The sequence below is a fragment of the Lepus europaeus genome, unplaced genomic scaffold (assembly GCF_033115175.1).
Source record: "Lepus europaeus isolate LE1 unplaced genomic scaffold, mLepTim1.pri SCAFFOLD_3_1, whole genome shotgun sequence".
NCBI classification, from domain to species: Eukaryota; Metazoa; Chordata; class Mammalia; order Lagomorpha; family Leporidae; genus Lepus; species Lepus europaeus.
Genome location: NW_026909276.1, coordinates 9,929,763 through 10,073,941, shown reverse-complemented (window position 1 = coordinate 10,073,941; position 144,179 = coordinate 9,929,763). Strand labels below are relative to the sequence as shown.

The 144,179-nt window shown below is 43.0% G+C and overlaps 1 long non-coding RNA gene and 3 pseudogenes across 1 annotated transcript; 3 read left to right on the top strand and 1 right to left on the bottom strand.

Moving 5' to 3' along the window:
- Positions 1-41,291: 41,291 nt before the first annotated feature.
- On the top strand, positions 41,292-98,976 carry LOC133755289 (uncharacterized). Its single transcript, XR_009865367.1, has 3 exons — positions 41,292-41,422; positions 88,151-88,267; positions 98,055-98,976. It is a non-coding gene; the product is annotated as an uncharacterized LOC133755289 (long non-coding RNA).
- On the top strand, positions 60,158-60,703 carry LOC133755056 (acyl-protein thioesterase 1-like; annotated as a pseudogene).
- Positions 62,592-75,585, top strand: LOC133755055 (Y-box-binding protein 2-like; annotated as a pseudogene).
- Positions 98,977-99,105: 129 nt separating the features above from the next.
- Positions 99,106-100,291, bottom strand: LOC133755184 (egl nine homolog 1-like; annotated as a pseudogene).
- Between the last annotated feature and the right edge of the window lie 43,888 nt (positions 100,292-144,179).

Here is a 144,179-nt window from a genome sequence, read left to right as displayed (position 1 = left end):
TGACACAAGAAAGTGTACAGCAGTCCTCTGACTCAGGGACAATTCATCAGTTCTCCCACAAGCACAGGCCCTGGGTCCCAGAGGCTTGGGGTCCTCCGAGGCACTGGCTGAGGCTCAGGCTCAGCACATGCCCTACACACCCTAGTCTGGTCAGTGCTCCTGCAAACTGTCCGATGGAACCTTGCTGTCCCCGAGAGAATGTCTTAAGCAATAGTGGTATTTCTTTCTTGTTTAAGATATATTTATTTATTTGAAAGGAGAGTTAGAAAGGGAGAATGAGAGGCAGAGAGAGATTTTCCATCTGCCCATTCACTCCTCAGATGGCTGCAATGGGAAGGCTGTGCCAGGCTGGAGTCAGGAGCTCCTTCCATATCTCCGACATGGGTGCAGGGGCCCAAGCCATCTTCTGCTGCACTCCCAGGCACATTAGCAGACAGCTGGATCAGAAGTGGAGCAGCCAAGACCTGAACCAGCACTTTAACCCACTGTGCCACCATGCCAGGCCTGACAGCGGCATTTCTGACCCAGGTCTTAGCTAAATACATCCCAAATATGATGAAAGTATCACAAAGCTGAAGACAGAATTGCCAACATCTTTAACCACTAATAATAGAATTAGCTCTATAAGCAAATGTGCTTATGCAAAGACCACCACCTATTTTGTGTGAAAGTCAGAGGGCTGGGGTCAGTACAGCAGTGTGGCAGGTTAAGCCGCCACAGCCCACATAGCTGTGTGATGCCCCTCCTCAGTGGCTGGTTCAAGACCTGACTTCTAGGGTTGACCTTGTGGCATAGTGGGTTAAAGCCATGGCCTGCAACACCGACATCCCATGTGGGCATGGGCTCATGTCCCAGCTGCTCCACTTCCCATCCAGTTCTGTGCTAATGGCTGAGAAAGCAGAGGAAGATGGCCCACCACCCATGTGAGAGACCTGGATGGAGGTCATTGGCAGCCCAGACCTGGCTGTGTGGCCATTTGAGGAGTGAGTCAGCAGATGGAAGATCTCTCTCACTTGCTCTCCCTCTCTCTGCATCCCCCCAATCCTTTCCCTTCCTCACTTTGTCTCTCCTTTTATGTCTTCCAAAAATATCTTTAAAAAATCAAGGGTTAATACAATATTGTTCAAATATTTAAGTAACAATAGTTGTTTGCTTTTCTGAGCCTGAAACATCTTGGGAAGTTAGCTGTGCGGCACACAAACTCCACTGCTTAAGTTTCTAGCCTCAGCTTTCCTGTCTGCACACAAGCATTCAGAAATCATCCTGACATTATCTAAATTACAGCCGCAATGCAGCACCAACATCTCTCCTCATAAAAAGAATCTATGAAGTGTGTGAGGTCTTGGTGTGGGGTGGTGGAGACACCTGTGCCCCCGCCAGCCACATCTTCCCCAGCCGAGAAGCCTCCAGTGGCGGCTGGTGGAAGGAGGCACAAGGGCCTGGAACTTGTGAGCCATCTCAGTCCACAGAACCCCCAGGAGAGGCCACAAGGCAGGGCTGGGAGGATGGCACAGGACTGACAGGACGGCCAAGATGCCCGTCTCTCAAGGCTCAGCAGGAAGTGCTTGCTTTCAAGCTCCACGGTGGAGCCAGCCTCAGGCCTCCTTGGAGGAAGGGAGAACGCAGATATGAAGCAGTTTGCTTTGATAAGACTACTTAAAGGTTTCTGGTTTTCACACATAGATTCTAAGGACTGCAATATAAATGTGTGAAATAATAAAAGTGCCAACAGAATACAAAGTAACATCAGACTGGACACAGTCCAGGAGTCCTGCCTTGCCCTCCATCTGCCCCCTCACTTGTATTTTATCCATGGTCAGATGTTATCAGAACAACCATGCAGTGCTGGGGGAAGATTTATTGCAGCAGAACTTCAGTTTATAAAAAAGCTACTTGAGGGGCCAGTGCTGTGGCATAGAAGGTAAAGCTGCTACCTGCAGTGCCAACATCCCATATGGGCACCAGTTCAAGTCCTGACTGCTCCACTTCTGATCCAGCTCTCTGCTATGGCCTGGGAAAGCAGTAGAAGATGGCCCAAGTCCTTGGGCCCCTGCACCCACATGGGAGATCTGGAGAAAGCTCCTGGCTCCTGGCTTCGGATCCGTGGAACTCTGGCTGTTGCAGCCATCTGGGGAGTGAAACAGTGGATGGAAGACCTCTCTCTCTCTCTCTCTCTCTCTCTCTCTCTGCCTCTGCTCTCTGTTAACTCTGCCTTTCAAGTAAATAAATAAATCTCTTTTTTTAAAAAAGCTACTATGTTCAATCTTCCCCAAATCAATATGAAGAAAGAACAGTGAGTTTTGTCATGGGCACTGAGCAGTTCAGCTGATCTTTACACACAGGGCTCAAAGAACAGCTCCTCAGATTCAGGTGATGTGGAAGAAGCCACAGAAGCCCTGTGGCTGGGGTTGGTGCTCCACACAGAGGCTCGCATCTCAGGGTTAGGTGGGAACTCCTGACCTCATCAGTGCTTCTGTTAATCAGACATCTTTTCACATGTCAGAGAATACACAGACGACCATCGTGCCACCGCAACTGCTGGGACCAGAGAAATGAGCTTACTGGAAACCAAAGCATTCTCAGAGTGCAAAGCTCCACAGCTCCATTAACCCAGGGACCAGTCCCCACATAAACAGCAAACACCCATGCCAGGCCTGCTCTCTCTGTAGCAAACAGCAGAGCTGATGCTGCCTCTGGTTACAGTGCCTACAGCAGCGCCCACACATGAGCCTCAGTTAAAAGACTCAGTATTGATGTTTTGTTGAGTTCTAAGAGCAAGGGCATTCCTAATCCTACTAGCAAGAGAGCCAGGCTCCTGTGGACTCTCAGTCCACACACAGACCAGTGGCAAACAGGAGTCTGTCGTCAGGCACTTGAGACTTTGAACATGGAGACTAGAAAAATCACAAATACCTCACAGATCCCTCTTGCTCACTGTCTATGCATGGATTAGAACTTTAAAAATAGTTCTAAAGTCAAACATAAAGGAGTCTTTTGTGGGTTGCCTATGCTTCCACACTGCATGCAAGTTTCAGCCACCCACCCGGAGGAGGGAGGCCTGGTCATCCTCCAGCACAGCAATGAGCCTGACATGGAGCACAGAGCCCCCCTGGCTCCCCCCAAGCATCTCAGCCACCTTCTCTGTAGACAGGCTCAGGCGGGGCAGTCACACACACAGTGTCGCTGCATCCACTCACAGGGTGCCCATGTAAGCTAGCGAGAGCATGTCGGCACAGGTGGCTGTGGGACACACAGGAATGGCTGGCCAGTTCTCTGCCTCCATTCGTCCTCCACACAAACTCTGCTCAGCCCCATCCTCACCAACAGCCAACAGGTTTTGTGGTCCCAGGAACCAAGGAGGACTGACATTTTTTATTTCTCAGTTTAAAAGAACAGTTCAAAGCCTTTCACAGTCCCTGACAAACTGTCGCCCATCACTAGGACACCAACAGAAACTGCAGGAACCTGGGACAATGTTTTCATACAGTCAATAAAAGGAGTATAAATGTGCATGCAGTCATTTCTACTGTTTAAAAATAACAAAAACATGCAGCTTAAAAAGACATCTTAAAAGACAAATAGCATTTTCATTAGGATTATTACTCAAGCTTTTCTACTTCATTTGCAAACATCAGTGACACAGCTCACAGGACTCTGAAGATGAGAAGGAACATTGATTCAGGAAGCCATACTTACATTGACTCGTGTCTGCTTTTCTCTTCACTCGCCTTGGTCCCCCAGCCTTCTGGAAACCCCATCGAGTTTCCCTCTCCTCAGGGCCAATGTCACAGCTAAGCAGGGGCCATGCTGATGCCGCAGACCTGGCACTCATTCTCTAAGCCGGGGCCTGCTGAGGCCCCAGGTATGTTCTTCCTGACCCACATTTCCTAGGAACTTTTGTTCAGCCCTTCCCTGCTGGAAATACTTCCCCAGAAACTTGACAGCTTAAAGCAAGGACGTGAGCTGCACATGTGTGTGGGAGTCACCTGGTGACACTCGCAGTGACAGGGCAGAGGTGGCACATCCCTGCAGTGTGGCCCTCCACATCGACAGAGGGCACTCCCAGAGCCTCACAGTCATCATCACCAGCAACAGCTCTCAAGACACAAATGCCCAAACTGGTGTGTGAGGTAAACATTATTCCAAGTTCCGCTTCTAAAACTTGTAAGAAATATGACTTTTGGCAAATCAGCAAATCACTTTTTACTCTGTTCCACTTATTGCAAACTGGGAATGATGGCATCTGTATCACTTGGCTCACATGGAAATTAAACAAGACATCAGATCAGAAAGTGCTCCGTAAGCCTCTCAGTGAGTGAGCCAAGCTCAAGGGCAATGGCAAAGGGGCACTGAAACACTCAAGTGGGCCCCACCAGCCAGCAGGCCACTCCTGCAACCCCTTTTCAGCAGCCATGGCACATGCTGGGCCCCTCATGCCACACTGCCCTGGACAGTGGCTGCCCAGTCAAAACCCCTGCTGAGCCCTGCACAACCTATGAATGGGACTGGGAACAGATACCCGTCCCATCCCAGGACCAGGGTCGCAGCAGGAGGAATTTCAGTTTAATCTGCTTGTCTACTTCTCTTTCACTCCCAGTCCAGGCCAATCTCCAAAATTCAGTGCAAATGCAAAGCACAGCACAAAGCCCTGCGGTCCTTCCTCCTCCACCTGCTCCCCACAGCACTGCAGCAGCACAGGTAGCAGATCAGACAGACTGCACACAGCCTGCTGCGCCAGGCACCTGGGCGCCTCAAGCAGCAGTGAGCAGGATAAAGACAGCGCAGGTTGAATTCTAGTTTGAAGAAGAGCTGCCAAACAGGTAACCCATGAGGAGCCTGGCATAGCAGTTATGACACTGCTTAGGACACCTGCACCCTACTGGAGCTTTGGCTCAGCTCTGACTCCAGCTTCCTGCTCATGCACACCCTGGAAGGCAGCAGTGAGGACTCAAAGAGTTGGGCCCCTGCCACCCAAGTGAGACCTGGATGGAGTTCTGGGCTCCTGGCTTCAGCCTGGGCCAACCCAAGCTGTTGTGGACATCAGGGGAGCGAACCAGCTGACAGAAGATATTTCATGTTACTTTGCCTCATAAATAAAATCAGTCTTTACCCAGGTAAACCAAGTGGTGGTTTCAGAGGGTGAGACCAGCACAGACATGAAGGGGCAAAATGTGCTGGGGCAGAGGAAGGGTGGTTCTGGTGGTGGTTAGGACACGGCACCCAGCATCCTGTACAACATTTAAGAGGTCTTTATCATCTAAAGGTGCACACAGAAATATTTAAGAGTAAAACGGTATGTCTGACACTGCTTCAAAACAACCGAGAAAGGGAGGGCATTCCGATACAGCGGGCTACGCCACCGTGGTCCATGCACATCCCACATCCCAACAGTGATTCAAGTCCCAGTTACTCCACTTCCTGCCAATGTATCCTGAAACGCAGCAAAGGATGGCTCAAGTGCCTGGGTTCCTGCCACCCATGGGCAGGACCTCCTGGCTTCTGGCTTTTTGTTATGGCCCAACCCAGCCCTAGTATTCTGAGCATTTGGGGAGTGAACCAATGGAGGCAAGAGCTTTCTTTCCAATAATCAAATAAATCAACCTAAACAAACAAAAAACAAAGATGGAAAAGGTAGAGGCACACAGAGAAGTTAGTGATGAGATGGTACTCAGTTTTTTTGGTGAATTTTCTGTTTTAACTCTCCTATGCATTTGTTTTTTAATTGGTGGGTACTTTAGATATGGATTCAAACTCCAAACATTGAGAGGGTATTGGCCTGGTGATTAAGAGGTCTACATCCCACACTGCAGAGCCTGGGCATGGTTCCAAGCTCCTGATTCCAGAGTCTTCCGAGGGAGACCCTGGAAGGCAACAGTGACACCTCAAAGTCCTGGGTCCCTGCCACCTCCATCAGAGACCAGACTTGTAGCTCTGACATGGCCCAGCTTTGGCCATTGCAGGCATTTGGGGAGTGAACCTGTGGACAGAGCTCTGTGTGTCTGTCTCTGTCTTTTCAATTCTCAGATAAGAAAACTAAAAAAATAATAATAATAAATAAATCCAAATGCACTGAATTGTTGTTGTTGTTTTTAAACTATTTATTTATTTATTTGAAAGGCAGAGTTACAAAGAGGCAGAGGCAGACAGAGAAATATCTCCCATCTGTCAGTTCACTCTCCAGATGGCTGCAACAGCCAGACCTGCATCTATTGAAAACCACAAGCCTAGAGCTTCTTCCGGGTCTCTCAAGCAGATGCAGGGGCCCAAGGACTTGGGCTATCTTCCACTGCTTTCACAGGTGATAGCTGAGAGCTGGATCAGAGCTGGAGCAGCTGGGACTGGAACTGGCTCCCATGTGGGATGCCGGCACTGTGGGTAGCAGTTTTACTCACTACACCACAGCGCCAGCCCCTGTATATTATGTTTTGACAATTTTTCCACAATGAACCATATTGCCACTTTAGCTTGTTGCTGCTTTTTTTTCTTAAGTTGTTTTATTGATTTGAGAGACACAGCACTCCCACCCACTGGGTCACTCTACAAATACTGCAACAAGTTGGGCTGGACCAAAGTGGCAAGCCAGGAACTCAGTCCAGGTCTCCCACAGGAGCAGAAGGAACCCAACCACTGAAGCCATTGCCCAGCATCTCCCGACAAGAAGCTGGAACTGAGAGTGGAGCTGAGATGCAAACCAGGCACTGTGACATGGGATTAGGTGTTCCAACCACTGCAGCAAATGCCTCCACCCCATCCCATGTTGATTGCTTTGTAGTCCAAGTCTAGTACTTTTCAAATTTGTTTGAACAACTAAAAGGTTGTCCTTGGAGCTTAAGTATCCATTTTAAAACTGAAAACTCTAATATTCAGGAATATTCTTTTTAAATAAAAATATTTACTTATTTGACAATGTTATAGAGAAGGAGAGACAGAGAGAAAAGAAGAGAGGGAGAGTGAGGGGGAGAGAGGAACGAGGTATTTTTCCATCCTCTGGGAAAATAGCCCAAGTAGCCCCAAGAGCCAGGGCTGAACCAGGCTGAAGCACAAGCTTCTCTGGTCTCCCACATGGGTGCAGGGGCCCAAGCATCTGGGCCATCCTTGGTACTTTCCCCAGGCCATTAGCAGAGAGCTGGATCGGGAGTGCAGTAGTCCAGGACACAAACCAGTGCCCATATGGGATGCTAGTGTTGCAGGTGGTGGCTTAATCTGTTGGGCTACAGCACCAGCCCCAGAAGTGTTTTCTTAATTCTCTATCAAATTTCCTACATCTCTCACTAGATCTCAGTTCCCGAGATGCAGTTCACTTTCAAATGCATCTTAGCTCTGCACTATAGCCCAGGCCACCTCCTGCCACATTCCAGTGCTCATCCTTGTTTCTTCTCTACCAAAGATCCTGGCCACGAGCTGTGTAGGACTCAAAAACCATGTGATGAAAGCAGAAATCCTAAGGTACAGGATGCAAGGATTCATTTCTTTTAAAAGTGGTGAGAACAACCAGGGTCAAGCCAGGGCACCAACTCTGGTTCCTGGTGAGCAGAGTGTGGCCTAAATCTGTTCCTTTCAACCCTAATTGTAAACTCAGCCTACAGCAGGTACCAACCCCCCCAGGTGAAGAAGCTGGGAGTATGACTCATGCCCAGCAACATGGGGATTTCTCCTAGATCTTGCTTTTTATTTTTATTTATTTATTTATTCTTTAAGATTTTTTTTTTATTTATTTGAAAGAGTTACAAAGAGAGGTAGAGACAGAGAGAGAGGTCTTCCATCCACTCGTTCACTCCCCAGAAGGCTTTAATGGCTGGAGCTGAGCCGATCCAAAGCCAGGAGCCAGGAGCTTCTTCCAGATCTCTCAAGTGGATTAGGGGCCCAAGGACTTGGGCCATCCTCTACTGCTATCCCAAGCCATAGCAGAGAGCTATATTGGAAGAGGAGCAGCCAGGACTAGAACTGACACACACATATGGGATGCCAGCACTTTAGGCCAAGGCGTTAACTTTCTGTGCCACAGGGCCAGCCCCAGGTCTTGCTTTTTAACACACAGACTGTGATCATTGAAACCCAATCAAGTCTATTGAATATTTTTAAGATTTATTGACTTATTTGAAAGGAAGAGCTACAGAGAGAGAGAGTTAGAGACAGAGAGATCTTCCATCTGCCTGTTCACTCCCCAGATGGCCATAACAGCCAAGGCTGGTCCAGGCCAAAGCTAGGAGCTTCATCTGGATCTCCCACATGGGTGCAAGGGCCCAGTACTGGACATCTTCGGCTTCTTTCCCAGGTGCATTATCAGGGAGCTGCATTGGAAGTGGAGTAGACTAACCTGAAAATGGTGCCAGTGTCATAGGCAGCTGCTTACCCCACTGTGGCACAACACCAGCCTGGATATTGGAGCCATTTTGGAAGTGAGCCAGCAGATGGTTTTCTGTTCTCTCTCTAACTCTACCTTTCAAATAAATAAATAAATAATTTAGATAAATAATTACTTATCAATAAATATTTGTACACATATACACACACATATATATAAAGACTTGTATCTGGATGAATCTTAAAACAACTCATCTGAGGGGCCGGTGTTGTGGTATAGCAGCAGGTGAAGCTGCTGCCTATGATAATGGCATCTCAATGGTAGTTTTATGAGATCACAATGGTTTATTATCATACCACTGGTGTTATTAATGACATTGCAATTGATCATAATGTCACAATGGTAGTTTTATGACACCCGAATTTTTTGCTTATATTATTACAAGTATTTTATGACATCACAATTGATTATGATATAACAAAGATATACTTATTGCAGTACAATTTTTATGCAATCACAATACTGACCTATGACATCATAGTTTTTTATGACTCAATATTCATTATGGTATCAAAAAGGTGCCTTATGACATCTTAATTGGTTAAGGTGTCAGATCATTGGATTCATGATGTCATGATGGCTTTTATGAATTGACAGTTGATTATGACATCAAAGTGGTTGCTTTATGATATAACAATGATAGTTTATCAAATCCTGATTAATTATAGCATCACTAGGGTTTGATGACATCACAATTGATGATATCATAACATTTGTAATTTTATAAAATCACAGATTTTACAATGTCACAATAGAGTTAAGCACAACAATTACTATGACATCACAGTGGACAATAACATGATAATGGTGGCTAGTGACATGAAAATTTATGATATCAGAGTGTTCGTGGCATCACAACATTGGTTTATGACATAAGAATAGATTTTTTGCCTCATAATTGATTGATTCTGATATTGCATGGAGGTTCCTAATATTAAATTGATTATGATGTCACAATGGTAAGTTTATTGTGACCCAATTATTTCAATGACTTCACAATTGATTATGAGATATCATTGGTATTTTATAAGATCACAATGATATTTATAATACCACAATAGTTGTTCATGACATCACAATTCATTATCATATGACAGTGGTAGGTTTATGACACCCCAATGGTTTTTACAATTCCTTATTGATTATGACATCACAATAGTAGGCTTACAGTTATGGTTTTTGTCAACTCAATTGATTATGATTCTATAATGGCATATTTATAATGTCAGTGTTTTTTTATGATTTAACAATTGTTTTTGCATCACAATGGTAGTTTTATCTCAGTTGATTATGACATAACAAGGGTTTTCAAACTCACAATTGATTAATAAATAAGAAAGGTAATTTTATTTTATGTCATCATAATATTGGTTTATGAAATCACAATGGGTTTTATGACATCACAATGGAATATAATAGTGGCTTAGAACATCAAAACTGATTGACATTCAAATCTACAAAAGTTAAGATTATGATAAATCAATGGTTTTTGACTTCACAATTGATTTTGAAGTCAGCATGAATTTATGTCATCACAATAGATTTAGACTTCACAATGGTGTTTTCTTAATAATTTTATAACTTTGTAATTCTTTATGATAGCATAATGGTTAGTACAACATTATAGTACTTTTTGTCATCAGAATATTCGTGTGGCATAACACTGGTTTTCTGACATCACATTGATTATTAATCACAATGCTGGTTTATGAATTCACAATTGATTAAGCCATACAATGTTGTTTTGTGACATACAATGTTAGTATATAATATAATTATGATATCTAATAATAAATTTATGACCTCACAGTTGTTTTATGGATTCACAATTATGATATTGCAGTGATAAGTTTTTGATATAATAATGGTGATTATGGCATCACAAGGAAATGTATGACATCACAATTGATTATTACTTGAAGGTGTAGCTTTATAACAGCACGGTGGCTTTTTATATTATCACAATATGGTTTGTGACATCACAAAGTTGATATGATACCATGATTTACTATAATATCATAATTATAATTTATTATATAAAGATTGGTTATGATGACTCAATAGTGTGTTTGTGATGTCACAATACTTTGGGAGACTTCACAGGGATTATGACTTATATCATAATCATGGTTTGTTACATCCCAATTGATTATGATGCAAGAAGGTTTTTTGCATTACAATTGAGAAATAACAATGACATATTATGACATCACAATATTTTATGATATCACAATATATATTAAAGTCACAATGGTTTTTGAAATCAAAATTACATCATAATGGCAGTTTTATGATAGCATGATTATTGGTTTACCATATCACAACAGTACATAATACATAATAGTACCACAATGCTGTTATATGATAATAGCTTTTATGGAATTATGCTTGATTATAAATTCATACTGGTAGTTTTATGACAATACAACTAATTATGGCATTGCAATGGTGGTTTATACATCACAATTGATTATAATGTCACAATTGCAGGCTTATGTTACAGTGGACTTATGAATTTGCAGTTGATTGTGATATAATTGCAGTAAGTTTATGACATCAAAATGGTTGGTGAATGGTGTCAATATCAGTTTATGAAATCACAATGGATTTTATGACATTACAATTGAGTAAGGTATCACAATGGTGGCTTATATCACAATTATGACTTCATAATGACAGATTTATGATATCACATGACTGTTTATGTGTTTATAATTGATTATAACATCATAATGGTAGGTTTTCAGTATAACAAAGGTGGTTTATCATATCCCTGTTGATTATGACATCGAAAGATATTTACAACAGTACAATTGATTAAGCGCAATTGATTATGGCATGATACTGATTATGACATCACAAGTGATTATGGCATGATTATGTCATAATTGATTGGATACAGTAGCTTTATACCAACACAAAATATTGTGTTTATGATATCACAATAGATCTATGATATCACAATTGTTCACATCATAATGGTTGCCTATAATATTATAATTTTTATGACATGTTGTATGCCTTTGTTTTTCCTTCCTTGTACCCACTTCCAGTAGTGGCTGAGCCTGTCTCATCTGGGTTCTCAGTAGTAGAATTGGAGTCACTGTTTGCAAATCACATTGGCAGTTGAAATTAGCTTTGGGTGAGAATATTTACAATAAAGAAATGGTCCAGTGCTATATCCCAAGGATTCCCCTCCTCCTAAGCAACTGCTTTATCAACAAGACACTGCTCTGGTCCTTGCTCCTGTTTCACTCAAAGGCAATATTGTTTCTTCCCACAAAGAATATATACCATCTTATCTCTGATATTTAGTCAAAAGCTGGTTTAAATTTCAATTTGTAAATTAGGAATAGAGAAGTCATTTCTGCCTGTCTCCCAGGTTCAGAGCCTCTGAAGATTAAACATTCCTGATGAACTTTTCAACTCCTTTCTTCACTCTCATGCTGGTATCCTTTAGCATGATCTTTAGGAAAGAAACTCAGTTAAAGACAGTGAGTTCTCCAAGCACAATGCCCAGGAGATGGAGGAAACACTGGTTTTATTGGAAGAAATGTTTCTCCTTCTGATTTCAGAAAATGAGGTTTCCTTTCAAGTGTGTCTTTCTCTTTCAGGCTAAACTTTTAGTTCAGAACTAATCCAACCCTTGCAGAGACCACAGAGGCATGGAACACAAGTTCCTGGTAATGGCTTTGTCACCCTAACAGAAATAAAGCAATGGGAGTAAGAGACATGGCTGTACCAATTCACAGATACCTTGTAAGTAAAATAGGATAAAAAGGGGATGAATTTACAATGTTTAGGCCATTTTAAATTTTTTAAAATTTTCCTTTCATCTTTATTTCTATCTCTTTTCATTTTATACAATTTTTGAACTATACAAATTTCATGTATTTTATTTATGCAGATTAAGGAATGTAGTCATACTTGCCTTCTTCGTGCCTATGCTCCAACCTTTCTTCCTCCTCCCTCTTGCATTCCCACTCCTAATTTTTACCAAGATCTACATTAAGTTTACTTAATTATAGTAAGGAAAATCCTGCACTAAGTAAAAGAGTTCAACAAATATTATGAAGACTAAAACATTGTCTTTCAACAGAAGAGACAAGTGTTGTAAACAATCATTCCATCTAAAAATGTCAATTTCACTCCTGTACATTACCCTTTAGATACTCAGTTACATTTGATCATGAAAAATATGTGATATTTGTCTTTTGGGAAATAGCTTATTTCACTAAGTATAATGGTTTCCAGTTGCACCCTTTTTTTTGCAAACCACAAGATTTCAAAGTTTGTTTTTTTGTTAATTTTTTTTACAGCTGAGTAGTACTCCATGGTGCATGTAGACCATAATTTCTTTATCTAATCATTAGTTGATGGACATTAGGGTTGACCCCATGTGTTAGCTATTGTAAATTCATCTGCAAGGAACTTGGGGTAAAGATAATTCTTTCATATACTGATTTCTTTTGAGTTGGGTAAATTCCCAGGAATGGGATGCTTGGGTAGTACAAAGTATGTCTATATTCAGATTTGTGAAGTATCTCCATACTGTCTACCTCAGGGGTTGTACCAATTTACATTCCCAGCAACAGTGTATCAAGGTACATTTTTCCCTACATCCTCGCCAGTATTTGCCTTGTTGATTTCTGTATGTGGGCCTTTCTAACAGGAGTGAGGTGAAACCTCATTATGGTTTGGAGCTGCATTTTCTTGATGCCTCAGGATCCTGAGCATTTTCTCATGTGTCTGTTGGCCATTTGAATTTCCCCTCTTGAAAAATGCTTGTTCAATCATTTGCCGACTTCATAACTGGATTGTTTGTTTTTGTGTGTGTGTTTTCTTGAGTTCTTTATAGATTCTGGATATCAATCCTTTATCAGACGTGTAGTTTGTTAATATTTTCTTCCATTATAACAGTTGCCTCTTCACTTTGTTGTTTCTTTTGCAGTGCAGAATCTTCTCAGTTTCATGTTATCTCATTTCTAAATTTTGACATTGGTTACCTATGATTCTGGGGTCTTTACCAGGAAGTCTTTGCCTATGCCAATGTCCAACAGTTTCCCCCAGTATACTGTAGTGATTTGATGCTATCTGGTCATATATTTAAGTCTTTGATCCATTTTCAGGCTTTTGTGTGTGTGTAAGGTGTAATTTAGGGTATGTGTTTCATACTTCTACATGCAGAGATCTTGTTTTCCCAGCCACATTTTATTGATGAGATTGTGCTTGCTCCAAGGATTAATTTTAGCTCCTTTATAAAAAAATAAGTTCCTTGTAGATGTGTGGACTGACTTCTGGAGCTACTATTCTCTTCCATTGTTCTACATGTCTATGTTTGTGCCAGTATCAGGTTGTTTTGATTATAACTTTCCTGTAGTATATCTTGAAATCCGGTATTGTAATTGATGCCTCCCACTTTGTTTCTTCTTTGTTTCTTTTGTATAAGATTGGTTTAGTTTGTCAGGGTCTCTTGTGTTTATATATGAACTTTAGCATCATTTTTCTAGGTCTGCAAATAATTTTGTTGATGATCTGTAAATTGAATCTGTAAATTGCATTGAATCAATAAATTGATTGTACAGGTATGGACATTTTGATGATATTGATCCTGTTGATTCTTCCAATCCATGAACATAGAAGTTTTTCCCCCATTTTTAACATCTCCCATTTCTTTCTTCAATGTTTTTTAACTTTCATCACAAAGATATTTGAAATTTTTGGTGAAATTTATTACAAGGTATTCAATTTTGTAGATATTTTGAGTGAGGCTGATGTTAAATGTTCTTTGTCAGCCATGGCATTGTCTGTGAATACAAAGGCTATCAATTTTGGGGTGTTAATTTTATATCCTGCCAGTTTACCTAACACTTTTATGAGTTCCAATAGTCTCAGGATTGTCTTTTGGTTCCTCTATATATTATTACATGCCATCCATGAATACAGATATTTGACTTACTCCTTTCTGATTTTTATCCCTTTGATTTATTTTTCTTGCCTGTGGCTCTGGCTCAGGCTTCCAGGTTCTGCATGAAAATAGGGATAGTTTGAATTCCTCCTTTCCAATCTGAATACTTTTGGCTCTTTTTCTTACCTAATGGTTTTGGCTAAATCTTCCAGGAATATATTGAATAGCAATGTTGAGAGTGGTCATCCTTGTTTGGTTCTGAATCATAGGGGGAATGCTTCAAATTTTTGGTTTTATCCTCTGATGGCTTTTTAAAAAATATTCCTCTGTGACTTAGTGTAATGTCTACAGTTTCAGTGAATACCAAGAGGTGTGTGCTGCATGTGGCCAAGGAACTCTGGTCAGTGTTCTAGAGAGGGTTGAGTATCCAGGTTAATATCCACATTTGGCATGGTAGATCTGTTTTTGTTAACAGAAAAGGGGGATTGTAACCCCTGTAGGTCTAATCACACCTTCACCTCCTCTGTCCAAGGAGATCAGTGCCTGGGTTTTAGCTTCCAGTGGGCGCAACACTCATTGGTGCCACCATACAAACTGCAAAAATGATTTGTGCAGTCCTCAGTGAGCATAGATTCCACTGCAATGACCCATCCCAGACAACCAGGGAGCTCAGAATGTGTGGATCCACACACAGCAATTGCCCAGAAATCCAGTTACCCCCTGTATCTTCTGATGCAGCCAGAGTATACATCATCTCAGAACACAAGGCTTCCACAGTCACTGTGTGCAGAGGTTCTGCACTGCTATGCCAGCCTATTCAATCCAGAGAGAGGTAGATATTCCCTGAGCCAGTTGCCCATAGGTTTAGGTTCCAGAGCTTGTGGTGTGTTGGGAGACTGAGGGCACTTTACAGTCCTACATGGGTAGTCAACACCTATCGATCCTTCCAGCCAGGCTCAAAATCAGTAGAGACCACAGACTTTTCCCTCTGAAGAATCTCTGGATCACATGCATACACAAGTGCAACTGGCTGAATGTTGACTCTCTCCATCAACACCACTGGAACTGCTAAGAAGATGGCCTCCTGCCTCAGCCAGTTGATAAGTGTGCACAAAAGGTCTTCCACAGCTGCCACCAAAACTCAAAATGGCACTCACCTTCTCTCAGTCAGGTGCTGGGTGCCATTGTGGAAAGGATGGAGTCAGAGAAGCATGCTCCTTTTATTCCACTGGATCCTTGAGTACGTACTGTCTACCAAGGTTCCATGCCAGACTTACATCATGGTCTCCCTCCAGCTATATAACCAAAGGCTGCTACAGTTTGGTTTCACCTCTATATCTAAGCTGCCATCTGCTCCAGCTCATGGCTGTTTATTGTGTTGTGCCCATGTTTGTGCTGCATATCTGAACCTCCCACATGTGTCCACAGCATTCCTCTTCCTTCCAAAAAATTTCCACTGCAGTTTTCTCTCAATTCTTCTATAAGAGTACACTTCCTAGTTTATTTATTTATTTAATTTATTTTTTTCTATTTATCTCTAGCCTAGCACATTGCATCTTTTCCTATTCCACCATCTTGGAATCCATTTTCAGATTTGGTGATAAAATTCTCTTTTTCTGCCTTTGGCAACAAAGAGCTTGAGGATTTATTTATTTATTTACTTATTTACTTATTTATTTATTTTGTCAAAGTGTGAGGGAGGAGGTGAATGTCCCAATAGGGGAAAGAATGCCCTGCACCAAAAGGCTTTTCTGCAGTGACAGAACCTGCAAGCACATCTTGTTGATCTGAGCCAGACCACAGTGAAATTTAATTGAAGGTCAGTGTCAGTGGCTGTAAGCATAACAGAGATATGAGTGATGCTGATTGATCCCTTGTCCCTTTAATTCTCCTAATTCTTGTAAAAATGAACCAATTATTTCTTGAGGCTTTATACATGGCATATCCAGTTGAAAAATCCTTGCTTACAAAAAGATGGGGCTGGAAGAAACATGCACAAACCCCTCTATGTGGTAGACAAAATTGAGTGTTGCTCCTGGTCAGACAGTGGCAGAATCCAGAGCAGAATCCAGACTGCTAAAATCCATTCTACAACTCCCCTCCCTCCTCCTATTACTGATGTGTCCAAGGCCCACTATGTGCCTGAAACTATCCTAGATGGGGACACAGCGATAAGCAGACATACCTAGCTCCTGCCTTCCAAGAGTTTGTTGTCCAACTTGATATGGCATTTCTCAATAATCCCCACTGTATTTCCAAGTAGTCCTGAGTTTCAGAGCATGTCATAACATTGCTTTTGCCTGAAGTGCCCATGTGTGGGTACCATGGAGTACTGTAAAGGAAATTGAGGCTTGGAGATGAAACCATTTTTCTCTCAAGAACACATAGTAACTGAACTAAGGCTACAAAAACATCACTTCTATGCTTGACTAAATATGATCAATTTCAGCATTATTTTAGATAACTCTACCCTGTACATAATGCTATTGTCTTATAGATACAGTAGCCACAACATTTACGGCCCCCACCACAATACATTGAGAGTGAATGGAATGATCAAGACAACAGATGATCACCAAGGCTGTACCAAACATACTAGAATATGTGTTCAGCCTAATTACTTGTAACTCCTTTGGCACAGTGGCCAAATTGCTAGGAGACTAGATCTCAAGTTCAGCAGGATTTTCATTCAGCATGGCTCCTCAGACTGTTTGAACATCTCTGCAGAATGGTCAAACTACTGGCAGTTATCTGCATGGCTGTACCAATTACATAGCAGAATTCCAGGTCTGTGTGCTTTATAAGTCCAAGCTCTGCCTCTGCTAGGAAAGGATAGAATTCAGAAGCCTCCACAGCCATAACTTCTTTCCCAAAGAGGAAAGAATGTGTCCCACAATGCTATAATTTTCTCCACTGCTGCTTCAATTTTCTGAGCATAATAAAATTGAATAGAGTTTTAAAGGAAGGTGACCTTCCCATGGAAAGGAACTGTGATTGTGATGTGTGCTCATATGTTCCAAAATGACCATTAAATGTTCTAACAAGAGAATGTTTATTTATGAAGTGAGTGACATTGAGGCTGCCTTATAGCATGTCTGATATTAGACATTCAGTAATGGAGCACAGTGACTAGGTGAATTCTGAAGCTCATAACCTGAAATAATTCTGTGACCTTTGACATGACTTTGAAACTCAGTACAGAGTCCAGTGCTGTGGCACAGTGGCTAAATCTGCCACCTGCAATGTCTGCATCCCATATGGGCACTGGTTCAATTCTCGGCTGCTCCACTTGTGATTCTGCCATGGACAGGAAAAGCAGTAAAATATAGCCCAAGTCTTTTGGCCCCTGAATCCATATGGGAGACCCAAAAAAGCTCCTGATGTTTGGCTTAAGATTGGCCCAACTCTGGCTGTTTCAGCAATTTGGGAAGTGAACAAGCAGCTGGAAAACTCCCTCTCTCTCTCTCTCTCTCTCTGCATCTGCATCTTTGTAGCTCTGCCTATCAGACGAGATTGGCCAGTTCAGGGTGGTATGGCCATAGACTGTAGCTCTGCCTATCAAATAAATAAATATATCTTTAAAAATCCTCAGTGCAGCCAACTTATAGTTGATCAAGGATACAAAACCAATCCCTGAAGTAAGGGCAGTCTATTCAATAAATGGTGCTGGGAAAATTAGATTTCCACATGCAGAATCATGAAGCAAGACCCCTACCTTTCACCTTATACAAAAATTCACTCAACATGGATTAAAGATCTAAATCTATGACCCAACACCATCAAAATATTAGAGAACATTGGAGAAACCATGCAAGATATAAGTACTGGCAAAGACTTCTTGGAAAATACCCCAGAAGCACAGGCAGTCAAAATCAAAATTAACATTTGGGATTGCATCAAATTGAGAAGTTTCTGCACTGCAAAAGAAACAGTCAGGAAAGTGAAGAGGCAATCAACAGAATGGGAAAAATATTTGCAAACTATGCAATAGATAAAGGGTTAATAACCAGAATCTACAAAGAGATCAAGAAACTCCACAACATCAAAACAAACAACCCACTTAAGAGATGAGCCAAGGACCTCTATAGACATTTTCCCAAAGAGGAAATCCAAATGGCCAACAGACACATGAAAAAATGTTCAAGATCACTAGCAATCAGAGAAATGCAAATCAAAACCACAATGAGGTTTCACCTCACCCCGGTGAGAATGGCTCACATTCAGAAATCTACCAACAATAGATGCTGGAGAAGATGTGGTGAAAAAGGGACACTAACCCACTGATGGTGGGAATGCAAACTGGTTAAGCCACTATGGAAGTCAGTCTGGAGATTCCTCAGAAACCTGAATATAACCCTACCATACAACCCAGCAATCCCACTCCTTGGAATTTACCCAAAGGAAATTAAATTGGCAAACAAAAAAGCTGTCTGCATCTTAATGTTTATTGCAGCTCAATTCACAATAGCTAAGACCTGGAATCAACCCAAATGCCCATCAACAGTAGACTGGATAAAGAAATTATGGGACATGTACTCCATAGAATACTATACAGCAGTCAAAAACAATGAAATCTGATCATTTGCAACAAAATGGAGGAATCTGGAAAACATCATGCTGAGTGAAATAAGCCAGTCCCAAAGGGACAAATATCGTATGTTCTCCCTGATCGGCAACAACTAACCAACCACAAAAAAGGAAACCTGTTGAAGTGAAAGGGACACTATGAGAAACAGTGACTTGATCAGCCCTTGTCCTGACTATTGTTGTACAATTTAATACTTTATCCCTTTTAGTATTTTTTTGTTCTAGTTAATACTATTGGTTGAACTCTAATTAACACACAATTATTCTTAGGTGTTTAAATTTAACTGAAAAGTGATCCCTGTTAAATATAAGAGTGGGAATAAGAGAGGGAGGAGATGTACAATTTGGGACATGCTCAATCGGACTTGCCCCAAATGGTGGAGTTAGAAATGTGCCAGGGGATTCCAATACAATCCCTTCAAGGTTGCATGTACCAATGCCATGTCACTAGTCCAAGTGATCAATTTCAGTTCACAATTGATCATACTGATAGGTCTAAGTGTCAAAGGGATCAATCACACAAACAAGACTAGTGTCTGCTAATACTGATAGAATAAATAAGGGAAAGAATTATCCAACATGAGAAGAGGGATACACAGCAGACTCATAGAATGGCAGATGTCCTAAATGGCACTCTGGCCTCAGAATCAGCCCTTAAGGCATTCAGATCTGGCTGAAGAGCCCATGAGAGTATTGTAGGCATGGAAAGCCTAGACACTCTGGCAAAAAGAAAAGAGGACTTAAATGAAAGATTTCTGCGAATGAGATCCCAGTAGAAAGAACAGACCATCAAAGAAGGAGGTACCTTTCTCTGAAGGGAGGAGAGAACTTCCACTTTGACTACGACCTTGTCTAAATAAGATCGAAGTCAGTGAACTCAAAAGGCTTCCATAGCCTTGGAAACTCATGACTAGAGCCTAGGGAGTGTCAAATTGTTAAGTCAACAACAGGAGTCACTGTGTACTTACTCGTCATGTAGGATCGCTGTCCTTAATGCATTGTCCAATGTGAATTAATGCTATACCTTGTACTGAAACATTATTTTACACTATAATATGTTCTGTGTGGGTGCAAACTGATGAAATCTTTACTTAATATATACTAAATTGATCTCTATATAAAGATAATTGAAAATGAATCTTGATGTGAATGGAATGGGAGAGGGAGTGGAAGATGGGAGAGTTGCGAGTTGGATGGAAGTTATGGGAGGGAAAAAGCCATTGTAATCCACAAACTGTACTTTGGAAATTTATATTTACTAAATAAAAGTTTAAAAAACGAAAAACAATCCTCAGTGCTACTATATACAACATGGGTTGATAGTAGTCCCTCTCTTGCAAAGCCTTTCAGAAGATTAAGCAGTACATATTAGGCTTTCAGTATAGACTGCACAAAGTTGGAATTTGTGTGCTTGCTACTTTGGGGATTGAATTCATCTCACTCTGGATTTCACAATAAAGTGATTGTAGATGATTTATTTTTCTTGATTAAATATCTAGAGTTGCTTGAAGAGAGTCCTGCAATAGGGGCCTGTTGTGTTTTCATCATTGACTAAAGAAGATTTTGGCCCCTTTACAGGCTCTCAGAAGCTCCTGGAGCCTTTTGGATGCCACATTGTCCTATTTACATAGTTTGGCTCAACACGTACTGCAGATTTTTGGCTCCTGCTTTCCAGTTATGTGACCTAGTCTTGAATTTCAATATATTTATGCCAAGAAATTTTTAACATTTGTTCTTTCTCTGTAGCTCTGAGCAAACTATGAGCCATGAGTAATAAGTCCATTATCAAAGAAAACTTCAAAGCCACAAAACTTAACAGCAGAGCTCCCATTATTTAGTTCATAAATTTATAAAAACTTTTTTTGATTGAGAAAAATAAGAAAAGCAGGGCTTTCTGCATTGCTCTAAATGTACTTGTTTTTCTGTCCTCATTGTACTTTAAGGTGGCCACTCTCATTTCAAACCCTCACATTAGGATCATGGCCAACCAGACCATCATCCACTTTAACACAACCAACAATGTAAGTGAAAAGTTTACTGTTGGCATCATCATCCACATGCACAGAGGACAACTGTTATGAGCATATCCCACATTTCTTCCAATGCAAAGCTTAAAATGGGGGGTCACTTTATTCATTTGCTATTCCTTTCAGCACAATCTTCTGAGTAACCACTTCTATGAGATTCTGCACTAGGTGCTAGAGACAATGTAGTATAACAAATTCTACAAAAACCAACTTTAAATAACTCATTAGGCATCAATTAATTACTGAATGATGATTGTAATGAGTGCCAACAAGAATTCAGGGGCTGTGAGAGCACAAAGCTGAAGTCTCAGCATGTCTGGAGGTCAAAAGCACCCAGGAGGAGGTGATGGGTTGTCCAGGCTTGAAGGATGAGAATGCACTTGGGCAGAAATGAGAACAGAGTTCTTAGCAGAGAGAATATGTGATAAGGCTCTGAGATGGAAGAAAATGTAACTTATTTTTAAAATGAAAATAAGGCTGGGATATTCAGTTAAGCCACTTTGCCTGTAATATCATCACAAGTCTGGTAGCATATAGACTCTGTATCCTATTGAGTCACTGTAGATGGTGACAATGATTGCCTCATTCTCTTAACCAATAGATACTCAGTGCCAGCTTGGTGCCATGCACCATTCTAAGTCCTAGTGATAAACCAATGAACAAAGTCCAACTTTGTGTGGAATTTTCATTCTAGACAATGGAGAGATGGACAATAAACATGGTAAATAAGTACTTACTTAGTATTAGTAACAATATTGATTTAATTTAATAAGCAAATATCAATATTAGAGAATTCTAAATAGAAAAGCAGAAAATCAGAGAAAATAAGTAGGAGTGGGATAGGATTGGGCATTTGGCATAGCAATTATAAGCAAGTCCGTGCATGTTTACCTTTATTTTATCATAGACACATAAAACATGTAGTCCAATGTGTCACCTTGAAAATATATTTTGGAACCAATCCCTTTTCCTCAGCCCAGTTCCAAAAGGGCATCTTAGAGAGCTGTTAGTCAAGAAATTGTTAATCAGATTCACTGTTCTATCAAACTCTTCTAACAACATTGTTCCATCCAGTAATAAGCTAAAGGATATTGAGGGCTTTTGTTGAGGTTGTCTGGGCATCAGTAGTGCTCTAGAAAGACAGAATAAAAGCTGTGAATGCTTCATTTTAGGAATAGATTCTGGAAAATGGTGTATCAATAGAAGAAACTGAGCTCAGTGCTAAACATGGCAAGATTTGCACGCTGACAGCAGTTCTCATTCCTCCCTCCATCAACTTAATCCTGCTCCATTGATGTGTTGAGACAGAGAAATGAAACTTTTAAGAAAGCTAGGAAAATAAAGAAGATGTCCAACAATCCACTGGTGCAGAAAACATTTTGATACAATTCTGAGAAGGCTGACAAGGAGAGTTTGGCAGCCTAATTTACATCCCTGAGGGATGAGAAGACGCAAAGGCCAGAAGTTCTGTCTCATAAATTGTGAATCACCATTCCTTGGGGGAGTTTCCACATAACAGGGGCTTCCCAAGTACCCTAATTTTCTACAACAACCATTACAAATGACCACAAATTGTGGCATTAACACAGTATTTTTTGTTTCATAAATCTAGAGGTGAGAAATCTGAGGAATGAACCAGCAAAAGGGGGATCTACCCTTGTCTTCCTGTCTCTCCCACTTTCAAATAAATAAAAGTAACTTTTTCTAAGAAAAGAAATATACTAGTTACTGGAAAACAAAAATGGAATATGTGTAAAAGAAAGAATCTTGTCCTGATATGCGGCTGGTTATGGCCCAGTGACACTGCTTCCAGCCTTTGCTCTCCTGTTGCAGGCTGAAGGCCTTGGACAACTCATGGCTTTCTGAACCTCACTTTCCTTCTACTAGTGATATGAGAGTTTGCCTGCATTCATCTCCAAGATCCCATGAAGGGACCAGTATTGTAGTGCAGTGCTGGGATCCCATATGAGCATTGACTTGAGTCCTGGCTGCATCACTTGTGATCAAGATTCCTGATAATGGTCCCTGGAAACCAGCCAATGACAGCCCAAGGTATAGGCCCTAGCTACCCACAAGGGAAACCCAGTTGGAGGTCTTAGCTCCTGGCTTCAGCCTGGTCTAGCCCTGGCAAGTGGAAGATCTATATATCTCTCTTTTTACTCTGTATTTCAAATAACTAAAATATACTGTTTTAAAAAAATTCCCATCCAGGAAATATTCTATCATTAAAATATAGTTCTATTCAATGGCTGTTTTTTTAACCCATCTACAAAACTCAATGAAATGTAATGGGAAACATTACCTCATCCAATTTGGAAGTCAAAGCTAAAGAAAGAAATTTTAACAATGTTGTCATTGTTATGAGAAAATTAAAGGTCTGTGCATTCAATAAACCCATAGTATAATAAGGCTCTTTCAATGGGAATGGAAAACTACAACCATGAGTAGGGGCACTGTGTGGATGAGAGCTAGAAATGGCCAATACTAACACTTGTGGACAGGAAGATGGCCTCACCCAATTATGATGCCTGTTGAACCACACAAATCTGGCCTACCTGTGGGGAGATAGGAGGTAAATTTGCTAATCTGTGAAAGAATTCACTTCATTTTGAAGTATCAGAGCACAGGAGAATTGAGAGAAAGGCCAGGCATTAATTGTGCAGATCCTTGTCTTATCATTTCCATCTTATTGTGATTCCCTTTTATGAACTCCCTTCAAGCTCTAAATCCTGACTCAACAAAACCAAGTTCATCCTTGTTCATCATGACTGGTACCCAGATGAATCAGTTTCTCTCAAGGAGACCAGAAAAGTGCTTTCAAGAGGGATTGTGTTTGTGGTCCGGGAAGGCAGTGGAGGATGGCCCAAGTTCTTGGGCCCTGCACCCACATGGGAGACCAGGAGGAAGCACGTGGCTCTTGGCTTTGGATCAGCACAGCGTGCAGCCCGCAACGTGCTGGCTGTGGCAGCCACTTGGGGGATGAACAAATGGAAAAAGGAAGACCTTTCTCTCTCTCTCTCTCTCTCTCTCTCTCTCTCTCTCTTTCTCTCTCTGTCTAACTCTGCCTGTCAATAAAAAAAAAAGAGAGAGAGAGATTCTGTTTGAGTTCTGGGACTCCATTGCTGGTATGTGTCCTAACAATCCACAAGGCATGCCTTTGCTCCCCATGTGCAGATGGCCTCAGTGGCAATGGAATGTGCATCTGTGAGAATGGCATCCAAGTCTCCCAACCTCAGTTCTGCTCTGATCCCAGTAAACATGATGGGCCTTGCTGTGATCAAAATTAGTGGTGCTTCAGAACTTTCTTTCCCTGGATCCTTCTCCTGCTTCAGTGAGCTAAGAGTATATATATATATATATATATATATATATATATATATATATATATATATTTACTAAAATTAGGGCTTTATGATACAGTAAAATGAACAGATTGCAACATCTCATGGAGTCAGGAAAACCTGAATCTAAATCCCCATTCTACAACTTACTGGCTGTGTGACCTTAGAAGAAGTCTCCCATTTCTCCATCTAGAAAATGAAAGTAGCATCAGTACAATTGTTTGGGGAATTGGTTCAGGGTTCATCTGCTACCACCAGACCTATTGATGCTCAATTCTCTTGTTTGGAAGGGCCTAGCAATCACACATATCCTATACACATACTCCCATATACTTTAAAACAGCTCTAGATTATTTATAATACTTCATACAGTGTGAATGCTCTATAAACAATTATTATGCTCTAAAACCTATGAAACAATGGCCAAAGACATTTTGTTTTTACTTTTTTTTTCTGTTCTTAGATAGTATTCAGTTAGATTATGATCTAGAGCATTCACCAAAGTAGTCCATAAGAAAACCACTCAACTCTATCTCTACTGACTCCACACACCTGTCACCAACACGTCACTGTACCCCTCCCTTGCTTTGTTTCATCCTTACAGCTGCCTGAATATGGAATGGAAGGCATGGCACAACAAGGCAGGGCAGATGAACACTATTCTGCTGTTCATTTGGTCAAGACAAGATTTCTCAGAGAGGAATGTTTGGACTAACAATTAAGATGTCCATATTAGAGAGCTTTGGCTCAATTCCCATCTTTGTGCTAATAAAAACCCTGGGGGCAACAGGTGATGGTTTGAACACTTGGGCCCTTTCCACCCACATGGGAGACTTGGACTGAGTTCCTGTGCCCTGATTCCAGCCAGACACAAGCCCAGCTTCAGCCATTGTGGACATTTGAAGATTAAACCAACTGATGAAAAACTTTCCCAGGGTCTCTGTCTCCATGTACCACCACCCCAAATAAATTAATTTTGAAAGAAAATTCTGAGAAAATTAAATCATTTTTTTCTAAGCCTGTTGATGCTAATATTTTATGTCCAGGCTGTGGGTAGGGCTGATATTGAACTTCCAGCTCTAATCCTAGTTATCCCAGGCCTATGGCTGATCATGATCTCATCAGGTGTCTTTTCCCTAGTAAACTGGGCCCTGACCTACCTAAAATATTATGAAATTTCTCTGCTAAAATCCAGCAGTGATCTTCCAGCACCTTCACTTGTGTGTGTCTTCTCCATCCTGGACATTTCTCTAGGCACACATGCAAATTCTTTTCCCATCAAATCCTTTCTGGAGATTATCCCCAGGGTCCTTCCTGATGCTGCAAAAATCCAAATTTGTGGCCCCTCGCCTTGACAAACTCTGTGTCTTCCTTTCCACTCCTATAGGCATAGAACTTAGTCTGGTGAGCTGGCTAGCAGCTAAAAGTTGTGATGGTATTAGGGGTATGGGCATACAGTTAATATAATTATCTTCTGTGTCTTCACACAGTAGCTCACAGATAAAGACTTGGAAGGCCCAGGTTCAGGTCCCCACTGGGGAACTCAACAGTGAATTAGGTAGATTTCTTCGCCTCCCTGGGCCTCCATTTCTTCATCTGGAAAATGGGTGTTATTCAAGTCCTTACCTCCTGGGACTGGTGACTGTCAATTAGGTGGTGCATGTGAATGGCTGACCCAGTGCCTTGAGTGAAATTGGGTCCCAAATATTACCATTGATTATCAATATGACCAAAAACAAAGAGTGAACATGTGAGATACCCATTAGGGTCCTGCTAGTGTGAAAAGTAACTTCTATTCATTCCATAATGTCCTCATGAACAACTGAACACTCTCACCACAAAGTAGTAGAGAATTGAGTTCATTGATCTTTTTGACCACATCACAGCCTACCCCCATTCCTTTGTTCTACATATCTATACACATAAAGTAACCCTGAGACCAAGTTCTTCTCCTGGTTAGGGCAGTCAATCTTGTCACAGGCTGTCCCAAACCCTCAGAGAAAAACTTGTGCCATAGTAGCATAAATGCAAACAAACAAAAACTAAATCACAGTGGAGTTACAGAGTTTATCAGGGCCAGATAAGGCTGCTGCCTGAGAAGTGATCAGATCCAGAGGAAGGGATACCAGCATCATTAGCACTGTGGCCATGGGAAAGAATAGATGGCTGATAAGGATCCCATTCCTCATCCATTCCACCTGCTCCCATCTCACCTCAGTATATGAGCAGCAGGTGTGTTTTATGAGACCAAGAGATCAGAGACAAGGAAAATGGACAAAAAAAATTGAAATTATTACCTATCCTTTGAATCTTAACGCAATTTCTCACAATTAGTGATTTAACATTGACTTCTTTTTAAAGATCCAAATTATTTTTTCTACTCTGAAAAATTTGTTTCTTCCCATGATGATGGCTACTGTCCATGTGTGTTCTAATCTTGTTCACAATGAACCTCTTGTGCATACCTTCCAGGACTTTTGGTTTTTGGCCCTCTCAGTTCTGTGCACATGCAGATTATCAGAGAGACAGAGCTTGCATGGAAAATTGTGGACACTAACACACATCTGTTACCTTCTATTTGTCACTATGGGTACTTCACCCAGAGGGAGCTCAGACCGGCTTAAGGGTGTCAGAGTATGAAGTGTCCAGACCCTCCCCCTATAGGTGCAGACAACATTTCCACCCCTTTTCCCTCTGATCCTTCAGAAATAAGGGACTGGACTTCTGACGGTGTCAATGGATGCCCGGTCTTGAATGGTTATCAGTGTTTGGGCCTTTCAGAGATTTATAGTGACCAAAGCAGATGATCTGTTTGGAATTCTTTCAAGGAGATCCCCATGAGATGTTACAGGCTAGTTACCATGATTATCAGAAAGATTAAAAGGCAATAGGACTGCTGATAAAGGACAAAATGTGATACTACCACAGCCTCCTATCATTGCTAAAAACTTAGGAGAGATTGAAGCACCAGCCCTCCTAGGAAAACCTTAATATTTATGTGTGTTTACTTACAGTTGGGGGTGGAATATTTTAATAGACCATAGAGAATATTTCTCAGGGAGTAACAGCTGTGATGAGACAGGGGTGGGTGTTCTGTATCAAGGATAACTATTTTAGTTGTAACAGAGAATCCAATTATTGTGCATAACTGGTGAGAATTTAAAAAAATAACAGTTCACCAAGGAAATTAATAATAAAATTACCATATTATTCAACATACTGGATACATGGATATTTCCAAAAGTTCATGGAAAATGGAATTAAAATTTAAGTTCATTTTCATGGAAAATTTTGAAATCCATGAGAATGAGAGAGCATCAAAGTTCATAAAACATGTTTGACTTCATTCAAAGAAGCATAATTAAATAATTTCTTTGATAATCAAAAACAACATTAAAGTAAATGAATTTAAAATGGCAAAAAAGAGTTTGCATGGATTTCAAAACTTTTGCACCAAAATAAACATCCTTTAATTCAGCTTCACAACAAGTAACTTGAAGTATCCTCATATAGTAAAATGAATGGAAAGTAAGGACTTAAAAAAAAAGATGTATACATTTATGTGCACAGAAGCATTATTCACATTAATCAAAGGTATAAGCGACCTAGTTTCCCAGAAATAGCTGTGTGAACAGACAAGATGTGGTCAATCAATAAAACTGAATATTTATCAGTGTTAAGAGGGAATTTCTGACACTTGCTTCATCATGAGTGAACTTAAAGTCATGCTAAGTGAAATAGGATGGTCACAGAAGGACAGATATGATGTAACTCCTCTTCTATGAGATCCCTAAAGTAGTCAAGTTCATAAAGACAGAAAGCAGCATGGGGTGGGGAGAAGTCACCAGAGACAGGGGTGCAGAGAGAGCAATGGAGAGTTAATGTTCATTGAATGCTGAATTTTAATTGTATGAGGAAAAATGTTCTAGAGATGGATAAAGGTGATGGCTGTGCAACAGTATGAGTGTAGTTAATGCCACTGAAGTGCATATTTAAAAATGGCTAAAATGATAAATTTCATCATGTGTATTTTAGAATTGTTTCAAAGAGGGAGAAAAAGAAAATTGAGGCAAATCTGTCAAAAAGGAAAAGGAAACTGTTGGCTCACAACTCTGAAGTCCATGTGTGGACCTAGCTGTAGAAGCAGCATGATCCGGATCTCAAAATCAAATATGGGATCTATATCTTGACCTTGCATTGCCTAAGGAACCTTGGGATAAGGGCAGCCCCCAACACTGTCAGACCTACCCCACTGCCACACTCAATCAGGAAAGATTCATTCTTCTTGTTAGCTCAAACAGGATGCTATCACATCCCTCACCATTTCTTGAAATGCCAATAGCCCCTATTACACAATTACAGAAATCAGCCACTCTGGAAAGAGTGTAGAATGCAGTGATAGGCTCAGACTCAGGCCCTGTGCCCCACCCTTGGCTGGGGGAACCAGCCACATTTTACTATAGAGACTATGAGGGTGGGAGATGATGTCCCTTAGGCCAAATGGAGATGCAGTTTCCAGAAGGAGAGGGAACATAAACATACTTATCCATTCATTCACTCCATCATTTATTCAACATTTCTTAGTGTTTTGTGGCTCAGTCATTGGGCTTAATGTGGAGATGAAAGATGACCATAGCCAGGGCCTCAGCTATCCCTGGAGAAACATAATCTTGTGCAGGATGACAAAAATATGTAGGTACTTCAAAAACTTCAGAGGGCTGGCATTTGGTATAGTGGTTAAGATACTGATTGAGATGTCCACGTGCCATACCAGAGTGTCTAGGTTCAAGTACTGACTCTCCACAAGCAGCAGCAGAGATTATGTATAATTGGTTGGGGAACATGAGTTGAGTTTCTTGCTTCTTCATGGTACTATATGATTTGCTCCTCTGAGTTGCCAGATTGCATTTGAGAAAATGTCAAGAATGTCTTTATGCCTGTTAGTTTTCCAGGGCTGCCATCACAAAGCACCATACTCTGGATGGCTTCTTACAAGACACATGCATTGTCCCCCAGATCTGGAGTCTGTAGGTCTGAGATCATGCTCAGCCGGGCTGGCTGTTTCTGAGAACTGTCGAGGGCAATATTCTCCAGGCCTCTCTCCTAGTGCTAGGTGGGTTACTGGCAATCTATGGTATCCTTGGTTTGTAGACATCCCCCCCTGATCTCTTCCTTCACGTGCACATTGCATTCTGACTGCCTATGTCTGCCTGCAAATCCATTTCATAAGGATGTCATCCATATCGGATTGTGACTCACCCTGCTCTAGTATAACCTCACCCTAACTGATAACAAATGACCTGCCTATGAAATAGTAGAGTACTACAGGTCATAATTTCAACACAGAACTTAAGGTTAGGGGGCACAAGTCAGCCTTGGCAGTGACTTTCTCCTGGCTGATTTATCATCCTTGTTTCACACAAGTTTGAAAAAAGGAGATCGAGGAAGAGGAGCATCTCCTTATGTTGCTAGACATGAAACAGAATCTACCATGTCTAGAATTGCCCTAAGCTGACTCGAAAGCTTCTAAACATTCCACATAGGCATGAAGTCTAATTACCATGACTGTTACCTTAAAAAAGCAGGGACAGGTATTTACTCTAGTGGTTAAAATGCCTATTAAGACAGCTGCATCCTATATCAGAGTGCCTTAATTCAATTCCCAGCTCGATCTCCTTACTACAGCTTTCTTTGGACACAAATCCTAGGACACAGCAGTTGATGGCACAAATACTTGGGTCATGGCCACCTACACTGGAGAAATAGATGGAATTCCTGGCTCCTAGCTTTGGATCAGCCCATTCCTGGCTGTTTCACCTATTTTGAAAATGAACCAGGGCATAGGAGAGCTCTGTCTTTTGTCTCCCTTATCTCTTCTCTCTCTCCCTCTCCCTTCCTGCCTTCTCTTCTTCCTCTCTCTCTCCCTCTCAGGTAAATAAACAAAAAACAACTTTGAAAATTAAAAAAGGCAAACCATGTTAAGGCTAAATAGACAAAGAAATTGTCAGGGAGAGTTGAAGGTACTTCCCCAATACCAAGTGAAGAAGATTAAACACTTGTCAGTAAGGACTTGCTTTGCTGTATACAGCTCATATATGTGTATAGTATATTCATACATGCATAAAAGACAGACATTTTTCCTTAGAAGCATACACAAAAGGTTACACTTATACCTTTAATTAAAAAAACTCAGAAATTCCAATTAATTCTTCTAATATAATGGGTTGTTGTATATCAATTCTGGGGTATGTGCATCTATTTTTGAGCCCACTTTCTAAATAACCATTCTGTAATTAAACAAGCATGCTTCCCCACCTATCTTCCTTTATCTTGATATTTGCCCTTAGCATGAATGCCTTTTCCAACTCTCCTGCCCTCATCCAAGTTCTTGCCATATATCCTATCCCAGAAGAACCTGCCCAGTCCAGTGCACCTCTTCAGGGCAACAGTGGTCTTCACATAAGCATCGCAGGGTGCCAGCAAATCTGTACCTTAGAATATCTGTGATTTCCCAATGTTTGTTAAGGTTGGGTCTTTCATGTTCACTTTTTTGTTTATTTATTTGAAAGGCAGAGTTACAGAGAGGCAGAGGCATAGAGAGAGAGAGAAGTCTTCCAATTGCTGGTTCACTCCCCAAATGATCGCAACAGCAGGAGCTGGGCCAATTCAAAGCCAGGAGCCAGGAGCTTCTTCCAGGTCTCCCACACAGGTGCACGTCCCCAAGGACTTGAGCCATCTTCTACTGGTTTCCTGGGTGCATTAACAGGAAGTTGGATTGGAAGTGGAGCTCCTGGGACTCAAAATCATGCCCATATGGGATGCCGGTACTGCAAGTGGCAGTTTTACCCACTACAAAACAATGCTGGCCCCTCATGTTCACTTTTTATCCTTTGAGCTTTTTGAGATTTATTGTTGGTTTTGTAACAGTTCCAAAATACTTGTTATTTATGTAATCCAGTGAAAAAATTCCTTTTAAATTATGTTTAAAAATTTAGAATTTCTCTAAGGTTTTAGACAACAATCATTAGAAAAGCTTAAACACACAATGCTCCCACAATCACCATTTATGAGTTGATAGGTATTTTCCAACTTGTCTTTTATTTCTGTTGCTTTATATTGTTGTAATCACCTACACTTTTATTGCCTCCTAGATGGCACTCAGCACAGACATTTGACTATTTTGTCACATCATAATCATATTTAAGAGCTGCATCATCAGGGCCACCCTACCTTCTTATTTAGTTTGTGTAAAACACAAAATGTCCCAGATATTCAGAGTAGGGTTTTTGAAAGGTTGCTTTCATCACGCTCATCAAAGCACACATCCTGCCTGGTGAGGACTGAACCTTCACAGTGGGGGTGGCACTTTTTTGTTGAATGAAGATGCTGTCCATCTGTTGAGATATTTGCTTTTGAGTTGTCCAGGTGCAGGTGATGCCTTACTGAAATTCCTCTACTGAGAGATGGGGCTTCCTCAGGTGAACAAAATGCTTTCAGCTAGCAACAGACTTGTGTATGGATTTCCCTCAAATAGATACCCATATGTGTTTATCAGTTCTTTCTTAGGAAGAGAGATCACCATTTCCAATGTAATGTTTTCTGGGTTCTAAGTTATCTTATAAACAGTCTTCACAGGTCCTTCTGGAGTAAAGAATTTTTAAAAAGAAGTACCAAGGAACTATAAGATTGGATGACGTATTGTGGAATATGAAGACTAACAGCAATGAATTCTGAATTATAAAAATCAAAAGATATTGTTCTCTAGGAGGACTGAGCAGATATGGTTTCCTTATTCACTTTTCAGGGCCATTTGAGGAAAAGGGGTGCAAGGTGCTTGTATTCAGTAATCCCCTCTAACTCTGTTCTTGGTATTCCTGAAGGAGTGAGTATAAGAAAGGGTTTTGGCCGCCACTGCAGCTCAATAGGCTAATCCTCCACCTGTGGCACTGGCACACAAGGTTCTAGTCCCGATCAGGGTGCCAGATTCTGTCCCGGTTGCCCCTCTTCCAGGCCAGCTCTCTGCTATGGCCTGGGAGTGCAGTGGAGGATGGCCCAGGTCCTTGGACCCTGCACCCACATGGGAGACCAGGAGAAACACCTGGCTCCTGGCCAACGGCCATTGGGGGGTGAACCAATGGAAAAGGAAGACCTTTCTCTCTGTATCTCTCTCACTGTCCAGTCTGCCTGTCAAAAAAAAAGGGGGGGGGGGGGAGTTAAGGAAGTTAGATTGAATAAGAACCTGAAATTTCTTGGTTGCAAAACTTGGAAATTTCATCCATAAGTGAGTTATATCACCTTTTTTCATCTCATATTTAAATAAAACTTGAGAGAAAAATAAAGCTAGGTTTATCCTAGTTGAAGTAGTGGATAAAATCTCTCCTACCCCTAAGGGAAGTCCCTAAGCAGAATGGGAGTAATTCATCCAACTTTTGCTCCACGGAATTCAGAATTCTCAGTTAATTTAGGATTTCAAACAAATAACAATGTTTTGGCACAATTAATTCCCAAATATTTCAGTGAAGAATACAATAAAATGTATTCATCATTTATCTGAAACTAAAATTTATCAGTGTGCCCTCTATTTTTAATTGCAAATCATGTGAGAATGAAAGAAATAATTTCCTTATACTTAAATAAGGGTGCACAAAACAAGAGATAAAAACCTGTCATTGGGGGGTGCTTTTGCTGTGGCATAGCAGCTAAAGCTCCCATCTGAAAGGCTGGCATCCAATATGGGCACTAGTTCACATCCTTGTTGCTCTGATTCTGGTCCAGTTCCCAGCTAATGGTCTGGGAAAAGCAGTAGAGAATTACTCAAGTGTTTGGGGACTTGCTACTCATGTGGAAGACCCAGAAGATGACCCTGGCTCATGACTTCTACCTGGCTCAGCACCAGCCATTACAGTCATCTGTGGTACAAACCAGTGGACAAAGGTCTCTCTCCTCTCCGCCTCTGTGTATGTGTGTGCATGTATGTGTGTGTGCTGTGTCTTCCTCACTGTGTAACTCTGCCTTCCAAATAAATGAATAAATCTTCATAAAAAGATATCTGTCTTTGTAGTGCTCAGGATCTGGGAGTTACTTCTACTATCCTTCAGCCATAATATTGCCATTCTTACCTGAGACCGAACCTATTTTTGCAGGGTGTCCAGATAGGAAAAAAACACATCTTCTCTCTTATTTTTATCAGGTGACCCTTGAATTTCCTGTGTCCTATGTCTGGATCTTTGTCTGCCATGAGAGTGTAAAGGTGATGGGCTCTTGTGCTAAGAAAATGCAGCAGCAGGAAGCCCTCTGCAAAAGTACAGATGATAAAGGCAAAATCCAGAGGGAAAATGATTCTCTTAGCTGAGCGGCCTGTAAAATGCTCCTTCTGCAGGTCATTTGCTCCAGAAAATGTTTTCTGAAACAAATGTGGCTTATTCACCTTGTAGGTCACACACTTTCTTCAGGTCAAAGAGGGACAACTTTTATTAGTATCTGTTGTGTGCCAAATTGTTTGGACATTTTTTTGATAGTCTACCTACATAACCTCTGCCTGGGGCCCATTTGGACACCTTGTCTGAATTAGGTACCTGGGTACCCAACATAACCTGTACCTACTCCCATCTTTGGGGCCTTATGTGTGCACATGAGTATGAACTCCTTCTGTGTACCAGACATAGCCATGCAAACACATGTGCTTCTTTGAACATCTTTGTGTAACAGGTGCATATCTATGTGTACATGTTCAGGTGTGGGAATGTTTGTATGAAAGACACACATTCATGCAGGCCCATGTGCAGGTATGAGCACCTCCAGTGTGCCTGGTGTAAATTTTTACATGCATATGTGTCTGTGTGTGAGCACCTTACAGGTATCTGGCACACATCCAGGAATGCACATGTGCTTGTTTGGATGCCTATGTGTACTATGCACACATATGTCTGTGCATGTTCAGGTGTGAGCACTTTTATGTACTAGGCATACATCTGTTTACCACTTTTACTCACAGCAGACTCTCAACATCATCCTCAGTGTGATGCCACTACTATGCCCATTTTCTAGTTGAGAAAAAACAGAGTGTTAGCCTAAGGTCCCCCTAATGCAGAGGGAGGAAGATGATCCCTAACTGTCCAACCACTTAAGCCTTAACAGTTGAGCCCCAGTGTAGACTACCTCATTGTAGACCACCCCACATACAATCACATAACAAATGGAATCCAACAGCACTTCAGAAAGGTCATTCACCTAGACCAAGTGGGAATGATCCATGCTATGCAGTGATGGTTCAACATTTGCAAATGATAAATGTGATAACATCACATTCATAAACTGATGAACAAACACCATAATATTATCTCAATAGATACAGAGAAAGTGTTTGATAAAATACAATACCATTTCATGATAAAACCTTTTATAAAACTGGGTATAGAAGGAACAATCCTCAACACAATCAAGGCAATTTATGACAAACTCATAGTCAACATCTTATTGAATAAAGAAAAGTTGTAAGCATTCCCACTAAGTCCAAAACCAGACAAACATCACCATTCCTGTTCAATATAGTCCTGTATGTGTTAGCCAAGGCCATTAGACAAGAAAAAGAAGTCAAAGGGACAGAAATTGAAAAAGAGGAAATAAAGTATCCCTATCTGCAGATGACATGATTGTACATAGCAGAGATCCAAAAGACTGCACTGAGAGACTATTGAAACTCATAAAAAGAGTTTCATAAAGTGGGAGGATATAAAACTAACACACAAAAAGCAATAGCTTTTGTATACACAAACAATGCATTGGCTGAGAAGACGTTTCTAAGATCAATTCCATTCACAATAGGTATAAGGAATTAAATATCTTGGAATAAGTTTATCCAAGGATGTCAAAGATCTCTACAATGAAAATTACAAGACACTAAACAAATAAATAGAAGACACAACAGTTGAAAAATGTTCAATTTTCATGGATTGGAAGAATTAATATCGTCAAAATGTTCATACTACAAAAGCAATTTACAGATTTGATGCAATCCCAATCAAAATACCATTGACATTCTTCTCAGATCTAGAGCAAATGATGATGAAATTCATATTGAAACACAAGAGACCCCAAGTAGCTAAATCAATATTATATAATAAAATCAAAACTGGAAGCATCACAATATCAGATTTCAAGACATATTACAGTGCAACTATAAGCAGAACAACCGGCACTGGCACAAAAACAGATGTGTAGAGCAATAGAACAGAATAGAAACCCCAGGAATCAATTCACACATTTACAACCAACTTATCCTTGACAAAGGAGCTAAAATCAGTCCCTGGAGCAGGGACAGTCTCTTCAAAAAAATGGTTCTGGGAGAACTGGGTTTCTGCATGCACAGATATGAAAGAAGACCTCCACCTAATACCTTACATAATAATCCACTCAAAGTTATCAAAAACCTAAATCTATGATCCAATACTACCTGATTACTAAAGAACATTGGGGGAAACTCTATAACGCATTGGCATAGGCAAAGCCGTTTTGAAAAAAACACCATGGAAGCACAGGAAATCAAATTTAAAATTGGCAAATAGGACTACATTCAGCTGAGAAGTTTCTGCACTGCAAAAAAAAACCACTCATCTAAGTGAAGAGGTAATTGACATGATGGGAGAAAATGTTTCCAAACTATGCAGATGATAAATGGTTAATAAACAAAATCTATATAGAGCTACAGAAATTTAACAAGAACAACAAAACAAACATTCCAATTAAGAAATGGGTGAAGGATTTGAACTGGCATTTTTCAAGAGAGGTAATTCAAATGGCCATAAGATACTGGAAAAAAGGCTCAAAGGAAGTGCACTGAGGCATAGCAGATAAAGCCAATGCCTACAGTGCTGGCATCCCCTATAGTGCCAGTTTGAGTCCTGGCTGCTCCACTTCCAATCTAGCTCTCTGCTATAACCTGGGAAAGTCATAGAAGATGACTCAAATGCTTGGGCCCTTACACCTGTGTGGGAAGAAGCTCCTGGCTCCTGGCTTCAGATTGGCCCAGCTCTGACTGTTGCAGCCATTTGGGGAGTGAACCAATGGATGGAAGCTCGCTCACTCTCTCTCCCTCTCTCTCTCTTCCTCTCCCTCTCTTTTTCTCTTCCTCTCTGTAACTCTGCCATTCAAATAAATTGATACATCTTTAAAAAAAAAAGAAAAGAAAAAAGGCTCAGGGTAATTAGCAATTAGGAAAATGAAAATAAAATCACAATGCAATTTCACTTCACTCCAGTTCAAATGGCTCTCATACAGAAATCTAAAAACAACAAATGCTGGTGAGGATGCAGCATAAAAAATGTACCCTAACCCAGTGTTCATGGGAAGGCAAAGTGGTACAGCCACTGTTGAAGACAGTATGTACATACTTCAGAAATCTGAATATAAATCTACCATATGAGGAGGCCATCCCTCTCCTGGGAATTTACCCAAAACAAAATTAATCAGCATATGGAAGTGTTATCTGTACCTACATGTTAATTGCAGCTCATTTCATGGTAGCTAAGACATGGAATCAACCCAGATGTCCAGCAGTTCTTTATTGGATAAAGAAATTATGGTATAGAGTACCACTCATAAGTTAAAAAAAAATGAAATCCTGTCTTTAGCAACAAAGCAGATGCAACTGGAAGTCATTATACTTCATAAAATAAGCCAGTGCCAAAAAGACAGATATAATGTGTTTTCTCTGACCTGTGGTAACTAATATAGTATCTATAATGTAATCCACTGGAGTGAAATGGTTATTTTGAGATTTAATGATTGTTTACAGCCCTTGTCTCTTCTGTTGAGGAACATTTTTTTTAGTTTACACCAATTGTTGAACTCGTTATTTGATATAGGATTAACCTTATGATTATAAAGTAAACTGAAAATTTATGTAAAAATTATGAGTTGGAATAGCAGAAGTAGGAAGGAAAAGGGTTGGAATATTGGTGTGACAGAGGATAATGTGGGGTGTATCACTAACTTTCTAAACCTGTATATGAAATGCATGAAACTTTGGTAACTTAAATAAGATTTTTTTAAAAAATACAAAAATATGCAGGCTTTGCTGGTGAAGGTCCTTATGGAGCAGCTGAACAAGAAACCATGGACTCCACCAAGGTCAGTAAGAGGCTGACCACAGGCTCTGCATAGCAGAAGCTTTCAGAGACCCGCTGACCACGAAGTTCCCTAGGAACAAGCAGAAATAGATGTTGATGGCTGGGGAAGGTGGAAATAGTTCTGCTTCCCAAGAAAAGTCCTCTAGGACTCCCAAACTGAAATCAAAGAGGGATGGTGATGGTTCTAATGGCAAAGAAAAAGGAAAATGTTCACCTAACTCCCAAGGATCCATGGACAAGCTATTAGGAAATTGGGGATGGTGAAGAGAGATATCTTCCATCTGCTGGTTCATTCCCCAAATGACTGCAATGTTCCAGGGATGGGCCAGGCCAAAGCAATTAACCAGGAGTTCCTTCAGGCACACTAGTAGGGAGCTGGATTGTGAGTGGAGAAGCCACAGCTCAAACTCCCATATGGGATCCCAGTACTGCAGATGGTGGCTTAACCAACTGTGCCACAGCACTGGCCTCATGGAACTACATTTTTAACTCCCTTTCCTCATAGCAAATGCTGGCAAGCCCCAGGGTCTCCATTTTGGGCTAGCTAGTGAGCCTACAGCAAGACTGTTCCAATGATGAAGTGGGCCCAGATCCCTTAAACTAACCATACTTTTCCTAACAATGCTTTGAAAAGATGTGTACAGTGTATGTGCACTTTTCAAAGTCAACATCCAAACCTAGAAATCCTATGTAAGTATGCCGTTCTCTAACATAGAATCACTCAGTAAGTTTTATGAGATGTTTCTAATACATTGTGAGTGAAGTCAGGATCTCAATTTCTGTAATGTTACCTGACTGATTCAATATACCATTACTCTCTCTTGCAGAACTTCTGCTGTCTCCTTTCTGTGTCTTAGCATTTACTGTTTCTACCCTACTGTCCAGTCTCAAGAACAAGTGATCTCTTCAAAACATATGTGACAAATAAAAAAACAAGTTGAAAACTTTCCAACAACTTTTCATTTTTTAAATATTTTCATGTACTTGCTTGAAAAATAAATTATATTTTTGATTTTAAAAAATTAAAATATAAGCATCATATATATTATGAACAATGAGGATTTCAAAATTGTTATGGAGAATGAAACTAAAAGGTAAGTTTATTTTGGTGCTAGAAAACTGGAAATTTATGTATAGAATAATTTTTCCAAAATTAATGGAATGTATATTTTTGAAAAACCATACATTTATTTCAAGGTTTTTCACAGAACATAATATATTTGCAGAAACCATAGCCATTTTGCAGACATGTAAATGGTAGCTGATATGGTGTGATTGCCTGCTCTTCAAGCTATAAATAATTTGTCTCTAATGTTTGAAGCATTGATTTACCAATCACAACAGATGTGTTTCAGGCACAAGAATGGAAATACATGTACCTGTGATGGCTACTGTCACATAGGAATGGTGACACTGGAGGTGGCCAGGCTCTGCACATATAGGGATTGGAAATTTATGAGGGAATAAATAGACTGCAGATAAATCAATCCTTAGAGAAAATTTATAGCCTTATATGAATGTTAGAATAAAAAACTAAAAATCAATCATTATAGCTGCCTAATCAAGAATTAAAAAGATAAAGGAAACCTGAAAGTATATAGAAGAAAGGTATTCAAAAGGATAATAGCAGATATAAATAGATGTTTTTGAAGTACCACAAACCAGGATATATTTTTTTTAAAATGGTAACAAAATTAACATGCAAGTAAAGGTAATTATAAATACAAATGGAAAAGTAACATTAGTATCAAGTTTCAAGAATTAAAATAATTCTTTATAGATAATATATCCTTGTCAGAATGCTATAAGAAATGTGTGATAGTCTTAGGTGTAAAATTTGACTAGAAGTCAAAATTCATTATATATTGAAAACTAAATTCCCAAGAACACAAATATAACATAAAATAGGAAAACTCCTACTTAAAACAAACAAGTTGAACCACAACTTGAAAACTAGCAACCAACCAATAAAAAAATTATAGAAGAAAAATTTCAAATCTAGAATTATAAAATATTCCAAATATTTAAGAAAGAAAGAAACACACCTATGTTTCCCACACATATTCATAGTGGAAATAAGCAGAGATTATTTTAAAATTTCTTTTGGAAAACCAGCAAAACATTGATGAGGATGCAAGTTGACCAGAACTTGGAATACAAATTAAGTATCCCTTTCATAAACAGATACATATATTCTTAGTAAACATTAGGTTAATAAAGGAAATCACATATGAAAACATAATTAATAACAAGTGAGATATAATAAAAATTTCAAGAGCTATTAACGTTGGTAAACAAGCCTTGTAAATTTTCCAGATAGTTGAAAATTTTAAGAAAATTGCATGATCATTTAAATATTGAAAATAATTTTAATAATTCAACATCTAGTAAAAAAAAACCTTCTAGCAGTATAGTAGAAACAACGGTTTCCTTAGTCTGATCGAGATTGTTTAAAAGGATCCTGTAACAAACAACACAATTAATACAGGATCATTGAAACCTTTTTTCTTGAAAGTAAACCTAGAACAGGCTTCCTCCACTATCTCCAACTTCTTATCAGAAAAGTAGTGGAGGAAAAAGAGGAAAAAAAAAACAATAACAAAGTAAAGATCAATTTCTAAGCAATATATGGTCAATATATTGGAGTTATTTATATACATTGTCCATAAAATCTAAAAACAAATACAACTGCTGAATGAATTTACCAGATTGCTGGAAAGATTAATATATAAAATCCAATAGATCGCCAAGCACCAGCAAGAAACAAATAGAAAATAGGAAAGATCAACAGGCAGCATAGAAAACAGATATTGACAGAAGAAAAGGAAAAAAAAGGATTAAATATTGAAGGACCCTTATGGGGGAGAGGGACAAGAAACTAGGCCTGGGCAAATATCAGGGGCTTCTTAAGAGGATAGATGTTCCCCAGAGTCTAGCGGGCAGGACATTTTCTGGGAAGGAAAAGTCAATCCCCTTCAGAGAACCTCTAGGCACGCCCAGAGCAGAACTGCCCCTCCCCTCTGGGAAACCTCTGGGCGCGCCCAGAGCAGAGCTGCCCCTCCCCTTCGGAGAGTCTCTAGGCGCACACTTATGATGTCACTGTGACCGGCCAATCCTGTAACACCTCAGCACTCTCCCTCAGCACTCTCCCTCAGCATTCTCCGGTATGCTAATTGTCCCTCCGAACCAGCCAATCCCGTGCCACCTCTGCATTTTACACCAGCACTCTCCACCAGCATTCTTCGCCAGCATTCTCCCATATGCTAATGGTCCCTCTGAACTGACCAATCCTATGTATGCGCATTAGGAATATGCTAATTCGTTGCCTATATAACCTGTGTGAAACTGCCGCTCAGGGCTCCTCACTGCCTGAGGTGGGGGCCCGTTTGCGCAAACGTTCAATAAAAACCTCGTGCTTTTTGCATCAACTGGTCTGGAGTCTGGATCTTTGGGTGTCCTTCCGAGCAAGTGGGCATCTCTGCAACTGAGAGGTCCAACAATATTATATCTTTAAGCATTTTAAATCAATATTTAAAAAGTAACACAAACGACCCAACAGATAAACGAGCAAAATTACAAGGGAAAAGAAAGGCCCATAAGCCAGCAGACAAAATTCTAGCTCACCTGAAGCTCCGGAAAAAATCCGCCCAGGAGGACAGGGGGACACAGGGCGACACCAGCAGAGGGCAGCAGGGAGTTGCGAGGCCCTCCTGCAGCAGGGAGGAGGGCCCAGGAGGAGCAGTTTCCCACCTGACCCAGGCCTCCATGCCTGCTGTTTCCATCCACACAACCTGAGCTTAGGGCGTCCCAGCTATGGAGGATGCTGATTGGCTGCGTCGTTTGTGACGTGTCATGCAAACTGTCCAATCAAGGACGGTGACATCCAGGAGTCTTGACGTCATAGTCCTCTGTCCTACAGTTCTGCGGGTGCGCCAGGTTCTAGGAGACGGCGCCGCTGCCGCGAGGCTCCCAAGCCAATCAGAATCCGCCACTTTCCACCTTCACTGACGGCGGAGGGCTGGAGGGCAGCGACGCTGGACACCTAGGAAGCTGACCACCACGACACGGTGAGTGTGTGGGCCCGGGTGTCCGGGGGGAAGCGGAGCCACTGGAGCTGCTGAAGGGCCAGGAGGACGCGGGCCTCCCAGAGGTCATCTCTGGGATCTGTGGGCACCACACTGCCGCAGGTACAGCACTTTCCTTGGTCCCCTCTGACCCCGGGTTGGGGGAGACTGGAGCCGGAGACCCCCCGACACCCTGGGCCTTCCCTGCTTGTAGCGACTTTGTATCCCTGGAGCCATCCCTGGGCAGCTGTTTAGCGGCAGCCCGGCGTCTCCCCAGGTGTGCAGTGGGGACTGAGCTGTCACTAGGGAAGCTGTGGGTTCTGTGTATGGGGTTCATGCGGGCCTGGAGCTGCTCTAATGCGGCCCTCGGTTCCTCCTTCCTTCCCTGTGAGGACTTGATTCTAAATATTCTAGACATTTTCTAAATATGTATGCATCAGGATCTTGTCCAGGATGCTGACCTCTTTGCTTAGCTGTTTCTAGAGGGGTCTCTGTTTTCTGTTTCCAGTAATGTAGTAACACAGGTTAGATAAGATAAAAAGAGAAGTGTTTGACTCTGGGTTTTTATCCAGGTTTTAGAGAGGCAGGAGGGCCTGTAATTTGACACTTGGCTATCATCTTAGCACTTACAGGCTCCCTTGAACGGCTGTCGTCTCTATTAACACTTTCAAAATAGAAATTTTGGCCACTTAAATTTATGTGTTTGAAAAATTTTGTTCCAAGAAAGCCTTTCCAATCCTGAAGATATGCCTAGTTTACTGTTATTTTGAATTTATATTTTCATATAGGAGCCTATTTCTTTTTGCTTATTTTAATTTTTTCAATATTGTTGGAGTATAATTGACAGAATGTGTGTATGTATATTCAAGATATGAAACCTGATGTTTTATAGGTGAGGGGATTTTCAAAAGTTATGGAAATTTTAAATTATCAACTAATCCCGTTTTTTCATAAACTTTTGTAATACTCTTATACATATACAAGAATCATTATGAAATGCTTAGGAAAAGGTAACATATCCATCACCTTACATTGTTACATTTTTAAAGAATACATAAGACATTAACAAGTTGTGAGTATGTAATAGAGTATTCTTTTAAATACTGTGTTGAATATTTTAAATACTGTGTTTAAGATCTTGAATTAATTTATCTCATAATTGAAAATGTTTTCCCATTTTCTTTACTTTGATCCCCTGATGACCACCATTATTTTCTGTGATTGTGATTTTCTTAGGTTCCATATACAGTTGAGATTGTATGGCAATTATCTTTTAAGGCCTTATTCCCAATAGCCTAATGAGCTATTCCTATTTTTGGATCCATGTTTTGACAAAATAGTAGAATTTCCTTTTTAAGGTTACATATGATTCCTGTGTGTGTCGTGTGTGTGTGTGTGTGTTTCTGTGTATGTCACATTTTCTTCATTCATCTGTTGACATTGTGGTTATTTCCATATCTTGTATTTGTAGATAATGAATATCGTGATACAGGTATCTCTTGGAGACACTGATTTTCTTTGGAAACAAATGCAGTAGTAGATTTTTCATATGTTCTATAATTAATTTTTTTGAAGTCCTACACAGTGTTTTTGTATTGGATATACCAAGTTTTAGTCCCATCAATGATTTATGTATTCCTCTTTTTCCACATCTGGTCTAATTTATCTTTTTATTTTTGCATAATAGTCATTTTAACATATGTGAGTTAATAACCATTGTAATTAGCATTGTAGTCTTGAATAACAATGTTGAGCCCCTTTTTAGTTACCTGTTAGCTACTTGTTTATGTTCAGTGGAAAAACTAATCAATCCTTTGTGCATTTTTTATTGCAATATGTGTTTTTGAGTTGTCTGTGTTCATTGTATTGCTCCCTTAGTCAGACTGAGGTTTTCCATTATTTTCTTCTATTCTTTGGGTTAACTTTTCAGTTTTACCTTTAGTATGCAGAATGCTTTTTTGTTACTTTTTTGTAGTCTTAACTTTTGCTTTTGTCACCTGTACTTTTAGTGTCATATCTAAACAATCATTGTTGAGATTTTTGTCAATGAATTTGCTCCCATTTTTAAGGAGTTTTAAATTCCCAGGTCTTGTATGTAAGCCTACCCTTTAAGTTGAAATTCTTGCCTGGTGTAATATAATAATGTTATCTTTCAATTTTTGGCATGTGGATGTCCAATTTGCCCCTGTTTCAAATGTCATCACAAAATAATGAGTAGCCACTTGCAACTGTGGTGTCACTTGCTGGACTAGCATCCCAGAAGATGTGCCTCTAATTTCACAGGAACCAGGCAAAAAGTGTCAGAGTCCAGTTTTTCCCTAATCTCACTCATCCCCCAAACCAATCCTGCTGTGCTCTGCTGCTCTTCCCTGTCTGCAGTAAAAGACTTCAGATGTGAGCATCCAGGGAGAGACACACATGAAGTCATGAAGTCTAAGGGATCACTCAGTAGTCTACCACTGGTTATTGTCTGTGTTGACAGTACCTAGCTGCCCTCCAGCTACCACCTAACATCCACCTGTGACACTACATGGATCCCTTCCTTCTGAATGTTATACAAGAGGAAGATGCATCATGAGGCCTCACATTTGCAATTGATCTGGCCTTGTCAGGGTTATGGTAATATCAAAGATCCACAGCAATGGGAAATTTCAGTACCATGTTGTAGATTCTTCTCTATCCCCTGTGTATGGCCTTTCTTGTCATCTCTCCTTCTCCTTTAAGAGGGCATGAATAATAATGGAAACTTTGGAGACTGATATAAGAGCTCCAATATTGGCCTTATTACCAATTAGCCCTGTGACTTATCTAAATTACTTAACTTTAAAGTTTCTAAGATTAGTTGTCATAACCTGTAAAATGCCCATGATATGATTTAATAAGTTTGCTGTGATAATACTCTGGTGAGTGGTGCTGTGGCTTGGGGTCCACATGCCTTCATCAGGATCAATAGACTGTCCTTATTTTGCCACCTGACAGTAATGTTAGCTCTTGGTGGTCGTCTTCTGAGTTCTATCCTAGGTATCATCTCCATTATCACCCATGACTCTGTTCTTCTGAGTGGATACTATGCCTAAAGACTGAAAAGTCTTCTCTTTATCTGAAACTGGACTTTTTCTGAAGGGGCACTGCAACCTCAGATCTTTTTGCGAGTTCAAATTAAGCTTCTCTCATGGCTGCAGCTCAGCTTCTCATTTGCTGATATGCTTTCCTCTCCAGCAAGTCTTTTCCAATATGTCTGTTGAAAATTACTTCTTTCTCATCCAAGGGAAGAAGGTTAAAAGAATCTCAAACTCTTACTAGCTGCCAAATAAATTTTTGTTGTTATTTATTTATATATTTAATTAATTATTTGAAATTCAAAGTTGAGAGAGAGAGGGCAACAGGGAGAAAGATTGATTCTCCATCTGTGAGATACTCCTCAAATGTCTGTGATGGCCAGGGCTGGGTCAGGCAGAAGCCAGGAGCTTCTTTTGGGTATCCCACATGAGTGCAGGGGCTCAATAACTTGGTCCATCTTCTGCTGCTTTCCTAGGAGTATTAGAAGGGAGCTAGATCAGAAGTAGAGTAGCTAGGACTCAAATCAGTGTCCATATGGGATGCCTGCCCTGCACATGGCAGATTAACCTGCTGTGCCACAGTACTGGCCACTCTTGTAACTCTTTAGAGAGTAAAATAACTTATTTTAAGAGATTTTCTAGGATATTCATGACACTCACACACACAGACACATGCACACACAGAGAATTGTAATTCATAGTTGCATCATGAGTAGAGGGAATAAAACTATCCCAAATTCTAAATAAGAAAAAATGGTTGTTTGACATTTAGACATTATTTTATTAAAGTGTGTTCTAATTAGGTTGCTCCAGTGAAAACTGAAGCTTGTTATTTGATGATTGATTCTCTTGTATATTGTAAATTTTGTCTCTATGTGTTTGATTATTTATGCCAAGCTGGTGGAGATGCTGGCACTATATTCCTTGAAGGTTAGAAGTTCATTAAGATATTATTAACCTGCAGAAAGTAAATTACTTTTATATCTAAGTTAGTAGTTAGACATTTCTTTCCTATAATAAAACCCAGTTTCTTATATACATGATGAATTGCTTTTTTTGACTCTCATTGTTACTTTCATAATGCATTAAATAAAATTTTGTCAGATGCTTACTATTTGTGTGAAAATAGTGTCTTTAACAGTCCTTCTGTATGACAAAGTGTGTTTCTGAATATTTGTTTCTCAAGGGCAGCCTAAAGTTTCATGGGAGGAATTGGAAAAGATAAGTCAATACACGAGTTAGCCAAAAGCTACTATTCAGTCCAAACTTAGAGTATAGTTTTGATATATTTGATAGGGATCTCAAAAAAATTCCATACACTGAGTGGCTTAATAAAAAAGAAAGGCAGAGAGACAGAAAAATCTAAGAATAAAAAAAACCACAGAAATTAATATCTTAGAGTTGTGGATCTTTGACGTCTGAGATGGAGGTATCAGCAGGGCAAGTTCCTCTGAAAGCTGGGCTGGTGAACTGGATTCGCATCTCCCTGGCAGCTTTGGGCTTGCCTTCACTTTCATATGGCTTTCTCCTTATGTGTGTGCCTGCATCCAGACTTTTACTTTTTACAAAGATGCCAGTCATTCTGGTTCATAATACTCTCCTGATGGCCCTGTTTTGTCGTGATTACTTCTGCAAAGTATGTATTTCAAATAAGGCCACATTCTGAGGTCCTGGTGTTGGGACTCCAAATTATGAAACTTTGGGAAAACACAATTTAAGCTGTAACAGCAAGATTACTTCCTCTCCACCTCTAAAGATGACTTTTTCCCACAAATTACATTTTAAGGAACAGAATGTCATTAACTTACAATGCACTCTCAGATGAGAAATCTCATTTTTTTAAAAAAGGACTTCATTGTCAAACCTCACACAAAGCACATTCCAATATGATTCTGTGTATGTGGTTATGGTGAATTATATTTTGGAATTAAATGCTGTCTACGTGATGAGTTTGCAAGTTCTTAGGGACATTGGCAAGCAGTCCATTTTTTTTTAAGATTATTTATTTTAGAGGCAGAGCTACAGACACACAGAGAGAGAGACAGGGAGAGAGCTCTCCCATTACCTGGCTAAATGTCCAAATCGTGGTAATGGCAGGGGCTAAGTCAAATCAAATCCAGTAGTCAGGACCTTCTTCCAAACATTTTAGTCTGCATGTTTTATTGGTAGAACTAAGGCAATTTACACTCAAGATTACTATCAGTAATTATAAACTTCTGGCATTTTCCTGTAAATATTCCTAGTTTGTTTTGTATTTTCATTATAGGTTTACTATATTTTCTGCCTTCACATTCTTTGATGATGCTGACTCTCTTTCTGTTTTTATATGTAGCACATCTTAAGTATGATTTGTAAAGCTGGATGAGCACTGACACATTCTTTCAATTTCTGTTGTTTTGAAAGGCCTTTATTTCACCTTCATTTGATATGGGTTGCCCTTTTAATTTTTTTAACATTAATATCTTGAAGGTCATTGTCATCTGTTTAGATAAGAATTCTGAATATCAGCTCGAATATCAACATGGTATGCTTTAGCATTTATGGTGTGGGAGAAATACACAGGAAAGTGAGGACCTCATTTAAGGGAGAGAGGAGTTTAGAAGTGTGAACTGAGTGCATACCAGTCGTAGACAGGCCGGTTAAAAGATGTTTTCACATCAGTTACTGCTTGAAATGCCTGCAACCAACAGTGGACTACCTTGGTTCTAGTGATAACTCCACTCCCAATTCAGACTTTCTACTGACAAGCACACTGGTAGGTAAAAGCCAATGTCTAAAATTTTTGTATCTCTATCACTCACATCAAAGATCTGGATTATACTAATATGAGGAAGTCAAATTATCCCTATTTGCAGATGATATGATTTTAAATATAGGAGAACCAAAAAACCCCACTAAGAGATTATTGGAACTCATTAAAAAGTTTGGGAAAGTGGCAGTGTGTAAAATTAGCACACAAAAATCAATAGCCTTTGTATACAAAAACAATGCCATGGCTGAGAAAGAAGTCTTAAGATCAGTCCCATTCACAGTTGTTACAAAAATATTTAAATGCATTGGAATAAATTTAACCAAGGAAGTGAGAATTCTATGACTGATAATTTTTTTAAAAATAATGAAAAAACAGAAGAAGACACAAAAAATTGAAGCATCTTCCATGTTCATGGATTGGAAAAATCAGTATCATCAGAATGTACATTATACCAAAAGCAATTTACAGAATCAGTGAGATGCCAATCAAAATAGCAAGGACCTAGAAAAAATGCTATTAAAGTTATATGGGAGCACTACAGACCCTGAATAGCCAAAGCAGTCTTATATATAAAACCAAAGCTGGACGCATTATGAAATCAGATTTCGAGACATACTACTGGCAGTTATAATTGAAACAACCTGGTACTGGCAAAAAATATGAGTAGACAAATAGAACAGCATAGAAACTCCAGACTAATCCATGCATCTACAACCAACATATTTTTCACAAAAGATCAAGGACAGTCTCTTCATCAAATGGTGCTGGTAAACCTGGATCTCCACATGCATAAGCATGAAACTAGACCCCCCACCTTACACCTTACACAAAAATCCACTCAAAATGAATCAAATACCTAAATCTATGACCCAATACCATCAAATTATTATAGGAAAATTTCAGATAAACTTTGCAAGACTTTAGCACAAAGACTTTAATTTTTATCCCTCAAACCTCCCTGTCTGTGATTATGAGGAATTATTATAATTGAATGATTATGAATATGAATTATGGTGATAAAAATAATGGCTAATAATTTTTGAACCCTTAACAAAGGGCAAATTTTGTTCTAGGGACTTGGCAGGTATGCAACCATTAAATTTTCACAATGACCCTGTAAGGCAGGAACTATAACCTTTTTATGTTTTAAAAAAGAGGATCGGTGCTGTGGCTCACTTGGTTAATCCTCCACCTGCAGTGTCGGCAACTCATATGGGTGCCAGGTTCTAGTCCCAGTTGCTCCTCTTCCAGTCCAGCTCTCTGCTGTGGCCCAGGAGGGCAGTGGAGGATGGCCCAAGTGCTTGGACCCCTGCCCCCACATGGGAGACCAGGAGAAGCACTTGGCTCCTGGCTTCAGATTGGCATAGCTCTGGCTGTAGTGGTCATTTGGGGGGGTGAACCAATGGAAGGAAGACTTTTCCCTCTCTCTCTCTCTCTCTCTCTCTCTCACTGTCTAACTCTGTCAAATAAATAAAAAAGAAAAAGAAACTGAGGCCCAGGGTGTTTAAGTAGAATGTGAAGGTCATGAATGCTTTTTTAAAATTCTCCAAATACAAACTATTGATCATAATGCATTTGAACATGGGGTTTAGAGGCTTACAGATCTGGAATTATGCTTTATCCCTCTAAGTGCAGCCACAGTCATTTATCATTTGTTTTCCACAATTGGTGGAGAAATATAAATTTTAAAAAGTATATAGCTCTTATCTACTCTGAAAATGTTTTGACTTACTGGAAGTTTAGGTAGTGATTAATGGATAGATACCAACACATGGGTGAGTGAATAAAGACCGTTAGCTTTGTTATTTTCTGTCACTAGATGACACAAAAATGCCTAAACAAGTTGAAAGTCTCCTTTCTGGGACTCAAAGCATATGCAATAGTAAATAATCACTAGACTTTAATCCTAACCACAGAAGATTACAAGGGGATTCTACACTTAACAAACATGATGGAAAGACTAATTTGATTTCTTATTCTGTTGTCTTTTTCTATGTATTCAGTATAATTTTAAGATTTTTCCCTTCATTATTTTAAAATATTTTAGTTCTATTTAATTTTTATTAATATAAAAAGAACTTTTTTTAGATTTTTTTATTTGAAAGTCAGAGTTACACAGAGAGAGGAGAGGCAGAGAGAGAAAGAGGTCTTCCATTGTTGGACCTCTCAGTTGCAGAGATGCCCACTTGCTCGGGAGGACGCCCAAGGATCCAGACTCCAGACCAGTTGATGCAAAAAGCACAAGGTTTTTATTGAACGTTTGCGCAAACGGGCCCCCACCTCAGGCCGTGAGGAGCCCTGAGCGGCAGTTTCACACAGGTTATATAGGCAACGAATTAGCATATTCCTAATGCGCATGCATAGGATTGGTCAGTTCAGAGGGACCATTAGCATATGGAATGCAGTGGCAACACGGGATTGGCTGGTTCGGAGGGACAATTAGCATATGGAATGCAGTGGCAACACGGGATTGGCTGGTTCGGAGGGACAATTAGCATACCGGAGAATGCTGAGGAGAGTGCTGAGGAGAGTGCTGAGGAGAATGCTGAGGAGAATGCTGAGGAGAGTGCTGAGGTGAGTGCTGAGGAGAGTGCTGAGGAGAATGCTGAGGGAGAGTGCTGAGGAGAGTGCTGAGGAGAGTGCTGAGGAGAATGCTGAGGGAGAGTGCTGAGGCTCTCTGAAGGGGAGTGGCAGCTCTGCTCTGGGCATGCCTAGAGGTTCTCTGAAGGGGATTGACTTTTCCTTCCCAGAGAACGTCCTGCCCGCTGGACTCTGGGGAACATCTAACCTCTTAAGAAGCCCCTGATATCTGCCCAGGCCTAGTTTCTTGTCCCTCTCCCCCATAAGGGTCCTTCATTCCCTCCTTTTCTTTTTGCAAAGATTTTAATCCTAAAATCTATTGGACCGGCCTGGGGAGAGCCTGCCTCACTGGAGGGAGGGAACTCTGTTCTTGCTGGACTGGGTTGGGTTCCACGTTAACAATTGTGGAGCATGGGGATTGGAAAAACAATGAGGAAAGGCCAGGAACATCATAAATATTAAACAGTTTTTGAAAGTCTTAGCTTGAGTGGGTTCTGAGTGCGCTGGAGCTTCCATTTGGCTGGTCTATCCGGATCCTCGGGGCCCTGGGGAGGTGGTGCTCGCTTCACGTGTGAGGCGTGGACCCAAGCAGCGATTCCGTCGACCTTGAGAGCGGTGGGAGTTGTCAACAGCACAGGGAAGGGGCCTTTCCACCGGGGCTCTAGAGTCTTAGATTGGTGCCTTCGGACATACACAGCATCACCGATTTGGAAAGGATGTGGGATGGTTGTCGTCTCGGGTTGGTAGGCTGCTGCAAGAGGTTTCCAGACCTGGTTCTGGATGATCTGGAGCGCTCTCAACCGGGCCTGTAATTTAGGGGCATCGGCAACGGAGTCACTGGCAAGGTCAAGCAAGCCTGCTACTGGTGGGGGCCCTCCATAAAGGATTTCGTATGGTGTCAGCCCGCAATGAGAGGGCGTGTTTCGGACCCGGAACAACACCATAGGGAGGAGTTGGACCCAGTCTTTAACACCAGTCTCCAATGCTAATTTGGTCAAGGTCTCTTTAATTGTTCTGTTCATTCTTTCTACCTGTCCTGAACTTTGGGGTCTATAGGCACAGTGCAATTTCCAATTTATGCCTAATGCTTTGGCCACCAACTGACTTACCTGGGAGACAAACGCTGGGCCATTGTCGGACCCGATTACCTTAGGCAAGCCGAACCGGGGGAAGATCTCCTCTATGATCTTCTTGACGACCACCCGGGCGGTTTCCCGTTTTGTGGGGAATGCCTCAGTCCATCCGGAGAAGGTGTCTACAAAAACTAGAAGATACTTATTCCCATAACTGCCCGGCCTTATCTCAGTGAAATCGACCTCCCAGTTGATTCCTGGTCGGTCTCCTCTTACCCTAGCTCCCTCCGGGAGCTTGAGGTGTCTGGCATTTACCTTGGCACACGGAACACAGGATTCAGTCACCTGCTGGACTAAAGAGTCAAGTCCGGGGATGTAATAAGACTGCCTATCTTCCTGTAAGGCTGCTTTTAGCTTTTTGTGTCCCAAATGAGTCCATTGATGGAGGCTGGTAATTATTTCTTTAGCCAATTGGTGTGGCAGGACTATTTTCTCTCCGAGCCTCCAAACCCTTATTTGTTCATCATACTCTGCACCGAGCCGCTGGATCGTATCTAAGTCTTGGTCCGAATAGAGGAAAGGTGGTTCCCTCGATACTTGGGTGGGCTCAATTGTCTTTAACGGGAGCACCTGTTGGCTCAGGGCTGCCGCCCTAGCGGCCTCGTCTGCCATCCTGTTTCCCCTTGCTACAGGGTCGTCTCCTCGTTGGTGCCCGGGGCAATGAATTATACTCAACATTTTGGGCAGGAACAGGGCCTGTAGAAGATCTAGGATTTCCTGCTTATTTTTAATGTCCTTGCCTGCTGAGGTTAAGAGGCCCCTTAGCCGGTATATCTCCCCATGTACATGGGCAGTGGCGAAAGCATACCGACTGTCTGTATAAATGTTGACCTTTTTGTCTTGTGCCAGTTTTAAAGCTTGAGTTAAGGCTATGAGCTCGGCTTTTTGAGCAGAAGTTCCAGGCTTTAAGGCACTTGACCAGATAACAGTTTTTCCATCCACCACCGCTGCCCCAGCCCTCCGCTCACCGTTCTGTAGAAAGCTGCTCCCATCCGTGAACCAGGTCATTTCGGCATCCGGCAGAGGCTGGTCGGTTAGGTCTTTTCGGGTGCCGTGGGCCTCAGCCAGGATTTGGTGACAGTTATGGATTACCTGGGCCTGGGGCCCCAGTTCCAGGAGCAGGGTGGCCGGGTTTAAAGAGGTGGCAGTCCCAAACCGGACCCGCTCTGAGTTTAATAACATAGTCTGGTAATGAGTTATCCGAGCATTTGAGAGCCACCGATCTGGTGGCTGGCGGATAACTGTCTCCACAGCATGAGGTGCCACTATGGTGAGAGGTTGGCCTAGAGTCAATTTATCCGAGTCTTTCACCAGAACTGCCACGGCCGCTATCATGCGGAGGCACGGAGGCCAGCCGGCCACTACATTGTCTAGCTTTTTTGAAAAGTATGCCACCGGCTTTTTCCAGGGTCCAAGCATTTGTGTTAGCACTCCCTTCGCCACTCCCTTATTCTCATCCACGTATAATGTGAAGGGCTTGGTCATATCAGGGAGGCTCAGGGCTGGGGCTGACAATAGGGCCTTTTTCATGTTGTCAAACGCCCGCTGTTGCTCTTCTCTCCATTGAAAGGGAGCATTGGACTTCGTGAGGGGGTACAATGGGGCTGCCAGCTCCGCAAACCCAGGAATCCAAAGGCGGCAGAATCCCGCACTCCCGAGGAATTCCCGCATCTTTCTGGCATCGGTGGGGGGTGGAATTAGAGCAACCACCCTTTTTCGGCTCTCTGTCAGCCACCGTTGCCCTCCTTCTAGGAGGTAGCCTAGGTAGGCCACCTGTTTCTGACATATTTGGGCCTTTTTCGCGGAGGCTCGATAGCCCAATTCCCCCAGTCTCTGTAGCAGGGCCCCGGTACCTTTTAGGCAGTCCTGCTCAGTTTCAGCGGCAAGGAGGAGGTCGTCCACATATTGCAGGAGGACCAGGTCCGGATGGTTGGCTCGGAAGTCGGCCAAATCTAGGTGCAGAGCTTCGTCAAACAAGGTAGGCGAGTTTTTAAATCCTTGGGGCAATCTTGTCCAGGTGAGTTGTCCTGAAAACCCGGTCTCTGGGTCTTTCCACTCAAAAGCAAAGATGGATTGGCTCTGAGGGCTCAGTCTTAAACAAAAGAATGCATCTTTTAGATCTAACACAGTGTACCATACGTGGGTCGGAGGCAAGGTACTTAGCAGATTGTAGGGGTTGGGCACTGTGGGATGCATATCCTCCGTTCTCCTATTAACCTCCCGCAAGTCCTGTACCGGGCGGTAGTCACCCGTACCAGGCTTCTTTACTGGTAGTAGGGGGGGTGTTCCAAGGTGAACGACAAGGTTTTAAAATGCCTAGGTGTAACAGTCTCTGGATATGTGGCCGGATACCTTCCTTATCTTCCTTGCCCATCGGATATTGACGAACTGACACGGGAATGGCCGTGGGCTTCAGATCTATGATCAAGGGAGGCCGGTTGACGGCCAGCCCTATTCCCGCAGTCTCTGCCCAGGCCTGAGGAAAATCTGTGAGCCACTTGGGGTCCATGGGAGCCATGGTGGACGAGGGCCTCTCGAATAATCGGTGTTCGTCCTCCAAGCGTAGTGTTAATACCTGGAGGGGCCGCCCTCCTGAGTCTGCGATGGTAGCTCCTTTCTCATGGAAGTGAATTTGGGCTCCTACCTTCGAGAGTAGGTCCCTGCCCAGGAGGGGGTAGGGGCAGTCTGGCACTAGTAAGAACGAGTGTGTCACAAGTCCTGTACTTAACTGGACCTCTCGATTGGTTGTCCAGCGATATAACTTTCCTCCAGTTGCCCCCTGAACCCAGGAAGTCTTGGAGCTTAAAGGCCCTTTTTCTGAAGTCAGTACCGAGTGCTGGGCTCCCGTGTCAATCAGGAAGGTTACCGGTCTGCCCCCCACTTCAAGGGTTATCCTGGGCTCAGGGGGGGGCTCCTGGCCCTGACTCACCTAGTCGTCTTCTTCCAGGGACAGGATTGGAACTGGTCTCTTCTTTGGTCCCTGTGTTTTCTTCGGGCAGTCTTTGACCCAGTGTCCTCTTTCTTTACAATAGGCACATTGATCTCTTTCCACCCGAGGCTTTCGTTTGTCTCCCAAGTCCCTATTCTGTCCTGGTCTACTCCTTTCTGTATCCTGCACTATGGTGGCCAAAATTCTACTAAGCTCTCGATTACGTCTTTTGTCTCTTTTGTCTTCCCTTTCCTCCTGCTCCTTGCGGATCCTTTCCTCCTTCTCCTCTCGGGTCTCCCTTTTGTTGTAAATCTTTTCTGCCTCCTTCATTAAATCTTGTATAGTATACCCCTGAAGCCCCTCTAGCCGCTGCAATTTATTGCGGATGTCCGGCGCTGACTGTCCTATAAAGGACATGATTACATCTCCCTGCCGGTCCTCTGCCAGGGGGTCAAACGGGGTATACATACGGTAGGCTTCCATTAATCTTTCTAGGAAGCCTGCCGGCGTTTCCTCAGCCCCCTGTACTACTGCACGTACCTTGGCCAAATTGGTGGGGCGCTTTCCAGCCCCTCTGAGACCCGCAAGGAGAATCTGGCGGTAAAGACGAAGTCGCTCCCTACCAGCAACGGTGGTGTAGTCCCAATCAGGACGGGTTGAGGGAAACGCCTCCTCGATTTCGTTTGGCAGTAGGGTCGGTCGGCCATCTGCTCCAGGGACGTTTTTCCGTGCCTCAAGGTAGACACGCTGCTTTTCCTCAGTAGTGAGGAGGGTCTGCAGAAGCTGCTGACAATCATCCCAGGTGGGCTGATGAGTCAATAAAATTGACTCGACCAGCCCAGTCAGAGCCTGGGGGTCCTGAGAGAAAGAGGGGTTATGGGTTTTCCAATTGTAAAGATCGGAAGCAGAAAATGGCCAGTACTGCATCTGGCCAGCCACCGAATGAAGAGGAAAAGCCTGCGAAGTCCAGACGCTTCCCGAGCCCCCTGCCTGCCCCCGACGGAGGCGCAGGCAGCTGGAGGGCGGGGAAGGCGCTAAGACTTCTTCCCCTGCCCTCGTGGAATCAGGGGATGGTGCAGAAGGTTGCACATCCCGCTCTGGTTGTTGTGGGGGTTCCTGCGGGGGAGCAGGCTGGCCGGGAAGATAGGGTAGGGGAGAGTCAAAGAGCAGAAAGTCCTGATCAGCCGGAAGAACCGGTGGCTTGTCAGGTTTTGGATCTCGAATCTCCTTCAGAGGGTATAGGGAGGAGGTTGGCACAACCGGGATAGGAGGAGGGGGTATCGGGGAGGAAGGTATTAAAGGAGTTGGGGATGGCCGAGGAAGGGGTAACGGGGTCCGTATGGGCTCCGTCGGGAAGGAGAAGGGTTCTATCCAGGGAGGGGGGTTACGTGTAAGATCCTCCCACGTGGTAATGTAGGGCACCTGATCAGGGTGTCCATTGGATCCTGGCTGAAAGACTCGCGCCTTAATCTGTAAAATAATATCGAGGTTAAAAGTGCCGTTCCTTGGCCAGCCGACCTCGAAGGCCGGCCACTCTGAGGAACAGAATTTTGCCCATTGTTTCCTTTTAACCTCCACTGAGAGGTGGCGCGCGCGTTCTCGAACGTCCTTCCAGTGATCTAGAGTGAGACTTAAAGGGGTGGTTATTTGTTGACCCATGTGTGCAAGGATTTCAGCCCAAACAAAAAGAACAGCCAATGCACAGACATATACAGTAAGCAAGACAAACCACATGGCTAGGACAAATCGAACACTATTGCGCTATTTTTGGGAGCGGCTGCCTGACCAGCCCTCCCCGGGAAGGAGGGAGACTTGGTCTCCGACCCACCTCCAGACCACCCCGGGAGCGTCTTCCGGGGGAACGGACCGAGGGTTTCCCCTACTGGTCTCACAGACCGGAGCATCCTCCGGGGAACGGACCAGGGGTTGCTGGGCACGCCTGCCTCCCCTACTGGTCTCACAGACCGGAGCGTCCTCCAGGGAACGGACCAGGGGTTGCTGGGCATGCCTGCCTCCCCCACTGGTCTCACAGAGTCAGGTACTGGCCAGTCAGAACACTCAAGACGAAGAACAACAAACAGAAAACACTTAATTATACCTCCAACTGGTCCGCAGAGAATGGGTCTGAGGGCGACCTAAAATCCCCGTACGGGCCACCAAATGTTGGACCTCTCAGTTGCAGAGATGCCCACTTGCTCGGGAGGACGCCCAAGGATCCAGACTCCAGACCAGTTGATGCAAAAAGCACGAGGTTTTTATTGAACGTTTGCGCAAACGGGCCCCCACCTCAGGCCGTGAGGAGCCCTGAGCGGCAGTTTCACACAGGTTATATAGGCAACGAATTAGCATATTCCTAATGCGCATGCATAGGATTGGTCAGTTCAGAGGGACCATTAGCATATGGAATGCAGTGGCAACACGGGATTGGCTGGTTCGGAGGGACAATTAGCATATGGAATGCAGTGGCAACACGGGATTGGCTGGTTCGGAGGGACAATTAGCATACCGGAGAATGCTGAGGAGAGTGCTGAGGAGAGTGCTGAGGAGAATGCTGAGGAGAATGCTGAGGAGAGTGCTGAGGAGAGTGCTGAGGAGAGTGCTGAGGAGAATGCTGAGGGAGAGTGCTGAGGAGAGTGCTGAGGAGAGTGCTGAGGAGAGTGCTGAGGAGAATGCTGAGGGAGAGTGCTGAGGCTCTCTGAAGGGGAGTGGCAGCTCTGCTCTGGGCATGCCTAGAGGTTCTCTGAAGGGGATTGACTTTTCCTTCCCAGAGAACGTCCTGCTCGCTGGACTCTGGGGAACATCTAACCTCTTAAGAAGCCCCTGATATCTGCCCAGGCCTAGTTTCTTGTCCCTCTCCCCCATAAGGGTCCTTCACCATCTGAATGTTCACTCCCAAAATGGCCGCAACTGCTGGAGCTGTGACGATCTGAAGCCAGGAGCCAGGAGCTTCTTCCAGGTCTCCCATGTGGGTGCAGGCGCCCAAGGACATGGGCCATCTTCTACTGGTACCCTGGGACATAGCAGAGAGCTGGATAGGAAGTGGAGTATCCAGGTCTCAAACTGGCACCCACATGGAATGCCGGCACTTCAGGCCAGGGCATTAACCCACTGTGCAACAGCACTGGACCCAAAAGAACAGATTTAATATATTTCTTTTTTTTTTTGACAGGCAGTGTTAGACAGTGAGAGAGAGAGAGAGAGACAGAGATAAAGGTCTTCCTTTTTCCATTGGTTCACCCCCCAAGTGGCCACTACAGCCAGCGTGTTGTGGCCATCACACTGCACCGATCCAAAGCCAGGAGCCAGGTGCTTCCTCTTGGTCTCCCATGTGGGTGCAGGGCCCAAGGACTTGGGCCATCCTCCACTGCCTTCCCGGGCCATAGCAGAGAGCTGGACTGGAAGAGGAGCGACCGGGACAGAATCCAGCACCCCAACTGGGTCTAGAACCCAGGGTGCTGGTGTGCAGGTGGAGGATTAACCGAGTGAGCCACAGTGCTAGCCAGATTTAATATATTTCTGAGGTAAAATTCTAGTGAGATAACCACACTTCACTCCCATCCTTCTCCCCATCAACCAATGACCCTCCTTCCCTTCTTTTTTCTTTAATCTTTGGAAAAGCATAATTTTAGTTCATTGTATAATCACAGATTTGATGTACCACTAACAATAATAAGTTAAAGGTAGAAAGATCACAATTTCACAGAAGTAGAAACAAGAGCTAAAAACATCAAATCACAAGATGTCCATTTCATTCCTACACATCTTTTGTGCTTTATAATGACTACCATATATCAGAGAAAATGTAATATTTGTCTTTAGAATACTGGCTGATTTCACTAAGCACAGTTGTTTGCAGCTGCATCCATTTCTTTCCAAAAGACAGGATTTCATTAATTTTTAAGGATGAGTAGTATTCAATCGTGTATATATACTAAAAATCTTTTTTGAAGATTTACTTATTTATTTGAAAGTCTGAATTATATAGGGTAAAGGAAAGACAGACAGAGAGAGAGAGAGAGATTCCTTCTGCTGGTTCACTCCTCAAATGACCACAGCAGTCAGGGCTGGGCCAGACTGGAGCCAGGGGCTTCTTCCAAGTCTCCCACATGGGTTCTGGAGCCCAAGAACACAGACATTTTCCATTATTTTCCCATGTGCATTAGCAAGGGTCTGGATCTGAAGGGAACATCAAGGACTAGAATGGGTGCCAATATGGGATGGCAGCACTGCAGATGCCAGCTTAACCTGCTACAGCATAGCTCTAGCCCCAACATTTTCTTCATTGAGTTATCAACTGATGGACATCTATGTTGATTCCATGTGTTAGCTCTCTGTGAATTGACATGCAATGAACATGAGGGTTTTTTCATAGGGTGATTTCATTTCATTTGGGTAATTCCCAGGAGATGCATGACCAGGTCATATGGTAGATCTATTTTCAGATTTTTGAGTAATCTACCTATTGTCTTCCATAATGATTGTTCTCATTTACATTATCATCAAGAGTGTATTAAGGTAATGTTTTCCATAAATCCTCACCAGTGTTTATTATTTTTCTGATTTTTGGATGATTACCATTGTAATTGGGTGAGGAAATACCTAATGTAGTTTTTATTAAAATTTCCCTGATGGCTACTACTTCTGAGCATTTTTTCATTTGTTATATTTCATCCTTTGAAAAAATGCCTGTCGATGCCCTTTACCCATTTCTTAACTGTATTGTTTTGTTTTGTTATTGTTGAGATTTTGAGCTCATTATAGATTCTGAATATTAATTATTTATCAGTTTCATAGTTCCCAAATATTTTCTCTCATTCTGTTGGTTGCTTCTTCACTGTGTTAAGTTTTTACTTTTAGTGCAAAGGCTTCCCTCCCTTTCAATTGTTGTGAAAGTTTCAGACTTAGAATTAGAATTAGTTCTTTAAAAGTCTTCTTTAAAAGTGGAATTCAACAGTGAAGCCATCTGGTCCTGGGCTTTTCTTTGTTGGGAGGGTCTTTATTACTGATTCAGTCTCCATCTTGCTTATTGGCCTATTTAAATTTTCTGTGTCTTCATAAATCAATTTTGATAGAGTGTCTGCTTCTAGAAATCTATGTATTTCTTGTATATTTTCCAATCTTTCCAATAGCTGTTTGCATTAATTCCTGATGATTCTTTTTATTTCTGTGGTCTCTGTTGTGACATTTCTTTTTTTAAAGATTTTTTTTTCATTTATTTGAAATTCAGAATTACACAGAGAAAGAAAGAGAGGCAGAGATAGAGAGAGGTCTTCCATCTGCTGGTTCACTCCCCAATTGGCTGCATTGTCTAGAGTTGTGCTGATTCAAAACCAGATGCCAGGAGATTCTTATGAGTCTCTCATGCAGATGAAGGGGCCCAAGGACTTGGGCCACCTTCTACTGCTTTATCAGGCCACAGCAAAGAGCTGGATCATAAGTGGAGTATCTGGGTCTCAAACCAGTATCTCCATGGGATGCTAGCACTTCAGGTGGTGGCTTTACCTGCTGTGCCACACCACTAGTCCCAACATCTCTTTTTTCATCTCTGAATTTGTTAATTTTGGTCTTCTCCCTTTTTTGTTTAGTTAAACCAAGGATATATCAATTTTATTTATTTTTCAAAACACTATTTCTTCATTTCATCCATTTTTTGCATTATTACATAATGACCTTGTCTCTTTGGACAGTTTCTTTTTTGTTTAGAGATTTATTTATTTATTTGAAAATAAGAGTTACACCGAGAGAGGAGAGTCAGAGAGAGAGGTCTTCTATCTGCTGGTTCACTCCCCATCAGCCGCAATGGGTGGAGCTGCTCCAATCCAAAGCCAGGAGCCAGGAGCTTCTTCTGGGTCTCCCACATGAGTGCAGGGGCCCAAGAACTTGGGCCATCTTCTACTGCTTTCCCAGGACATAGCAGAGAGCTGGATCAGAAGTGGAGCAGCTAGGACATAAAGCAGCACCCATATGGGATGCCGGCACTGCAGGCAGTGACCTTACCCTCTATGCCACAGCACTGGCCCTGACGATTTCTTAAACTCTATTTTCTCTGGCTTAACGCCTACATGACTGAGCGTGTTCCAAGTAGTGCTCCGGTGACTCACTGCTGGCAGACCCTTGGGCTGAGGCCAGACATTCTTCCTCGCTTCCACTTCTGACATGCTGTTGGCTTATTCTGTGTATGTGTGGTAATACCATGTCCTCTCCACTGTTAGCAATCATGCCTCACACCCAGAAGGCTACCACTGTGGTAATTTTCCTTCATGGATTAGGAGATACTTGGCATGGATGAGCAGAAGCCTTTGCAGGTATCACAAGTTCACATACCAAATGTAGCTGCCCACATGCACCCATTATGCCTGTTACATTAAATATAAACATGGCTATGCCTTATTGGTTTGCTAATATTGGACTTTCACCAGACTCACAGGAGGATGAATCTGGAATTAAACAGACAGCAGAAAATGTAAAGGTTTTGATAGATCAAGAGATGACGAGTGGCATTCCTTCTAACAGAATTATTTTGGAAGGATTTCCTCAGGGAGGAGTTTTATTTTTATATACTGCTATTACCATACAGCAGAAACTGGTGGGTATCACTGCACTTAGTTGCTGGCTTCCACTTTGGGCTTCATTTCCAAGATGTCCTATCAGTGGTGCTAATAGAGATATTTCTATTCTCCTGTGCCATGGAGATTGCAACCCTTAGGTCCACTAATGTTTCATTCTCTTACTATGGAAAAGCTAAACACATTGCTAAATCTGGCCAGTGTAACCTTTAAGGCCTATGAAGGCATGAGGCACAGTTCCTGTCAGCAAAAAAAGGATGCTTAACATTTCTGAGGTATGTTAATTTTTCTGCTGTATTACAACAGACCAAACAAGACACACAAGAATGTTTCTTATAAATGAGTGCTAATTGGTAATGAAAATAATTTAGTACTGGATTATAGAATAATAATGTTAATAATGAAGCCATATATTTATCTCTGGATTTAAAAATTTTGAACAATCATTTCTGAGTCATTTTGCTTTGCCTTGAAGAATAAAATATATTGTTTCAGTTATATAAGTCAGCAAAATCTTATTTATGGCAAGAAATATTCTGTTGCAATGTTGTGCTGTAAAGTGGGAAAATGTAAATGTTTTCCACAGTTTCTATCAATGTGAAATGAAACTTAATTCTGAAAAAAGTCTATTTTATCTGATATTAGGCTAGGAACTCCTGCTCATTTTTTAATTTCCATTAGCATAGAATAATTTTCTCCATTCTATCACTTTCGGTCTGTGTGTAGCTTTGTTGGCACGCAGTGTTTCTTGTGTTTTTAATCCATTCAGCCAGTCTATCTTTTATTTGGAGAGTTTATTCCACTTACACTCAAGGTTGTTATTGGTAGCTGGCACTGCAGCTCACTAGGCTAATCCTCTGCCTGTGGCACCAGTACACCGGGTTCTAGTCCTGGTTGGGGTGCTGGATTCTGTCCCAGTTGCTCCTCTTCCAGTCCAGTTCTCGGATGTGGCCCGGGAAGGCAGTGGAGGACGGCCCAAGTCCTTGGGCCCTGCACCTGCATGGGAGACCAGGAGTAAGCATCTAGCTCTTGGCTTCAGATTGGCACAGAGCACCAGCTGTCGTGGCTATTTGGGGGGTGAATCAATGGAAGAAAGACCCTTCTCTTTTTCTCTCTCACTGTATAACTCTGCCTGTCAAAAAAAAAAGGATTGTTTTTGGTGAGTGATGACTTGTTCTTGCCTTTTTTCCCCACATATATTCTACTGTTTGTTTTACTATTACTTTGTACTAATACTAGGTTTTTGGCCTGATATTCTTTCACGATGCTGGTTATATTTCTCTGTTTCTGTGTTTAGTACATCCTGAAGTATCACTTTTAAGGGGACAAGTTTTTTTTTTTCAAGATTGTTTGTTTTGGAAAGTCTTTATTAACTTTCATTTACAAATTAGAGCTGAGCTGGATACAGTATTCCAGCCCAACAGCTTTGTTTTTCCTTAAGGACTTGGACTATGTCTCTGTTCTATCCTCTTCTAGGGGGCTTTTGATGAGAAATCTGCTGTCAATCTAGAGCTCTTTTAAAGATAATCTTGCATTTCTGTCTTGTACTTTTTAGCATCTTTTCTTTGTGTTTTACATTTGAAAGTTTGAATACTCTGTATTGTGATGAAGACCTTCTCCAATCATGTCTATCTAGGATTCTAGGTACTTCCTGTGCTTGGATGTCCATATCTTTGTCCAAATTTCAGAAAGTTTCTTCTATTATTTCGCTGATTAAGTTTTCTAAATTACTCTATTTTTCCACTCCTTCAGGAATGCCTAAGACATGTGTAGTTTGTCCTTGATGGTGTTTAATAGACTAAACACTGTTTTCATTTTTCTGAATTTTTTTCTTTTTTTTTTGTCAGACTGTGATATTTCAAAACCTTTGTCTTTCAGCTTGGATATTCTTTCTTTGGCACCATTGAGAATGGTGTTCATGCTTTTCACTGCATTTTTTATTTGACATATTGAACTCTTCATTTCTTAATATTTCAATTTGGTTGTTCTTTAATATTTCTATTTCTTGGCTGAATTTCTCATTCATGGCATGCATCAATTTCTTTAACACATGTAATTGCTTCTCTGTATTTTTTAGTAATCCTACCATAAGTCCTAGTATTTCTGCATCTTTAAAAATAGTTATTTATTTCATCTGAAAGGCAGAGTAACAGATGGAGGGTACGAAAAAGGAAGAGAGAGAGAGAGAGATCCTCCATCCACTAGTTCAGTCTCCAAATGGCCAAAATGGCTGAGCTAGGCCAGGTTGAAGCCAGGAGCCAGGAGCTGTATCCAGGGCTCCAATGTGTGTGGCAGGGGCCCAAATACTTGGACTGCACTCCACTACTTTTCCAAGGAGATGGATTGGAAATGAAGCAGTCAGGATTGAACTGGCACTTATATGGGATACTGGTATTGCAAGTGGCATCTTAACATGTTATGCTACAATGCCAGCCTATAGTATTTGCAATTTAAGGTTGCGAACTATTAAGCCATGACGTTATCAAATCTGCAGCCTCCACAACCTACAGTGTGTGGTTCAGTTAATGTCCCAGGCTCCTTGCTCAGTTATGCTTTCACCGTTTCCTCTCCCTCTTAGGCCAGGCATGTGGCCCCCAGTGTAGGTTGGGAGAAATTATTGGTTTTTCTGGAATTGATCTGTTGGGTAAGTTCCCAGCCCCAACTCCTGAAGGGCAAGTTGCCAGCCAGACACAGTGTGGCCTTCCCAATCGGTAAGGAGGGAAGAGACACATGTTCTAAAAACAAGAAATGGGGTAGGTGTGAGCCATCAAGGCCTGGGCAATTCTGAGCAGACCATGGAAAGGACACAGGAGTCTTCTGAGATCACCTAATCCTTCCAGTGCCAGCTCCCATTGGGCCCCAGTCCACAGCTGGCCCTGGAGAACAAGGATGCATTGCTGCCTGGAGGAGCTACATTTGAGTCTGGTGAAGTCAGTACACAGCTCAAAGAGCTTGATTTTGTATAAATACACACATGGAGATTAAACAGTTCTCAGTGAGCCCAAAAGGGCTCAACCCTTAAATCAAACAAGAATCCAAATGCCCATAGACATTCCTTTCCAAGGAAATATATCTGCCCCTCCAACCAGCACCATGTATGGGGAGAGACTGGGAGTCATGAGAGACACAGCTCACATCCATCTACATTCATGTTAGCATCAGCATTAGCCAGTGTTCTCTGGGGTGTGTATAACATTCTAACCCAGATGGCACTGGAAGACAAACTAGGCCATGTGCAACCTTCCTGGGTAGTACAACAGAGAGGCAACTAGGATATGGCATCCTCTTTGCTGCCATGCAAGGGCAAGGGGGCAGCTTGACCCTTCTCAACCAAGAAGAAAAAGACAAGTCTCTTAAGCCACCTGGAGCTATGATGAATCATCATGCATGAACACGGCACTTATGAATGTTTCATAAATTGAAAACATCTTCTAAAAAACTCAGTAACTGAAATCATTCTATGGTACTTCCTCAAATATTTAAAACAATTTTTTCTAAGTAAATTGCCCCCTTAAAGCTTGGTAATTTGTTTTCAAAAAAGGATTTCTTTTTAATTTAAAAAAATAGATATAATGGAGCATGCACAATGTGGGAAGAGGAACAAGACAATTACTGATTTTCATTTTGACATGCAAGGGGTGGGCAGGATACAGCCAGGAAGAGAAGAGAACCCCATTTCTCTTGCCCCTTGATCTCATAGTTCAGCTCCCCCCAACCTCAGCTGCACCATCAGGGAACACAGAAGTCAGATTTACAAGAGTGTTTACCTGCACAAATGCAGGGAGCCATGCTCCAGGATACAAGGTACAATCTGTAGACATCATAGAGACACTCCAGAGCAATGCTCAACACCAAGAGCAACCATTGTTCAGCCTAACATCTCCCAGGTCAGGAAGTAGAGGAGTTCAAAGTTGCAAACTGGTCCCTGTGATGCTGCAATCTGCTTCCGTGGTTCACTAAGGAGAACAGGAATTGCTGCTCCTGGGGTTTGCCATCAGGAGCTCCTTGGTTCCAGAGAGTGGATTCTTCTTTTCCAGGAGCTTGTGTGAGATGCCATACAGAGGAGTGACAGTCCTGTTGTGTCCTTATTGGGCTCCTCCTCACCTGACTGCTCCAAGCCCAAGCTCCTGCCAGGCTGTGCTCCATTTGTCCTGCAGGGCAAGCTGTTCTACTGGTTGCACATGCCAGCTAGGAGTTCCAGCTGCCTCCTCTCCATGCAGCTGCCCACTGCTGCCCAGCTGCTCCTGTTAGCTGGAATACTGCAGGGCAGTCCAGGGCAGCATCTTAGGCCTCTGTCTCTACCTTCATAGTGTATTGCTTAGAACTTTTACGTTTTCACTAGTCCAGTTCAGTCTTCTACTCCACTGGGACGCCAAGTTCTGCACTTTGCAGAGAGAGCCGGCACCATTGAATTCAGACACCCAGTCGGGGGAGAGGGCAGGTCTTCATTGGAGCAGCCTGTGCAGGACCTGGAGGGGTCCTCTGAGTATTTTCCCCTTTCTTTGCTGGTCCATGAGCTGTACTCCTTTGGGACATGGTGGGACTCCATGTGTCACTTCCCCACAAGGACACAGGAGCTCCCTGCTGCAGTACAATCACATGTTCTAGGCTCTTGGCCCAGCAGGGCCAGGTTACAGACTCAATGGATGCTGCCTTGCAGGCCTGTGTAGGCCTGCACCCACAGGCAGGGCACATGGGGCAGCGCAGTGTGCTCCCCGGAAGTCACTTCTTGAAAATGTGGCTTCTCAGACTGGGGAGTATGGCCCCAAGTGCCTCCTTTTCTTCTCATCCCCCTACCCCACCTCTTGGCTTCCCCCACTCCTTCTTCTCCCCTCCCCTTCCTCCCCCACCCCCTTCTCCTCCCACACCTCCTCCTCTTGCATTTGCTACTAACCATATTGCCTTTTTGTGTTATGTTTCCATGCATAATTGACTCAAGATATAAATTTTATTTTGTTCCTTATGTGAACATTATTACACGGTCCTTTCTCCTTGCTGTTCTTTTTTGCAGGAGTTTTTTGTTTTTTGTTTTTTGTTTTTTTACTATTTTTGGCTTGAGTGTTCTAAACATGCCTATAATAATTTACTGTAGAAAATAAAGTATCCAGTGATTTTTAAATTAAGAATTTATAATTTATAAATTATAAATACATTTTATAAAATGCACCTTTCATATTTGTTTCTATAAATTAAAATGGGGTAAAAACTTTTTATAATATTAAGCTTTTATTCAAAAACATGATATTTTCCCCTTTTACAATGATATGTGTGTATAAGCTTCTAACATTTTATTTTATTTTAATTTTTTTAGTTAAAATGGGATCTTCTAGTCCATTATATTTTGTAATTGGTGTGTGTTGAAAACACAGACTATTGTTATTTGAGTGTTGATTTTATAAAATGATTCATTAGGTTAGCTTGCTAATTTTAGCTTTTCCAAGATTCTTTTAATTTTTTCTATAACCAAATAATGTTCAACAAAATATTTTTCTCTTCCTCTGAAATTATTATGGTTCTAACTTGATTTTTTCCCTATTTCCATAGTTAATAATCTAATAACAATGAAGACAGTGGCATCTATGTCCAACTCTTAAGTGCTATATAGTTTTGTTTCAAAATTCTTAGTGTATCAATGCTATTATAAAAATAACTTACTTCAGAATACTTTAAATGTACAAAACAAAAATTGTAAAATAATCACATAGTTCCTATATATCCCACACTGGGTTTCCTTACTGCTAACATCTTATACTAGAATGATATATTTGTCACAATCAACATGCACTCATTGAGTTCTCAATTTTTATAGAATTCTGATAGTCTTTCACAATTAGTGAACCATGCCAACTTCCCCAATTTTTTACCCAACTCCCACTATCCCTCCTCCCACTTTCAAATTCTAACACTAACAATTATTTGTTGAGATTGGCGGTCCTACATATGAGGAAGATTTTGTTAACACATAATCTGCCTCTAATTATAGATGCCAACAAAATATCTGATGTTCCTTACTTGAGATAGAGCCTGCATTCTCTTCCTCTGACTCTAAGCTACTATGTGAGTGCCTTGACACAAGATTACACTATAAACAATGTCGTGCCAGTTTCTAGACCTGGCCTCCAATGCAATGGCATCTCTAGGCCTTATTGAAGTAAGCAGACCTACTCTCCTGTGGGCAATGCCTAGAGAAACCTAGAGAGTGAAGTGTGCCCAACTGATTCCCAGCACCCTAGCCTCCTCTGTGACAACACACCAGTTATATGCATAAATTGTCTTAAACCTTCTAGATCAGCTGAGACCCAAGATGAATAACCTAGCATGATCTGTCAATGTCATGAGAAATGGACATATTTTCCAATGAATCAGTGCCTGTATTTTTGACTGACATGTTCATAAGATAATAAAATATCTACTCTTCATATCCAAAGTCTGTCATTTTTGTACATAATCAGATATAACAATATTACTTTCCTTTTTGCCTACTCAATGTAATTGATTACATTAACAGATTTCATATTAAACCAATTTCAGTCTGGATTATTATATATAATTATTTTACTATTTAAAATTATTTCATATTTTGTACTCATTATAATTCATAATTGTTATACTTCATTTTTGGTTTAAGAATTCTTTTTTGATGAAATCTGTTGATTTTTAGACCAAATTTTCCTTCTTTGTCTATAGGTGGATAGTATAAGATCATCTATGCTTCCAAGGGTTTGCAGATTTCTTCTACTTCTTTTTATTATGGAGAGATATTTAGTGTGAAAATGTGGGCTTTTAGGTTTGTTTTATTTACTTGAGAGGCAGAGGGAGAGGGAGAGGGAGACAGGGAGATCTTCAATCTGCTGGTTCACTCCTCAAATGACCACAACAGCCAGGACTGGGACAGGCTAAAACCAGGGATCAGGAGTTTCATCTGAGCCTCCCACATGGGTGTAGGGACCCAGTGACTTGAACCTTCTTCTGCTGCCTTTCTTAGGTCCACTTACAGGGAGCTGTATCAGAAGTGGGGCAGCTGACTAGAACTGGCACCCATATGGAATGCCAGCATTGCATGTGAGTGCTTAACCAGTTATGCCATGTTGCTGGCCCAAAATTGTGGTTATTTTTATCTTATAATTTATAAAATTGTATACCAGCAATTTTCCACCTCAATTTTTAAAGTTAGATTAGCTAAATAATTACTTATTTTTTAAAAAAGGAACTTTGGGTTGTTATTCTAATACTTTATGATTTCTGCTTCATTAAAATTTTCTTTACTATTTATTAATAATGATTTTCTCTTGAATATTGTGTTTTTAGACTTTTGAATTATGTTTTCCTAATACAATTTCATTAAATTTTACTTATAAAGCCATTTGGTGATATGGATTGTTTCTCACTATCTGCTTTAGAAACAACTGAGATATTGCTTTTTAAAAAGGTTTATGTTATGTATTTGAATGACAGAATGACAGAGAAGGAGCAAAAGAGGTCTTCCATTATTTGGTTCACTCTCTAAATGACCACAATTGTCATACTGGACCAGGAATTCCATGTGCATCTCCCATATGGGTGGCAGGTGTCCAAGAATTTGGACCATCTTCCACTGCCTTCCCAAGTGCATTAGCAAGGAGTCAGATCAGGAGCAGAACAGGTGGGACTTGAACCTGCACTCCACTATGGGATCCAGGATTGCAGCAACCTGGTGCACCACAACACTGACTCTTGGATATTATTTTAAGTTATGTTTTCGGTAATAATTTTAAAAAGATTCTATGAAGTGTAGGAATTTTTATATACCATGCCATTGACTCTACCATCTTGCTAACAACTGTACACAGTTGCTGTAAACTGATGGCTTTGTTGTAATGAAAATGTATGCTCTAAATCACAATCCAGATAAAATGACCTATATTTTCCAGGTGTGTATTTTAGGAGACCAATTGTTCTCTTTTATATTTCTTTTTTTTCATTTATTAAACTTTTATTTAATAAATATAAATTTCCAAAATACACCTTATGGGTTACAATGGCTTCCCCCCTCCCATAACTTCCTTCCACCCACAACCCTCCCCTTTCCCACTCCCAATCCCCTTCCAATCACATCAAGATTCATTTTCAATTCTCTTTATATACAGAAGATCAGTTTAGTACATATTAGGTAAATATTTCAACAGTTTGCCCCCCTATAGCAACACAAAGTGAAAAAAACACTGTTGGAGTACTAGTTATAGCTTTAAATAACAGGGTACAGCACATTAAAGACAGAGATCCTACATAATATATTTTTGGAATAGGCAGGGAGCACACTTACTCTGGGGGGAGAGAAAGTTTAATATAAGTGCAGATACTGCAGGGTCAAGGAAGAGTAGGGGATGAAACAGCAGAGGAAACTCTTCCGGAACTAGTGATTCACTGTGGACCTGCGTGGAGAGCGTGGGAGCCCAAGTTCGGGACACCAGCGGCAGACTCAACGCACCAGCGCTGGAACGCGAGGTGAGCCGAACCTCCATAGCCCGAGATACCAGCAGGCAAGCGGAAAGAGGAGGCTAGAGGGAACGAGGCTTGAAACTCCGTGGGGAAAAGTTCACCAGGCTAACTAGAAGAGAGAGAAAAAAAATAAAAAAAGTGACTGATACGGACACAAGTTTCTCTCTCTCCGCTCACCTCTCAAAGGCGAGCAAGACAGAGCAGGCGCCATTTTGGACATACGTCATAAGCAAGGCGACCTCAGGTCTGCACCAGCCCTGAGCCTAGCAGAAAAATCTGACTCTGTGGGGAGGGGTGAAATAACAGGAGATTAGCATCTAACTTGGCAACCCAGTGGGAGACTGCAGGAGAATTGGAGCCCACACTGAGGGCAGCAGAGATTCCCTGTGTGGTCCTTGGGAAAGAGCTTCCGATCTCTGGCTCCTGTGGGTATATCATTTGCCTGCTAACTACCTCCAATTACGTTCAGCTGTGCGGAATTACTTCCCTTTTAAATCAAAAAAAGAAAGAGAGATTTACCACACCTAACCTGGGAGTGTCATCCTTGACACACCCTCAACCCTGAGGAACCAAACACAGCTCTCAGGCCAAACTCATCTCAAGCCTCTAAGGCTCCACTGAAAGCAGACAGTCTACTTAATATAGAGCCATAGTGTAACAAGAAAAAACACCACAGTGAAGAAACCAAATATCTCCAACATGCCAAACAACAAACGCAAAAACCAAGCTAACAAGAACAAGGAAGACACTATGACGCCCCCAAATGAAAAACACACCCCAATTCAAGATTATGAAGATGATGAGATCGAAGAAATGCAAGAAGCGGATCTCAAAAAATTGATAAGAACATTAAGAAGTTCTCAAAAACAAATTCTTGAACTACAGAAATCCTTAATGGACAAGATAGAAAATCTCTCTTGTGAAAATGAAATATTAAGGAGGAATCAAAATGAAATGAAACAACTAGTGGAACAAGAAACTCTGATAGTGACTAGAAATCATAATGAAATGAAGAGTTCAATAGATCAAATGACAAACACATTAGAGAGCCTTAAAAACAGAATGGGTGAAGCAGAAGAGAGAATATCAGACTTAGAAGACAGAGAACAGGAAAGGAAACAGGCAAACCAAAGAAAAGAAGAAGAAATTAGAAATCTAAAAAATATTGTCGGGAATCTACAGGATACTATTAAAAAACCCAACATTCGGGTTCTACGAGTTCCTGAAGGCATGGAGAGGGAGAAAGGATTAGAAGGCATTTTCAGTGAGATACTAGCAGAAAATTTCCCAGGTTTGGAGAAGGACAGAGACATCTTAGTACAGGAAGCTTATAGAACCCCTAATAAACATGACCAAAAGAGATCCTCACCACGACATGTTGTAATCAAACTCACCACAGTGAAACATAAAGAAAAGATCCTAAAATGTGCAAGAGAGAAACGTCAGATCACTCTTAGAGGATCTCCAATTAGACTCACAGCAGACTTCTCATCAGAAACCCTACAAGCTAGAAGGGAATGGCGAGACATAGCCCAGGTACTAAAAGAGAAAAACTGCCAGCCCAGAATACTATATCCTGCAAAGCTCTCATTTGTGAATGAAGGTGAAATTAAGACTTTTCATAGCAAACAGAAACTGAAAGAATTTGTTGCCACTCATCCTGCCCTGCAAAAGATGCTTAAAGATGTGTTACACACAGAAACACAGAAACATGGTCACCAATATGAAAGAAGGTAAAGGAAGGAAACCTCACAGCAAAAGATCACAGGAAGCTCAATTTCTCTTTGACATAGAATTAAAGTCTGATTCTCTGTTAAAGCAATGTGTTAAAGTAATCTATTATGTTCTCTTGATGTCTGTTAAATTCTAATTGTTCAAAAACAGCTGAATTTTTATTTTGAGCTATGGGTTATTTAAATATGTGCTTAATTTCAAAAATTTGAATAATCACCTTGTAACAATGATCAAATTTGGTCTATGTTATGTCATGATTTTAAGAAATCTTATTTCAACCAGATATTTTGGATTTTGAGCCTTCTTGGAATTCTTGACAGGCATTCAAAAAATCAAAGTTTCAAACAATCTGGTCTCTAAAATTTCCAGTAAATCCTGGACTTTGGTTTTTCCAGTTTGGGCCCAACTGAAAAAATCGACGGACCTATGTCTCTCATCTTATAGAGACACCAACTAATCAGTCTATTTGGAGTATATTAGAAGCACTGTCAAGATGTGATGTGGTACCAGACTTTAAGTTTCTATAATGGAAAATGCTATTAATACAAATGTTTGAGAATTAAAAAGTCTAATGATCTTGTGTTACTAGACATGATAGTTATCTTAATGAGAAAGCCCCAGAGGCTTAAAGGGTTAAATACTTGTAAAATCCTACAGGTGCTTTCAAAAATACTGTGAAGTAAGCAAGTGCCTCTTGTTGGTTGATGAGTTTATAATTTTAAACATGGCAACTTAAAGTCTTTTGTCATCCACAGTTATATATGATTTGCTGCTCATAAAACTAAAGCGTTGTTGGTTCTGTGTTTAGCTGTCCTCCTATAGGTTCCTATGGACTTTTTCCAGCCACTTTTATTGTATTCAGTACTTTGGGATGGCTCTGTAAACAGATGAAGCCAATAATGTATTAACAGTACCAACTGAGAGAAAGTATGGTTAACTGAGGTTACTAAAAACAAAAAGCAATTCAAATCAATTGGCAATCTACAAAAAGAGTTAAATATTTTAAAAGCTAGTATTAAAATTGCTATATTGGTCTATTGTGTTATGTTCTATGTGTGTACATATTGTATGTCCACATGGGGAAGTTTTATTAAGAGTTTTATTTTAAATGGCTTATAGATAAGATTGTCCATAAATTTAAGCTGCTAAAATCAATCAAAGATACATTTTAATTTGTCGGACCTGAATCTGTGTATCATATGTTTTAGACTTGTTGGTAGAAAGAAACTAAAAACATTTTAGATGGTTGTGCTTAAGTTTACTGGCTAAACAAACTACACCATGTTAGATATTTAAGAGGTGTTTTCAAATACATGATTCTTAAAATTTATAGAAGGCATTGGACCTTCTGGTAAATGTTTTCTTAAGTTGTTATCTAATGGTTGAAACTGTTTGCTAAGTATTCATGTGATATTGCTATTGTCAGCAAGCGATCTAGGACTTGCTCCCTCATTTCTCTATTCTAAGCCCAACTTGTTCTTTCATGTCTCTATTCTCTTCAAGGTAGGAAACTAATTCTATTATGAAGGAATCTGTAGGATGCACAATTTAATCTTTAGACCTTATAAAAGAGATGGCTAACATTTTTCTGCAATAGCATAGCCAAAATAAGAACTCAAATAATAATCTCATAGCTAGACTCACTTCGCCATCAGCGAAGTATACAGTAAGTAGAAAAAACCTCCCTTTCAGACCAAAGGGAAAGAAAGTTTGAAAGTGAGAATATAATTTTCCTCATGGGCATTGTCTACCTTAGAAAAACTACTACAGAACATGCCTGTGACTATAGACTTGTCGTTCAGGCCACCGAAGATTAGAGATGGGACTTGGGCACTCCCTTGACTTGCATCCTCTGGTCTGCTTTAACACAAACCAGGAGGAAAAGAAAGCTTGGCATCAGAAGCAATGGGTGGCAGGCCTATTAATGGCTGATCTGTACAGTGATCTGCCCTCAAGGAGACCCAACAGGCCAGTCCACTGCAGTGGCTTTCAAAGTGGTAAGCCTGGGCTTCAGCAGAAGTCAGCTTGTGAAGAGCCCTGGCAGCTCTGCCAAGAGTTGGATCACTGGAAATGGACCTGCCCTGGAGTCGAAGGATGCCCAGGTCAGAGCCACAGATCTTATTGGCTCTAAGCTGAAAAGCCCTTCACTCAGCCCAACTTCCAAAGTGACCACTGCAGCTGAGGGGATGGCATGGCATGGTCAGCAACATTGCAGGCAGAACTGTAAATTTCTTGTTAGAGATGCCCCCTGCCTTTACCTGGCCAGCTCTCCTCCCAGGCCAGCTAAGTAATGAAAGTCAACAGAGTGCCTTCCCCTAGGAGGTTCACACCTCCCTTAGGATGTACCCCACGTGAAGAGATAGATAGGTCTGGGCCTCTGAATTTACAAGGCCTAAAGCCCACCAGATTATTATCAAGCCCCTTCTATCAGGTTCTATTTGCCTCTCAATCAGAAAACTTAATTGTAGCTTAGACAGCACCTTTCTTAGCTCCTCTAATAATGACTCTGTCCTTTGTTCTAGGCCCTGTCTAGTGCACTTGGGCCTCATTCCTTTGTAATCATAACCTCTACTCTACCACCAATGGCTCTACTCCCAACATGTGTGTACTGATGTTCCTCTTCCCCACTTAATGCTGTATAATTGTTCAGACCTGGTAAATGCCACTCTTAGGATCATTGGTTACTATCCTCACTCTGTCTTTTATGACCTTGTCTCAATATGATCAGAGTCGGCAAACTTGGAAGGCTTCCATAGCCTTGGCAACTCATGACGACAGCCTAGGATGGTTACTGGCGCCATAAACTAGAGTGTCAATTTGTTGGGTCAACAACAGGAGCCACTGTGCACTTGCTCCTCATGTGGGATCTCTGTCCTTAATGTGCTGTACATTGTGATTTAATGCTATAACTAGTACTCAAACAGTATGTTTCACTTTGTGTTTCTATGTGGGTGCAAACTGTTGAAATCTTTATACTAAATTGATCTTCTGTATGTAAAGAGAATTGAAAATGAATCTTGATGCAAATGGAAGGGGAGAGGGAGCGGGAGAGGGGAGGGTTCCGGGTGGGAGGGAAGTTATGGGGGGGGGGAAGCCATTGTAATCCATAAACTGTACACTGGAAATTTATATTCATTAAATAAAAGTTAAAAAAAATTAATTAATTTTCTATGCCATTTCCAATTTAACACCAGGTTGTTTTTTTTTTTTCATTTCCAATTATCTTTATATACAGAAGATTGATTCAGTATATAATAAGTAAAGATCTCATCAGTTTGTACCCACACAGAAACACAAAGTGTAAAAATACTGTTTCAGTACTAGTTATAGCATCACTGCACATTAGACAACACATTAAGGACAGATCCCACATGGGATGTAAGTACACAGTGACTCCTGTTGCTGACTTAACAATTTGACACTCCTGTTCATGGCATCAGTAATCTCCCTAGGCTCTAGTCATGAGTTGCCAGGGCTATGGAAGCCTTTTATATTTCATCAACTAGTTTACCCCTAAGACAATGACATTCTATAGTTTCAAATCCAAGCTTTTTAAAAATTTATTTATTTATTTGAAACAGTTACAGGGAGAGATCTTCCATCCAAATGGGGCCTGCGGGCCAGGGGGCTGCTGAGCTATGATTGGCTGGTGCCCAGAGGCAGGGCCTGCATGCACCTCGGCAGCAGGCTGCGATTGGCCTCGGATCAGGGCCCGCTGCCAGCATGCAGGAGGTGGGTTAGGGAACCGAGGGAGGAGCCAGGGCTGTGGCCAGGGCTGCAGAAGAGGTGGAGCAGGTAGCTACAGTGGCCCATACTGAACGCCGTGATGAGTGTGGGGAAGGAGGCAGAGGGGGCCAGGGGAGTGGGGACAGCGGCCTCCAGCCCTGTGGTGACAGTGCCAGTGACAGCGGCAGGTTTGGTGGTGGTGACGGTACCAATGTTTTCTGGGGAGCCACAGATCACAGGCAGCAGAGGGCCTATCTGCCTCAGGCAGTGCTGCTAGGACCCCCTGGTCGCCAGGTCCCGCACCCCTGGCAACACGGAATGCAACCTTGGGAACCCCTGCGCTCTCCAGTCCAGTCACATAGACAAGCTGGTGCTGGGAATTCAGGTCCAAATGATACAGATTCAACAGGGATGACCCCAAGGAGGACATCTTTGTTCACTAGACAGCTATTAGAAGAATCAACCCCAGGGAGTTTCTGCACAGCGCTGGCTATGGGGAGCCTGTGGAGCTTGATGTTGTAGAAGAAGAGAAGGACACAGAAGCTGCTAATGTAACTGGGCCCAGAGCGGGCAGGCGCCGGTGAAAGGGCAGCCGCTGTGCCCCAGTCGAAGCAGGTTCCATGATTCATCCCCAGCCTCGCCCAGCTGCTGCGCACCCACGGGGCAGAGGCGCCCTCCACTGGGAAAGAACCTGGCAGTGAAGAGGAGTGAGCTGAAGAGTGTGTGGGGGCCCAGAGGACATGGCCACCACTTGTACCAAGGGCGCCAGGCCTCTGTGCAAGGACCCCGGCCCCCCAGCCAGCAGCAGCCAATAGAGGGCACTGTGGGCTGGAGCCCAAAGACACTGCCCCAGAGCAGGGAGACCAACAGGGAGGTGAGGGGTCCCCAGCTCAGACTTCGGCCCAGACATCACAGGCCCTTCCTTCCCAGGCACCCCAGCAGCCCACAATGGGAGGTGGGGATGGTGAGAACTATTCTAACCAAGGCCAATCTGACGGCTCCTGGCCTGAGCCCCAGCTCTCAGGAAACTGCCTCTACTGCTGGTCCCACAGAGACCTCAGCCCTGGAGACCTAGGCTCCATCAACACTGAGACCCACCACCACCACCATGCTGGAGAGCATACAAGTCAATGGACACCCAGCCACCATCTCCATCTGCCAGTGTTTCCAACTGACTTGTACCACTCTCTGTTTTCCCATAATTCATGATGTGAAAACACCGGCTTTTCCCCTTTCTCTTGAGTCTCAGGAGAGCCAAAGGCAGCAGCCTTTTGCCTGGTTCCCCTCTCCCCTACCAAGGGTTGAAGGAAGGGATCCTTCCTGATTTTCAGAGGTGTCTACTCCCTCCCCTAAATCAGGCTGAGAAGGAACCAGCCAGCTCTTACCTTCTCAGGTTTTCTCTCCCACCTCAGCTTATTTTTTGTTTCCCTCAACCCCCTACCTCAGAAGCCATTTTATGAACTGCTATGTGCCACCAGAGCCTTCAGTAAAAACAAAAGCAGGCCTGCTTATTAAAAAGAAATTGATCCATTTTTAACATATGTCTTTTAGTAAATGCCTACATTGCATAGAGACTGGATAAGGTATTTAAACATGCCTAAAGGATCATTGAGGGCAGGCATTATTCCTTAATTCTCTCTCTTTTTTTTGACAGGCAGAGTGGCCAGTGAGAGAGAGAGAGAGAGAAAGGTCTTCCTTTTGCCATTGTTCACCCTCCAATGGCTGCCGCGGCCGGCATGCTGCGGCCAGCACACCGCGCTGATCCGAAGGCAGGAGCCAGGTGCTTCTCCTGGTCTCCCATGGGGTGCAGGGCCCAAGCACTTGGGCCATCCTCCACTGCACTCCCGGGCCACAGCCGAGAGCTGGCCTGGAAGAGGGGCAACCAGGACAGAATCCGCCGCCCCGACTGGGACTAGAACCCAGTGTGCCAGTGCCGCAAGGTGGAGGATTAGCTTAGTGAGCCTCTGAGCCTCGGCGCCAGCCTCCTTAATTCTCTCAATGCTAATCAACCTTATTTAACATAGCATTGGAAGTATCAGCAAGGGCAATTAGATGTGAAAAATAAATATAGTGCTTCAACTTGGAAAGCAGGAAGTCATGATTTTGTACATGGCAAGGTCTAAATATTGCACCAAAAAGTGTTAGAACTGATAAACTAACTCAGTAAATTTACAGGATAGAAAATCAGCATCCAGAAATCTAGCTTTGTAATGCAACAGTAATAACTTTGCAGAAAGAGAAATCGAGATAGAAATTCTATTCACAATAGGTACAAAATTTTAAATATTTAGGAATAACTAATTTTGGAAGGTGGAAGATATTACAGTAAGATTATAAAACTTTGGTAAAAGGTATCAGCAAGGTCACAAACAAAAGGAAAGATTTTTTTGTTCATGAACTGGAAGAACAAATATTGTTAGGATGTCCATACAATCTAAAGCAATGTGCAGATATAATATCAATGACATTCTCTACAGAATTACAAAAAAGTCCTAAATTCGTGTAGAATCACAAAAGATCCAGAATAGCCAAAGTGAATTCAAGTGAAAAAATAAAACTGGAGGCATCAAAGTACCAGATTTCAAAACTGCAATAGTTGAAACAGCATCATACTGGCATAAAACCCAACACAAGGATCAATGGGACAGATTAGATAATGCTGAAATCAATCCATGTGATGTTTGATGCAAGTGTCAAGAACAGACATTGGAAAAGGATAATCCATTCCATAAATGATCTGGCAAATCTGTGTAATAATAATTTTTTACATATGTAAAAAATAAAATAAAATGCATACCTCTCACCATATAAAAAATCAACTCATGATGGATAAAAGGCCTAAAGATAAAACCGGAAATTATAAAATTACTAGAAGATAACAATGGGAGCAAACTTCAAAACAGTGATGCAGACAAAGAATATTTGAATACGATGACAAAATAGCACAGGCAACAAATACAAAACTAGATAAATGGGGTTATATTACATTCAGAAACTACTGCATAGCAAAGGAAATGCCACATCTAACAGAATGTGAGAAAATATTTGGAAGCTACTTATCAAAGAAAGGATTAAGAATCAGAATATATCTGAAACAAAAAAAGACTCATCAACAAAATAATCCAATGAAGAAATGGGCAAAGGACATGCACAGACAGTTCTCAAAAGAAGATATACACGTCCTCAAGAAACACATGAAAAATGCTCAATATCACTGGTCAAAATAGAAATTCCAATAGAAACCACAATGAGCAATCACCTCAACACTATTCAAATGCTATCATTAAAGAGACAGAAAGTACAAATGTGAGCAAGGGTGTGGTGAATTTGGAACTCTCACTAAGCATCAGAGGTAATATAAATTATTTTGCAACTCTGGAAAACTGTGTCAGAATTTCTTTTTTTTAACTTAATATGTATATATTTGAGGTAATATTGTTAACTTACATCATAGTCAAAGGCTTAATGGCTCTACTAAATAAAAAGTTACACAAACAAAAAATTAGAAATACCATAGTCCAGTGGAAAAATAGGCAAGGGATATAAACAATAATAAAATGAAACAATATGTAACCTCACTTACATAAAGTAAATTTTAAAATAGTCACAACATTATTGAAACTATAGTAATATATAATTCTTATAATACATATAACAAAGATTTAAAATCAATTTTGACAATTTATTTAAAATTAGGATCCAGAAATCCCATTATTGGATATATATTTGAAAGACATGAAATCATGGTATCGAAGAGTTACAGCACTATTCACAGTAGTTAAATATGGGATCAATGGAGTTTCATTATCAAATGAATGCATAAAGAACATATGGTATACATACACAATGGAATACTACTCAGTCATAAAATGGGTGAAGTCCTGTCATTTGCAGTACAGTGTTGGAAACTGGAGTTCATTGTGTTAAGTGATACAATGTGGATGGATACTTACATCACATGGTATCCCATAAATACGCATAGCCAGGAGCCAGGTGCTTCCTTCTAGTCTCCCATGCGGGTGCAGGACCCAAGCACTTGGGCCATCCTCCACTGCCTTCCCAGGCCACAGCAGAGAGCTGGACTGGAAGAGGAGCAACCAGGACAGAATCCAGCATCCCAACCAGGACTAGAATCTGGGGTGCCAGTGCTGCAGGTAGAGGATTAGCCTAGTGAGCCACAGCACCGGCCCTAGATTTACATGATCAACATTACCAGAGAAAGGGTAGGCTTTATGCCCTATCTGCATTACATAGGCCTGAATGGAATTGCAAGATATCTTGACTACATTTATTACCAAAACAATTATATTGAGTTTCTAAATACTGTTTCCAAATGGATTCTTTTGAAAACTCTAAACATCTTTGTCTATATTTCAGTATATATTCTTAAAGGAAATTTTGTAAGAATGCACACAATTTAAGTGAGTGTCTTGCTCTTTATTATTTGAAAGGCAAATGGAGAGACAGAGAGATGGAGAAAGAAGGCAGAAACAGCTCCCTTACACTGGTTCATTTCCCAATTGTGCACAAGAACTGGGAATGAACCCCTTGCAACTGGAAGTCAGGAACCCAATCCAGATCTCTTAGATAGATGGTATGAATTGAAATACTTGGTCCATTACCTGCTGCCTCCCAGGGTGCCCATTATCACAAAGCCAGAATCTGGAGTAGAAACAGGACTCCAATGGAAGCACTATGATGTGGAATGTGGGCATCCCAACTTGTGACTTAACTGCCAGGCCACATACACATTCACTTTTTTTGTTTCTAAAATTTATTGACAGTACAAGACTCTTAAATTACAATACTTTATCATGAGTCTTGAATTGAATTTCTCTTGTAGTTTGTACTCATCTTCAATTGTTTAAATGTCACATTTTATTCTTGAAGTGTAGATGTAGAATTATCCTTATGGATTAATATAAAATTGGCAAATGTTATTAATACTTTTCATTGTAATAAATGGATCATATATCAAAATTATATAACAATTGTAAATATTAAGGTGACCAAAAGAAAGTATCAAATGACTTGAAACAAAAGCCGCACAGGTGATCACTTACATCATAAATAAGAGTGTCAATTGTTAAATCAACAACGGGAGTCCCTGTGCACTTACTCCTCCCTATGTAGGACTTCTGTTCTTAATGAGTTGTACTATGAGAATCAACTGTAAAACTTGTTTTCAAAGAGTAGTTTATACTTTGTGTGTGTGTGTGTGTGGGTACAAATTATTAAAATCTTTACTTAGTATAGAGGTGATCTTCTGTATATAAAGTTAATTAAAAATTAATCTTAATGAAGAATGGGATGGGAGAGGGAGTAGATGGGATGGAAGTGGGGGTGGGAATGTGGTTATGGATAAAAGAACTGCTATATTCATAAAACTACACCTATGAAATTTATATTCATTAAATAAAAGCTTTCTAAAAAATTTTTTAAAAAGAAATCAATAAGAAAACAGAAGCCCAGAAAAGCCTCCAGTATTTAAAACTCAAATAAACTATATAATCCACGAATGAAAAAAAATCACAAAGATTATAATTTATGTTGGAAAAATGAAAATACAAAATAATAATTACATTTGTGGTAGATACGTGGAGACCAGAATGTCTTTATGACTCTAACATCTGAAATGGAAATTACTGCCCTTTAAATATAGGCTGGCCTTTGCCTACCAAGCCAACACAGCTTGGCATATTTAAAGCACTGAAAAAGCCATTAGTAACAAAGAATACTACCCTTTTGGGAAACATATTAAATTTAATTTGAATATTTTCTCTAAATAAATAACAATCATTTAATAGTCTATGTTATGATATCAAATTTTAATTCTAAATTTAAAATGTTAAGAAAAAATGGGAGAAACAATGACAATGGGGTTGGTAGTAACTTATTTTATATAATACTAATGATTCAAAAGCAACAAAAGAAAACTGCAGCAGGAATTGTATAAAATTAAGTTTTAATTTTTTGTATAAATATACAACAAAAGGTACTATCAGAGTAGAAAGGGAACCCATTTGATGGGAAGTTTTTACAATTCATGTTTCAGGAGAGATTATTATTGGAGATATGTTGCATATAAGAAAATCCTACAACTCAGAAACAAAAACATTTAGAGATGGGCAACGGATTAAATATTTCTACAAAGTTATTCAAATTGCTGCTTAGCACATGAAAGAATTATCAGCATATTTGTTGCTAGCAAAATGCAAATGACAAACAATAAAATACCACTTTACATCCATTCAAATGTCAGTTATGAACAAATAAGTGTTAGTGATGCTGGAGAAACTGAATCTCTAATATACTCCAGTCGTGAATGCAAAATGATGAAATAATATGGAAGAAAGTACTGAAACTTCCAAAAAACTAAATGTGAAATTTTCTTATTATCCAGGAATTCCACTACTGAGTCTACAACCAAAAGAAGTGAAAATGGGTTTCCACTGTTGAGGAACAATTTTTTTTTAATATGTACATACTATTTAACTTTTTACTTAGTGTAAGTCTAATCTTATGAGTATAAAGTTAACTGAAAATGGATCTTTCTTTGTAAAAAAAATAAGAATAGAAATAGGAGAGGGAGGCTGAAGAAGAGTGGTGGCATGGATGGGAAGGAGGGTAAGGTGGAAAGTATCACTATGTTCCTGAATCTGTATATATGAAATAGATGAAATTTGTACACCTTAAATAAGATTTTTAAAAGAACAGATATTTGCACACACATGTTCAAAGCAACATTATTCACAATAAACAAAAGATAGAAGCAACTCAACTTCCCATAAAATGATAAATGAAAAAAGAATGTGTGGTATATACATATGCATTAGTTTAATTTCTGTTGCTAGTAATACATTATGGCAGCCTGACCAAGTTATAGGCAGAAAAGGTTTATTTCTGCTCATAGTTCTGGTTGAAGGATAAGGAGCAGCATCTGGTGATGGCCTTCTCACTGGTGAATTCTAGAAGAAGCACAAGGCTTCACATGGTAACAGACAGGGGACATACAGGTGTCTCTGGTCTCATCCTGCATTCTCTAAAAGCCATGTCATGAGGGTTCCACTCTGATGATCTCTAATCCTAATCCCATCCCAAAGGTACCACCTCTAAACACCACATTCAGATTAATTTTCCTGCCTTAATACCTTACAAGGGGAGATTAACCCCAAAGTTATGTTCAAATGAGAGCAACATACAATGAAATATATTTGGAATTGAAGAATTATCTTATAACTTTTACATGTACCAGGACAAGGGAAGAAACTTGAAGAAGTAATACTAATAGAAGTGACCAGTAGTAAGAGTACAATTATTGTATAACTCCACTTATATGAGTAGACAAATTCAAGAAAGAGAGTAGAGAAGTGATCACAGGGTCTGTAATGGAGAGAAACATGGAATTAGCTTTTAATGCATTCAAAGTTTTATTTGTGGGGAATTAAAAAAAATCTGAGGTGGTATCTGAAGGTTGCTTTGTAATGCAAAATATTTAATGCTGTTAAAATATGCACTTAAAATATCCAATGTTCCATAATGTATTTTATTACAAGAAAATGTTTTCTCTCAACTATGAACCACAGTCTTAGTCCATAATCATTTTAATGATTGATTCATAAGCCTATTTTTCACTACTAATTTTTAGATTGTGAAATAGCAGAATATACCAATTAAATGAGTTTGAAACAGTGGCAAGTAATTTTGGAGCTACAAACATGCAACTTAGTACAAACAACATATAGGATCATAAAAAAATATATATGCAAAAATTTATTTTAAAAATTATTTACTTGGGGCTGGCATTGTGGAAAAGTGGGTTAAAGCCCTGGACTGCAGTGCTGGCATCCCATATGGGCACCAGCTTGAGTCCCAGCTGCTCTATTTTTGATCCAGCTCCCTGCTAATGTGCCTGGGAAAGCAACAGGGGATGGCCAAGTCCTTAGGCCCTGCACCCATGCTGGGGACCTGGAAAAAGCTCCTGACTCCTAGCTTCAGATCGTCTCAGCTCTGGCAGTTACAGCCATTGGGGAATGAATGAGAATGGAAGACCTCTCTCTCTCTCTCTCTCTCTCTCTGTCTCTACCTCTCTCTGTACTTTTGTCTTTCAAATAAATAAAATAAATCTTAAAAATTATTTATGTATGTACTTATATTTGCCATTTTGCAGTGTTTCAAGACATTTAATCTAGTACTTTACAAATTTTACTAAAAGTTAATGACAGTATTAAGAGTTTCATTTATTTATTTACAAAATGCAATGAGAAGTTCTGTTACAACAAAATGGCTGAAATAATGCATCCAATATAAATCTAAACCAATAGGTGTTCTTCTTACAGACAGAATTTAAGGAAATTCATAATGACCATTCCTGGGCATATGAAAAATATTGCTTAGAAGAACGTTTACAGTATATGAGGATGTACTCCATGTGAAAATACCAGTGTTGCTCCAAAGATTAAGCTTGTGACATTGACTAGATTCACCTTCAATAATGACATCTATTGATCACCACTCCATGAAAGGCCAAGGCTCCATCAAGGTAAAGCTCAGAGCTTGTACATCAGTCCCAGTCTCCCATGTTGGTGGCTGGGACCCAACTACCTGAGCCATTACCTGCTGCACCCCAGGATGTGCATTAGCAGATACCTGGAATTGGAAGCCAAATCAGGGTTTGATCCCAGACACTGATATGAGATGTGGGCATCCCAAGCTGTATTTTAACTCCTGTGCAAAACATGTATCCCAGAATTTTCTTAAAAAACAAATAATAAGTATGATATTTTTGATGCAAGTATAATTATTGTTATTTTTCTACCTACTACCAATCAGATAATAATCATTTTTAAAGATATAGTTCTATGAAAAGGGGGGGAAAGAGGGGAGGGAGAAAGGGGAGGGAGAGAGGCAGAGAGACAGAGAGAAACAGAGACACTGATTTTCCATCCACTAATTCACTCCACAAATGCCCCCAATTGCCAGGGCTAAGCCAGCCCAAAGCCAGGAACTAAGAATTCCATCTTGGTCTCTGATGTGAGTGGCAGAAACCCAACTACAGAAGACATCATCCACTCCCTCCCAGGTACATGATCAGGGAGCTGTATAGCCAGTGTGGTAGCCAGAACTTGAAGTGCATGCTGATAAGGGATGCAGGGCTTGCGGAAGGTGTCTTAGATTGCTTTCCAACACAGCAACTCCCTGAACATGATAATTTAAAAATTACACTTAAGCTATTCATTCAAGGTAAATATGGCTTTTTAAAAAGAGAGAGAATAAGTGTCCTTTGAAGGAACATGTGTTATGAAGAGAACAAGTTTTAAAAATAGATGCTTCAAATATTTTTCTTATGTGATGTGAGGATGTGACAGATACTGAGCTGAGCAGCCCAGACCAAGATAGGACTTTTGCTCACTTATGGAGACCAAGGTCAGTGGACTGCCCCCTGCTGTCACCTCCTTCTAGGTCAATCTCTGTTGCAGTCATCTAGAGGTCTTACCCTTCCTGAGAAACAGGGTGATGGTTTGCTGTTAGGTTGTATAAAGGTTCAGAATTGAAAAAAGGCATACTTGTTTCAGACTTAATTACTGATGGGGTAAAGCATCGTAGAGCCTCTATAACAGTTCCAACTTCTTCCTTTGCCCCATGTTACTTCCTCTCCCATCTAGTTATAGGACTTGGTCCCAAAAAATAATTTTGCTCTCCAACTAAGCAACATCTGCTTTCTGGGAACCTAAACTGGAATGTGTCTCACTTAGTAAAACTCTACATACACTGACATAACAACTGAGAAACAGAATTTTTAAACCTATTTAAAAGTCTTCCATCTGAGGAGTGTTAATTATTTTGAAGCAATTTACTAAAAATGCAAATATTAACATTTGATGCAATATATTTATCAAAATTATGAAAGAGCAAAGTTAACATCTCAAATTTCAGCAAAAATCTTTGCCTAATTAATGTACTTTTGCTACTAAGGCAGGGAGAGATGGACACACAGATATACAGAGACCTGCTATCTGTCTATTCACTCCACAAATGCCCACAACAGCCAAGGCTCTGCAAAAGTCTGATGCCTGGAAGTCAACTGGGACTTCCATGTAGATAGAAGGATGTCAAGCACTTCAGTCATCATCTGCTGCCTTTCATGGTCTGTATTAATATAAAGATGGAATCATAAATTAATATAGGATTCAAACCCACACTCCCCAATCTGGGAAGCAGGTAACCCCCAAACCATCTTAACTATGCAAAATACCCACCCTAGATAAAAAATATTAAAAGCTGTGTTTCCTGTCTCTGTTCTTTTTGTATATTTCTCTTGACTCTTGTCCTATGTACCCCCTAACTCCTGAATGCTTTCTTCCACTGTCACCACATCCACTAGCTTTTAGCACAGCTGGTAGGAGGAGGAGACTAAAATATTATTAATGTGCTAAAATACCTTCTGGGGTTTTTGTCAGCAATGATATTTCTTATATGAAAAACCCTACAGTATTAGTAATTGAACAACAGCTCTTCCTTTATATACACTGCATGTATGCATGACAATAATGTGAAAACAAAAAGACAGAAGTAGCTGTCTAATCTGATTAGACCTCAGACTGATCAAAGATGCCAGGACAAAAAAATCCCACTTTTGTGATATGAGTCAAGGCTAGTTGTGAGATTCATATTACCTATATGAATGTAAGAGTGGAATGCAGACTATGACTCTATTTTAGATGTATTGAGCTTTTGTATAACCACAAAGAAACATTCAACATGTAGTTATACCTGTGACCCAAAGGCTGGGAAGAAACAGGAGTGTCAGAACACAGAGGCAAAAATCTGCCAAGAATTGCAGAGAGGGATGAATGGGTAACCAAAGGAACACTCTAATACACCACATTAAAAATAAAAAATAGGGGCCGGCTGGAGCCATGGCGCAGTAGGTTAATGCTCTGCATGTTCTAGTTCTGGCTGCTCCTGTTCCAATCCAGCTCCTGGATTCAGTCTGTCTTATTTGGGGAGTGAACCAGTGGATGGGAGCTCTTTATATGTCTCCCTCACTCTGTCTCCCTTCTCCACCCCAATTACATCAATATTTTGAACATGGCAGATGGCTCAAGTAAGACAAAGAATAGAGAAGAGTCTTTGAGTTTGACTACAATTTATGTTTTGGTAAATGACTGAAGAATTGAATAATGAAGTTTAAATGAACAACAATTGATTTTCCTAAAAATACAACTCTGGAAACTCTAAAAATACCACCTTCATTATCAGAGTGGCATGCAGGTGGAATGCAAACTAGTTAAGCCACTATGGAGTCAATCTGGAGATTCCTCAGAAAGCTGAATATAACCCTACCATATAACCCAGCCATCCCACTCCTTGGAATTTACCCAAAGGAAATTAATTTGGCAAACAAAAAAGCCATCTGCACATTAATGTTTATTGCAGCTCAATTCACAATAGCTAAGACCTGGAACCAACCCAAATGCCCATCAACAGTAGGCTGGATAAAGAAATTATGGGACATGTACTCCATAGAATACTATACAGCAGTCAAAAACAATGAAACCCGGTCATTTGCAACAAGATGGAGGAATCTGGAAAACATCATGCTGAGTGAATTAAGCCAGTCCCAAAGAGACAAATATCATTTGTTTTCCCTGATCGGTGACAACTGAGCACCAAAAGGGAAACCTGTTGAAGTGAAATGGACACTATAAGAAACAATGACCTGATCAGCTCTTGTCCTGACTCTAGATGTACAACGTAATACTTTATCCTTTTTAGTATTTGTTGTTGTTGTTGTTGTTGTTGTTCTAGTACTAGTGGTTGAACTCTGTAATTAACACACAATTATTCTTAGGTGTTTAAATCTTAACTGAAAAGTGATCCCTGTTAAATATGAGTGGAAAAAGATAGGGAGGAGATGTACAATTTGGGACATGCTCAATAGGACTTGCCCCAAATGATGGAGTTAGAAATGTGCCAGGGGATTCCAATACAATCCCATCAAGGTGGCATGTACCAATGCCATCTCACTAGTCCAAGTGATCAATTTCAGTTCACAATTGATGAATCTGATAGGCCCAAGAGTCAAAGGGATCACATAAACAAGACTAGTGTCTGCTAATACTAACTGATAGACTCAAAAAGGGAGAGAAGGATCCAACATGGGAAGTGGGATACACAGCAGACTCATAGAATGGCAGATGTCCTAAACAACACTCTGGCCTCAGAATCAGCCCTTAAGGCATTTGGATCTGGCTGAAGAGCCCATGAGACTATTGTAGGCATGGAAAGCCAAGACACCATGGAAAAAAAAAAAAGAAGAAGACCTAAATGAAATATCTCTGCAAGTGAGATCCCAGTGGAAAGAACGGGGCCATCAAAGAAGGAGGTACCTTTCTCTGAAGGGAGGAGAGAACTTCCACTTTGACTATGACCCTAGCAGAATAAGATCAAAGTCGGCAAACTCTAAAGGCTTCCATAGCCTTGGCAACTCATGACTAGAGCCTAGGGAGATTACTGATGCCATAAACAAGAGTGTCAAATTGTTAAGTCAGCAACAGGAGTCACTGTGTACTTACATCTCATGTGTGATCTGTCCTTAATGTGTTGTCTAATGTGCAGTGATGCTATAACTAGTACTGAAACAGTATTTTTACACTTTGTGTTTCTGTGTGGGTGCAAACTGATGAAATCTTTACTAATTATATACAGAATCGATCTTGTGTATATAAAGATAATTGGAAATGAAAAAAAAAAACCTGGTGTTAAATTGGAAATGGCATAGAAAATTAATTAATTTTTTAAAAAAAATATTATGTAGGATCTCTGTCTTTAATGTGCTGTACACTGTTATTTAATGCTATAACTAGGACTCTAACAGTATTTTTTCACTTTGTGTTGCTATATGGGGGCAAACTGTTGAAATATTTACTTAATATATACTAAACTGATCTTCTGTATATAAAGAGAATTGAAAATGTATCTTGATGTGAATGGAAGGGGAGAGGGAGCGGGAAAGGGGAGGGTTGCGGGTGGAAGGGAAGTTATGGGAAGGGGGAAGCCATTGTAATCCATAAGCTGTACTTTGGAAATTTATATTCATTAAATAAAATTTTAATAAATGAAAAAAAGGAAAAACAGAGCCTCGGGTGATTACTGACACCTTAAATAAGAGTGTCAATTGTTAAATCAACCACAGGAGTCACTGTGCACATACTCCTCATGTAGGATATCTGTCCTTCATGTGTTGTGCTATATGAATTAATGGTAACTAGTACTCAAACAGCACTTTACACTTTGTGTTTCTGTGTGGGTGCAAACTGTTGAAATCTTCACTTAGTATATGCTAAGTTGATCTTCTGTATATAAAGGTAATTGAAAATGAATCTTGATGTGAATTGGATGGGAGAGGGGTCAGGAGATGGGATGGTTGTGGGTAGGAGGGAGGTTATGGGAGGGAGCCAATGTAATCCATAAGTTGTACATTGGAAATTTATATTTATTAAATGAAAGTTAAAAAAAGAAATTATGCATCTTGTTATCTCACATTTTTGCCTAGAACTTTAAGGAAAATGTTCAAAGTAGATGTTTATTGTAGTACACATCTCCATAATGGTTCAAATGACACTTCATTTACCCATGCCCTCACAGTTATTCCTGACAATAACCCTTGATTTTCCCATTTCATTTGTTTTAGCCAATGGGATATTAGAAAATATGATACAAGCATGGGTTTTAGAAGTATGTGTCTAATAGTTCTCCTTTTTTGACACAGTGATCTTGTGAAGAAACTTGGGGCCTGCCTCTTGGAGAAAGAGAGAATATGTTAGAGCCAGAACAAATCACCAGACATGTGAATGAAGTCATCTTTAAGACACCAGACTCAATCAAGGTACGAGATGGCTAAAACCTTATTTGTGAACCTAGACTGATCATAAGAACTCTCAGCTAAGCCCACCCCAAAATGTCAACTGATTTATAAATCAAATTATTCTTTTCTAATCCAGTAAGTTTTTTGAGTATTCATACAACAAATGCTTATACATATTTGTGAGTAGGTCAGAAATAAACTGCATGACAAAATCAGTGCAACTTTACAATCACATGTAGATGTTTTCATAAACATTATATGTGCAAATCAGTTGGCTCTTACTAAAGCTACTGGCATGAAGAGAGGTTATGTGAATTCCACAAAGAAATTGTCTGAAGATCATATCTCCATGTTTTAAATTTTTACTTACATGTGTACACTGTATTATATTTTATAAATATTTCAAGAAACTTATTAGCAGTTAAAATCTCATACAGTCTAAATTTCTTATTTCAAATCATAGACTTACAGCATCATAGTCCCCATGCTCAAGACCCTGCTTATAAGTAATATTTCATAGACTCTAGTCAGTCCTCCTCAACACATTACACCTCCCTTGTGAAAGTTGGTCCAAATAATTCAATGTCACCAGTCTTTGATAACCTATGGACAAGGCAAGGTAGCATCAATCAAGTCATGTTCATTCTGGTCAGTCTGTTCTGTAACTCCTTGGGCCAAATAAAGCTAGGATTGACACAAGTCATGGCTTATTTTGGCCCTACTCTGAAACACTAAGAAAAAAAAGTCCAGTGAGATGGTTGTTTTTTTCAGAGACAATTTCTATTTATGGAGCTCTGTTTTTCATGCAATATAAACTAAGTTTTTCAATGGGAAATAAAAATATTATCCAGCACCCAAATTTCCCTTGTATAACTTCCTATTCTTAGAAAATAAATCTTGTATAAACTGATGTAAATTCAAACTAGAAGGACTAGACAGGTAACACATTGCAGGAGGGAACCAGAAGCTTCACTTGAAGAGACAACATGAAACCCTACAAATACAACTTCCATGTAGCAAGAGGCAGCTGGCACACATTTCACAATGATTTCTCTTAGAATTTAGGGACATTTTGCTAGTATTGTCAGTATTCTCATCTTAGAGATGAGTATACTGTGACAGAACAACAACCTAGATTCAACCCCATGCAACTCCCACCACTCTTGGTCCACATACCTAATACCATCCTGTAGTCACAGTGGATCAGGCACACTGTACAAAGCATCTGGAACTGACTTCCAGGAACTAATATTACACCATCACATCCCTCCCAAATCACATGGTCTGCACATCCATTGCCATGTTGAACCAGCCACATTGTTCACAGAGCATCTGGAACCATCTTTTGCATACTGAGATGCACACAGTGGCCTTCTGGTTGTGCACTACAAGCTGAGAATCAGTCCTCAGAAGCACAGCCTGAGTCACATCATCCCTACCCCCATACCTGTGGATTTAAAGTAATGTCTCCTTCCAGCCCAGAATAGACCTGACCTGAGGGATGGAAGATTTTGCTAACACCAAGTGAGGAGACACCTGTCCTACTCCTTGGATTATACTGAATCTCAGATATTCTCTGTTACTCTCACACAAACATTCACAAGCACAGATGCCAGCCTGAGTGGTGGAGCAACATCAGGAAAGCTCTATGGTTAGCAATTTTGAAAAGATGGTACAAGTGGGTGGAATCAGAACCTGCTTAGAAGTAGCCCAGAAAAGCCTTCCCATGGTCCTATTTTGATAAGGTAATGGAAAGGTGTGGCTACATTTTCCACAGGATTTTTCAACCCCCCATTAGGAAACAAGAAGGGTTATCCATATATTTCCTGTATAAATAGACTCTTGGAAAGCAGAGGGGATGCATGAGAACTCATCTCTATACATATGACACCCCTATGAAATTCTGGTTGCTTATTAAATTCTTGATTTGACAAATTCACATTTGAAATAATTGTTCTATTAATGGAGAAATTCAAATGTAAGAAGTATTTGGTAATGGTCACTAATTTTACCGTCTTCGTTGGTTCCAATAATTGTATAGTGATTATAGAACCCATGTCTTCTCATTACAAATATTTAAGTAGGAAAAAATCTCACATTTTATTTTAACTATTTTCATAGGTTTATTTGATTTATTTTAAAGGCAGAGAGGGAGAGAAGAAGGAATAATGGCAGAGTTAGAGAGAGAGAAGGTGAGAGAGAGAGAGAATATGAATCTTCCATTCACTGGTTCATTGCAGATAAGGCTACATGGTCAGGGCTGGCCTGGCAAGAGCTTCATCTGGGCCTCCAACATGGGGGGCAGTTGGGCCATCATCCATTGCTTTTCCAGACACATGATCCAGGAACTGGATTGGAAGTAGAGTAACAAAGGTCCAAACATGTCCACATGGGATGGCAACACACCAGGGATTCTATCATAATTTGAAACACTTAAAGAAGAAATGGCATTATTTTGGCAGCTCTTTTCTCAATTTTTAAAATGATGATTGATCTCATCTACTGAAATATTTTGTGAATTATATATGGATAATTTCCCACAGTTGGGAAATTACTCTAGTCCATTTATTTCCATAATATACCTGAGCAATGGAGCAAATACATTCAAAATTTATTGTGCAAATTTAAAAGCTGACTCTCTGATATTGGCTTATCCAGAAGTATCTGAAATCCAGCCAACCATCTGTCCATTTGCCTTCCTCTCAACATATCTAACAAAACTTTAATACTTTTTTAAAGAACTTGACAAGAATCTTGTTATCCATCTGCTGGATTTTGCCACAAACAAGGCAAAGAGGTGAATATATGAGTTTCATGGAGCTCCTGATGCTACTTCTACTCCTGTCCTATTGAGAATGGGCATGGATGCTGTGATACAGTTGAAGAGAAATTCAGTGGGAATGTAATGGGGATGATGATTCTTGGTTCACAGCCATTAATCATTTTCTCTATGGATAGGAGTATGAAACGTACTATTCAAATTCTTGTATCCTCTTAGATGCTGCAACGTCCTATCAATGACTATATTCTGCAGATTAAGAGACTTAAGCTTTGAGATTTCTACCCTAAGTACCTCCACCTCAGACCAAAGAAGCAAATTTTGTGTACCCTAAATTCTTAGGTATTAGGGTCACACCGATTTAAATAGAAAATGGATTGCAGAGATCAAAAAAAAAACTAGAAAGTCATCATGGAGTAGTAGGTCCTAATATCTGCTCACAAGAATTATTGTTCCTGTAATAGTGATCACCTGTCATGTCAGCAGGACATTTTACAATTTGAGATGTGGATTCCATAGCGATCTGCATTAAAGAGAGAAAGTGGAAAGGCCACAGCCAATTATTGACTAATCATTTTGCACCTCACTTCCTCTCTCTGCATCATAGTCATACCTTCCATGTAATGACTGGAGTTCTTAATTTTGATCACCTAGTCAGTAAGAGGAGTTCTAATAATTAATTTGTACTGAATGCAGAAGAATGAATAATATTGTCCCTATAGCAAAAAATAAAGAGAATAATGAAAAGAGAGTAGAATTCACTAATTAAGGATTCCCTTAGGATTAAGAGCAGAGGTCAATCCTTTACTGATAACTAATGAGAATATACAGTTATGCACCTCATGTATCTGATCTTGTTGAGCTTTCTATTTATGCTTTAAATGCATTCTTTAGAAACAGACATAGATGAGATTAACATCACCTTCACCAACAATCTATTGAGGACCTTCCCCCTGAATTAAATATTATTATTATTAATTCAGTTTACATGATGCAGACATTTTCTCATGCATTTATAGCCATATCTATCTATCTGTATCTAGCTATCTATATGTATTATACATAAGGGAAGTTACATTTTATGTAGCCTGGAATCTTGAATATTAGTGTGTTAGTATCACACACAAAAAGTGAAATAATTAAATATACACATTTCAAAATTATTAAGAATCATAAATTTCCCAAAATATATATTATATATGAGTATAATTAACTTGCCATATTATTACATTGAAAGTGTAAAGTTCAGGGGATTTAAGAAATATGCAACCATAATGAATGTCATGTTTAGAACATTTTTACTATCTCAAAAAGTAGTGCCCTGACTCATGGCAGTGGCAGGGAGATGGCAACAGTTGGCCAGTGGCTCTTCTGTATGCATGTGATCTAGAGATTCTAACAGAAGAAAAAATCCAAGGTCCCCACCTTCTTTGAGCCTGGCTGCAAGGATTGACAAGGAGCTGGGCACCCACTTGAGACTGTGAGGCACTCCCAGCCTCCTAACATACCACAGGCTCTGGGGCTCAAGCCACTTAGGCTGAACTCCAACAGACAGTGGATTCAGGAAAAAGTCTACCTCTCTGTGGACTGGACAGGTGGAGAGGTGGAGCAGACTCACTGCACCCAGCAACTACAGGATCCTTGTGTGCTGAGGCTGTGAGGACACTCTGGCTGCATGAGAGGGTACAGCATGTATCTGGGCCTCTGAGAAATCACTGTGTGTGGTTCCACATGCGCAGACCTATGTGGTGACCTGGGACAGGCCACTGCAGTAGGAACCGTGCTTGGAGTGAGGACTGTGCAGATCATTTCTGTGGTTCATACATGGGTGCAGATGAGTGTTGTGCCCACTGTGGGCTAACACCTGAGCGCTGATCAACTTGGAGGAGAGTAGATGAGGCTGTGATCACACCAACAGAGGTAACCATTCACTCCCTTCTGTTAACAAGAGGATCTACCTCATCCAACATGGACTTACCCTGGTAACTCGCACCATGCTAGGGCATTGACCACAGCTCCCTGGCCACACCCAGCACACACCTCTGGACATTCACAGAAAGTGGAAGCATTCCACTAAGCCACAAAGCATACTTCAAAGATAAAAGCCATCAGAGAAAAAAAAACACAAGTATATCCACAAATGCCTAAAATATATGCAGAAATTCAATTCAAGAAACAAGAATAAAGAACACAACATGACATCCTCCACAAAAGGAACACAACACATCAACATTAAAATGTAAAAATTAAGACATCAATGAAATTCTGGAAATTGGATTCAAAAAATTAATCATAGGATTACTCAAAAGAAATCAGAAGCAAATCCATGAATTAAAGAAAGCCATGCATTACGTGAAAGAAAATTTTTCTTGTGAAATTTAGATTTTAAAAGAATAATCAAAATGAAATATTAGAAATTAAGAATTCAATAGATTCAATAAAAGTCTAGTGGAAACCCTTAACAACAGACTTGTAAGGCAGAAGAAAGAATATCCAAGCTAGAACACAAATATTTGGAGAAGAAGAAGGAGGAGGAAGAGGAGGAGGAGGAAGAAGAGGAAGACAAGGAGGAGGAGAGGAAGGAGAAGAAATAATTAGAAAATGTCATACCAAAAAAAAGAGAAGAAATTGGAACACTTAAAAATAGTGTAGGAGATTTATGTGAAACTATCAAACAACCCAACATATAGTTCTTAGGAGTTCCTGAAGGTGTGGAAACAGACAATGGAATAGAAGGCATATTTAGTGATCCAAATAAAAATACCAAGAACATCCTTCTCAGATCTATGCAAATAATTTTTTAAAGGTTTATTTATTTATTTGAAACTCAGAGTTACACAGAGAGGAGAGTTAGAGAGAAAGAGGTCTTCCATCCGATGGTTCACTCCCCAATTGGCCGCAATGGCCGGAACTGGGCCGATCTGAAGCCAGGAGCCAGGAGCATCTTTTGGGTCTCCCATGCGGGTTCAGGGTCCCAAAAACTTGGGCCATCTTCCACTGCTTTCACAGGTCACAGCAGAGAGCTGGATCAGAAGTGGAGCTGCTGGGACTAGAAATGGCACCCATATGGGATGCCAGCACTTCAGGCTAGGGCTAACCAGCTGTGCCACAGTGCTGGCCCCATCCCAGAAACCTTTTATTTAAGGAGTATAAACTTCATGCTTTTTAAAAATACAACTTCAGAAATATAATGATTCTCCCACTGTAACTGCCCTCCTACCCACACTTCCACCTTTCTACCTTCTCCCTTTCCTATTCCCATTCTATGCAAATGATTCTAAAATTCATGTGGAAACAAAAGTGACCCTAAATAGCTAAAACAAAGTTATACAACAAAAGCAAAGCCTGAGGCATCAAAATACCAGATTTCAAGACACACAACAGGGTAGTTATGATTAAAACAGCCTAGTACTGGCACAAAAATAGATGTTCAGACCAATGGAACAGAATGGAACTCCAGAAATCAACCCACACATCTACAACCAACTTATTTTTGACAAAGGAGCTAAAATATATCCCTGGAGAAAGACAGGCCCTTCAACAAATGGTGCTGGGAAGTTTGGATCTCCACTTGCAGAAGTATGAAACAAGACCTCTACCTTACACCTTACACAAAAATACACTCAAAATGGATCAAATGCCTAAATCTATGACCTGATACCATCCAATAACTAGAGAACATTAGGGAAACACTGCAAGATATTGGCATAGGCAGACTTCTTGGAAAAGAACCTAGAAGCAGAGGCAATCTAAGCCAAAATTGACAAATGGGATTACATCAAGCTGGGAAGCTTCAGCACTGCAAAAGAAACTCTCAGAAAAGTGAAGAGACAACCAACTTAATGGGAAGAAATGTTTGCAAACTAAGCTACTGAAAATTCAACAACAAAACAATCCAGTTAAGAATTGGATAAAGGACTTGAATAGTCATTTTTCAAGAGAGGAAATTTAAATGTCCAACAGACACTTGAAAAAATGCTTAGGATCATTAGCCATCAGGGAAATGCAGATCAAAACCACAATGAGATTTCACCTTATCCCAGTTAGAACAGCTCTCATACAGAAACCTATAAAGAACAAATGCTGGTGCGATGTGGGGAAAAAAGGGTAACTTAATCCAATGTAAACTGGTTAGATCCATTGTGAAAGACAGTAGGGCAATACCTCAGAAATCTGAAAATAAATTTGCAATATACCCTACTAATTTCACTCCTAGGAATCTACCCAAATGAAATGAAATCAGCATATGAAAGAGTTATCTGTACCCCCAGATCCATTGCAGCTGAATTCCCAATAGCTAAGATATGGCATTGACCCAGATGGCCATCAACTGATGACATGATAAAGAAATTATGGTATATATACACTATGGATCACTACTCAGTTATAAAAAGAAATTGAAATCTTGTCCTTTGCTACAAAATGGATTCCTCTGCACACTTAGTGAAATAAGCCCATCCCCAAAAGATAGATATATGTTTTTCCCAACCTGGGGTAATTAATAAAGTGCCCAAAATGTAATGTGTTGGAGTGAAATGGACATTTTGAGACTTGACGTTGTTTACAGTTCTTGTCTCAATTGTTGAGGAACAGTGTTTTGTTTTGTTTTGTTTTTTCATACTGTTTGTTGAACTCTTACCTAGTTTAAAGTTAACCATGCAATCAGTAAGTAAACAGAAATTAGATCTTTGTAAAAATTAAGAGTAGGAATATGAAAGGGAGGAGGAATTGTTGAAGCATGGGTGGGAGGGAGGGTATGGTAGGAAGTATCATTATGCTCCTAAATCTCTATATATGAAAATACATGAAATTGTGAAATTTAAATATAATTTTAAAAACATTTTTAAAGATGGAAATTATGTCTTTTGTGTAAAAAAGTTGCCAATTTTATTAAAGTGCAAAATCCCCCCAAATTTAGTGCCTTTTAACTTTTTCTTAACTATATGCTCATCCCTCCAATCCATAGCAACCGCAAATCTACTATTTTGAGAAATCTTCCTATTGTAAACATTACATGCAACTGATGATGGTATCTAAGTGTTCTTATGCACAATGTAGAGTCCCCAACAACAAATGAGGTCAGAAGCACACCTCTCAGTTGCACTCAATATAACATATGACCAGCAGCAGATACCTGTGGAAGGAGAAAAAATGAGCATGTCTTGTCACACTCAGAATACTCGCCAGCCAACTGCTGGGAGAGGAAGCCTCATGATCTTGTCTCCATGTGTCTGAAATAGAGTTCCCATTTCACTGATGGGAGGGAGAGAGGAGGTCTGGATTCAAATACCACTGGATCTCCATGCTCTTCCTGATTCTTAGAAGACCTTCTTCAGTAACTATTTTTCTTTTATTTGCTGTATGACCTTCAGACCATTTACAGAACATTTAAATGGTTGGCTTTTTGTTTTTCTTTTAAGTAACTTGCTATAATGGAGGGGTGTCATGCCAGAATTTTATCTAGGAACCATTCAATATATTTCAAGAACATTTATACATCTTTTTAATTAGATTAGCTTTACAAGCACCCTGAGAGCTATTTCATAATGAAACACTGCTTTCCAAATTATGACTTTATAGTCTTGTCTATATAGGAACCCTGAAATTCTTTGCCTACTATTGATAAAGTTCTGTTTTACAACTGGTTAATGTGTTGAATAAAAATAAGCACTGTGAAGAATTATCTTTAACTAGAAATAAACACATATAGGCCACAAACCATTTTCAATTTAGTTTTAAATATAGTCCTGCTCGGGGACAAGTTAATGCTCCCACTAACATCAAATAGTTTCAGTGAATATTAAAAGAAATGGCTATCCCAATTTCTTGATATTTTCACACTGATCTCCATGAAAGTATATAAACTTTTGCAAAAAAATACAATCTAAGATCTGCCTACCAAGCACAACCAATGGATAGTTGTATATGATAAGTATACAACTGCAAAGCTACACGCATTTGAGCAGGGGCTCCCAAATGAAAAGGCTATGCTTAACAGACTTCAGTCTACCTAAAACAATTTCTACTAACCCTAAAATGACAGTGCTTTTGAGTTGTGGCTCAAGGCAGTGCACTGCACTATAGACCAGATGTCAAGGATAACTTGTTCTCCCAGGTCGGGCTGGCAGAGAGGCACTTACTGTAGAGATGTTACGTTATCATCTGGAGGAGCAAGTGGACAAAGCTGAACATGAGCAAGGAAAAACAATAAACTACCACTTTTTTTCCTGCAGGTTCTCCTATGTGAGAACACAATATAGAATATTTAATCCCATTCTAAATTCATACTGTCAGTTTCACTAAATATTTTTTTTCATATTACACATGAATAATAGCAATCTTTTAATAAAAATTACTGAGTTTTCCATAGAAAAGGTCTCTAATTGCATACAAACTATATAGATGCTAAAACTGCTATAAATTGAAATACATAGAGGGGCCAGCACTGTGGCATAGCAGGTAAAGCCACTGCCTGCAGTGCCGGCATCCCATATGGGCACCGGTTCAAATTCTGGATGCTCCACTTCTGATGCAGCTCTCTGCTATGGCCTGGGCAAGCTGTAGAAGATAGCCCAAGTCCTTGGGTCCCTGCAGACCTGGAGGAGGCTCCTGGATCCTGGCTTCAGATCAGCTCAGCCAATTGGAGAGTGAGCCAGCAGATGGAAGACCTCTCTCTCTCTCTGCTTCTCCTTCTCTCTCTGTGTAACTCTGACTAAATAAATAACTCTGACTAAAGTAAATCTTTTAAAAAAGAAATATATAGAAATGTTTCTGTATACTCAGATTTTGGCAAAGAAGATTGAAGAAGGGGGTTAGAAACATAAATTGGTAAGGGCTCTTTGCTAAAGAGCTTAGGAGAGTGAACTCTAAGATGTCTATCTCAACTCGTTCGTTAAGTAATAGAAGTCTGAGAGGCCTTATGTGATTACAAAATGTTCCTTCTTTTTCTCAAATATAAAAAACAAAACTACAAAAACATAAAAAAAATAAAATTATCTGGTTTTGCACTTGTTCATTTTTCTAAACTAGGCATACACCTTTCAGTACTGACAAGAAGGCTGGCGTCACATTTGGGCAATGTCTCAAGAGCTGTCTGAAGACTCACTGAACATCAAGTCTGTGAAAACACGTTTCCTTCTCAATGGAAATATAATCACCCCCTGATGTTCTTCAAATGAAACAGAGTTCTGATCTGAAAATCAGATGGTTTATAGTATTAGGAAGAAAACAATAAGTTTGAAAGTATAATCAATTGGAAAGCAAAAGGAAAAGCCTTAGAAAACATTTATCTCAAGAACTTGGTGCTGAGGATAATCTCAAATTCATTTAGTGCATTTTGTTAAAGAAAAAAAAAACTTGAAAGGATAAATCCTTCTTACAGTGTATTTTTCCTTATAAAACATGAACTGAAGTTACTGGTAATAAACAGTGACTGTTTCAATGTTAGGGTTCATTATTAACAATGTCAAAACATGACAGCAGCAATCTTTAAGAACCCAAATTAGACCAAGATAGGACTACAAAAAATCTGATGTTTCCATTGGTAAAGTGCCCCTTTTCTTATTTTAAATGAAAAGAAAATTAATTAATCATCAGCCACTAGCAACCATCATTTTGAGAGGTCTTTTAGGGCAAAAATTGAATAGTATGAAGAGGTTTACAAAAATAGATTAAGAACTAATACTGTAATTTTTTCTCAATTCAGTTTTGATAAATTGTACCTAATCATACAAAATCATACAAAAAATACCCCAAATTCAAACTTGATATAAAAAAGGGAGATATGAAATAACTCAGCGAGATGACAGATCAGACAAAATATAGGAATGAAAAAATTTTACACAGGGCACTTATTTCATGTCCAGATGTAAAAACCATTTTCCACTGACAGCTTACCTTCTTCCCATAAGCAATCACAGATTCTGAGTGGATCATGCAGTACAAAGCCACAGCAGTGAAATCTTCTTCTTTGATGCAACATAAAACAGTTCTATCTTTTCCTTATTAAAATGCCCACTGGTTGTCTATTTTTCTTTATCCCACTTATTTACATTCACAAGTTAACAAACAGTGTCAACAATTATTGTCGTGAACCAAGGGTATTGCTGGATGAGAGGCTGTATAAGACATACTTACTGATTGACTCAGAAGGTTTATTGAGTTCAACCCTCACTCCTTTTTCACCTGTTAGATATTTTATTTTAGCTCCTGCTCTCTCATCTGCATCAAAATACCCAACAGTTATTGTGTCCTTTGCGGCATATGGTGGTTGTACTTCATGAGGGCTGCGAGGGTCAGACCAGAAAAATAGCAGTCTATCAAATTTGAGTTCAATGTCAGAAAACTGGGCTTTGCCTTCTGGAAAATTCGAAGTATACCTCCACTTACCTTAGCACCCCACTCTTTATTAAGATAATATATACATGTCACACATCTCCCATCTCCATTTGGATTATCAACATACCACACATAACCTGTTCCATTGCCTGGATAACAGGCAACCATGGCTTTCGTCCGGCCATTGATTTTGTAGTTGCCCAGCTTCTCGTTACAGTGGCGGATCTGGTTGTCCATGCTGCTCATCAGCAGCCCAGTGGTTTCACAGCCGGGCTTCTTGCCCTCGATCCAGGTGATCTTATCCCTTCTGATGTCCTAGGAGGAGTCGCTCTTCGGGCTAACCAGCTGGCCATCTGTGAACCTGCCTGTGCAGTGCAGGGCGAGCATCTCGTCACCTATCTTGCCCAGGAAGTTGTCCACTACACAGATGCCACGCTTGTTCATGCAAGGCAGCGCCAGAAGCAGCTTCCTCGGCCCTTTGGGCTGCAGACTACACCTATGGCTTAGGCCCTCACTGAGCATGGGCTAAGCGGGTACAGGTTCGCCTTCTCCTGATACAGCGATGGCGGGTCAGCGGTTCCTCCTTCCCTGGCTCCACCTCTGCCGTAGCCGCCAGACCCTGGAGGCCCGGGTTTGCGCGAGGCGGGATGCAGCAAAGGCCTTGGCTGCATCTCCTGGCCTCTTGGGCTCTGGCCCCACCGGCCCTGGGCCGTGGCATTGTGGGAATGGCCAGGGTGCTGGTGCGAGCCTGCCCCGCGTCCAGAGGCGCCCTCTGGCCCTGGCACAGGAGCTCCTGCTTGTTCCAATCCTGGCGCTGGTGCTGTGGCTGCAGCACAGCAGGTTCTGCATCTTCCGCAGAGCTCACAGTACTACCGGTCTCGCTTGCTGCTCGGGCTCCACCGGCCAGGCCAGCCGCTGTCATTGCCCATGGAGGAGGCAATGGTGGTGGAATAGGAGAGATGGGGGCTGGACAGCCTAGTCCAGGGCCAGGGAGCAGGGAGAGAGGCAGGGAACGTTTTTGCGCCATGAACCCACCGCCCCTCTACTCCAGCAAGCCAGCGCCCCCGCCCTCAGCCAGGCCGCTTTCTCGTCCTTGGGGGCGGCCCCGCAGCGCCAGCGGCTGCTTCAGCGCCTCATTGCGCACAGGCTGAAGGTGTACGGCCTGCGTGGGTACGAGGATCTCCACTCTGGGCGCGCTAGACCAGCAGCTTTCCAGTCTGCCGCCTCAGCATCCAGGGCGGCCGGGCCCAGCTTGTGGAGCAGCGCAGGGAGTGCGGGCGCCACTCGCTCTGTGTGCTCTGCAGACACCACTGCTGGGTGGTGACCCTGGCGGGAGGAGGCAGAGCGAGAGCCGAGGGGAGCGCTGAGGGGATGCTGGCCGCGCACACGTTTGGCCCGCTCCTTCGATCTCCTGCACCCTGAGGAATGCGGCTGAGCCCTTGGTGATGGGCCCCTTCTGTGTCGGGATGGGCCGGGGACACCTAGAGACCATCGCGCTGCCACTCTGTGGTCTGCCAGAGGACACCCAGCGGGCAGACTCTCGAGCCCAGAGAGCAGGGGGCAGCGCAAGCTGTGCACACACTTGCTGAGAGAGGGCGCCGGCCTCGAGAGGGTCGCGGAGTGGTAGACTCGTAATCATGGCTGCTATTCGTTTAGGCTGACTCAGGTTGTGCTAGGGGCGCTCCTAGACACTGGGTTGCAAAGTGTCCATTGAGAAGGAAACGGAAATTCATAGAAGTAAAGCAACTTGTCCAAGGTCACGCAGAACTGGGACTCAATCCAGGAATCAACTTTGTTAGATTCCAAGGCTGTTTTTCCCATTACACCATGTGGCTTCTGCTTGAAGAAAGTTAATCAAAGAGCCTCAAAGCAGGCATTTGGTCTAATAGTTAAGACACCTCTGTCCCACACCTAAGTGCCTAGGTTTGAAGCCCGGCTCCAGCTCCAGACTCTAGCTTCCAACTAATGCAGACCCTGGGAGGCAGTGGTCATAGTCCAAGTAATTGGATTCCTGCCAACCATGTAGGAGACTTGGATTGTGTTGCTGGCTCTTGGTCTTTCACTTTTAGAAGTTACATATTCTGTCTTCAGGAGTGTGCATCCGTGGTGAGGTAGGTGCGACTCCTTGCGGACGTGAGGTCCCCCCATTCATTTATATTTAAGATTAATTAATTTACTTAAAAGGGTTACACAGAAAGAGAAAGAGAGGCAGAGAGAGAGAGATGCCTTTCATCTGCTGGCTTACTCTCCAACTGACCACACTGGCCACAGCTGTGCCAATACAAAGCCAGGAGCCAGGAACCAGGAGCTTCCTCCAGGTCTCCCACATGGGTGCAGGGGCCCAAGGACTTGGGCCATCTTCTACTGCTTTCCGAGGCCATAGCAGAGAGCTTGAGCAGAACTGGAACAACTGGGTCTTGAACTGGTGCCCATATGGGATGCCGGCACTGCTGGCTGAGGCTTCACCTGCATGCCACAGCACCGCCCTCCCATTCAATTTTAATACATGAGTACTCAGTAACTTGTGAATTATGTTTCTAATTACCACATAGTAATTATCTATTAGCTACTAAAAACAAACTCAATAAGTTTTCAGTATTCTTGAATTTATCACATTACTGATGCACTTTGTTGGCTTTGAACAAACTAATGTGACATTTATGTCTGTTTGACATTTTATCACAAGTTTACTAATAACCATATCTATTTCACCAAACTGGTAAAATAAGTACAAGAATTAAAAGCACATCTATGAGCCAGCACTGTGGCATTAGCAGGTAAAGCCATTGCCTACAGTGCCAGCATCCCATATGGGTTCGAGTTCTGGCTGCTCCACTTCCAATCCAGCTGCCTGCTAATGCACCGGGAAAAGCAATAGAAGATAGCCCAAGTGCATGGGTCTCTGCACCCACGTTGTAGATCCAGAAGAAGCCCCAGGCTCCTGGTTTTGGATTGGCCCAGCTCTGGCCATGGTGGCCATTTGGGGAGTGAACCAGTGGATGAATTATCTACCTCACTCCCTCTCTCTCTTTCTCTCTTTCTCTGCCTCTCTATAACTCTGCATTTCAAGTAAATAAAAAAATGTAGCCATAATTTTTAAAATGTTATTATGTAAAACTGGCAAGGAATTGAAAAATCCATAATGAACCACTCTGCAGTTACTTTAGTAGATAATGCTCGAAGATAAAAGGAAGCATTAGGCCAGCGCCATGGCTCAATAGGCTAATCCTCTGCCTTGCGGTGCTGGCATACTGGGTCCTAGTCCCGTCGGGGTGCCGGATTCTGTCCTGGTTGCCCCTCTTCCAGGCCAGCTCTCTGCTATGGCCCGGAAAGGTAGTGGAGGATGGCCCAAGTCCTTAGGCCCTGCACCCCATGGGAGACCAGGACAAGCACCTGGCTCCTGGCTTCAGATCAGTGCGATGCGCCGGCCGCGGTGGCCATTGGAGGGTGAACCAACGGCAAAAGGAAGACCTTTCTCTCTGTCTCTCACTGTCCACTCTGCCTGTCCAAAAAAAAAAAAAAAGCATTAAACCTGTTGCTACAGAAACAGACTGATATTCTCTCAGAATCTATCTTCCCTTTTTGCTATATAATCATAATTTCTACCAGATTAACATTAATTAAAAGTTTATAAAAAAATTAGGACAACACTCCTCATGTAAACTGGCCTGTATTCCTGTGTTTTAGTTTTGTTTCTCATACTATGATGCTTGTTTTTTGGGAATGATGAATGATGGACTCATATATACTCTTATATAACTCACCGGGTTGTCATTTTCCTATTTCTTTTCCATTTTAGTATTTTCTAACATTCCACTTTATGGGTTACTATGTTGATGTTGCCTGAATACAACATTTAAACATCTACATTTTGTGTATGCATACACAGGAATTTGTAAATGTATATATATTTTTGTGTGCACATATGAGAGACAGCATAGAATAATATTATGAGGAATCCTAACCCTCATTTCAAGCATTAAGCCCTCCTCTGACCTGGATTCATTGAGGCAGAGCACTGGGACTTCTCACTGTAATGGGCTGAACTGACTTTCCCAAAAGTGAATATCTTGCACCCCTAACCTCCAATGTGATTGTTTCTACATACAGGACCTTTAAAGATATAACAGAAGGAAAATGATATCAAGTGTGAGGCCCTAATCCAGATTCATAACTGTCCTTATAAGGAGAGCCACCAGGTATTCACATGGACAGAGGAAATACCATGTGAGCACACAGCAAGTTGCTGGCTGACTGGAAGCCAGGGAGTGAGGTCGCAAAAGTAACCAAGCCTGCAAACACCTTGATCTCAGACTTCCAATGTGCAGGACTATGAGAAACAACATCTGGTGAATTAAACCATCCCATTTGTTGTAATGTGTCATGGTGACTTTGGCAAAGTGATATACCCAATCCCTACCTGCTTAAATTGCACCCACCCAGAAGCTCCACAAAAAGATTTTTCAAAAAAAATATAGAAATTAAAAAATGTGTTTTTAGGTGCCCAGATGCCTAAATGAGAAAAAGAAATAAAATGGATGATAAATAAAACATTAGAAATATGTCCATTAAATTCTAGATATCAGAGAAAGTGAAAGAAAATTAAAAAATGAATAAATTATTCTTGTGTATATGCATGTGTTTTTGAAAAGCCCATACTTTGATCCAAGTAGAAATTATAATGCTTAATGATATAATAGCAGATTTAAAAGGACACTGATGGACTTTGGTGTTTCCACAGCACAGTGTCTAAATGAACTTTTGAGACCAGCATTGTGGCCTAATGGGTTAAGCCAGAGCCTATGATGCAATCATCCCATATGGATGCAGGTTCAACCATTGGCTGCTCCATTTCCAATCCAGCTCCCTACTAATGTGCCTGGGAAAGTAATAGAGGATGGCTCAAGATCTTGGGCCCCTGCATTCATTTGGGAAACCCAGATGAAGCTCATGGTTCCTGGCTTCAGCCTGGCCCAACCCTGGTCATTGCAGCCATTTGGGCAATGAACTAGCAGATAGAATATCTTTCTCCATCTCTGCCTCTGTATCTGAACCTCTCTCTTCCTTCTTCCCTCCCTTCCTCCCTTTCCCTCTCACTGGGGCTGTAAGAGGGAGATGAGCTCAGAGCTCGGGCATGGGCAGTCCCAGCAGGGCCTCCTGAGGCTGGACGGACACGCCCGGGGGCCCACAGCTGTTGCCTGCAGGACCGGAGTCTGGGCACTCCTCCGTTCCCGAGCGCCTCCTGGGTTCCCGCAACCACCCTTGGGCTGGGATGAGGTGCCACCTTGTGCATGGAAGCCCCGCACACAGGCAAGAAGCCCCCTAGGCCAACGGCCATGCCCGATCCTACAGCCTGCCCTGCCAGCTGCAGCCACAGAGACGGGAGGTCTGAGTTGGCAGCCCCCACTCCCGAAGCCTCCGCTGGCAGTTCATCAAAGGGCTAGAGCCGGCTGCGCCTCAGCAGCCTCCCTCCCTCTGGCCGGGCACTGCAAGACACACACCCAATTGTGTCCCCTGTGCTCCTGGAGGCCAAAGCCTGTTTTGGGTTTTAGAGTGGGCGGGCCCCCCTCAGCTTCCGTAGGCCATTCACCCACGGAGCCTGCCAGACCCCTGAACTAGGAGGCTACCCAGGTGGTGCTGCCAACTGACCCCAGGTGCTAGCTAGAGGCAGCAGCCGGCAGGGTAGGGGTGAGCACACATACCTGCAAGTGTCCCTGGGCCACACACACTGACTACCCTGCCTCGCTGAGTTGCAAATGAGCCCTCACTGAATCCTCGACCTAGGGGCTTGTGGGTGGGGCTGACCCAGGGTGGGAGGGTGGGGAGGGCTGCTGCTGGCACACACCCACTCCTGAAGCCCACTGGGGTGGTCCAAGGGAGATGAGCTCTGAGCTCAGGCACGGGCTGTTCCAGCAGGGCCTCCTGAGGCTGGACGGACACGCCCGGGGTCCCACAGGTGTTGCCTGCAGGACCGGAGTCTGGGCACTCCTGCGTACCTGAGTGCCGACTGGGTTCCCACCACCACCCTTGGGCCAGGATGAGGTGCCAATTGTGCGTGGAAGCCCCGCACACAGGCAAGAAACCCCCTAGGGCCACGGCCGCCCCCGACCCTGCAGCCTGCCTGGCCGGCTGCAGCCAGAGACGGGAGGTCTGAGTTGGCAGCCCCCACTCCCGAAGCCTCCGCTGGCAGTTCCCCGAAGGCCTGGAGCCGGCTGCGCCTCAGCAGCCTCCCTGCCTCTGGCCGGGCACTGCCAGCCACACACCCACTTGAATCCACTGTGTCCCTGGAGGCCTCAGTGCGTTTTGGGTTTTGGAGCGGGCGGACCCCCCTCAGCTTCCGTAGGCCATTTGCCTGCAGAGCCTGCCAGACCCCTGGCTCTAGGAGGCTGCCCAGGCGGCGCTGCCACCTGACCCCAGGTGCTAGCTAGTGGGAACTTTGGCAGGGGGGGGGTAAGAAAACACACCTGCAGGTGTCACCAGGCCACACACAGATTGACTGACCTGCCTCCGCAGATTGCAAATGAGCCCTCCTGGAATCCTCGTCCTAGGGGCTTGTGGTCAGGGCCGACGCACGGTGGGTGAGTGGGGAGGGCTGCTGCTGGCACACACCCACTCCTGAAGCCCACTGGGGCGGTACAAGGGAGATGAGCTCAGAGCTCGGGCACGGGCTGTTCCAAGAGGGACTCCTGAGGCTGGACGGACACACCAGGGGGCCCTGGGGTGTTGCCTTCAGGACGGGAGTCTGGGCACTCCTGCATCTACAAGCACCTCCTGGGTTCCCGCCACCACCCTTGGGTGGGATATGGTGCCACCTTGTGCGTGGAAGCACCGCCCACAGGCGAGAAGACCCCTAGGCACACAGCCGCATCCGACGCTGTAGCCTGCCTGGACGGCTACAGCCACAGAGACGGGAGGTTTGAGTTGGCAGCCCCAACTCCCGAAGCCTCCACTAGCAGTTCCCCGAAGGGCTGGAACCGGTTGTGCCTCAGTAGCCTCCCTTCCTCTGGCCAGGCACTGCAAGACACACACCCACTTGTGTCCCCTGTGTCCCTGCTGGCATACACCCACTGCTGAAGCCCACTGGGGTGGTAATAGGGAGATGAGCTTGGAGCTCGGGCACGGGCTGTCCCAGCAGGGCCTTCTGAGGCTGGACGGACACGCACAGGGGCCCTCAGGTGTTGCCTGAACGACAGGAGTCTGGGCACTCCTGCATCCCCAAGTGCCGCCTGGGTTCCTGCCACCAACCTTGGGTCGGGATGAGGTGCCACCTTGTGCGTGGAAGCCCCGCCCACAGGCAAGAAGCCCCCTAGGCCCACGGCCGCGCCTGAGCCTGCAGCATGCCTGGCCGGCTGCAGCCACAGAGATGGGAAGTCTGAGTTGGCAGCCCCCACTCCCGAAGCCTTCCCGGGAATTTCCACGAAGTGCTAGAGCCGGCTGCGCCTCAGCAGCCTCCCTCCCTCTGGCCGGGCTCTGCAAGACACACACACACTTGTGTCCCATGTGTCCCTGGAGGCCACAGTGCATTTTGGGTTTTGTAGTGGGTGGGCCCCACTTGGCTACCATAGGTCATTCGACCGTGAAGCCTGCCAGACCCCTGGCTCTAGGAACCTGCCCAGGCAGCGCTACCAACTGACCCCAGGTACTAGCTAGCAGCAGAAGCTGTTGGGGGGAGGGTGAACACACACACCTGCAGTGTCCCCGGGCCACACACACTGACTGCCCTGCCTTCCCGAGTTGCAAATGAGGCCTCCGGGAATCCTCGCCCTAGGGGCTTGTGGGTGGGACGGACAGCGTGGGTGTGTGGGGAGGGCTTCTGTTGGCACACACCCACTCCTGAAGCCCACTGAGGTGGTAATAGGGAGATGAGCTCGGAGCTCGGGCACGGACTATCCCAGCAGGGCCTCCTGAGACTGGACAGACATGCCCGGGGTCTCACAGGTGTTCCCTGCAAGTCTGGAGTCTGGGCACTCCTGCGTCCCCAGGCACCTCCTGGGTTCCTGCCACCAACCTTGGGCCGGGATGAGGTGCCACCTTGTGCGTGGAAGCCCCGCCCATAGGCAAGAAGCCCCCTATTCCCACGGGCCCCCCCGACCCTGCAGCCTGCCTGGCCGGTTACAGCCAGAGACGGGAGGTCTGAGTTGGCAGCCCCCACTCCCGAAGCCTCTGCTGGCAGTTCCCCGAAGGGCTGGAGCCGGCTGCGCCTCAGCAGCCTCCCTCCCTCTGGCCGGGCACTGCAAGACACACACACACTTGTGTCCCCTGTGTCCCTGGAGGCCGCAGCGCATTTTGGGTTTTGGAGCGGGTGGGCCCCCCTCGGCTTCCATAGGTCATTAGCCCGTGAAGCCTGCCAGACCCCTGGCTCTAGGAGGCTGCCCAGGTGGCGCTACCAACTGACCCCAGGTTCTTTTTATTGGCAGTGCCTTGTGGGGGGAGGGTGAGCACACACACCTGCGGGTCTCCCCAGGCCACACACACTGACTGCCCTGCCTCACCAGGTTGCAAATGAGCCCTCCAGGAATCCTCACTCTAAGGGATTACGGGTGGGGCCGACGAGGGTGGGGAGGGCTGCTGTAGGCACACACCCACTCCTGAAGCCCACTGGGGCGGTAATAGGGAGATGAGCTCGGAGCTCACGCATGGGCTGTCCCAGCAGGGCCTCCTGAGGCTGGACAGACATGCCCAGAGGCCCACAGGTGTTGCCTGCAGGACCGGAGGCTGGGCACGCCTGCATCCCTGAGTGCCACCTGGGTTCCCACCACCACCCTTTGGCTGGGATGAGGTGCCAGCTTGTGCGTGGAAGCCCCGCACACAGGCAAGAAGCCCCCTAGGCCCATGGCCGCACCCGACCCTGCAGCCTGCCTGGCCGGCTACAGCCACAGAGATGGGAGGTCTGAGTTGGCAGGCCCCCTCCCGAAACCTCCGCTAGCAGTTCACGAAGGGCTGGAGCTGGCTGCGCCTCAGCAGCCAGCCTCCCTCCCTCTGACCGGGCTCTGCAAGACACACACCCACTTGTGTCCCCTGTGTCCCTGCAGGCCGCAGCACGTTTTGGATTTTGGAACAGGCGAGCCCCCCTCGGCTTCCATAGGCTATTCGCCCGCGGAGCCTGCCAGACCCCTGGCTCTAGGAGGCTACCCAGGCGGCACTACCAACTGACCCCATGTGCTAGCTAACAGCAGCAGCTATTGGGGAGGGGTGAGCACACACACCTGCAGTGTCCCCGGGCCACACACACTGACTGCCCTGCCTCCCCAGGTTGCAAATGAGCCATCCAGGAATCCACGCCCTAAGGGCTTGTTGGTGGGGCTGACGTAGGGTGGGTAATGGGGAGGGCTGCTGTTGGCACACACCAACTCCTGAAGCCCACTGGGGTGGTAATAGGGAGATGAGCTCGGAGCTTGGGCATAGGCTGTCCCAGCAGGGCCTACTGAGTCTGGACGGACATGCCCAGGAGCCCACAGGTGTTTCCCGGGGGCCCTAAGGTGTTGCTTGCAAAACCAGAGTCTGGGCACTCCTGCGTCTCAAGCGCCTACTGGGTTCCCACCACCACGCTTTGGCCAGGATGTGGTGCCAGATGTGTGTGGAAGACCCGCCCACGGGCAAGAAGCCACCTAGGCCCACGGCCACGCTCGACCCTGAAGCCTGCCTGGCCGGCTACAGCCACAGGGACGGGAGGTCTGAGTTGGCAGCCCCCAATCCCGAAGCCTCCCCTGGCAGTTCCCCTAAGGGCTGGAGCTGGCTGCGCCTCAGCAGCCTCCCTCCCTCTGGCCGGGCACTGCAAGACACACACCCACTTGTGTCCCCTGTGTCCCTTGAGGCTGCAGTGTGTTTTGGGTTTTGGAGCGGGTGGGCCCCCCTCGGCTTACGTAGGTCATTAGCCCGTGAAGCCTGCCAGACCCCTGGCTCTAGGAGGCTGCCCAGGCAGCGCTCTAAACTGCCATCAGGTGCTAGTTATCATCAGCGGCCTGCAGGGGTGGGGGGTGAGCACACACACCTGCAGGTATCCCCGGGCCTCACACACTGACTGCCCTGCCTCCCCGGGTTGCAAATGAGCCCTCCTGGAATCCTCACCCTAGGGGCTTGTGTGAGGGGCCTACACAGGGTGGGTGTTTGGGGAGGGCTGCTGCTGGCAAACACCCACTCCTGAAGCCCACTGGGGCGGTCCAAGGGCGAGGAGCTCGGAGCTCAGGCACGGGCTGTCCCAGCAGGGCCTCCTGATTGTGAACGGAAACGCCCGGGGGCCCTCAGGTGTTGCCTGCAGGACCAGAGTCTGGGCACTCCTGCATCCCAGCACCTCCTGGGTTCCTGCCACCAACCTTGGGCCGGGATGAGGTGCCACCTTGTGCGTGGAAGCCCTGCCCACAGGCAAAAATCCCTCTATTTCCACGGGCGCACCCGATCCTGCAGCCGCCCTGGCGGGAAGCAGCCACAGGGATGGGAGGTCTGAGTTGGCAGCCCCCACTCCCGAAGCCTCCGCTGGCAGTTCCCCGAAAGGCTTGAGCAGGCTGCGCCTCAGCAGCCTCCCTCCCTCTGGCCGGGCACTGCAAGACACACACCCACTTGTGTCCCCTGTGTCCCTGGAGGCCGCAGCGCATTTTGGGTTCTGGAGCGGACGGGCCCCCCTCGGCTTCCGTAGGCCATTCACCGTTGGAGCCTGCCAGACCCCTGGTTCTAGGAGGCTGCCCAGGCGGCGCTGCCAATTGCCCAAAGTTGCTAGCTAGCGGCAGCGGCCGGCCACGGGGGGGAGCACACACACCTGCAGGTTCCCTGAGCCACACACACTGACTGCCCTGCACCCTGGGTTGCAAATGAGCACTGTTGGAATCCTCGCCCTAGGGATTGTGTGAAGGGCCGACGCAGGGTGGGTGTTTGGGGAGGGCTGCTGCTGGCACACACCCACTCCTGAAGCCCACTGGGATGGTCAAAGGGAGATGGGCTCAGAGCTCGGGCACGGGCTGTCCCAGCAGGGCCTCCCGCGGCTGCACCGGTACAGCTGTGGGCCCTCAGGTGTTGCCTGCAGGACCGGATCTGGGCACTCCTGCGTCCCCGAGTGCCTCCTTGGTTCCCGCCAACACCCTTGGGCCTGGATGAAGTGCCACCTTGTGTGTGGAAGCCCCGCCCACAGGCAAGAAGCCCCCTAGGCCCACGGGCGCACCCAATACTGCAGCCTTCCTGGCCGGCTGCAGCCACAGAGACGGGAGGTCTGAGTTGGCAGCCCACACTCCCGAAGCCTCTGCTGGCAGTTCCCCGAAGGGCTGGCGCCAGCTGCGGCTCAGCAGCCTCCCTCCCTCTGGCCAGGCACTGAAAGACACACACCCATTTGCATCCTCTGTGTCCCTGGAGGCCGCAGCTCACTTTGGGTTTTGGAGCGGGCGGGCCCCCCTTGGCTTCCATAGGCCATTCATCCACGGAGCCTGCCAGACCCCTGGCTCTAGGAGGCTGCCCAGGCGGCGCTGCCAAGTGACCCCAGGTGCTAGCTAGCGGCAGCGGCCGGCCACGGGGGGAGCACACACACCTGCGGGTGTCCCCGGGCCACACACACTGACTGCCCTTCCTCACCAGGTTGCAAATGAGCCCTCTGGGAATCCTTGCCCTAGGGGCTTGTGGGCAGGGCCAACACAGTGTGGGTGGGTGGGGAGGTCTGCTGCTGGCACACACCCACTCCTGAAGCCCACTGGCACGGTCCCAGGGAGATGAGCTCTCAGTTCGGCACTGGCTGTCCCACCAGGGCCTCCTCAGGCTGGATGGACATGCCCGGGGGCTCTCAGGTGTGCCTGCAAGACCGGAGTTGGCACTCCTGCATCCCCGAACACCTCCTGGGTTCCTGCCGCAACCTTGGGCTGGGATGAGGTGCCACCTTGTGTGTGGAAGTCCCACCCACAGGCAAGAAGCCCCCTAGGCCAACAGCTGCGCCCGACCCTGCAGCCTGCCTGATGGGCTGCAGCCAGAGACAGGAGGTCTGAGTTGGCAGCCCCCACTCCCGAAGCCTCTGCTGGCAGTTCCCCGAAGGGCTGGAGCCAGCTGCACCTCAGCAGCCTCCCTCCCTTGGGCCGGGCCCTGCAAGACACACACACACTTGTGTCCCGGAAGGCCGCAGCGCGTTTTGGGTTTTGGAGCGGGCGGGCCCCCCTTGGCTTCCATAGGCCATTCATCCACGGAGCCTGCCAGACCCCTGGCTCTAGGAGGCTGCCCAGGCGGCGTTGCCAACTGCCCCCAGGTGCTGGCTAGCGGCAGCGGCCGGCCATGGGGGGAGCACACACCCCTGCATGTGTCCCCGGGCCACACACACTGACTGCCCTGCCTCCCCGGGTTGCAAATGAGCCCTACAGGAATCCTCCCCTAGGGGCTTGTGGGTGGGGCCGACACAGTGTGGGTGTGTGGGGAGGGCTGCTGTAGGCACACACCCACTCCTGAAGCCCACTGGGGTGGTCCAAGGGAGATGAGCTCGGAGCTCGGGCACTGGCTGTCCCAGCAGGGCCTCCTGAGGCTGGACGGAAATGCCTGGGGGCCCTCAGGTGTTGCCTGCATTCCCGGGGGCCGGCCCTCCTGCATCCCCGAGCACCTCCTGGGTTCCCGCCACATCCCTTGGGCCGGGATGAGGTGCCACCTTGTGCGTGGAAGCCCTGCCCACAGGCAAGATGCCCCCTAGGCCCACAAGCGCGCCCGACCCTGCAGCCGCCCTGGCCGGCCGCAGCCACAGGGATGGGAGGTCTGAGTTGGCAGCCCCAACTCCCGAAGCCTCCGCTGGCAGTTCCCCAATTGGCTGGTGCCGGCTGTGCCTCAGCAGCCTCCCTCCCTCTGGCCGGGCACTGCAAGACACACACCCACTTGTCTCCCTGGAGGCCGCAGCGCGTTTTGGGTTTTGGAGCGGGCGGGCCCCCCTCTACTTCCATAAGCCATTCGCCTGCGGAGCCTGCCAGACCCCTGGCTCTAGGAGGCTGCCCAGGCGGCGCTGCCAACTGCCCCCAGGTGCTAGCTAGCGGCAGCGGCCGGCGGGAGTGGGAGCACACAAACTTGCCGGTGTCCTCGGGCCACACGGGACTGGAAGAGGAGCAACTGGGACAGAACCTAGTGCCTCAACTGAGACTGGAACCCAGTGTGCTGGTGCTGCAGGCAGAGGATTAACCTAGTGAGCTGTGGCGCCAGCCAAATTATTCCATTTTTTTGAAACATTTATCAATGACATAAACTATAGTCAGAGCCAAAGACAATTCTCTAGTCTTTGCTTTACTTGAATATTTTGCCATCTTAAATATTTATATACTTGGCCGGCACCATGGCTTAACAGGCTAATCCTCCACATTGCGGCGCCGGCACACTGGGTTCTAGTCCTGGTTAGGGCACCAGATTCTATCCCAGTTACCCCTCTTCCAGGCCAGCTCTCTTCTATGGCCCTCGAAGGCAGTGGAGAATGGCCCAAGTCCTTGGGCCCTGCACCCACATGGGAGACCAGGAGAGGCGCCTGGCTCCTGGCTTCGGATCAGCATGATGCGCCTGCCGCAGCGGCCATTGGAGGGTGAACCAACGGCAAAAAGGAAGACCTTTCTCTCTGTCTCTCTCTCTCACTATCCACTCTGCCTGTCAAAAAAAAATTTATATACTTGAGAAAGAAGTAGATGGAAATATATTGAGACTTTTTTTAAAAAAGATTTTATTTATTTGAGAGGCAGAGTTACAGGGAGAGGAGAGAAAGAAAAGTCTTTTTTTTATTTTTTTGACAGGCAGAGTAGACAGTGAGAGGGAGAGAGAGAAGAAGGTCTCCCTTTTTGCATTGGTTCAGCCTCTAATGGCTGCTGTGGCCAGCAGGCTGCAGCCAGCACACCACACTGATCCAAAGCCGGGAGCCAGGTGCTTCTCCTGGTCTCCTATGCGGGTACAAGCCCCGAGCACTTGGGCCATTCTCCACTGCACTCCCGGGCCACAGCAGAGAGCTGGGCAGGAAGGGGGGCAACCGGGACAGAATCCAGCACCCCGACCGGGACTAGAACCTGGGGTGCCAGAGCTGCAGATGGAGGATTAGCCTATTTAGCTGCGGTGCCGGCCCCAGAAAAGTCTTCCATCCACTGGTTCACTCTCCAAATGGCCCAAGCTGCTGGAGATGGGCTGATCCAAAGCTAGAAGCTTCCTCTGGGTCTCCCAGGCCATAAACAGAGAGCTGCATCAGAAGAAGAGCAACTGGGGCCAGTGCTGTGGCTTAGTAGATTAAGCCTCTGCCTACAATGCTGGCATCCCAAATGGGCACCAATTTAAGTCCCAGCTGCTCCCTTAATGATCCAGCTCTTTGCTGTGACTTGGGAGAGCAGTAGAGGATGGCCAAAGTCTTCAGGCCACTGCATCCACATGGGAGATCTGGAAGAAGCTTCTGGCTCCTGGCTTTGTATTAGCCTAGCTCCAGTTGTTTGTGACCATTTTGGGAGTGAACCAGTGGATAGAAGACCTTTCTTTCTGTCTCTCCATCTCTGTAACTCCACTTTCAAATAAACAAACAAATAAATAAATAAATCTTAAAAAGAAGAAGAATAGCATCCAGGAACACATACTGTTGCCCATGTGAGATGCTGGCACCATGGGTGTAGTGTTAGCCTACTATGCCAGAGAGAGAGAGAGAAAGAGAGAGAGAGAGAGAGAGAGAGACCTTTAATCCACTGATTCATACTTCACATGCCCACAGTAGCCAGGCTGGAACAAAGTCATAGCTGAGAGCCAAGAATGTAGTCCTGGCCTCTCATTTGAGATGCAGAAGCCTACTTGCTTGAGTTGTCAGCACTGACTTCTGGTGTCTAGATTTGCAAAAATCTAGAATTAGGAGCCAGTGCTGGAAGCACAGCCAGAAATGTTATTGTAGGACTAGGGCACTAGCCTAAATGACTGCCTCACTTCTAGAATCTTTTGCCTTGCCATAGTTGAAACTACTAGACAGCCTTCTGGAAGCCATCCTGTTTGTATCATGACATCACTGATGGTTTCTTCTCTTTTTACTGGTATCTTGTTGATTCCATGCTGCAATTCACCTTGACAGGTTTGACCCTATCTGGTCTGACATGTCTGTTTCCTTCAGCTTGTATTTCTTGCACAGCATGTATACCACTATATCTATGCCCTGTTGAGTGTTTATTTGTAGCTGTCCAAATGGCACCTCATGCCACACAATTCTAAATTGAAAACCTGGGCTGACATTGTGACATTGTGGTATAGTGGGTTAAACAGCTGCCTAGGATGCTAGCATCCCTTATGGGTTCTGGTTTGTTTCCTGGTTGCTCCACTTCCAATCCAGCTCCCTGCTTAGGGCCCCTGTGAAAGCAACAGAAGATGGTCCAAGTGCTTCGACACCTGCCACCCATGTTTGAGACCCAGATGAAGCTTCTGGCTGTTGGTTAGTCTGGCCCAGCTCTGCCTGTTACAGCTATTTGGAGACTGGAGCAACAACTGGAAGATCTTTCTTTGTCTTCTCCTCTCTCCCAAAACTATGTCTTTCAAAACAAATCAGTTAATCATTAAAAATAAATAAGATGAAAAACACATAATTTATTTTCTTTTTAAATATTGCTACCAAGTATCCTTGACCCAAATCATCAGAATGAAATTTTCCTGGAATGCTCTTCTATCTTTTTTCCCCAGGAACCTTTTAGTTAAGGAATACAAACTTCAAGCATTTCATAATTAAAACTTTAAGAAAACAGTGATTCTTCCAACCATACCCACCCTCCCACCCACACTCCTACACGCTTTCTTTCTCCTCCTATTTGCATTCTTATTTTTCACTAAGATCTATTTTCAAATAACTTTATACACATATGATTAATTGTACTAATTAAATATTTCAACAAATAATATGAAAAAAAAACTCTTCCTCAATAGTTGAGACAAGGGCTATTCAGTCATTGCTTCTCAAAGTGTAAATTTCATTTTTATAGATTACCTTAGGTGCTCTATTAGTTATCACAGATCAGGGAGGACATATGGTATTTGTCCTTTTTGGACTGGCTTACTTCACTAAGTATGATGTTTTCCAGTTTTATCCATTTTGTTACAAATTAAATGATGTTTTTAACCTTTGTCAGTATTCCATGGAGCACATATCCCATAAGTTCCTTTTTAAAAAATGATTTATTTATTTATTTTTTTAGCAAAATACTGATTTTAATTAAACATAATAAGGTAAACTCTAGGCATCATCATCTTCCAGCCTAAAAATTAGCAAAAACTGTTGAAACAAGGCACAGTTTTTTCTGCATACTTGTTCCGTGGCTCCAGTTACAAAAAAAAATAATAATAATAAAATAACTTTTAATGAAAATGTTGAACATAAAAATAGAAGTCTTAGGCCGGCGCCGCAGCTCAGTAGGCTAATCCTCTGCCTTGCGGCGCCAGCACACCAGGTTCTAGTCCCGGTCGGGACACCGATCCTGTCCCGGTTGCCCCTCTTCCAGGCCAGCTCTCTGCTGTGGCCCGGGAGTGCAGTGGAGGATGGCCCAAGTTCTTGGGCCTTGCACCCCATGGGAGACCAGGATAAGCACCTGGCTCTGCCATCGGAACAGCGCAGTGCGCCAGCCACAGCGCGCCAACCGCGGCGGCCATTGGAGGGTGAACCAACGGCAAAAAGGAAGACCTTTCTCTCTGTCTCCCTCTACTGTCCACTCTGCCTGTCCAAAAAAAAATAGAAGTCTGAGATTTTAAAAAAAGATGTATAAAAAGCCCCACAAAACTCATCAACGTTGTCTCTTATCCTACAAAATAGCACCAGTAAGAAGAGTAAAACGTGTTAAAAATCGTCACAGACAGCATTTCTGAAATGCAGCCTACTTAGCCTGGCCTCCCCTTCCTCTAAAAACATGGGATAAAAAAGGATTCTAAAATCTGCAGGGGAGGGGCAAGCTGCTGCTGTGCATCCCCTGGCCATCTCTTAGATGAGGGGAAAGTGAGAACCTGTGCTTTCGCCCCTGGCTGTAGGGGCAGAATGAGGCCTGAGGGTTGGGGTGGGGGGCATCATGTGGGAGGTCCCTCCTTCATGCCCCTCACACAGGGAGAGGGGACAGCCAGGACTTGTCTACACAATATGGCAGCTTATACAACACAACCAGCCCACCCCTTCCTGAGGTCCCCTGAGAGGTGTCCTGCACTTACTGGGAGGGACTTAGCTACAAGTGGCCCCTGCCCTTGGGTGTGTGGGGGAAAACAGCCCTGAACATGGTGATGACATCATCCCTGCTGACAGTCACCATTGTGGAAAATACAAAGGTCCTGACAGCAGCCTCCAGTCCTTGTACCCCTTGCAAGAGGAGAATGTGCCAGGTCAAAATCAAGACCGACATTTACATCCATTCCTGTTGCTAGCCCTAGAGACAACCCAGGCCCTGAAAAAGACCCTTCGCTACATGTCTCAGAACACGGAGGGGCAGGCTTTGTTAAAAATCCGGTTTACAGTCGCTGTCTTGAGCCATCTGCCAGCAACAACCCGAATATTGGAGAGCTGTCGGCACTGTGGTTTTGGTATCTTAGCCATCGTTTCCTCTGAGCGGTAACCCAGGCTGGGGGAGAAACTACCTACTTCAAGTTTTTAACATTTAGAAGTAAAAATGAGCACCGTGTGTGGCCGCTCTTAGCAGCCAGGTCTGAACTGTGCACAAGCAGGTGGCACCTTGCGGTCCCCTGGAAGAGACAGGGTCAGGTGGCTCTGCTCCCACCAAGCAGGAGAGAACTGAGGTACACGGTGAGACCCCACCAGCTGAACTGAGGCAGGGCAGAGCCTGGTGCTGCCCCTGCGTGCACCTGTGCGGGACTATTCACAGGCAAAGTAGTCCTTCAGTGGGGGATTTATTTATTATTTATTTGAAAGTCATAGTTACACAGGACAGGCAGAGAGAGAGAGTCATCCATCTGATGGTTCACTCCCCAATTGGCCGCAACAGCCAGAGCTGCACTGATCTGAAGCCAGGGACCAGGAGCTTCTTCCAGGTCTCTGATGTGGGTACAGGGGCCCAAGGACTTGGGCCATCTTTTACTGCTTTCCCAGGCCATAGCAAAGAGCTGGACTGGAAGTGGAGCATCCAAGACTCACCAAACCAATGCCCATAGGGATGCTAGCACTGCAGGCAGCCGCTTTACACACTACACCACAGCACCGGCCCTGATAATCTTTTTCATCTGTATTTCTCAGCATGGCACTGATTTTGGTAGAACTTAACCTTCAGGTCTCTCTTTTTTGCTTTCTTTGGACATTCATAGGCTTCCCAACTTTCCTTTTTTCTCATGGTAATCCAAATGATACTCATATTTTATGGTGTAATTCAATAGTCATAATGTTCCATGTTGCACTCAAATCCAGAATCTTGAATAATGCCAGGCCCCCTTGTTCTCCACAGGGGTAGCTACCCTTGGCCCCTAGACCCTTTCACAGAGAAATAAGTTATGTGCTTTCTGTGTACCCCATGTAGAGGCTTAGAGCATGGGGGGGAAATCATAGCAATCTGCCCATTTTGGGGGCAGAAGTAGGGAGAGACCTCTGAGTTCACACGAGACACTCTTCACGGAGGCCTTGATTATGCACCCTTGCTGCACATGTCTCTGCCCTCTGCAGCGTCCTTCCTCTGCAATCCCACTGTACCCATTGGCAAGGACTCTCGGGGTTAGATTGCTTAGGTGTTGTGTTTCCTCTGTATCACTCTTGGCCTCTCTACAGCTTAAACCCTCCATACTTTTTTGTCAGTAATGTTGCTTCTGACAAAATAAAAAATAGACTTAGATATATGTTTTCATAATTTTAGATGGGGTCAACTTTTTGAGACATGATGTTTTAATCTTGCCTTTTATGATTTTGAAAGCCATGTTTTATGTATATTTCATTCTCCTTTCCTTTGGCCAATTTTGAGCATTTGGAAGCATTTACTTGGGGTCTATTTAACCCATTCACATATTGAACAGTGTTGTCATTGCCATAACCTTCAGTTATCAGTTACTTGAGAGATGACAGATTGCTCTTGATTCCCAAAGGATTGCTTGTACTTTTTACAAGAACTGGAGGAGGCAACCTTAAACAATAATATATAAAATAAGAATACTCTCTGACTCCTATTACTTGTCCAGCGGTGGTCATGTTTCATCTTTTTTAATGATTCATTTATTAATTTGAAAGGAAGAGTTACAGAAAGAGAGAGAGATTCTATCTGCTGATTCATTACACAAATGGCTGCAATGACTGCTGCTATGACAGTCTGAAGCCAGGATTCTGGAAGAATCTTCCACATCTCCTATATGCATGCAGGGGACCATGCCCTTGGCTTATCTTCTGCTTTCTGAGATACCTCAGCAGGGAACTGGATTGGAAGTGGTGCAGAGAGGCTTGAACACGCACCTATATGGGATTCCAGTGTTGCTGGCAGTGGTTAACCTTCTATACCACAGTGATGGCTCCAATAATATTATTTTATTTTATTGAACCACCCAAATAGGAGTTTTCATGGGGATTCTTTGAGTCTTGCAGGTATAAATTGTGTGCAAGTAATAATTTTTTTCAAGATTTAAAGGTTAAGCTATAGCCTGAATCCAATATGGGTCTGGCTGCTCCACTTCTGATCCAGCTCTCCTAATGCACCTGGGAAGGCAATGGAAGATTGGCCAAATCCCTGGGACCATGTAGCCATGTGGGAGACCCAGCAGAGCCTCCTGATTCCTGGCTTCAGTTGATTCCAGCCCTGGCTTTTGCAACTGTTTTGGGAGTGAGCTAGCAGATGGAAGATCTCTCTCTGTATCTCACTTCCTCTCTCTCTAACCCTGACTTTCAATTAAATAAATATTTTTTACCAAAGAAATATTTTAAAATGTATTTTCTCAATGCCTTTGTTGATGATCATGAAATTTGTTTCAGTAGACCTCTGAATATCATGAAATATGACAGGGGTACTTCATAAATGTTTGGGAAATAGAATTGAGATGTAAGTTATTTTTTGGTGCTGCAAATCTTGAAACCATATATACTCAATAATTTTTTTTAAAAAAATGTATTTATTTGAAAGACAAGAGTTACAGAGAGGGAGAGCCAGAGGGAAGAGAAGTCTTCCATCCACTGGTTCACTCCCCAAATGGCCACAAGGGCAAGACCTGGATCAATCTGAACTCAGGGGCTAGGAAATTTTCCAGCTGTCCCATGTGGGTGCTGGGCCCCAAAGACTTGACCATCTTCCACAGCTTTCCCCGTCCATAACAGAGAGCCTATTGGAAGTGGAGCAGTCAGGACTTGAACCAGCACCCATAAGGGATGCTGGCACTGCAGGCAGCAGCTTTACCCACTATGCCACATAGCTGGCCCCAGATTTTTTAATATTGAGATTTTCATTATCCCTGGAATAAACATTAAAATTCCTTCTCTCCTGTCCTTTTTTTATTATGTCCTTCCCTACCAGTAGGTGTCAGAGTTTCCTCAGATCCTGTTCACATTCCTTTTCACATTATGTTATCCTGTTCTTTATATTTCATTCACTCTGATCACTGATATTCTGCTACTTAATCTCTACACTGAACTCTACCTCATGTTTCTAGTTGCATTTTGTTGATCCTGACATAATTAACAACAGAAACTTCAAACACAATGTGTCCAATTTCAGTCTCATGTCTTTTCATCATATTCTTGCTGATTTTTTTTCCCAATTTCAACATCCTATGCCAGTGCCCACGCAGTCTTTCATACATACATCATGGAATTGAACTCCACTTTTGATCCTTTGCCCAGCCAATTATAACTGAATTGTGTTCTTGTTTCCTGTCTTTTTTTTTTTTTAATTTTTGACAGGCAGAGTGGACAGTGGAGGGAGACAGAGAGAAAGGTCTTCCTTTTTGCTGTTTGTTCACCCTCCAATGGCCACCGCGGTAGGTGCGCTGTGGCCGGCGCACCACGCTGTTCCGATGGCAGGAGCCAGGTGCTTATCCTGGTCTCCCATGGGGTGCAGGGCCCAAGGACTTGGGCCATCCTCCACTGCACTCCTGGGCCACAGCAGAGAGCTGGCCTGGAAGAGGGGCAACCGGGACAGGATCAGTGCCCCGACCGGGACTAGAACCCAGTGTGCCGGCGCCGCAAGGCGGAGGATTAGCCTACTGAGCCACGGCGCCGGCTGTTTCCTGTCTTTTCTGTTCAGTATTCTTACTACTATATCTAAAGGTTAGTGGTCATGTCTCTTTTTGATTTCTCCTCTAATTCTTCCTCTCTATGACTCCATTCTCTTTCCAGAGTTTGGCTCTTAAAATGCAAATCTTCTGAGGGTCGGTGATGTGACATAGGTTAAGCCTCTGAGTGTGGTACCAGCATCCCATATGGGTTCCCATTTGTGTCCCAACTGCTCATCTTCTGATCTAGCTCTCTGTTTGTGTCCTGGAGAAATAGTAGAAGATGGCCCAAGTGCTTATGACATGCACCTACATGGGAAAGCTTGAAGGAGCTCTTGGCTCCTGGCTTCTAAGTGACTCAACTCTGGCCATTGAGGCCATTTGGGAGTGAAGGAGAAGATGGAAGACCTCTCTCTCTCTCACTGTCTCTCTCTCTCTCTCTCTCTCTCTCACTGTCTCTCTCTCTCTCTCTCTTTCTCTCTCTGTCTACAACAAAGCCATCCAGTCCTGGGCTTTTCTTTTTTTGGGAGGGAGTTTATTACTGATTCAATTTCTGTCTTGGTTATGGATCTGTTTCAGTTTTCTATGTCTTCGTGGCTCAATTTAGGTAGGTTTGTTGTGTCCAAGAACCTATCCATTTTCTAGGTTTCCCAGTTTGTTGGCATACAGCTCTTCATATAATTTCTGATGATTCTTTATATTTTTGGGTGTCTGTTGTTACAATTCCTTTTTCATCTCTAATTTTAGTGATTTAGGTCTTTTTTTTTTTTTTGGTTAGTTGGTCCAATGGTGTATCAATTTTGTTTATTTTTTCAAAAAACCAGTATTTGCTTTTGATTACTTCTGTGTAATCTTATGATCAGTTTTTGGAATTCCATTCCTTGATCTTCTTCCATCTCATCATCTTCACAATGTAGTACTGAAATGCTGTTCTTTTGGGGGTGTCATGTTGTCTTTCTTATTGTTTCTTGAATCGGTTGGTTTGTTGTTTGGTATTTGCAAATTAAACTCTGCTGGGTTGAATATTATTTCATTCAAATATACTTGGAATCTCAGAATGTGATTTTATTCTGAAATAGAATCTTTGCATAGGTAAGTAACTAAACCAAGACCTTTCAAGATCAGAATGGGCCCTAAATTTAATGTGTTTTTTCTTAATATTTTTTATTTATTTGAGAGGCAGAGGCAGAGGTAGAGAGAGAAAGAGAGAGAGAGGGAGAGAGAGAGAGAGAGAGAGGTCTTCTACCTGCTGGTTTACTCCCCATATGGCCACAATGGCTAGAACTGTGCTGATCCAAATCCAGGAGCCAGGAGCTTCTTCCAGGTCTCCCATGTGGGGGCAGGGGCCCAAGGACTTGGGTCATTTTCTACTGATTTCCCAGGCCACAGCAGAGAGCTGGATCAAAAGTGGAGCAGCCAGCACTCGAAGTGGTGCTCATAAGGGATACTGGCACTGCAGGTGGAAGCTCCACCTGCTACACCACAGTGCTGGCCCCCAATATGTATTGTTTTTATAAGCAGGTCATATAGGGACCAGTGCTGTGACACAGAAGTTTAATCTCCACCTGTGGCACCAGCATCCCATATGGGCACCGGTTCTAGTCCCGGCTGCTCCTCTTCCAATCTAGCTCTCTGCTGATGGCCTGGGAAAGCAGTAGAAGATGGAGCAAGTCCTTGGGCCCCTGCACCCATCTGGGAGACTTGGAGGAAGCTCCTGACCCGTGGCTTTGGATCAGCCCAGCTCCAGCTGTTGCCACCATTTGGGGAGTCAACCAGCAGATGGAAGATCTTTCTCTCTGTCTCTGCTTCTCACTGTCTGTAACTCTACCTGTCAAATAAATAAAATAAAATATTAAAAAAAGAAAACCATATGAAGACACGCAGAAGAGAGATGTCATGACAACAGGGGCAGAAATTAGAGAGATACAGCTTCTAGCCACTAAATGCCAACGATTGCAGGCAATCATCAAAAGCTAGGTAAAGGCAAGGAGGCATTCTTCTCCAGAGCCATTAGAAGGAACTTGGCCCTGCCGACACGCTGATATCAGACTTCTGGCCTCCAGAACAGAAAAAGAATATATATTTATTCCACATTTTTACATGCCTATCCCATTTTAGTTGTTTTAAGTTACCTATTTTGTCATAATTTTATGGCAGCATAGGAAACAATACACATTCAAATGCTTCTATCTTTTACTCTGAAACATCAGATTCTGCATTTATTCACTAGCAAGGCATTAATCTTTCAGTCTGTCCTTCTCCAAGATAAATCTGCATTGCTTCAAACATTTTTGATGTAGCACAGTTACTACAACCTGGTTGATTCTGTATCCTGCAACTCTATGGAATTCATTTTTGGATTTAATAGTTTTTTTTTTAATTTTCCTTTTTAAAGATATATCTATTTTAGTCCAGCCACCACCTGCCATTCCGCTATACCATGTGTACACTGATTAGAGAGTCCTGGCTCCTCTACTTCCTATCCAGCTTCTTGCTAGTGCACTAGAAAATCAGGGGAAGATGGTTCAGGTGCTTGGGCCTCTGCAACCCATGCTTCTGGCTCTCCAGCCATGCCACTGTAGACATGTGGGCAGTGAACCAGGATCAAAGATCTCTCTATCTCCCTGTAACTCTGCCTTTCAAATAAATGAAAGAAATCTTGAAAAATATTTATTTGCTATGTTTGCTTGCTATAATATTATTTGAAAGGCAGTTACAGAGAGAGAGAGAGAGAGAGAGAGAGAGAGAGAGAGAGAGAGAGAGAGAATGAATCAGTTTTTCCATCTGCTGGTTCACTTCTGCAATAACCAGGGCTGGGACAGGCCAAAGCCAGGATCCAGGAGCTTCTTCCAGGTCTCCCACGTGGTTGCAGGGGCCCAGACACTTGGACTTTGGACCCAGGTGTATTACCTGAGAACTGGAATGGAAGTTGAGCAGATGGAACCCACACTGGTATCCACATGAGATGCTGTCATTACAGGAGGCCACTTAACCTCCTCTGCCACAGTGCTGGTCCCTATTTGTCTTAAAAGCAGGAGACTCTGAGATAGGCAGAGATAGATGGGGAAAGAGAGTGAGAATGCGAGTTTATTTCTTAAATGGCTACTACAACAGCCAGATCTTTGGCAGGCTGAAGCCAGCAACCAGAAAATACATCATTGTCTCTTACACTGGGTAACAGGCACATAAGGCTTGGACCATCCTCTGCTGCTTTCCCAGGCATATTAGCAAGAAACTAGATCAGAAGCAAAGTAGCTGGGATTAGAGCTGGTGCTCTGATATGGGATGCTGGCAACACAAACAATGGCTTGACATGCTGCACAATTCAGGACAATGAATAGCCTCTCATGGAATCATTAGGGCTTCTAAATAGCTAAGTTCCAGTTTTATTTCTTTTTGTCACTAATTGCTCCCACTACATGTTTCAGTCCTGTACACAATTGAGGTGATGAGAGCAGACATCCTTGTATTTTTGTTGTTACAGGAAATGTTTTTCTTTTTTTTAAGATTTATTTATTTATTCCAAAGTTAGAGTTACACAGAAAGAGGAGAGGCAGAGAGATAGAGGGGTCTTCCATCTGCTGGTTCACTCCCCAGATGGCTGCAACAGCTAGAGCTGTGCCATCAGAGGCCAGAACCCAGGAGCTTCCTCCAGGTCTCCCACATGGGTGCAGGGGCCCAAGAACTTGGGGCCATCTTCTACTGCTTTCCCAGGCCACAGCAGAGAGCTGAATCAGAAAAAAGCAGCTGGACTAGAACCAGCACCCATATGGGATGCCGACACTTCAGGCATTAATCATTCAGGCTTTAATCCATTGCACCAAGCGCTGGCCCTGGAAATGTTTATATTTTCAAGGAGTCAGGAGAAACAGAAAGAAATATTCCATGCTCTGGTTCATTCCTGATGGCTGCAGTGGCCAGCCTTGGGCCAGCCCAAAGACAGGGGCTTCTTTTGGGGCTCACATGGGTTACAGGGGCCTAAGCACTTGGAGAATCTCCTGCTGACTTTTCCTGGTCATTAAAAGGGAGCTTCATCAGAAGTGGAGCATCTGGGACATAAACCAATGCCATATGAGAGGTTGGCATTAGATGGTGACTTTACCAAGTATTCCACAATGTCTGCCTGAGAGGAAAAGTTTTCAAATTTTCACTGTTGACTGTGGTGAGCTTGTCATTTATGGCCTTTATTTTATTGAGATACATTTCTTTTTTAAAAAGATTTATTTATTATTTGAAAGTCAGAGTTACACAGAGAGAGGAGAGGCAGAGAGATAGAGGGAGGGAGGGAGGGAGGGAGGGAGGGAGGGAGGGAGGGAGGGAGAGGTCTTTCATCCAATGGTTCACTCCCCAGATGGCTGCAATGGCCTGAGCTGTGCCGATCCAAAGCCAGCAGCCAGGAGCTTCTTCTAAGTCTCCCACACAGGTGCAGGGGCCTAAGGACTTGGGCCATCTTCTACTGCTTTCCCAGGCCATAGCAGAAAGCTGGATAGAAAGTGGAGCAACCGGGTCTTGAACCAACACCCATATGGGATGCCAGTGCTTCAGGGCATGGTGTTAACCTGCTGCGCCACAGCACTGGCCCCTGAGATACATTTCTTGTACACTTAATCTCTTGACAGTTTTTTCCTTTATCAGGAAAACAGGAATTTCACCAAATGCTATTTTTGCATCAACTGGCATGATCACATGTTTTTTTCCATTTAAAAAATTTATTTTCATTTAATTTTTAAAAATATTTATTTATTTATTTATTTAATTTTTATTTATTTTTGACAGGCAGAGTGGATAGTGAGAGAGAGAGAGACAGAGAGAAAGGTCTTCCTTTTTGCCATTGGTTCACCCTCCAATGGCCTGCTGCGGCCAGCACATCTCGCTGATCCGAAGCCAGGAGCCAGGTGCTTCTCCTGATCTCCCATGCGGGTGCAGGGCCCAAGCACTTGGGCCATCCTCCACTGCCTTCCCGGGCCACAGCAGAGAGCTGGCCTGGAAGAGGGGCAACCGGGATAGAATCCGGCACCCCAACCGGGACTAGAACCCGGTGTGCCAGCGCCGCAAGGTGGAGGATTAGCCTGTTAAGCCACAGCGCTGGCCAAAATATTTATTTATTTAAAAAGCAGGTTTACAAAGAGACAGAGGCAGAGAGAAAAAGAGAGAGGGATCTTCCATCCACTGGTTCATTCCCCAAATGGAGATAATGATCAGAGCAGGACTGATTTGAGGCTAGGAGCCAGAAGCTTCTTCCAGGTGCCCCACATAGGTGCAGGAGTACAAGAGGTTGGGCCCTCTTTTGCTTATTTTCCAGGCCATAGTAGAGAGCTATGTCAGAAGTTGTGTAGCAGGCACCTATATGGAATGCTCTCCCTCTCCCTCCCCTTCTCCCCCACTCCCCCTCTCCCAGTTGGCAACTGGCCCCAAGATTTAATAATTTTTAACACTTTGCTATATGCAATTCATATGTCGATGTAATACATTCATGTTGCATCACACTTTTTTTAAAGAGTTATTTAATTTATTTGAAAGAGTTACAGAGAGAGGTAGATACAGAGAGAGAGGTCTTCCATCCGCTGGTTCACTCTCCAGATAGCCACAATGGCCAGAGCTGTGCTGATCTGAAGCCAGGAGCCAGGAGCCTCTTCTGGGTCTCCCATGCAGGTTCAGGGGCCCAAGGACTTTCTCACAAGTGCATATTGTCATGTAGCTCAACAGTAGCAAGTGCAACATAACTACTTGGCCTGAGCACATAACTTAACTACTTAACACACTTATCAATATCACTAATATCACTATCAGTAATATAATTAATATCACTTAGTATAACTTATAGCTGACTTAACACACTTGCTGAATTACTTAACTTAACACAACTGCTTACCTTAACATATACCTAACTTAACAATATCACTTATTGGCCAGAAAATCAATATTCTTACACCACAAGTCACAACAAACACTATCAAAGTAATCTCAAGTACTATCACAATGAACAACACAAGCACAGCAAAAGATTCAATACATGACATTGGTTTGCTACGTATCTAGGCTTGCATCACTGTCATGAATGTGTTTCTCCTGTGGGGAGTGTGCAGTGTCCAGGGTTCAACGTCCCAGCAGGGACGGTCCTCAGATCAGTCACTTCCAGGCAGCAGGCCTGGAGTTCTCAGATGAACGGGGAAGTGTGAGGCAATGGGTAGGTGATAAGATGGTGAGGTGGTGAGGTGAGGCGATGACTCGGGTAGCACAGTGACAGCCCTGCTACTAGTGCATGGCGGCGAGGCAGTGAGGTGGCAAGGTGGCAGCTTCACTGGTCAGGCAGGGCAGCACAGTAGCAACACAGCAGCTCCGCTGGCCTCTGGATCCCATTGTCGCCTTGTACTGCATAGCTAGAAAGCTAACCAGCTGACTCTTCGGCTCAAAGTGTGAGGAGATCCAGAGGTTCGCATGCACTGGGCCATACACACACACACACACTCACACAGACAGTGGATATTACAGCTCAGGGACAGCTCTGCAGGTCGGCTTGTGCTGCTACCTGCTCCATGACAGTAGTGGGCTGCCTTTTCAGCTCTGGATGTGTGGAGATCCAGAGGTTCACACATACCAGGCCCTTGGTTCAGTGGCAAAGCCGAAAGTGTTACAGCAACTTTTATTAGACAGGAACCAGACAGGAACAGGGCAGCTCATGCGGCTAAGGCCACTCAGGAAACTGTGGCTGGAATGGCTCAGGAACGGGTGCAGCTCAGGAAGCTGTGGCTCAGACAGGTCAGGAACGGGTCAGGAACTTGTCAGTGACAGATCAGTGACAGCTCAGCTCCGCTCCGCTCTTCTTTCTTCTGCTCCCAGTGGTTTCACACAGGCCATGGTCCTTGAAAAAAACCCCATTTTCTGGCAGTCCTCCAGCTTGCCATCCCCTGACTTGTCCAATCAGTGCTGTTTCCTCCTTGCTTATGTTTGAACAGTGCAGTCTGTGTGGGTAGGAGGGTATTGCCTATAGCACACTGTTATCTGACTGACCAGAGATGTCTGCTTGGTATGATTAGGAGCATCTCCCTAACAGCCATTAGGTATTGCATCAGCTCCTGACTTATCATGAATAACTGCACTTTACTTTCTTGTGTGGCTAGTGGTAACTTTTTACTTTTTACTGTGGAGTTTCCACAGTTCACCTCCTTTCCAGGTAGCGGTGATCCGTGACTTATTTTGAGACTCCTGTGGGATTCCCCACAGACTTGGGCCATCTTCCACTGCTATCTCAGGCCATAGCAGAGAGCTGGATCAGAAGAGGAGCAGCCGGGACTAGAACTGATGCCCATATGGGATGCCAACACTTCAGGCCAGGGCTGTAACCTGCTGTGCCACAGCACTGGCCCCATGTCACACTTATTGATTTGTATATCTTGAAATGTGCTTGTGTTTTATGAATAAAAGTTATGGTAAATGATCCTTTTATTTTTCATATGTTTAAGATCATATCATTAGCAAGCAGAAAACTAGCCCTTTTATTTGCAAGTTTTACTTTCTTATCCAATTGCTTTGATGTGAATCTAAGTGTTAGATTCAGCAGATGTGAGAGTGCGTATCTTTATCTTGTTCTTGAACTTTGAGGGATACTTTTCACCAAGAATAGTGTCATCTTTAGCCTTGTCGTTTCTGGCTTCTATTATAATAAGGTATATTTTTTTCTATCCCTAATTTCTTTCCTTTTTAATGATTTATTTAATTATTTAAAAGACAACATTACAGAGAGAGAAGCAGAGAGAGACAGAGAGAAAAAGAAACCTTCCATCCACTGGTTCACTCCCCAGTGGCCACAATGGTTGGCGCTAGTCCAGGCTAAAGGCTGAAGCCAGGAGGTTCTTTGTTGTATCCCATGAAGGTGGTAGCTGAAGTGTTGCAGTTGGGATGTGAATCAGCACCATGTGGGATTCTGGCATCACAGGCAGCAGTTTTAACTGCTTTCTACAATGCTGACCCCTCTTGCAGTTCTTATAGTCTTTTTTAAAAAAAAAAAAGTTTATATACTTCATTTATAAGGCAGAATTACAGAGAGAGGGAGAGACAGAGATCTTCCATTCACTAGTTCAACTCTCCAAATGAATGCCCAACTGATGGCAGGGCTGGGCCAGGTCAAAGCTAGGAGCCAGGAGCTTCATCCAAGTCGCCAACATAGGTGCAAGCAGTTGGGTCATCCACGGCTGCTTTCCCTGGCATATTAGCAGAGACCTGGATCAGAAGTGGAGCAGCTGGGACTTGAATCAGTGATAATATGGGATGCTGATGCTGTAGACAGTTGCCTAACCATCTGTACTGCAACACTGACCCTGTCTCTCTCTCTCTTTTTTAAAGATTTATTTATTTGATAGTCAGAGTTACACAGAGAGGAGAGAGGCAGAGAGAGAGAGAAAGAGAGAGAAAGAGAGAAAGAGGTCTTCCATCTGATGGTTCACTCCCCAGATGGCCACAACAGTTGGAGCTTTGACGATCCGAAGCCAGGAGCCAGGAGCTTCTTCCAGGTCCCCACTTGGGTGCAGGGGCCCAAGGACTTGGGCCATCTTCTACTGCTTTCCCAGGCCATAGCAGAGAGCTGGATCAGAAGTGGAGCAGCTGGGTCTAGAACCGGCACCCATATGGGTTGGCAGTGCTTCAGGCCAGGGCGTTAATCTGCTGCACCACAGCATCAGCCCCTGGCTCTGTCTCTTGAATTTTTTAAATAATGAATCTGGGTTGGTTTTGCCAGATGCTTTTTTCTTTGCAACTGTTACAGAATACAAAATTAAGAGAATTTATATAACCTAAGAACCAATTTTTGAAAAACAAATTCTAGCAGAAAAAAATAAATATATAGGAGTGAATTTAATCTAGGAAGATAATTACCTGAATGCTGAAAATTTTATAATATTGATAAAAGAAAATACAAGAGAAATAATTGAAACATTACTCAAGTTCATCAATTAGAATAGTATTAGGATATTCTTACTATCCAAAGCAATATACAGACTCAATGCAATTGCAAAGTTTCAGTGTTATTCTTTAACAAAACTTTTTTAAAGATTTATTTATTTGAAAGAATTGCAGAGAGACAGAGAATGAAGTGTTCCATCCACTGGCTGGGGCAGGGTGCTGATCCAAAGCCAGGAAACAGGATTTCTTCCAGGTATCCAAGGACTTGGGCCATCTTCCACTGCTATCCTAGACCATAGCAGAGGGCTGAATCATAAGTGGAGTAGTCGGTACTTGAACTGGCACACTTATGGGATGCTGGTACTGCAGGTGGTGGTGTTAGCCACTGAACCACAGTGCCAACCAGCCCCTCTTTAACAAAATATTTTAAAGTCCCCAGAATTGTACAGAACTGTGAAGGATAATGAATAGTCAAGTCAATATTGAAGTAAAAGAAGAATGCTGGAATGGTCACACTACTTAATATATTTTACAAAGCTATAGTAATCAAAATAGCATGTCACTGGCATTAAAGCAGATACACTAAGCAATGGGCAGAATAGAGAACAAGTCATTAAACTATAGCCAATTGATTTTTAAGGTGTCTAGAACAGATGATGAAAAATGAGTAGTCTCTTCAATACAAGATGTTTGGAAAAGTCAACCTATTTTTTGCATTTGAAGAGAAATTATCCAGATAACATCAAGAGCCTAGAGTGCTTCATGAAATTTATGGAGTAATGTGAGGGTATTTTAAGGATGAAAAGAGAGGAGGTTGTAGGCATTTCTTTAATTTATTTATTTGCTTACTTATTAATTAACACAGAGAGAGGGAGAGATCTTCCACCTGCTGTTTCACTTCCCCAGATGGTGGCATCAGCCAGAGCTTGATCATGCCAAATCCAGGGATCCAGGAGCTTCTTCATGGTCTCCTGCTTGGGTGGCTGGGGCACAAGTACTTGCGTCATCTTCCACTGCTTTTGCAAGGCCATTAGCAAAGTGTTGGATGGGAAGTGCAGCAGCCAAGACTAAAACCAGTACTCATATGGGATGCTGGAGTCATAGTTGGCAATTTCACCTGTTACACCACAACAGCAGCTGCTGTAGGTGTTTCTTTAAGAAAAAACTCCCTAGTTCTGGGTTTAGCTGTAGTGATCTTCTGTATAAATAGAAGGTTTACACAGCCAGCTTCTGCATAGCTTTATCTTGCAGGTGCATCACCATTCTACAGCAGTAATAAAAGCAACATGCTAGCATTTCTGTACCTCAAATGAAACCAGAGAAATTAGTGATTTTTCTACCAGAAAACTTTCAGTTTAAAACCAGGAAGAGTCATTGATTAAGACTTTGCGTGCATGGGGCTTCCACTTTAGTGTAGAGGATAAAGCCACTGCTTGCCTTGGCAGCATCATATGGGCATGGGTTTGAGTCCCAGCTGCTCCACTTCTGATCCATCTTTCTGATAATGCACCTGGGAAATGAGCAGAGGATGGCCCAAGCCCTAGGCTCCTGCAACCACTTGGGAGACCTGGAAGAAGCTCTTGGCTCTTGACTTGGGTGGGCCCATCTCTGGCTGTTGCAGCCATTTGGGGAGTGAATCAGCAGATGGAAGATCTCTCTGTCTCTCCCTCTCTCTCTTTGTAAAGCTATCTTTCAAATAAATAAATAAATATTTAGCAAAAATAAACAAGACTTAGAATGAAGCCAGACATTGTATTTTAAGACATGTTGAGTTCGGAAGCAGTCCACACAGCAGACTCATAGAATGACAATCATTTTAAATAGCATATAGATGTAGCATTAGGTGTGAGAATATTAAGTATCATATCTAGTTCCCATCTCTTTTTCAAAATGGGAGAGCACTCTAGAGATTATGGTTCTAGCAGAGTCTTTTTGTGTCAGTTACTTCCATCATTCATTAAAAATCTTTATTTATAACTTTTTTGCTTTATCTAATTTGCTTTAGAGTTCACACCAGTGACTCACTACATCTTGACTTTTGTTTCTTCCTTGTGTTCAAGATCTATTTCTGAAATCTCAGCTGATCAGTCATGTTCCATCTGTCTCTTGTTGCAAAGTTGTATTTGACCTGGTTTTTCATGCAGACCCATGTCAAGATAGAAACATTTGATGAGAAGATGTCAGTGTAAATATGTTTTTAGTCACATTTGATTAACAATGAAGATTTAGGAGTGGTCTTCAGGCTAACTTTATCTGTAGTCCATTGTTAAACTTAGATCTATCTGTTCTGTATACAGAAGTCATCGCCCCGATGTACCTAGCCAGGATTATTTTGCTGGGAATTGTACTTCTATAGAAGTAAGCCATTCAATAGGCCCAAAATTCAAAATAAAAGTGCTTAACAAAACCAACAAGATGATAACAAATTGAGTTACATCTATGCATATAAGCTATGCAGAAGTTATATGTTAAAACAGTGAACAAGGTTACAAGTGAATAGCAGAATACCATAATTAACATCATATAAGTACACAGGAAATGCTTATTAACCTCAGTGAAAGTTTTCAGGCCCATGAACATGGGCTGGTATTGTGGCCCAGTGGTTCAGCTGCCATCTTTGATGCCTACATCCCATGTGAGTGCCAATTTGAGTCACTTCTGATTTGACTCCATGGTAATGGACCTGGGAAAGCAGTAGAGGATGATATAAGTGCTTGGACCCCTGTCACCCATGGGGAAGACTCAGATGAAGTTCCTGATTCCTGGCTTCAGCCTTGCCCATTCCATATATTGCAGCCATTTGTGGAAGACCTCTCTTTCTCTGTCTCTCCCTCTTTGTCTGTAATTCTGCCTTTCAAATAAATGAAAATTAAATATTTTAAATAAAACAAGAACAATGAACAGAGTTGTGATCTGAAAGAAGGGGTATTACAGTGTGCTAACTACTTACATTAAATACGTATAATGTCTGGTCCAGAAATTCTAAAAGTTAAAAATTGAATCCAAGACAGGCTTATGTTTTCTTTTTTAACTGCAATATCTGGTATTTTCAAGTTTTGGGGTTCATTAAGAAGTGACAACTCTATTCACTAATTGCAAGGCTAGGAGTTCATCATGCCAGATATTCTGTGCATAATTTTTGTGTTTGCTAATGTTTTCAAGGATATTGTGGTATGATGATAATAGATTCTTCTTTTTTTTTAATTTATTTATTTTTATTTGAAAGCCAGAATTACAAAGAGGCAGAAGCAAGTGGGAGAGAAAGATGTCTTCCATCTGCTTGTTCACTCTTCCAAATGACCACAATGGCCAGAGCTGGGCTGATCTGAAACCAGGAGCTTCTTCTGGTTCTCCCACACTGATGCAGGGGTCCAAGGGCTTGAGCCATCTTCCATTGCTTTCCCAGGCCATAGCAGAGAGCCAGATCAGAGATGGAGCAGCCGGCACCTGAATCATTGCCCATATGGGATGCCAGCACTGCAGGTAGCAACTTTGCTTGCTATGCCACAGTGCCGGCCCTGATAATGGATTCTTACTGAGCTCATACAATAACGTTGCCACAAGAAATCAAAAAAGTTTTGCATGTTAGAGGAATCAAGTAGGTGGAAAAGTAAACATTTCCATCTGTTTACAAAACTATACTAAGTATATTAACCAATAGAAATTGTAGAAATCTTCCTGAATCTAGATGAAACACTGAAATGCAGAACCAAAAATTTTTAAATAAAAGCATAGAAATCCATAAATATGATTCATTCAATCTCATTTAACTAATTCTTGTTTGAATTCCACTAGCAGGTTTTTTGAAAGAATTATTTTATTTATTTGAAAGACAGTTACAGAGAGAGACAGAGACAGAGAGAGAAAGCACTTCCATTTGTTAGTTTACTCCCCAAATGGCTGAAACAGTTGGTGCCGAGCTGATCTGAAGCTAAGATCCAGGAGCTTCTTCTGGGTCTCCCATGTGGATGTAGAGGCCCAAGGACTTGAGTCATCCTCTGTTGCTTTCTCAGGAAGATGAATAGGAAGCTGGATCAAAAGTGGAGCTCCCAGGACTCAAACTGGTGCCCATATGTAATGCTGGAGCTTCATGCCAGGGCTTTAACCCACTGTGCCACAGCACTGGCCCCTCTACTAGCAGTTTAATGGGGTTTTTAGTTTTTTCTTTCCCTCAGCATTCTGGAAATTATTGTCTAAAGTAGCCTAAGATCTGTATTTAAGAATTTTTTTGTTAAACTGATTTCAACTGTTTTTAGAGAATACAAAATTATGGATGGCACAATCTTTAAATATACATGGTTAAAATGAAATTGATTAATTGACATGAGCCACTTACATTCATTCCATACAGCATGTTACAAAGCAACTAAAGAGAGTGTCAGCATTGTGGCATAGCATGTTATGCTGCCACCTCTGATGCTGGCATCCCATATGGGTTATACTTCAAGTCCTGGTTGCTCCACTCTGATCCAGCTCCCTGCTAATGCACCTGGGAAAGCAGCAGAGGATGGCCAAGTGTTTGGGCTCCTGCACCCTTTTGGGAGGTATGGGTGATCCTGTCAGACTGCCTGCCTTGCCCATGCAGGAGGTTGAAAAGGCATGGTGCACCATGCCTCCCAGGAGTGACCCCATGGCCTCCCTCCTGGCAGGCAATGGGATCCCTGGGTGCATTTCCCTTAACCACCACCAATCAGGTAAACTACTCCTGGGTGTGGCCCAGGCCCACCTGGAAATCTACTCTTCCAGCTTAATGGAGAAGCATAGCAGTGCCAATGTCAGCTTCATCCTGTAGAATTAGTATTGCCCTGAATTAGTTATGCTCCCACTGCCTGCCCTTTCAAAAGTATACATGGTTGTTAATAAAGCAGACATGATCACCAAAGCCTGGCCCATCCTTGGCTATTGTGGCCCTTTGGGGTGTGAACCAACAGAAGATCTGTCTCCCTCTGTCTTTTCTTCTCTGGAATTCTGCCTCTCAAAAAAATAGATAAATCTTTTTAAAAGGAAAGAAAGAAATGGAATGAGTTTACAAACCTATTGTCTCCCGTCCCGTAGGCCTCTGGGTCTCCTTTTTATCAAGATAACCATCATGACTGATAACAACACAACAGAATTATCAGATTTTAAAACTTATATAACTTTTAGGAAATTTATATATCAATGGTATATCTATATTAATATAATTTAAAATTGAGCATAATTTTATGACAGTACTTTACATACAATCTAAATTGCATAATCATCTATTACCTCTACAAGATAGGATATATCCTTTGAAACATCAAGGGTTCCTGTTGGAACTCTCAAAGTGAAAAAATTTAGAACCTTGATTCTGAGAAATCTGTTAAGGATGCCAAAGGGGCTTAAAATATTTGGTCAAAATAAACTCCCTATTAATTTTGAAATAACATCCATCCACTTAGAGTGATTCAACCAGTTATAAACCAGATTTATTTTATCTGATGTTTTTTTAAGATTTACTTATTTGAAAGAGTTACACAGAGAGAGAAGAAAAGGCAGAGAGAGAGGTCTTCCACTTGCTGGTTCACTCCCCAATTGATCACAATGACCAGAGCTGTGCTGATCTGAATCCAGGAGCCAAAAGCTTCCTCCCACTTGGATGGAGAGGCCTAAACACTTGGGCCATCTTCCATTGCTTTCCAAGGCCATTGGCAGGGAGCTGGACCAAAGTGGAACAGTTGTGACTCAAATCAGCACCATATGGGATGCTGAGTCAGATGGCAGTTGTACCTGGTACACCACAACACCAACCACAACACCAACCCTGTAGGCATCTCTTTAAATAAAGTTCCTAGTCTTGAGTTTAGCTGTAGAGATCCTCTGCAATTTTTTTTCAGCTGGTACTAAACAATTCAGCTTTTATTAATTTATATCTTGCATCTTAAAAAGGAAACAAACAAAAAATAGATGAGTTAGCAGAGCCTGGAGAGCTCCCTGCACAAATGCAGACAGAGGCAGACAGGATTCAGGAAGCTGGATGAGCACAAGGAGGCAGCACCATCTGGGAGTGGGCCTGGACCCAGGGGTGCCTCAGGATCTGGGCCAGGGGCAGCCACTCTGACGGCTGGGATCTCAGAAGCCTGGATATCAAGTCTTGGGCTCCCAAAGACATTGTTACAGGAAACTTCACATCCACCTTAAGGATGCGTCTGTATGTCTCTGTGAGAGATGCTCTCAAAGGGTGAATTTCCCACCAGCAGCTCGTAGCAGAGCACCCCAAAGTGTTGCACTGCCAGTTTCTGCACAGATTTTTTTAAAGATTTATTTATGTGGAAGGCAGAGTTATAGAGAGACAGAAGCAGTGAGAGATCTTCCATCTGCTGGTTCACTCCCCAGATGGCTACAATGGCCAAAGCTGAGCTGATTCAAAGCCAAGAGCCTTGGTGATTCTTCCAGGTCTCCCATACAGGTGCAGAGGCCCATGTATGTGGGCCATCTTCCTCTGCTCTCCCAGGCCATAGCAGAGACCTGGATTGGAAGTGGAGCAGCTAAGACTCAAACCAGTGCCCATATGGGATGCTGGCACTGCAGGTGGCAGCTTTGCCCACTATACCACAGTGCCAGCCCCTCTGCACAGCTTTATCCTGCAGTTGCATCACCATTCTATATCAATGAAACCAAGAACACACTACTATTTCTATACCTATAATGAAAGCCAGAAACATTAATAATCTTTCTTCCAGAAAACTTCCAGTCCAAACCAGCAGTAGAGTTATGAATTCAGGCTTAGTGTGGATGGGGCTGGCACTATTGTGTGGAGGGTAAAGCCACTGTCTGCTTCACCAGCCTGTGTCCTAGATGGGCACAGGTTCAAGTTTCAGCTGCTCCACATCTGATCCATCTCCACGCTGAGATACCTGAGAAAACAGCAGAGGTTGGCCTAAGTGCTTGGGCCCCTGCACCCACTTGGGAGACTTGGAAGAAACTCCAGGCTCCTGACTTCAGGTCAGCCCAGCTCTGGCTGTTGCAGGCATTTGGGGAATAAACCAGCAGGTGGAAGATATTTCTGCCCCCCCCCACAACTCTGTTTTGCATGTAAATGAATAAATCTTTATATTTAAAAAAAACCTTAGAGTTGGTCTAGACATAGCATTTTAAGACATGTTGAAAACACTTTGCCAGTGTCTAATGTGCAAAATCACACTCTCCAGTCTTATCTATAGAACAAAGATGAATAGCTAGTTTTCATATGAATGGAACAGAGATATGGACTAGCTACAAAGAAAGTTTGGGTAACGCAGATTTCTGTATACCTTTTCCATCTTTCTTGAACCCAGGGAAGGCCCAAAATATGTCTTTAATCAATATTCAGACCATCAACATCCCTCTTTCCTAACTCAAGTCAGTGTGAATTGTGACTCTTACTTTCTCCTAGACATAGGCATGGGTGAGGGCTTTGAGTTTAGCATTCTGTGCTAAGATACCTTGTAGCAATGCTACTCCTTCCCAAGTTTCCTGGGGAGTTACTGCTGCATAGTCAGCATGTGATTGTTGTCTGTGAAACTGTTTCCACCCATGATTGTTTCTAGTCTGTAGTTTCTAAAGCAAAGGACATTTCTTCCAAGGGCCATCTGTATATCTATACCATTATTCACAGGCCATACCAAATTATCAATGTAAGATTTAGCCCAGGGGCCAGCACTGTGGTGTAGTGGCTAAAGCCGCTGCCTGAAGTGCTAACATCCCATATGGTCACTGGTTCAAGTCTTGGCTGCTCCACTTCTGACTCAGCTCTCTGCTATGGCCTGGGAAAGCAGTAAAAGATGATCCAAATCCCTGGGCGCCTGCACCTGCTCAGGAGACCCAAAAGAAGCTCCTGGATTCTGACGTTGGATTGGCCCAGCTCCTACCATTGTGGCCATGTGGGGAGTAAAACAGTGGATGGAAGACCTCTCTCTCTCTCTCTCTTTCTCTCTCTCTCTCTCTCTCTTGCTCTCTCTCCCTCCCTCTGCCTTTCAAATAAATAAATAAAGATTTAGCCTGCTATAGTTTATTGGATTTCAAATCCCATTTCAGTTTCCATAGCAGGGTCAGACCAGGTGATTTCATGGGCTTTTTATGGCCTACACTATGGATGTTCCCTACTTCTGCTAAAGGGACATTTGTTAGATCCAGCCTGCTAGTACACACTTGTTGAATGTCATGATTATTCACATATATGTGTCCCAGAGGGGTCTCGTGGCAAGATGGGTGGACTATCTTCTACTGCTTTCCCAGGCAATAGCAGAGAGCTGGACCAGAAGTGGAGCAGCTGGAACTCAAAGCTGTGCCCATATGGCATGCCGGCACTGCAGGCAGTGGCTTCACCTGCTATGCCACAGTGCCAGCCCCACTTTTATATAATTTCTATGACATTTATATCAATAACATATCCATGTTAATATAACAACATTTAGCATGATTTTGTATAATAGAACTTTATATAAAATCCAAATAGACTAAGTAGCTATTGCCTCTATAAGATGAGATGCATATCCTTTGACATATCCAAGGGTCCAGCTAGAAATCTCAAGGTCAAAATGCTTACAACCTTGATCCTGAGAAATCCTATCAAGAATGCAAAAAGGGCTTCACATGTTTGGTCAAAGCTTTTCTTGTCATGGAATCCTCTCTGGATTTGGGGGACCAAAAGTTGGGAATTTCTTACACCCAGGGGGCTGAAGCTCATGGCTCTAAGGCAATCACCATGCTGAAAAATTATTATATTGACTCCTCAGGTATCCTAGTCTCTACTGTGGACAGCATATTGATTGTCAGAGTGCTTTGCTTGCACACTAGAGTTTCTCACCTGATTTCACCCTGATATAAAAGTTGTAGGAAATCATGGGAGTAGCCATTAGGAGCTTAGGTCTTGAGACATCACCAGACACTGGGTTCCACATTCCCCTTCCTTCCCACAACTAAGTTCAGCTAAGTCAAAGAAAAAGGGTAGCTCTTTGTATTTCCTTTCTGAAAACATCAATGCTAAACACATTTAAGTGAAGTCTTCTTTAGAAATTTCAAGTTGGATGGGCTGGCACCATGGCTCACTTGGTTAATCCTGTCTGCGGTGCTGGCATCCCTTATGGGCACCAGGTTCTAGTCCCAGCTGCTCCCCTTCCAGTTCAGCTCTGCTGTGGCCCGGGAAAGCAGTGGAGGATGGCCCAAGTGCTTGGGCCCTGAACCTGCATGGGAGACCAGGAAGAAGCACCTGGCTCCTGGCTTCAGATTGGTGCAGGTCCGGCCATTGTGGCCATTTAGGGAGTGAACCAACAGAAGGATGACCTTTCTCTCTGTCTCTCTCTCTCACTGTCTATAACTCTACCTGTCAAATAAAAAAGAAGAGAAAGGAAAGGAAAGGAAAGGAAAGGAAAGGAAAGGAAAGGAAAGGAAAGGAAAGGAAAGGAAAGGAATTTCAAGTTGGAGAGAGAACATTTATCCAAGTTCTATGATCTAGATATCTGATTATTTTTAGCATCTTTGAGCAAGAATTGTTAATGAGCTTTTCATCTTCAATCACCAAAGTCCTTCTTGAAAATCCCATGGCCCACTCTCCCTTTGTCTGACCCCCATTCATATTAGGCATGTGCGTGAACACATGGGACAGCACCCAACATTGCACATATGGTTGTCATTATGACCCACAACCTGCATACATTAACCAGAATCTCATCTGGTGGTCTCTCAGCATCACCCACCCAGGTTGCTGCACTCAACTCAGACTCATCTAAGTTCAGAGGAGCATAAGGGGAAGGGCATGTAGTCAGGAGGCCACGCTGCCTTGAAGGGCTACCCCTGCCACATCGCCTTCTGAAAATATTGTTGCTATGGCAACTTTCCAACCTTGAGGCCAGTGCTTCATACTTCTTCTGACTGTAGGTCTACACACATCCCTTGGCCTCATCAGGCAGTCCAGGAGCAGACTCACTCCATGCATACTGCAGTGCTGGCCAGGCAGAGGCAGGATTAGCTCAAACCACTGCTACCAGTCACCCCTGATGTGTCAACAGCGGCAGCCAGTACCACGAGGCCACAGCTCACAACACGTCTTCAGGCCTTCTGTGAGCATCCTACTCTGTGGGCAGATGTGTGATGCGGCAAGCCTCTGAGTCTTCTGCTGGATCCTTTGACCAATGGGCTCTAGAGGGGCAGGGCTTTCCCTCCCCAAATTTTTTCTACACTGTCAAGACAGTGCCTGCCCAACTCTGGTCTTAGGGGATTTGTCATTGCTAGAGCATGTACTCAGGGGTGGGAGACTGGGCACTTCTGAAGTGTGAACAGGATTTTCTATTTATTTTTTTGCTTTGTAAGGAGGACTCTATGGTTGAGCATGACCAAAGTCCTCTGCCTCAGTTTTTGCCCCTTCAAGTACACCCATAAGGTGAGAATAGATTCATGAGTCTTCCATTTACATGATACCTCAAGATTCTGTTCATTCAGCCATTCACATTCACATGTGCCCTGTGATGTGGGGCTATGGGAGGTCTGGTGGCTTGAGAGGTTTATGCTAAGAAGACAAGGCCAGAAAAGAGCCTTCCTATGAAAGAGGGAATCTCAGGGTTAAAAAGATTCTGGCTTCAAATGTTGGGAGCTCCCACAGTCCCCTCAGCCAAAGCCAGAGATGATTTTCTCTTTCTTGGTTATGCCTCTCTGCAAAGACATGGACACTAGGATAGAAGTTGGGAGATCCCAGCCTTGTCCAGGTTAATGATTGGTTTGACAGCCTGCCAGTCAAGATCCATGTGCTGATCCCAGCTTCAGTTACCAAGCTTCTACCTACCATGTGCCTATTTTCATTTCATACAATGGTGTCATTTCTGGGCTCTGCTACCTCTGAGATCTGACCCTTTTTTAAAAGAAAAATTTATTTATTTATTTATTTGAAATTCAGAGGTAGAGGCAGAGAGAGAAGGGGCCTTCTTTACACTGGTTCACTTCACAATTGGTGGCTGCTATAGCCAGAGCTGCACTGCTCAGAACCCAGGAGCCAGGAGGTTCCTTCAGGTCATCCCATGAGGGTGCAGGGGCACAAGGACTGGTGCCATCTGCTTTCCCAGTCCACAGCAGAGAGCTGGATCAGAAGTGGAGCAGCTGAGAATTGAACCAGTGCCCATATGGGATGCTGGCACTGCTGGGGGTGGCTTTACCCTCTACACCACAATGCCAGCCCTGAGATCTGACCTTAACCTGGTGGTTTCTGCCTGATGGGCATGGCATCCACAAATGATGTAGGTGATTGTATTGTGCACCTACAACTTTTCTCACATTGTTTTTAATTATCTATATCCTTGTCATCCATCCACCAGGACTGAAATTGCCTTTAGGGTAATCATGATATTCACGTTATTCGTGTTGCATCAATTATACCCAGGAGAGTACCAGGCATAATACAGACAAGTCACCCCGTCTCCATTCATCCTCTGCTCCTCGTTCCCACAGTGCTAGGGGCTCTTGCTCTTCTCCTCCTCCTCCACCCCTCCCTCTGCACAGCTACCATCACCATGAGACCCTCACACACCCTGCTCCTCTACTCCCTCTGACCCCATATGCTCTCCAGTTCCAATGGATCCAAATGGGATGACATATCAAGTATGGAAGTTTAGTTGTACTCATGAAGCAAAGCTACAGTGCTCCACTATCACTAAGTGAATTGTGGATCTTGGCCTTGAAAGCTCTGATTGTCGTGCTCAGTTCTATGGTCCTATGAAAACTGAGAGCATGGCAGAAATTAAGGAGATGCCTGCCTGCATATCACATTCAGTTAGGAGCCACAGAGCTCTGCAGCATTGTTGTTGGAGCCCTTTCCATTTATTCACTGCTCAAACCTATTGCTTTATTTCCTGCTTTGTGTCCATCCACTTGTATCAGAGTAGCCAGGACAGAGTGAGTTTTTATGAGTCATGATGGTGAGCCAGTGGCTAGACACCTTACATGGACTTTATAATGTGTATTTTGGTTATTCCAGGAAATTGTTTTTTAAAGATTTGTTTATTTATTTGAAGTAGTTACACAGAGAGAGAAGGAGAGGAAGAAAGAGAGGGAAAGGTCCTCCATCTGTTGGTTCATTCCCAATTGGCTGCAATGGCCAGAGCTGTATCAATCTGAAGCCAGGAGCCAGGAGCCTCTTCCAGGTCTCCCACATGGGTACAGTGGCCCAAGGTCTTGGGTCATCTTCTACTGCTTTCCCAGGCCATAGCAGGGAGCTGGATCAGAAGTGGAGCAGCCAGGACTTGAACCGATGCCCATATGGGATGCTGGCACTGCAGGTGGCAGCTTTACCCACTATGCCATAGTGCTGGCCCCTCCCCAGGGAAAATTTTTTTTACTTCTTTTCTGCTTAATTCTGCTTTAGTTACCTAAAATTGGTGAATATATAAATTGTGAATTAATGAGGTATTCCAAATTTAGCTTTGAATTATATGATTTTGTGGGTGTGTTTATTCATTCATTTATTTATTTATTTGAAAATCAGAGTTACACAGAGAGAAAGGTCTTCCATATGATGGTTCACTCCCCAATTGGCCACAATGGCCAGAGGTGTGCCGATTTGAAGCCAGCAGCCAGGAGCTTCCTCTGGGTCTCCCATGTGGGTGCAGGGGACCAAGTATCCTCTACTGATTTCCCAGGCCATACCAGAGAGCTGGATTGAATGTGAAGCAGCAGGGTCTCAAACAGGGGCCCATATCAGATGCTGGCACTTCAGGCCTGGGAGTTAACCTGCTGTGCCACAGCACCAGCCCCTAAATTTTACTTTTTTATTTAGACCTTTCTTATAGACATGGATTATGTGTTTTAGTTTCTAAGTAACTGCATCATAATGAGGACCATTGTAGATTGTAGCAGTTAAAAATATTTGGCTTGATGATCAACATAAGGCTTATAGATAAGTAGCTACCCATGAGATTGTGTCCTGGATTTAGGGGAAGTTTATAAGTCAGTTGGAGGTAGCCTTTTATTACTGATGAACATGAACGTACTGAGAACACCTTGTCCATTAAATAATAAAATCCAAATGAAGGTTTACACATGAGTTCCCTCCTGCCTCATCTACCACTGAAATCCTGTTGTTTCTGCCTTTTGGATCTCCCTGTAATTTGTTGCCTGTTCTTCATTCCCACTACCACCATACCTTGGTTCAGGTCCTACTAAATTACCTTTGATATACTTTTTAATTGACCTCTCTGCTTTTTTTTTCTTACCTTTGTGTCAAAAGCCTCTTAGTTCATCCCAACCTTTTCTGATTGCTCAGGATCTCTTATTCCAATATCTAGGAAAATCATGTGGCTGGTAGTTCTTTCAACACACCACACAAAAGAATGCTCAGTAAATGCTTACTAAATAGTGAATGGAAAGCCTTACAAAGCTAGGGTGAACATTTAACCCGCTTGGCCCTGGATGGTTTCTGTTTATACATTTCAGCCCTGTGTCATTATTAACATGTCTCTTTTATTATCAAAGTTGTCTCTGAGCAACAAATTATACATTTGGCAGTCGTCAAATAAGTATCTATTTCATTGTCTCTTCAACTAGGTAGTTCTTGGGGATCAGAAATTGTATTTGTTTAATTTTTATAGACTCATTTATTCATTCAACTAAAAGAATGACTCTATCAAGATGCTGAGTTTTAATGTCAAAGCAAACGTGTTTCTTGCCCTCCTGAATTTTCATTCTGGCAAGAAAAAGCAGTCTACACAAAGAATATTGCCTGACATAATAAACATTAGTGTGAAGGCTGGTGCCGCGGCTCACTAGGCTAATCCTCCACCTTGGGGCGCCGGCACACCAGGTTCAAGTCCCGGTTGGGGCACCAATCCTGTCCCGGTTGCCCCTCTTCCAGGCCAGCTCTCTGCTGTGGCCAGGGAATGCAGTGGAGGATGGCCCAAGTGCTTGGGCCCTGCACCCCATGGGAGACCAGGAGAAGCACCTGGCTCCTGCCATCGGATCAGCATGGTGCGCCGGCCACAGCATGCCTACCATGGTGGCCATTGGAGGGTGAACCAACGGCAAAAGGAAGACCTTTCTTTCTGTCTCTCTCTTTCTCACTGTCTACTCTGCCTGTCAAATAATAATAATAATAATAAACATTAGTGTGAAATGAATGGATACATTTAAGCATTCCTAATCCAGCAATTCTAATCCCATGAATTATAATTGACAGAAATAATCACAAACAGAACTCCATGTCATCCTGCTTCCATTTACATTTCTACTTAAAATCTTAAAAACCAAACACCACACGTATACCTAAGAATGCATAATATTTATATGCTATCTTGATATTAAACATGAGAAAAATAACCATATAGCAATAGCAACTTTGAATCTCCTTTCTTTTTTAGAGAAGTTATAATCCTATGTGTTTCTCTACAGTGAAGATTAGGATTGTAGATACTCTTCCTCTTCCTCACTTTTTATTTTAGAGATGAGAAATCTGGGTTTTAGAAACTGGGCCCCAAGATAAAAGAAATATTTCTTTTTCTAAAGAAGATTTTTTTTTAATTTGAAAGGCAGAGTTACAGAGAGGCAGAGGCAGAGAGAGAGAGAAGTCTTCCATCCACTTGTTCACTCCCCAAATGGCTGCAATAGCCATAGTTAAGCTGATACAAAGCCAGGAGCCAGGAAATTCTGGGTCTCCGATGTGGATGCAGGGTCCCAGGCATTTGGGCCATCTTCTACTGCTTTCCCAGGCTAGACCAGAAAGCTGGATTGAAAGTGGAGCAGCAGGGACTTGAACCAGCTCCCATATAGAATGTCGGTGCTGAAGGAGGAGGCTTAGCCCACTATGCCACAGTGCTGGTCCCTAAAGATTTCTTAAACCAATATTTC